Here is a 144179-nt window from a genome sequence, read left to right as displayed (position 1 = left end):
GTACTGGCTAGCGGCTACACCTCTGTGATGTAAGCAGTACTGGCTAGCGGCTACACCTCTGTGATGTAAGCAGTACTGGCTAGCGGCTACACCTCTGTGATGTAAGCAGTACTGGCTAGCGGCTAGACCTCTGTGATGTAAGCAGTACTGGCTAGCGGCTAGACCTCTGTGATGTAAGCAGTACTGGCTAGCGGCTAGACCTCTGTGATGTAAGCAGTACTGGCTAGCGGCTACACCTCTGTGATGTAAGCAGTACTGGCTAGTGGCTAGACCTCTGTGATGTAAGCGGTACTGGCTAGCGGCTACACCTCTGTGATGTAAGCAGTACTGGCTAGCGGCTACACCTCTGTGATGTAAGCGGTACTGGCTAGCGGCTAGACCTCTGTGATGTAAGCGGTACTGGCTAGCGGCTACACCTCTGTGATGTAAGCGGTACTGGCTAGCGGCTAGACCTCTGTGATGTAAGCAGTACTGGCTAGCGGCTACACCTCTGTGATGTAAGCGGTACTGGCTAGCGGCTACACCTCTGTGATGTAAGCAGTACTGGCTAGCGGCTACACCTCTGTGATGTAAGCGGTACTGGCTAGCGGCTACACCTCTGTGATGTAAGCAGTACTGGCTAGCGGCTACACCTCTGTGATGTAAGCGGTACTGGCTAGTGGCTACACCTCTGTGATGTAAGCAGTACTGGCTAGCGGCTACACCTCTGTGATGTAAGCGGTACTGGCTAGCGGCTACACCTCTGTGATGTAAGCGGTACTGGCTAGCGGCTACACCTCTGTGATGTAAGCAGTACTGGCTAGCGGCTAGACCTCTGTGATGTAAGCGGTACTGGCTAGCGGCTACACCTCTGTGATGTAAGCAGTACTGGCTAGCGGCTACACCTCTGTGATGTAAGCAGTACTGGCTAGCGGCTACACCTCTGTGATGTAAGCAGTACTGGCTAGCGGCTACACTTCTGTGATGTAAGCAGTACTGGCTAGCGGCTAGACCTCTGTGATGTAAGCAGTACTGGCTAGCGGCTACACCTCTGTGATGTAAGCAGTACTGGCTAGCGGCTACACCTCTGTGATGTAAGCAGTACTGGCTAGCGGCTACACCTCTGTGATGTAAGCAGTACTGGCTAGCGGCTAGACCTCTGTGATGTAAGCGGTACTGGCTAGCGGCTACACCTCTGTGATGTAAGCAGTACTGGCTAGCGGCTAGACCTCTGTGATGTAAGCGGTACTGGCTAGCGGCTACACCTCTGTGATGTAAGCAGTACTGGCTAGCGGCTACACCTCTGTGATGTAAGCGGCTTTTCTGAGTTATAGGGATCTAGGTTGGGAACGGGAAGATAATGTTTTGTGTGGACAGGACAGGGGGGGAAACTAGAAGAAAAAACGAGTCAAAGTCACCGGGTATGAGTTTCCTGGTGTAATATACACAGAAGAATAACAAAACAGTGGGAAATCTCACAAAAGACTTCCTGCTTAACAGTAGCTAAAGCACAACATGATCACACGGTCGATCGCTGCCTGACGGAAAAGTCTGAAAGTCAGGGTTACACACATCCAAGTTGTGGGTTCATTTTTCCTCATCCATAAGTGGTGGGAAAAACAGTGGGTTAACATTTTTAAAAATGTGTATACGAATGGTTATAACAATGACATAGTAAGTCAGAGGTTCTTCATTCTATCCAAGAGGTAAAATACCCTGCATAACGGCAGCTTCTAAAGAAAGTTCTACCCACTACACTTCTACAGTAGGTCTGTGTTTTTATTGTATACATATGTGTAAGTAACTGTTTCCACATGGTTCATTTCCTCAGTCCTCTATGTATGGTACAGTATACTGTGGTAAAGATATGATGGATGGGACAGTAGAATAAAGCTCATGGAAGGTCACTGGGAGCCAAACACCTCCTAACAGCAGTGTCTGGGACCCAGTCACACACACGCACATATGCACGCGAACACAAGCGCAAGAGCACAGACACACATGCACACACACGCACAAATACAATTTGATTTGATACACATCAGTGAGTGTGAGGACAGGAAACACGCACACACTCACACACACACGCGCACAAATACAATTTGATTTGATTTGAGACACACACACCAGCGAGTGTGAGGACAGGAAGACACTGTGTTCATAAACTTAACTCTGAGAGGCCACAGTGCTCCTGGGGACCCTGGTTTGACCTCCTATTGTTCCTCTCTGTCAAGTAGACGATTATCTCCCGTGTCCATGTCTCCTTAGTCACTTTCACACCCGGCGGAACAATATAGCTGCCTTTGAGAACACAAGGGCCAAACAGGACACTCTCTCTGTTCCTCTCTCTCTGTTTTTCTCTCTCTCTCTCTCTGTCTCTCTCTCGCTCTCTCTCTCTGGTTCTCTTTCTCTGTTCCTCTCCCTTGCTGTTTTCTCTCTCTCTCTCTCTCTCTCTCTCTCTGTTTCTCGCTCTTGCTGTTTCTCTCTCTCCCTCCCTCTCTCTGTTTCTCTCTTGATGTTTCTCTCTCTTTCTTTGTTTCTCTATCTCAGTCTTTCTTTCTGTTTTTCTGTCTGTCTATCTGTTTTCTGTCTCTCTCACTCTTTCTCTCTCTGTCCCCCCTCTACCTCTCTCTGCTGGACTGGACTGTGCAGTTAATTCGGGTCTATAAATACAAATGATAGAAAAGCACCTTACATAAGACATGTATGTTAAGCTAATGTTGAACAAAGTGACACCAGAGCAGTGGTGTAAAGTACTACTTAAGTAGCTTTTGGGGGGGTATCTGTACTTTACTATTTATATATTTTTTTCACTACATTCCTAAAGAAAATAATGTACTTGTTACTCCATACATTTTCCCCGACACCCAAAAGTACTCGTTACATTTGAATGCTTTGCAGGACAGGAAAATGGTCTAATTCACACACTTATCAAGAGAACATCCCTGGTCATCCCTACTGCCTCTGATCTGGTACACTCACTAAACAGAGAACATCCCTGGTCATCTCTACTGCCTCTGATCTGACAGACTCACTAAACAGAGAACATCCCTGGTCATCTCTACTGCCTCTGATCTGGAGGACTCACTAAACAGAGAACATCCCTGGTCATCTCTACTGCCTCTGATCTGGAGGACTCACTAAACAGAGAACATCCCTGGTCATCTCTACTGCCTCTGATCTGGAGGACTCACTAAACAGAGAACATCCCTGGTCATCTCTACTGCCTCTGATCTGGTACACTCACTAAACAGAGAACAACCCTGGTCATCTCTACTGCCTCTGATCTGGTACACTCACTAAACAGAGAACATCCCTGGTCATCTCTACTGCCTCTGATCTGGTACACTCACTAAACACAAATGTTTTGTTTGTATACTTATGTCTGAGTTTTGGAGTCCCCCTGGCTATCTGTAAATTATTATCATTATTTTATATATAATTTAATGATTTATACTTTTACTTTGATACTTAAGTACATTAAAAGAGGTAATCGGTCAGGGACATGAATGGGTTCAATTCGGCTGTTAATTTGTAGGCCTAAGAGGCAGATGTCAGTATCAGAATAAACTTCCGCCACAGGTAAAAGACTAGTTTGTTTCAATAGCATACAGTACATTCACTATAATCAGCTGATAGCCGATCACCTCTTTGTCCTCTTTGTGAGCAGTAGGTTAGCTGGCTCTTGTTAACAGTTGAATGAGTGTGTTTTTGTAGAAAATAAATGCAACAAAATATATTTATGTACAGTAGAGAATTATGAATGGGAAGGAATTTAAGACCACAAATGTGTTGCAGTTCTAAAAACAAATTGAGGGGGGTGTTCTTTTTTCACTTTGACCACCTGCCTGTCAGAAGGTCTGCATTGCCCTGCTCACACATGATGATTTTTTTTACCAACGGAGACACCGTTCGCAAATAAGTTAAACAAAAAAAATCCATGCAAGTTAGAAATAGTTAAAAAAATGTTCATGTACTGAGAGCTATGAGGAAACAAACGTTTGGTAATAAGAGAGAGTGGTAGAATCCGCAGCACAGCAGTGACTGTTTCTGAAGACCGCATTCCATCTGCTTGCAAAACCAGAGTTGAAGTTGGCAAGCCGTCGTGGTGTGTGGAGCTTTAAAGCCAAACTCCATTTAGCAACACCCTTTTTTAAAAATAGGCCACCATCAAAAATTGTAACAATTGAACAAATGCATTCCATCACATTTTCACAAGCAAATAGCAATTCATTTACTTGATACATCTGTAGTTCTTAAGTAATGACTCTGTGGCACAATTAATGTTCATACGAGCGGCCAGCATGCAGGCGCTTTCAACACGATGGCAAATTCAAAACTCTTATTGGCGTGTGCCCACACCCACAGTGTCTCAGTTTTCCCAGTTTCTAAAATACCTAATAAAGTCTATGGAGTTCAAATCAAATAAATGTTTATTTGTCACATGAGCCGAAAATACAACAGGTGTAGTAGACCTTACCGTGAAATGCTTACTTACAAGCCCTTAACCAACAATGCAGTTTTAAGAAAATATAGTTAAGAAAATATTTAGTCAAGAAAAAACAGTAAAACATTTTTTTAAACAAAGAACACAATAAAATAGCAATAACGAGGCTATAAACAGGGGGTACCGGTACTGAGTCAGTGTGCGGAGGTACAGGTTAGTCAAGGTAATTTGTAAATGTAGGTAGGGGTGAAGTGACTATGCATAGATAATAAACAGCGAGTAGCAGCAGTGTACAAAACAAAGGGGGGGGGTCAATGCAAATAGTCTGGGTGGCCATTTAATTAATTGTTCAGCAGTCTTATGGCTTGAGGGTAGAAGCTGTTAAGGAGCCTTTTGGTCCTAGACTTGGCGCTCCGGTACCGCTTGCCGTGCGGTAGCAGAGAGAACAGTCCATGACTTGGGTGACTGGAGTCTTTGACAATTTTTTGGGCCTTCCTCTGACACCTTCTAGTATATAGGTCCTGGGTGGAAGCTTGGCCCCGGTGATGTACTGGGCCGTAGACACAACCCTCTGCAGTGCCTTACAGTGCCGAGCAGTTGCCATACCATGTGTGCCCTCTTTACAACTTTCTTGGTGTGTTTGGACCATGATAGTTTGTTGGTGATGTGGACAACAAGGAACTTCAAACTCTTGACCCGCTCCACTACAACCCTGTCGATGTGAATGGGGACCTGTTCCGCCCGCCTTTTCCTGTAGTCCACGATCAGCTCCTTTGTCTTGCTCACGTTGAGGGAGAGGTTGTTTTCCTGGCACCACACTGCCAGGTCTCTGAGTTCTTTTCTATAGGCTGTCTCATCGTTGTTGGTGATCAGGCCTACCACTCTCATCAGCACTGTCGTCAGCAACCTTAATGATGTGTTGGCCACGCAGTCGTGGGTAAACAGGGAGTACAGGAGGGGCCAAAGCATGCACCCCTGAGGGGCCCCCGTGTTGAGGATCAGCATGGCAGATGTGTTGTTGCATACCCTTACCACCTGGGGGCGGCCCGTCACGAAGTCCAGGATCCAGTTGCAGAGGGAGGTGTTTAGTCCTAAGATGCTTAGCTTAGTGATGAGCTTTGTGGGCACTATGGTGTCTTGAATGCTGAGCTGTAGTGAATGAACAGCATTCTCACTTAGGTGTTCCTTTTGTCCAGATGGAAAAGGACAGTGTGGAGTGTGATTGAGATTGTGTCATCTGTGGATCTGTCAGTACGGTACACGAATTGGAGTGGGTCTAGGGTTTCCGGGATAATGGTGTTGATGTGAGCCATGATCAGCCTTTCAAAACACTTCATGGCTACCGGCGTGAGTGCTATGGGGCGGTAGTCATTTAGGCAGGTTACCTTTGCTTTCTTGGGCACAGGGACTATGGTGGTCTGCTTGAAACATGAAGTTATTACAGTCTTGGGCGGTTGAAAATGTCAGTAAAGACACTTGCCAGTTGGTCAGCTCTGAGTACATGTCCTGGTAATCTGTCTGGCCCCGCGGCCTTGTGAATGTTGACCTGTTTAAAGGTCTTGCTCACATCAGCTGCGGAGAGCGTGTTCACACAGTTGTCCTGAACAGCTGGTGCTTTCATGCATGCTTCAGTGTTGCTTGCCTCGAACTAAGCATAAAATTCATTTAGCTCATCTGGTAGGCTTGCGTTACTGGGAAGCTCACGGCTGGGTTTCCCTTTGTAGTTCGTAATAGTTTTTAATCCCTGCCACATCCAACGAGCATCAGAGCCGGTGTAGTAGGATTCAATCTTTGTCCTGTGTTGACGCTTTGCTTGTTTGATGGTTCATCTGTGGGCATAGCGGGATTTCTTATAAGAGTCCGGATTAGTGTCCCGTTCCTTGAAAGCAGCAGCTCTAGCATTTAGCTCGGTGCGGATGTTGCCTGTAATCCATGGCTTCTGGTTGGGGTATGTACTTACGGTCACTGTGGGGACGACGTCGTTGATGCACTTATTGATGAAGCCGGTGACTGATGTGGTATACTCCTCAATGCCATTGGATGAATCCCGGAACATATTCGTTGTCATTCTGGAAGAGCCAGCCACAACCCATCTTCAATGCTCTTACTGAGGGAAGGAGGTTGTTGGCCAAGATCTCGCGATACATGGCCCCATCCATCCTCCCCTCAATACGGTGCAGTCATCCTGTCCCCTTTGCAGAAAAGCATCCCCAAATAATGATGTTTCCACCTCCATGCTTCACGGTTGGGATGGTGTTCTTGGGGTTGTACTCATCCTTCTTCTTCCTCCAAACACGGCGAGTGGAGTTTAGACCAAAAAGCTCTATTTTTGTCTCATCAGACCACATGACCTTCTCCCATTCCTCCTCTGGATCATCCTGATGGTCATTGGCAAACTTCCGACGGGCCTGGACATGTGCTGGCTTGAGCAGGGGGACCTTGCGTGCGCTGCAGGATTTTAATCCATGACGGCGTAGTGTGTTACTAATGGTTTTCTTTGAGACTGTGGTCCCAGCTCTCTTCAGGTCATTAACCAGGTCCTGCCGTGTAGTTCTGGGCTGATCCCTCACCTTCCTCATGATCATTGATGCCCCACGAGGTGAGATCTTGCATGGAGCCCCAGACCGAGGCTGATTGACCGTCATCTTGAACTTCTTCAATTTTCTAATAATTGCGCCAACAGTTGTTGCCTTCTCACCAAGCTACTTGCCTATTGTCCTGTAGGCCATCCCAGCCTTGTGCAGGTCTACAATTTAGCCCTGATGTCCTTACACAGCTCTCTGGTCTTGGCCATTGTGGAGAGGTTGGAGGCTGTTTGATTGAGTGTGTTGACAGGTGTCTTTTATACAGGTAACGAGTTCAAACAGGTGCAGTTAATACAAGTAATGAGTGGAGAACAGGAGGGCTTCTTAAAGAAAAACTAACAGGTCTGTGAGAGCCGGAATTCTTACTGGTTTGTAGGTGGTCAAATACTTATGTCATGCAATAAAATGCTAATTAATTACTTAAAAATCCTACAATGTGATTTTCTGGATTTTTGTTTTAGATTCCGTCTCTCACAGTTGAAGTGTACCTATGATAAAAATTACAGACCTCTACATGCTTTGTAAGTAGGAAAATCTGCAAAATCGGAAGTGTATCAAATACTTGTTGTCCCCACTGTACATGCTTTGTTTGTAAATTATATCTGAGTGTTGGAGCATACCCCAGGCTATCTATAAATACAAAATGTTAAAAATGGTGTTGTCTGTTTGGTTTGCTTAATATAAGGAATTTGAAATTATTTATACTTTTACTTCTGATACTTAAGTATATTTTCGCAGTACACTTACTTTTGATACTTAAGTATATTTAAAACCAAATGCTTTCAGACTTTTACTTAAGTAGTACTCTACTGGGTGATTTTCACTTTTACTTGAGTCATTTTCTATTAGGGTATCTTATTCCTGATGTTCAAACCCTGGCCAGGTCTCATCAATAATTATTCAGCTTAATTTCATTTCATAACCTTTCAGACCGGCACTGGACAAAAACATTCACACAACATGCAACAACTAAAACGTTTTTACTGAGTTACAGTTCATATTGAAATAATTCAATTAGGCCCTAATCTAAGGATTTCACATATCGGAATACCGATATTCATCTGAATGTCACAGATACCTTAAAAAAAAGATAGGGGCGTGGATCAGAAAACCAGTCAGTATCTGGTGTGACCACCATTTGCCTCATGCAGCGCGACACATCTCCTTCACACATAGTTGATCAGGTTATTGATTGTGGCTTGTGGAATGTTGTCTCACACTGGCTGTGCGAAGTTGCTGGATGTTGGCGGGAACTGGAACACTGACGTACATGCTGTCGGGCATCTGCCCAGTACTGTTGAAACCTGGATTAATCTGTGAAGAGCATCCTTCTCCAGCATGTCGGTGGCCATCTAACGTCAGCATTTTCCCACTGAAGTCGGACTACAACGCCGAACTGCAGTCAGGTCAAGACCCTGGTGAGGACGATGAGCACACAGATGAGCTTCCCTGAGGCGGTTTCTGACAGTTTGTGCAGAAATTCTTCTGTGGTGCAAACCCACAGTTTCATCAGCTGTCAGGGTGGCTGGTCTCAGACGATCCCGCAGGTGTCACGACTTCCGCCCGAAGTCAGTCCCTCTCCATGTTCGGGCGGCGTTCGGCGATCGGCGTCGCCGGCCTTCTAGCCATCACCAATCCACCTTTCATTTTCCATTTGTTTTGTCTTGTTTTCCCATACACCTGTTTCCAATTCCATAATTACATGTTGTGTATTTAACCCTCTGTTTCCCCCATGTCCTTGTCCGGAATTGTTTATTGTAAGTCTGTGCACGTTATGTCTGGCGTGCGAAGGGGTTTTGTCCCATTGTATATATTGTTTTTGTTCACAATGATTTTTATGATTAAACTGCACTGTTGTAACAGAGTCTTTGCTCTCATGTGCCTGACTTTTCTGCCGCCAGTACGCACTGCTCACAGAATTCCGGACCAAACTCATGGAGTCAGCAGGAGCAGGTACCCCGGGTTTAGGGGTGGAGGAGCGCGTCCGGGAGCACACAGCAATGCTCCACCATCTTGGCAGAGGTTCCTATTACAGCTGGACTTACACCTGGCAACCGTCCACCCGGCTCCTTTGGGCCGTGAGAGGGTGTCCGCCCTTGTCTCATGCCTCACCGGGAAAGCCCTGGAGTGGGCCAACTCCGTGTGGAGAGAGGGAGATGCGGCGTTAGACCAGTTTGAGGAGTTCACCCGCCGCTTCCGGGCAGTCTTCGACCACCCACCCGAGGGTAGAGTGGCGGGTGAGCGCCTCTTCCATCTGAGGCAGGAAAGTTTCGGACCCTGGCTGCCGGCGCAGGATGGAACGACAGGGCCCTGTTCGACCATTATCGCTGCAGTCTGCGTGAGGACGTCCGTCGGGAGTTGGCCTGCAGAGACACCACCCTCACGTTCGACCAGCTGGTGGACCTGTCCATCCAGCTGGATAACCTGCTGGCTACCCGCGGACGTTCAGATCGGGGTCTATTGGTTCCATCCCCCCCCGCACCCCCTCTCCAATACCCATGGAGCTGGGAGGGGCGGTGCGCAGGGAGACCGGAGGGGGTTCCAGCTCGTGCACCATCTGTGGCCACAGAGGACACACTGCCGGTTGGTGCCGGTTGGTTCCTCTAGAATTCGAGGCAGCAGGTAGGGCGCTCTGGCGCCACCCCAGGTAAGCCAGTACCATTCTCACCCAGAGCCCTCTGTCGCACATATGTTTGTGTATGTCACTTTCCCTGAGTTTTCCCCACATTCCCAGCACAAGGCGCTTGTCGATTCAGGCGCGGCTGGGAGTTTTATAGATAAATCGTTCGCCCAGCCCATAGTTTAGGGATCCCTATTGTTCCCGTGGCTGTGCCCTTCCCCGTTCACGCCTTAGATAGTCGACCATTAGAGCATCTGGGAGCATCTTCAACAAACTAGATCTCAGGAGCGCTTACAACCTGGTGTGTAATCGGGAGGGAGATGAGTGGCACTATGAGTACCTCGTCATGCTGTACGGGTTGATGAATGCGCCATCAATCTTCCAAGCCTTTTTAGATGAGATTTTCAGGGACCTGCACGGGCAGGGTGTAGTGGTGTATATTGATGACATTCTGATATACTCCACTACACGCGCCTAGCATGTGTCCCTAGTGCGCAGGGTGCTTGGTTGCCTGGTCAAGGCTGAGAAATGCCTGTTCTTGCAGCAGTCAGTCTCCTTCCTAGGGTATCGCATTTCCACCTCGGGTGGAGATGGAGAGTGACCGCATTTCAGCCGTGCGTAATTGGCCGACTCCCACCACGGTAAAGAAGGTGCAGCGGTTCTTAGGGTTTGACAACTACTACCTGAGGTTTATCCAGGGTTTTGGTGAGGTAGCGGCTCCCATTACCTCACTGCTGAAGGGGTGCCCGGTGCGTTTGCAGTGGTCAGCTGAGGCGGACAGGGCTTTTAGTCACCTGAGGGCTCTGTTTACCTCAGCTCCTGTGCTGGCCCATCCGGATCCCTCTTTGGCGTTCATAGTGGAGGTGGATGTGTCCGAGGCTGGGATAGGAGCCGTGCTTTCTCAGCGCTAGGGTATGCCTCTGAAGCTCCGCCTGTGCCTTCTTCTCGAAGAAGCTCAGCCCAGCGGAGCGAAACTATGACGTGGGGGACCAGGAGCTGTTGGCTGTAGTCAAGGCCTTGAAGGTGTGGAAACATTGGCTTGAGGGGGCTAAACACCCTTTTCTCATCTGGACTGACCATCGCAATCTGGAGTACATCCGGGCAGCGAGGAGACTGAACCCTCGTGGGCCATGTTTTTCACCCGTTTTGTGATCACCCTTTCCTACAGACCAGGCTCCCAGAACGTCAAGGCAGACACATTGTCCCGGCTGTGTAACACAGAGGAGCGGCCCATGGATCCCACTCCCATACTCCCCGCCTCCTGCCTGGTGGCGCCGGTAGTGTGGGAGCTGGACACAGACATTGAGCAGGTGTTACATGCAGAGCCCGCTGGGCGTCTGTACATCCCGTCTGCTGTTCATGACCGGTTGATCTATTGGGCCCACACGTCACCCTGGTCATCCTGGGATCGGTCGGACAGTGCGCTGCTTGAGCGGGAGGTACTGGTGGCCAACCTTGGCTAAGGATGTGAGGGTTTATGTTTCCTCCTGCTCGGTGTGCGCCCAGTGTAAGGCTCCTATGCACGTGCCCAGAGGGAAGCTACACCCCTTACCCGTTCCACAACGGCCTTGGTCGAACCTGTCGGTGGATTTTCTTACCGATCTTCCCCCCTCACAGGGTAACACCTGGTCGTTGTGGATCGGTTCTCTAAGTCCTGTCATCTCCTCCCTCTGCCCGGTCTCCCTACGGCCCTACAGACTGTGGAGGCCTTGTTTACGCACGTCTTGTGGCACTACAGGTTTCTGCGGTCCTATTGCCAGGACCGGCCGGGGGAGTGGGCGGCGTTCGTGCCCTGGGTAGAGATGGAGCAGAACTCGCTTCGCCACTCCACCCTTCCAATGCGTACTGGGGTACCAGCCAGTTCTGGCGCCTTGGCATCAGAGTCAGACTGAGGTTCCTGTGGTGGACGTTTGGTTCAGGTGCGCAGAGGAGACATGGGAAGCTGTCCGTGTTCACCTTCAGCGGGCCGTGCTGCGCCAAAAGGAGAATGCAGATCGCCATCGCAATGAGGCCCCAGTGTTCACACCTGCCCCTCCGCCTGCCCTGCCGGAAGCTGGGTCCGTGGTTTGTGGGCCATTTAAAGTCCTGAGGAGAGTGAACGAGGTTTGTTATAGGTTACAGCTTCCACCGATTACCATATTACCCCCTCATTCCATGTGTCTCTCCTCAGGCCGGTGGTGGCTGGCCCGCTCCAGGAGTCTGAGGGGTTAATATCGACATCGAGGGGGCCCCGGCATACTCCGTTCACTCCATACTGGATTCGAGGCATCGGCGAGGGGCCTTCAGTATCTTGTGGAGTAGGAGGGGTATGATCCGGAGGAAAGGTGCTGGGTTCCGGTCAAGGACGTGTTGGACCCTTCAATGCTGCAGGAGTTCCACCGTCTTCGTCCGGATCGCCCTGTGCCTCGCCCTCCGGGTCGTCCCCGAGGCCGGTGTCGGCGCGCTGCCGGAGCCACGCGTCAAGGAGGGTACTGTCACGACTTCCACCGAAGTCGGTCCCTCTCCTTGTTCGGGCAGCGTTTGGCGATCGTCGTCGCCAGCCTTCTAGCCATTGCCAATCCACCTTTCATTTTCCATTTGTTTTGTCTTGTCTTCCCACACACCTGGTTCCAATTCCATAATTACATGTTGTGTAATTAACCCTCTGTTTCCCCCTTGTCCGGAATTGTTTATTGTAAGTGTGTGCACGTTATGTCTGGCGTGCGAAGGGGTTTGTCCCATTGTATATATTATTTTTGTTCACAGTGATTTTTATGATTAAACTGCGCCATTGCAACACAGTCTTTGCTCACCTGCGCCTGACTTCTCTGCCGCCAGTACGCACTCCTCACAGCAGGTGAAAAAGCCGGATGTGGAGGTCCTGAGCTGGCATGGTTACACGTGGTCTGCAGTTGTCAGGCTGGTTGGACGTACTGCCAAATTCTCTACAACGACGTTGGATTAGGCTTATGGTAGAGAAATTAACATTAAATTCTCTGGCAACACTGGTGGACATTCCTGCAGTCCGCATGCCAATTACATGCTCCCTCTAAACTTGAGACGTGTGGCATTGTGTTGGAGGTCGTCTTGGAAATGACCGGATCAAGGTGCAGCGTGGTGAGCGTACATTTAATTTTAATGTCGCCAACAAAGCAAGAAACAACAAAAACAAACGTGAAGCTGACTAGGGCTATACAGGCCACTAACACTGGAAAAAACAGGCTGCCTAAGTGGAAAAACAGGCTGCCTAAGTATGATTCCCAGTCAGAGACAACGATAGACAGCTGTCCCTGATTGAGAACCATACCAGGCCAAAACATAGAACAAGAAAACATAGAAATAAAGAAACTAGAATGCCCACCCTAGTCACAGGGCGTGACATCATGCTGTTTAATCAGCTCCTTGATATGCCAAACCTTTCAGGTGGGTGGAGAAATGCTCACTAACAGGGATGTTAACAAATTTGTGCAAAAAGTAGGAGAGAAACAATTTTTTTGTGTTTATGGAAAATTTCGGGGATCTTTTATTTCAGCTCATGAAACATTTGCAGGCAACTTTGCATGTTGCGTTTATATAATAACACAGTGTTTAGGTCATACGTCATAGAAAACATTCAGGGATGAATATCCCTGACCTGAATCGTTGTCACAGTGGCCATAGTTCCAATGAATAGAATATGGCAGACTTATTTACAATGATGGATTGTGAGGAGTCAGGCATGGGCTATACCCATAAATAAGATATGTTGCAAAGAGTAATCTGGAGGGTCAGTTCATATCAAAGATGAATTGATATGTCCAACTGAGATTACTACTACAGTGTCATAATGCAAGTAGCACTTCAATATACTGTAGAGCACCTGCACAGCATAGCCTGCAGTTAATACTGTTAGCTATTTTTTAGAGAGACCTGTCAGAGACCTGTCCTATGTGATTTAGAGATACACTATCCTTCATCCTGTCCTTCCAAGCTTGAGGTAACATCGTCCACAACAGAAGGCCTGTCCTAACCTCTTCTGTTATGAATGTGTCAATATGTCTAGTAAGCTTCAAAGAAATGTATAACAGGTAAATAACAGTTGAATATCAGACGAAACGTCTTTCACCTTTCACCTCTAAAACCACAGCGAGAATCACAGCTGTTGATAAGACTGGATCTTGTTGTAGCCTGTGGGGAAAAACAGTTTCATCACTTTCCATAAAAGACGCCGAATCAACTGACAGCAGACGATTTGTTCTCTTAACATGCTCAACCTCAGAGAGTGCGGTGGAAAATTCTGCGCCTGGCAGTTTCAGGTTCCCCTCCTCTTTGTTTGTTCCTCTGTCTAGCAGGTTTGGGGTCAATTTGAATTGAAGTCAGTCTATTTAGGAAGTAGACTGAAATCCCAATAATTCTAAAAGGAAATCTATGTATTAACTGACTACTCAATAAACTGAAAAGGAGAAGCTATTTTATTCAAAGGTTTTTATTTTTTATTTTACTCAAATTACTGCCTGAATTGAGTGACCTTGAATTGACCCCAAATCTGCTGTCTAGGCCTTTGTGTCAGGCCCCCAGTCACCCTAGCCAAACCACCTGGCCCACAGTCACCCCAGCCAAATCACTGGCCACGGGCCACAGACAGGTGAGGGAGGGCAAAACTCATGCTGTAGGACCGAGGTGTGAACAATGCCAAAGCCCAGACTGAGCCTTGTTCACATCCTGTGGAAGAATGTCACAAATACAAGCCTGACCAGCTGACACAGACTGAATGAAGCAGCAGGAGGTTATGAGTATGTTTGCTCCCAATAGTAGAGCATGATGGGAATGTAACAGGCATAACTTTACAGGAAGGCATTGTAGGAGTTTGGAAAATGACATATAGAGTATGTGGAAGTATGTTTTCCAGGAATAAAACAGCAATGCTTACTAAAAAGGTTCAAATGCAGAAATGTCACCGGAGGTTATTCTCAGTCGCATTCAAATGAAAACATCCAAGTCTCATGCTACCTCCTTGTGGCCAAATAATAATGAACACAGTGAGTGAATCTGGTGGCCTACAGCAGTGGTTCTCAAGCCTGGTCCTGGGGACCCAAAGGAGAGCACATTTTTGTTTTAATTAACCTGACTCAAATCATCAAAGTTTGATGATAAGTTGATGATCTGAATCAGCTGTGTAGTGCTAAGGCAAAACCAAAAATGTGCACCCCTTTGTCCCCAGGACCAGGAATTTAAAAGCACTGGTCTACAGCATCTCCCCCTAAATGGAGAAATGTCCCAAACAAATCGTGAAAGTGTTTACCTTTAGAATACCACATTACATTTTCTGACTCAGTGACAGTTAAAGGGGCAATCTGGGAATGGTACATCCCTTTTTAGATATTTAAATGAATGACATAACCATTGATTCTTGAAGAATGTAAACTATACATCACAAGCTTCAATTCAACACTCTACCAAAACCACAAAATTTAATTTTGCTTGTTAACTAACTGTTTAGTCCCAAAACATGGTTGATGCTGTTTTACAAATCCCATACTGTAGCTTTAAGAGAGATGTTATTCAAGGAGAAAATTGAAAGCCACTGGAGTCAGTGCAGTGAGATAAACAAGTGAGCCAATTTGTCCATTAAATCAAGTGGAGGAGCAATAAACAAAGCTAGTTTGTGATGGACATGCACTTGTAAGGACCATTCACCCTCTGTGCAACTGGTGACATCATGATCCGATAATAGTTGTACTTTTTTTTCCTTCAAATGATGTACATATGGTGCTGTTTCCAGATGTTACAGAAGTGATATGAAAAATCTCAATGTAAAAACATAACATTGACAGTCAATTGAAATAAACAGCTTACGCTTTTCTGGAAAAAGTTCTGCTACTGTTCCATTACAGTGAGACTGCATTTTACTGATTAAAATCAATCACATATCTTGTCCAGGTTCATTATCACTGCATATTATTGTATGAGTCTTCAGAATGCAAACACCAGGATGCAAATTCTGTACAGAATGTATATTCTGTTGGCTTTCAAAAGCTCAAGAGATATAACGTCCCAATGCAGTCTTATCAACGGCCTGTGCCTTAGTCACAAAACCCACTATATTAGCAACACCCTCTCTCATTCCAATTCCCTTCATTTTCCTCTTTCCCTCTGTCACTCTTCTCCTCTCGCTATGCAGACATCTCCCTCTGTCACTCTTCTCCTCTCTCCATGCAGACATCTCCCTCGGTCACTCTTCTCCTCTCTCCATGCAGACATCTCCCTCGGTCACTCTTCTCCTCTCTCCATGCAGACATCTCTCTCTGTCACTCGTCTCCTCTCTCCATGCAGACATCTCTCTCTGTCACTTGTCTCCTCTCTCCATGCAGACATCTATCTCTGTCACTCATCTCCTCTCTCCATGCAGACATCTCTCTCTGTCACTCTTCTCCTCTCTCCATGCAGACATCTCTCTCTGTCACTTGTCTCCTCTCTCTATGCAGACATCTCCCTCTGTCACTCTTCTCCTCTCTCCATGCAGACATCCCCCTCTCTCACTCTTCTCCTCTCGCTATGCAGACATCTCCCTCTGTCACTCTTTTCCTCTCGCTATGCAGACATCTCCCTCTGTCACTCTTCTCCTCTCTCTATGCAGACATCTCCCTCTGTCACTCTTCTCCTCTCTCCATGCAGACATCCCCCTCTCTCACTCGTCCCCTCTCTCCATGCAGACATCTCTCTCGGTCACTCTTCTCCTCTCTCCATGCAAACATCTCTCTCTGTCACTCTTCTCCTCTCTCCATGCAGACATCTCTCTCTGTCACTCTTCTCCTCTCTCCATGCAGACATCCCCCTCTCTCACTCTTCTCCTCTCGCTATGCAGACATCTCCCTCTGTTGCTGGGTGCAGGGGGTGAGAGTCAATGTGGCCACACTGTGAGCGATAGCCATGGCTGTCCCTGATCCTTTTGAACTCCTTAGTCCACTGGCAACATCCCCTCCACTGGTCCTCTCTGCCTCCGCCTCCGCCTCCACCTCCGCCTCCACCTCCGCCCCTGTCCCTGTCCCTGCCCCTGCCCCTGGCCTCTTCCTGCAGGCCCGGCGCATGGCCGAGCGGAAGCTGTCCGTCACCAAGCAATAGACCACTGGGTCCAGGCAGCTGTTGAGGCTGCTGAGGGTCACAGTGGCATGGTACGCCAACACCTGCTGTGCTCTGTCACCCCCCATCCGGAAATACACCAACGCCTGGCGCACGTGGAAGGGCATGAAGCAGATGGAGAAGACAACCAAGACAGCCACCAGGAGCCTGACTGCTCTGGCCCTCCGGCCTTGGCTCTGAGGCATCAGCCTGGGGTCGGTTAGGGCGCATGCCACCCTGAGTGTGAATGTCACGATGACCACCAGGGGGAGCAGGAACTCCAGGAAGGACAGGGCAAAGAGGGCGGTGAGTCGGCAGCATGACGTGGCCTTGATCTCCAGCTCCGTGGTCTGGAAGGAGTAGGTGACCACCACGGCGAGGAGCCAGATCCCCACACTGACTCCCTTAGCGACCCCAGGGCTCCTCCAGCGGCGCCCGGCCCCGGCCCACACCACGGCTATATAGCGGTCCACGCAGATACTGGTGAGGAAGAGGATGCTGCAGTACATGTTGACAAAGTAGCTGAACGTGTGAACGTAGGAGCAGGCCAGACACCCTCCACCGCTGTGGTAGAGGGCAATACGGGCAGGGAGCGAGAGCGCCACCAACAGGTCAGCCACCGCCAGGTTGATGGTATAGACCACAGGGGCGGAGGAAATCTGGGAGGGCAGGCAGAAGATGTAGAGGGCCAGGCTGTTAAGGACCACACCCACCACGAACATCAGGGTGTTGACCACCATCAGTGTCACCCACAGGCCGTAGAACTCCTCGTACATGCCCTCGTCCAGGTGGGCTAGTTTCTTCAGGTAGGGCACCCCCCTCTGAGGGTTGGAAGTACTGTTTATATCTTCAGGTGTTGCATTGACCACCAAGGACATGAGAATCTCCATTGCTGCGAGGCAGTGATGGACTGCTTCTGAAAAACAGTAATACTGTATTGTCATCATTTGACAGTATAATACGAACAACATTGAGTTTCTCAGTGAGTACAAGTAATATGCTCTTTAGAACTGTAATCACTAGAACAGAAAAATGCCCTTAGACCACAACAATTTGACTGTACCCTCCATGGTATGCTCAACAGGGATATTTCTGCACCATTAAATATCTGCTTTCATAGTGAAAATAAGGTCCTGGGAGGAAATGACCAGAGCTATTTCCTCCCTTAGATACACACTGGAAGAATGTGAGAGCATCACACGTTTCTTTATCTTGGCCATACATGAACGGGCTGTGTAGACTTTGTAAATCTGGGCAGGAACAGGGGATTAGGCCTAGCGAGTCAGCATACATGGTGGTGATGCAGAATGAGGGTACTGTGTGTCCCTCATCACACACTGTAGATAAACACACTAAATGAACTAATCTGAATGAAAAGCGGTCCTAGTCCCATGTTATACAGTATGTAATAATACTGGAGTTTTTGTTAGTCATTTTTTTATGAGAGATTGTGTGCAGTTAATAGATTATTTTACGATAGAGAATCTCTTCAATACCCTGATCAGACATGCTGGGCCATAGCTAGTTCTGACCTCTTCAGTACCCTGATCAGACGTCCTGGGCCATAGCTAGTTCTGACCTCTTCAGTACCCTGATCAGACGTTCTGGGACATAGCTAGTTCTGACCTCTTCAGTACCCTGATCAGATGTTCTGGGACATAGCTAGTTCTGACCTCTTCAGTACCCTGATCAGACGTTCTGGGACATAGCTAGTTCTGACCTCTTCAGTACCCTGATCAGACGTTCTGGGACATAGCTAGTTCTGACCTCTTCAGTACCCTGATCAGACGTTCTGGGACATAGCTAGTTCTGACCTCTTCAGTACCCTGATCAGACGTTCTGTAGCATTGCTAGTTCTGACCTCTTCAATACCCTGATCAGACGTCCCGTGGTGTTCATGTTAGCTGATACTGTATTTGAGACACTGCTGTGCTCTGTGAAAATGGTGAGGTGTGATGTGGCGAGGTGTGACGTATAACTGCATTAACAAACATATCACTATGTTCTACAACATGATACTTATTTTAGTTACATGAATATACCAATATATCAGACACTTGATGTGGTGAGGTGTGACGTATAACTGCATTAACAAACATATCACTATGTTCTACAACATGATACTTATTTTAGTTACATGAATATACCAATATATCAGACCCTTGAGTCAGTGCAAGTGCTCCATAGTTTCCATTGGCTTTAACACAAATCCTAATCCTAATAGTCTGCTCTCACACTCCCACGTGTATTATTAGTAACACTTCATTGAAATATTCTATCCTAATGCCTACATTTGTTTTCCATAAACCTGGAAGCACGATACACTTAAACCTTTCATAAGTACACTCTTATATAAGAGAGTTACGACGGAACTTCCAGATAAAGTGGACGGAACTTCCAGATAAAGTGGACGGAACTTCCAGATGAAGTGGACGGAACTTCCAGATAGAACTTCCAGATAGAACTTCCAGATAGAACTTCCAGATAGAACTTCCAGATAGAACTTCCAGATAGCTGTCAGTGACGAATACGGAGCTCAGAGAGAGCGTCGTACTTCATTGGCAGTTCACAAAATGTACTCAATCCTTACCAAAAACCTTGTGTCGCACAAACCATCGCCCAAAAGAACAACTTGTTCTTAACAACTTAACAACTTGTTAAGATGCAGTGCACCTCTGTATGGCCTGGGGAGTAAGAGTTCAGTACGACAATGAATGAACTAGTATTCAGTGGACTAAGCCTTTCTAAAAATGTAAAGTACAGGTAGCCAATCTGTTGTGAGAGAGTTATCTCATTATGCTAGTCTGTCTCACTCTCTCTCTATCTCTCTCTCTCTTGCTAAGACATCATTTTTTCAGAGCATTCTCCATTCTGGGAATATTTTTTTTACATTCAGATGCACCTATATCACTACATCTCCACAATGTATTCATGAGTCACATTCAAAGTGTATCAATATAACATCATCAACTTCAGCCAACAGAAAACTCCTCCAAACTTACCTGTTTCAAGGATAGAATCACGTGATAACCTGTCAAGAGTGGGTGGATGTTGATCTTCACTATAGCCAGTTAATTTAGCCAATCAGAGTCCGGAGACCCGTGTAGCCTCTGTCACCTTGGACTCTTTCTAAAGTATGTCCTGGGTGCTCAGAGATCTTATTATAGGAGATATCTATCTAATGTATCTTCTCACTCCATTGTTGAGCTGAGAGGGAGTCTTTCACACCACAGCACACCATGTCAAAATGATTTTAGGATTGAAAATCATTTTATGTCCATTCCCTGTAACAAACCATGTCCTTTAGATGCTTGGATTATCCTTGAGTTTGAGATTGTCCTGTCTCAATGTCTCTCTCTCTCTCTCTCTCTCTCTCTCAGAATCAATCAATCTCTGAAAGTCTCTCTACATCCTTTAAATCGTTCAAGGTGCATCTTCATATCTCCCAGTATGTTTCTCACAAGATTTCACTATGCAGTCTCTCAGTGTCCAGTCTCTCAGACTCTCAGTCAGTGCCTTGGGCCTCTCTCCCTTTCCACTCTACTCCATCACTGCAGTGAAGTCCCCTGGCGGTACTAATACCATTTCCCCCTGGGTTAGGACACTAAAGGAGGAAGAACCTTCCCAAGTTTCCTCCAGCTGTGACGTCACGGCCCCAAGGATTAGGGGCTCTGCTGCTCCTGGACAAAAGTGTTTGTGTAAATAAAACGATTGAATACAGTAAATGAAGCAGACATTAGTATAGGCCATGAAATAAATACATGGATAAGTGGATATTAGTGCCTGGAACTAAAGGTAACAACAAAGATATTTTGAGCATTTCAAATGGGCCTCAAGAGATGCCATCATGGTGTGTGAAGAGGAAGGTACTTCATGACAAATTGCAAGTGGAAAAGCATTGTTTAGCTCACAGTGGCTAGCTGTCTTTGCTGGGGTTTCTGACTCAACGAGGGCCTGTCTATGTCATGACAGGAGTCTAAGCACATAATCTTGCTCAACAGTTCACATACCAAGCCTAGACACAAGGATAGCAAGTGTTAGCAAACGAGAACATATAGAGAGAGGGTGGTGGATTGCATGGCTGTATAGGGGAAGATACTATGAGAGTAGTCGTTTGTTCGCTATAAAAATGCTAAATAATATTAAATGGGATTGAGCTGATATTGTGAAACTGTCTGGAGTGATGACGGTTTCACAAAAGTGCTGATGTAGACAGGATGGAGTGATGATGTAGACAGGATGGAGTGATGATGTAGACAGGATGGAGTGATGATGTAGACAGGATGGAGTGATGATGTAGACTGGATGGAGTGCTGATGTAGACAGGATGGAGTGATGATGTAGACAGGATGGAGTGATGATGTAGACTGGATGGAGTACTGATGTAGACAGGATGGAGTGCTGATGTAGACAGGATGGCGTGATGATGTAGACAGGATGGAGTGATGATGTAGACAGGATGGAGTGATGATGTAGACAGGATGGAGTGATGATGTAGACAGGATGGAGTGATGATGTAGACAGGATGGAGTGCTGATGTAGACAGGATGGAGTGATGATGTAGACAGGATGGAGTGATGATGTAGACAGGATGGAGTGAGGATGTAGACAGGATGGAATGATGATGTAGACAGGATGGAGTGATGATGTAGACAGGATGGAGTGAGGATGTAGACGGGATGGAGTGATGATGTAGACAGGATGGAGTGATGATGTAGACAGGATGCAGTGATGATGTAGACTGGATGGAGTGATGATGTAGACTGGATGGAGTGCTGATGTAGACAGGATGGAGTGATGATGTAGACAGGATGGAGTGATGATGTAGACTGGATGGAGTGCTGATGTAGACAGGATGGAGTGCTGATGTAGACAGGATGGCGTGATGATGTAGACAGGATGGAGTGATGATGTAGACAGGATGGAGTGATGATGTAGACAGGATGGAGTGATGATGTATACAGGATGGAGTGATGATGTAGACAGGATGGAGTGCTGATGTAGACAGGATGGAGTGATGATGTAGACAGGATGGAGTGATGATGTAGACAGGATGGAGTGATGATGTAGACAGGATAAAGTGATGATGTAGACAGGATGGAGTGATGATGTAGACAGGATGGAGTGATGATGTAGACAGGATGGAGTGATGATGTAGACAGGATGGAATGATGATGTAGACAGGACGGAGTGATGATGTAGACAGGACGGAGTGAGGATGTAGACTGGATGGAGTGATGATGTAGACGGGATGGAGTGATGATGTAGACAGGATGGAGTGATGATGTAGACAGGATGGAGTGATGATGTAGACAGGATGGAGTGATGATGTAGACAGGATGAAGTGATGATGTAGACAGGATGGAGTGATGATGTAGACAGGATGGAGTGATGATGTAGACAGGATGGAGTGATGATGTAGACAGGATGGAGTGATGATGTAGACAGGATGGAGTGATGATGTAGACAGGATGGAATGATGATGTAGACAGGATGGGGTGATGATGTAGACAGGATGGAGTGAGGATGTAGACTGGATGGAGTGATGATGTAGACAGGATGGAGTGATGATGTAGACAGGATGGAGTGATGATGTAGACAGGATGGAGTGATGATGCAGACTGATGTGTAAATGTAGACAGGATGGAGTGATGATGTAGACTGAGGAGAGTGCAGATATAGACTGGATGGAGTGCTGCTGTAGACAGGATGGAGTGATGATGTAGACTATGTGTAAATGTAGACTGGATGGAGTGATGATGTAGACTGAGGAGAGTGTAGATATAGACTGAATGGAGTGCTGCTGTAGACAGGATGGAGTGATGATGTAGACAGGAGGGAGTGCTGCTGTAGACAGGATGGAGTGATGATGTAGACTGGATGGAGTGATGATGTAGACAGGATGGAGTGCTGATGTAGACTGGATGGAGTGCTGATGTAGACTGGATGGAGTGCTGATGTAGACAGGATGGAGTGATGATGTAGACAGGGTGGAGTGATGATGTAGACAGGGTGGAGTGATGATGTAGACAGGATGGAGTGATGATGTAGACGGGATGGAGTGATGATGTAGACAGGATGGAGTGATGATGTAGACAGGATGGAGTGCTGCTGTAGACAGGATGGAGTGATGATGTAGACTGAGGAGAGTGTAGATATAGACTGGATGGAGTGCTGCTGTAGACAGGATGGAGTGAGGATGTAGACAGGATGGAGTGATGATGCAGACTGATGTGTAAATGTAGACAGGATGGAGTGATGATGTAGACAGGATGGAGTGATGATGTAGACCGATGTGTAAATGTAGACAGGATGGAGTTCTGCTGTAGACTGAGGAGAGTGTAGATGTAGACTGGATGGAGTGTAGATGTTTCCAGTCTATAGCCTACTTTCCTCTTATAACACATAAATAGATAGAAGGTTTCCGTTAGGATACTGAAGTTGTTACTATTAAGACGAGCACTAGTCTTGGTCTGGTTCCAAAAAATATATTGCTCTTAATTTGCTCCGCTTGTTCTGTAAACGGTTCTGTTTTCTAATTTATCAAGTGGACTGAGGGAATGGTTTTATTTTAGTAACTTGGCAGAATGCCTTGATGCTCAAGAGTGACGAATACAGATTTCAACCTCACTGTACATTAACCAACCAGGCAGATGGATATACAGCACACTGATGGCATCCAGGTTAAGTACAGCGGACATGGTGTATAGTGCAGTACATGGCTGGTTTAAACCTGGGACTTGACCAATCATCACACCTCTACACTGACAGATTCAGTTCAATCACATCAAAATGGTCCTGGTCATTCAGTTTAACAGACACCTCTCTGAAGAGTTGAGGTGAAATCCCAGTTGTTGACGAATCATTATACTGTCAGTACTCATTGATTTCTGAATAGAATAAGATGTAAGCTTTCTTTTATCTCGTTCTGGCAAATACACCAACATACAGGTAGGTCTCTCTGAGGACCAATATAAAGTGTCTAGATATTTTCCTTCACTGAACTACTCCACTGGGAGTAGGTCACAAATGTTGCTGCTGTGATGGCACACTGTGGTATTTCACCCAGTAGATATGGGAGTTTATCAAAATGGGATTTGTTTTCAAATTCTTTGTGGGTCTGTGTAATCTGGGGGAAATATGTGTCTCTAATTTGGTTATATAATTGATAGGAGGTTAGGAAGTGCAGCTCAGTTTCCAACTCATTTTGTGGGCAGTGTGCACATAGCCAGTCTGCCTACGGCGGCCTCTCTCAATAGCAGGGCTATGCTCACTGAGTGTACATAGTCAAAGCTTTCCTTAATTTTGGGTCAGTCACAGTGGTCAGGTATTCTGCAACTGTGTACTCTATGTTTAGGGCCAAATAGCATTCCAGTTTTCTCAGTTTGTTAGTAAATTCTTTCTAATGTGTCAAGTAATGATCTTTTTGTTCTCTCATGATTTGGTTGGGTCTAATTGTGTTGCTGTCCTGGGGCTCTGTGGGGTGTGTTTGAGCCCCAGGACCAGCTTGCTTAGGGGACTCTTCTCCAGGTTAATCTCTCTGTAGGTGATGGCTTTGTTATGGAAGGTTTGGGAATCACTTCCTGTGCATTATTTAGTGTTTTACATTGTACACTGAGGATATTTTTTTCAGAATTCTGTATGCATAGTCTCAATTTGGTGTTTGTCCCATTTGATGAATTATTGATTTGGGAGTGGACCCCAGACCTCACAACCATAAAAGGCAATGGGTTATATAATTGATTAAAATATTTTTGGGGATGTCGAATGATATTCTTTTTTATGGTGTGTAAGGCCCTTCTTGCCTTGTCTCTCAGATTGTTCACAGCTTTGTGGAAGTTACCTGTGGTGTTCATGTTTAGGCCGAGGTATGTATAGTTGTTTGTGTGGTCTAGGGCAACGGTGTCTAGATGGAATTTGTATTTGTAGTCCTGGCAACTGGACCTTTCTTGGAAAACCATTATTTTTGTATTACTGAGATTTACTGTCAGGGCCTAGGTTTGACAGAATCTGTGCAGAAGATCTAGATGCTGCTGTAGGCCCTCCTTGGTTGGGGACAGAGGTACCAGATCATCAGCAACCCCTTCAATTTCTCTCTCTGTCCCCCCCACTCTCATCAGCTTATATGTTATTGCCACACCGGTCCATCTTGGGGCCAGTGTTTTTAAAACAGGAGATTAGCATGTTCCACCACACTGACTTGACACGGGGGCACATGAAGTTTGTTTGAGGCTGGCTCCAGGGTGGTCTATTGTCCTGCTCTGTTTATGTCTTCATAAACCTCCCTCTCACACTGCACTGGCACCTGGCCTCCGAGTGCAGCCGACCCTGCATTCATGGACTCACTCTCTCCCCGTGCCTTCATTTCTACCTAATAGTGGATTTTTATGAGGTGATTGTTAGTTTTGCGAGACAATTAGTTGAATTAATAACGGTAGAATCAAGAAAGTACCCTTTTAAGGGCAAAAGTCTGACAGAATGTTTTATTTTAATTTTGTGTGAAAATACAACTCGTAAAAAAGAAATGACCAGCATGGTATAAACACCACCTGGTGCTGAGCACTCAGGAAGTAGACCACCATCTAAGCCAGTCTATACGTCAAGATGAATAAAGATAAAAAATAAATACCATCTATTTCAAATAAACAGAGGTCTATATAGTGTAGACAATGTTTGCACCATTGTCTCATTAAAAGCTATTGTAACAACACCTCTAGCAGTATTACTGTACTTTGAGAGCTTTGCGATGGACCGGCACTATCCTGTCAGGGTCCACGGGCTAAAAACAAGCCTAAACACTTGTCACAGTGACAAAGCACAGAACGGCAGGCGTATTTCAACTCTCTTTACCCAAAGTGTCTTGGAAACGGGGTATATTAGGATGTACATAGCAGATCCTGAAGTAAGCCTTAACGTGCCCTTTCAGGCGGCTGTAGTCTGGACTACAGCACCTTTGTACCTTCCAGTGGCGTACCAAAAGTATCAAAAGAAAACAGCACCAAAATAAAATATTGACAGAGTCACATTCCTTTATTAAGTGTTTCTGCTTTTCAGATGTATATTCAATGGACATTGTGAGCATATAGACAGAATGCCCCAGCTGGAATCGTAGCCATGACCATGTCATTGCAAACCCCGTGCTCTAGCAGATTGGTCACACAGGAGCCTACATGTCTCCACGGTCTTTCTCTTCACGTAGAGGACTGACCTCAGAGAGGCTGTACAGAGACTTAACATGGTCCTGGTGTTGGTCTTCATTGACAGGCACATTACAGACCTCCTCCAGGGTGATCCTGGGAGTCACCGACGCCTTCAGCCTCTACACCAGGAGAGAGTAATACATTCATATATCTGCCCATCAACACATCCATCCATCCATCCATCCATTCATCCATCCATATAATGGATTAATGTGCATTTACATACAAACCTTACCGCTAAGCAAGTGCCTTTCCTTCCAAGAAGCTCATGCATGGCTCCAAGAGGGATCCAGCCAACGGACAGAAAGATGATGATCCATGCGACACCTTCAGCCCATGCTGGATAGAGATATGTCTTCTCGTAAAGAAGTGGTTTGTGCTGGACCATGGCAGTGACCAATATGGCCTGCAGGTAGAAATTGGTTGGGAAAAGAGTTTACCTTACAGCTGTAGTAGGGTTGGACAGGCTTCCTGTGTAGATTAAGACACCACGCATTTGGTTTTTTATCCCTGGATTGAGATACGTTTTCCTAGTCATATTTGGTGCCGGATCCACGGTGTCTTAATCTAGACAGCCTGTCCGACCCCGGTGCAGCTGTTAGCAAGGATCTTCTGGCTAGGTGAAAAATAGCTAAGGTTGAATACATACGTTTTTGTTAAACAAATATCTTAATCCCAAAGAAAAGTCCACTATAAAAGGGAAGAGACGTACCTGTGCAAAATACATAACCGGGAAACACATTTAAACCCGCAATACAATGCAGCGTGATTTGTATGTATTTATTTAGAGGGTAGATCAGCTTTAATATTGCAGATATATTATGCAATCTATCAATGTAATTGTCTGCATCATTTCTAATCGGCAGGTAGCCTAGTGGTTAGAGTGTTGGACTAGTAACCGAAAGGTTACAAGATCAAATCCCTAAGCTGACAAGGTAAAAATCTGTTGTTCTGGCCCTGAACAAGGCAGTTAACCCACTGTTCCTAGGCCATCATTGAAAATAAGAATTTGTTCTTAACTGACTTGTCTAGTAAAATAAATATATACCCCAATATAAACATGTTTTGTAAATATACACTAGCGGTCAATAGTTTTGGAGCTTTTTCTTTTCTCTATTCTAGAATAATAGTGAAGACATCAACACTATGAAATAACATATGCAATCATGTAGTAACCAAAAAAGTGTTAAATCAAAATGTATTTTATATTTGAGATTCTTCAAGGTAGCTACACTTTGCCTTGATGACAGCTTTGCACACTCTTGGCATTCTCTCAACCAGCTGCCCTGGATAATCAGCAAGCTCTCACAGTCTCAGAAAAGAGAGCGTTTTATCCATGTTTTCCAAATGTCAAACTTCAAAGTTAAGGGTTAAGTTTAGGCACTCATTCTGAATGGTTAAGGTAAGTGTTAAGGTTTGAGATAGAGTTAAAACAAAACAACATTAAGCCAGTGTCCACAAATGAGATCGAACACATAACCTTCTGATCCAGAGTCATGGGAATACTACCACCTGCCACCCCCTTCCACAACCCAAGCCTACTTGATGGTATTAGCGCTCACTGTTGTCCCTAATGTTCGGTTTTCATGGCATTTCCCGACTTCTTCAGGACATGGACAGATGTCAGATTTCGACATCAAACTTGAACGACCTCCCTGGGATAAGGGCCAGGTCACCCACTGCACTGGGTTAGTGCATGAATGAGGATCTTCAAGTAGACTCACCACGATCAACAGCGGAGAGACCACCAACCAGCAGGCCTTAAAGAAGATGTTCGGAGGCTTTCCCAGAATCCTTTTCACCATGATGGAGAGCCGCCATACTCCTACAAATCAGCAGGAAGTGTAAAGCATTTAAGCAATGATCAGAATGATATCTGCTGTTGTATATGAAATCAATCTTTGAAAAGAAAGGTCACATGGCATTTCCATTGGGGACATGTTCAGAAAATACTTCACAAATCTTCTTTGGAAGCAAGAGGCCTTGTTTTGGAGAGAAAAATCGATGAATAATGTCATACATACTTCAGGTCATTATTATTCAGGGTCAGATGAAGCAAACATATACATTCATTGTAGAAAAGAGCACCATATAAGCTCTCATTGGAGCACTTACCAAATATCCAGCTTAGAGCAACGACTTCAAATAAAGAAGTGAACATCAGTGTTATGCCAACAGAATAGTCTAACAGCTGGAAGATGTAGACCCCGCCCTGTAAAGACCAAGACCCAAGGGCACATAGGTTATTTGTTTGAAAAGGATAATGGCACCAAGGTTACACCTCTTGAAACCAGATACACACACGCATGCACACACATACACACATACACACACACTTAAACAGAAATACAAACACACTCACACACCTGAGTAATGCAGGGAAGGCCAAGCAGGAAGGTCAAGAAGCAGAGTAATAGGGTCACCAGCTCTTTATAGTTCAGCATGAGGAGAATCTTTGGGCCAAAGCTGTCCATAACGAAAGTCCCCATGACCTCCACAAGGGCAAACTATACAGACAAAACACACGTTCAACGATACAGACAAAACACATTAAACTATACAGACAAAACACACAAACTATACAGACAAAATACACAAACTATACAGACAAAACACATTCAACTATACAGACAAAACACACATTAAACTACACAGACAAAACACACATTAAACTATACAGACAAAAACACACGTTCAACGATACAGACAAAACACATTAAACTATACAGACAAAACACACAAACTATACAGACAAAATACACAAACTATACAGACAAAACACATTAAACTATACAGACAAAACACACATTAAACTACACAGACAAAACACACATTAAACTATACAGACAAAACACACATAAAAAAATATAACGACAAAACACACAAACTATACAGACAAAATACACAAACTATACAGACAAAACACATTAAACTATACAGACAAAACACACATTAAACTACACAGACAAAACACACATTAAACTATACAGACAAAACACACATTAAAAAATATAAAGACAAAACACACAAACTATACAGACAAAACACACAAACTATACAGACAAAACACACAAACTATACAGACAAAACACACATTAAACTGTACAGACAAAACACACAAACTATACAGACAAAACACACATTAAAAAATATAAAGACAAAACACACAAACTATACAGACAAAACACACATTAAACTATAAAGACAAGACAAACAGTAAACTATACTGGCTATATATATATATATATATACTATTACTGAAAACACATATATATATATATATATGTGTGTGTGTATGTGTGTGTGTAAGTGTAAGTGTAAGTGTCAGTGTACTTGTGTGCATGTGTGTGGGTGTGTGTGCTCAGTGTGTTTCTGTGCTACCAAACCTGACTATCCAGGCCGAGACACATCAGCATGAGGAAGAAGAGGAAGGCCCAGAGCTGAGAGACAGGCATGGTGCTGAAGATCTCTGGGTAAACCACAAATGCCAAACCAGGTCCTGGATAAACACACACACACACACACACACACACACACACACACACACACACACACACACACACACACACACACACACACACACACACACACACACACACACACACACACACACACACAATACACAACATAGTGTCACTGTGTCTATGACCATGACATGTTCTTTACATGTGTTTTCAGTAATAGTGTGACAGTTCAGGCAAGAACACATTCTAGGCCAGGTATGGCAGTTGCATCATTAAATTACTTCACACTACATCTTGACTGGCTGCATCACCGCTTGGTATGGCAACTGCTCAGCATCCGACCGTAAAGGCACAACAGAGGGTAGTGCATACGGCCCAAAACTGGGGCCAAGCTTCCTACCATCCAGGACCTCTATGCCCAGCGGTGTCAGAGGAAGGCTCTAAAAATTGTCAATTTGCCACTCAAGTCACAGTCTGTTCTCTCTGCTACTGCATGGCAAGCAGTACCGGAGCGCCAGGTCTGGGTCCAAAAGGCTCCTGAACAGCTTCCAACCTAAAGTCATAAGACTGCTAAACAGTTAATTAAATGGCTACCCAGACTTTCTGATTTTCACACCTCACATACATGTACATAGTATTTCAATCAATCACCTAACCAAACCCAATTATTACCTTGAAGACGGTGCCGGAGAAGATGGCTGATATTCTACGTGCTCCTAACTGATCGTGTTCTTATATTAATATTTTTACCTTGTTTGTAACTTATTTTTTAAACTTATTTTGAAGATAATGTTTCTGCTATCGTCTCTTATGACCTAAAATAACTTCTGGACATCAGAACAGCGATTACTCACCACCAACTGGCAGAAGCCTTTTTTTCCTATAACGAGTCTGACGAGCCCGACTTGAACGACATTCTGCTTTCCCGGGAACAGGCCGAAAATCACGTCATTTGTGTGAAGAGACGACGGAGAAAAAGAGGACGGAGTAAACCCCCCCTGCCTTCTGTTCTACTAGCTAACGTGCAATAATTGGAAAATAAAATCGACGACCTACGAGGAAGATTAAACTACCAACGGGACATTAAAAACTGTAATATCTTATGCTTCACGGAGTTGTGGCTGAACGACGACATTATCAACATACAGCTGGCTGGTTATGCGCTGTGTCGACAGGATAGAACAGCGGCATCTGGTAAGACGAGGGGCGGCGGACAATGTATTTTTGTAAATAATAGCTGGTGCATGATATCTAAGGTCTAAAGTCTCAAGGTTTTGTTCGCCTGAGGTAGAGTATCTCATGATAAGCTGTAGACCACACAATTTACCTAGAGAGTTTGCAAATGTATTTTTCGTAGCTGTCTACATACCACACAGACCGATGCTGGCACTAAGACCGCACTCAATGAGCTGTATTCTGCCATAAGCAAACAGGAAATGCTCATCCAGAGGCGGCGCTCCCAGTGGCCAGGGACTTTAATGCTGGGAAACTTAAATCTGTTTTACCAAATGTCTATCAGCATGTTAAATGTGCAAAACCATAGACCAGCTTTACTCCACACACAGAGACATGTACAAAGCTCTCCCTCACCCTCCATTTGACTATTCTGACCATAATTATATCCCCCTGATTCCTGCTTACAAGCACAAATAAAGCAGGAAGCACCAGTGACTCGGTCAATAAAAAAGTGGTCAGATGAAGCAGATGCTAAGCTACAGGACTGTTTTGCTAGCACAGACTGGAATATATCTGGGATTCTTCCTATGGCATTGATGAGTACACCACATCAGTCATTGGCTTCATCAATAAGTGCATCAATGACGTTGTCCCCACAGTGACCGTACGTACATACCCCAACCAGAAGCCATGGATTACAGGCAACATCCGCATCAAGCTAAACGCTAGAGCTGCCACTTTCAAGGAGCGGGACTCTAACCTGGAAGCTTATAAGAAATCCTGCTATGCCCTCCGATGAACCATCAAACATGCAAAGTGTAAATACAGGACTAAGAGCGAATCATACTACACCTGCTCTGACGCTCGTCGGATGTGGCAGGGCTTGCAAACCATCACAGACTACAAACGGAAGCACAGCCGAGAGCTGCCCAGTGACACAAGCCTACCAGATGAGCTAAACTACTTCTATGCTCACTTCGAGGCAAATAACACTAAAACATGCATTAAGAGCACCAGCTGTTCTGGACGACTGTGTGATCACGCTCTCCGCAGCCGATGTGAGTAAGACCTTTTAACAGGTCAACATTCACAAGGCCGGAGGGCAAGATGGATTACCAGGACGTGTACTCCGAGCATGCGCTGACCAACTGGCAAGTGCCTTAAATGACATTTTCAACCTCTCCCTTTCCAATAATACCAACATGTTTTAAGCAGACCCTGTGCTGTGCCCAAGAACACTAAGGTAACCTACCTAAATGACTACCGACCCGTAGCACTCACATCTGTAGCCATGAAGTGCTTTGAAAGGGTGGTCATGGCTCACATCAACACCATTACCCCAGAAATCCTACACCCACTCTAATTTGATTACCGTTCAGCAGATCCACAGATCCACACTGCCCTTTCCCACCAGGACAAAAGGAACACCTACGTGAGAATGACTACAGCTTAGCTTTCAACATCATAGTGCCCTCAAAGCTCATCAATAAGCTAAGGACCTTGGGACTATACACCTCCCTCTGCAACTGGATCCTGGACTTCCTGACGGGCCGCCCCCAGGTGGTAAGGGTAAGAAACAACACATCCGCCATGCTGATCCTCAACACAGGGGCGCCTCAGGGGTGTGTGTTCAGCCCCCTCCTGTACTCCCTGTTCAATCATGACTGCACGGCCAGGCAGGACTCCAACACGATCATTAAAGCAACATGATGAAGACAAAGGAGATGATTGTGGACTACAGGAAAAGGAGGCCTGAGCACGCCCCCATTTTCATCGACGGGGCTTCAGTGGAACAGGTTGAGAGCTTCAAGTTCCTTGCTGTCCACATCACCAACAAACTAACATGGTCCAAGCACACCATGACAGTCATGAAGAGGGAACGACAAAACATATTCCCCCGCAGGAGACTGAAAAGATTTGGCATGGGTCCTCAGATCCTCAAAAGGTTCTACAGCTGCACCTTTGAGAGCATCCCGACCGGTTGCATCACTGTCTGTTATGACAACTGCTCGGCCTACGACCGCAAGGCACTGTAGAGGGTAGTGCGTACGGCCCAATACATCACTGGGGCCAAGCCTCCTGCCATCCAGGACCTCTATACCAGGTGGTGTTAGAGGAAGGCCCTAAAAAGATTCCAGCCACCCTAGTCATAGACTGTTCTCTCTGATACCTCACAGCCAGCGGTACCGGAGCGCCAACTCTAGGTCCAAGAGGCTTCTAAAGAGCTTCTACCCCCAAGCCAGTAGACTCCTGAACATCTAATCAAATGGCTACCCAGACAATTTGCACTGCCTCCCCCCCACACTATTTTACATCTCTGCTACTCTCTGTTATTATCTATGCATAGTCACTTCAATAACTCTACCTACATGTACACTACCGTTCAAAAGTTTAGGGTCACTTAGAAATGACCTTGTTTTTGAAAGAAAAGCACAGTGAAGAGGTAACTCCAGGATGCTGGTCTTCTAGACAGAGTTGCAAAGAAAAAGCCATATCTCAGATTAGCCAATAAAAATAAAATATTAAGATGGTCAAAAGAACACAGACACTGGACAGAGGAACTCTGCCTAGAAGGCCAGCATCCCGGATTTGCCTCTTCGTTGTTGACATTGAGACTGGTGTTTTGCGGGTACTATTTAATGAAGCTGCCAGTTGAGGACTTGTGAGGTGTCTGTTTCTCCAACTAGACACTCTGATGTACTTGTTCTATTCCGTTTTTTGGGCAATTTCTTGCATGTAATAGCCTTCATTTCTCAGATCAAGAATAGACTGGTGAGTTTCAGAAGAAAGGTCTTTGTTTCTGGCCATTTTGAGCCTGTAATCGAACCTACAAATGCTAGTGCTCCAGATACTCAACTAGTCTAAAGAAGTCCGATTTTATTGCTTCTTTAATCAGCACAAAAGTTTTCAGCTGTGCTAACATAATTGCAAAAGGGTTTTCTAATGATCAATTAGCCTTTTAAAATGATAAACTTGGATTAGCTAACACAACGTGCCATTGGAACACAGGAGTGATGATTGCTGATAATGGGCCTCTGTACGCCTATGTAGATATTCCATTAAAAATCAGCCATTTCCAGTACTCCTTGTATATAGTCTCGTTTATGTTATTTTATTGTGTAATTATTTAATTTTTATCTATTTGTTAATTTTCTTACTTTTTAACTGCATTGTTGGGAAAGGACTTGTAAGTAAGCATTTCACGGTAAAGTCTACACTTGTTGTATTTGGCGCATGTGACAATTAAAATGTGATTTGATTTGACTGTTTATTAGATGTACTTTAGAACCTGTTCATTCTTATTATTATTATTATTTGCCTTCTGCTGCCACCTGTAGGGCCAAACCTATAAAAGCTACCAACACCAAAACAACTTTGAAACGTCCAGGCTGAACGTCTGCAGTTTGATTAAAAAAAATGAAATTATTTTCCAATCGTTTCATTATGAATAGAACTGTTATTTGTTTGTTCCGTTCAACTGTTCCGACCAGCAAAATAAAATTCGGTCAAAGATTTTCAGCTGGCACGAAGACACTGGAAGAAGTTTCTGATTGACAGAGGGACGGCTCTGATGTACAACAGCAAAAAAATTCTCAGAGCGTAAATTAAAGTTTGAACCGGTTCTCACGCTTTTAAGATAACAGTTCTGTTTCCAGAACAGTATAGATCAGTTGTGTTCCCGCTTCTGATTCTGTTCATTGTTGTTATTTTCTGGTTTTCTTTTCTGTTCCCTGAACTGGTTACAACCCCTGGATACTACTAAATACTTTTCACCCTACAACCATATTTTCATCAATTCCAATGCATTTCAATGGCCTTAGACTTGAATGGGAAAGATTCCAGTCGTAATTAGTCTTCCTACCGTTGAAGCTCGAAACGCCATTCAAACTTTAAAATGTGCAGACCGGCCTGGAATAGGTTGCTTGTATACAGCTTTTTTTTAATAGAATTTATACTTTTTGTCCAATGCTCTTGAACCGTTAAAGCTACCAACACCAAAACAACTTTAAAACGTGCGGGCTGACACTGGCGCTTGAAAAATACATGTAATACCACATACTTGTTTACACTCCAAACATATTTGTATAAATCCTAATGCATTTCAATGGCCATAAACTGGAATGGGGAAAACCCTATTACTCCCATTACTACTGCTGTCTCTACCTCTACTGTTACTATTTCAAAACCAGAAATACTTCAAGACTACCAACCACCCCATATTTACTTCAAGGCTAGCAGGCACACCACATTTACTTCAGACTAGCAAGCACACCACATTTACTTCAGACTAGCAAGCACACCACATTTACTTCAGACTAGCAAGCACACCACATTTACTTCAGACTAGCAACACATAACATTTACTTCAGACTAGCAACACATCACATTTACTTCAGACTAGCAACACATCACATTTACTTCAGACTAGCAAACACATCACATTTACTTCAGACTAACAAGCAGACTAGCAACACACAACATTTACTTCATACTAACAAGCAGACTAGCAACACACCACATTTACTTCAGACTAACAAGCAGACTAGCAACATACCACATTTACTTCAGACTAGCAAGCAGACTAGCAACACACCACATTTACTTCATACTAACAAGCAGACTAGCAACACATCACATTTACTTCAGACTAACAAGCAGACTAGCAACACACCACATTTACTTCATACTAACAAGCAGACTAGCAACACACCACATTTACTTCAGACTAACAAGCAGACTAGCAACATACCACATTTACTTCAGACTAGCAACACACCACATTTACTTCAGACTAACAAGCAGACTAGCAACACACCACATTTACTTCAGACTAACAAGCAGACTAGCAACACATCACATTTACTTCAGACTAGCAAGCACATCACATTTACTTCAGACAAGCAACACATCACATTTACTTCAGACTAACAAGCACACCACATTTACTTCAGACTAGCAACACATCACATTTACTTCAGACTAGCAAGCACTAGTGAGAAATGGTGAGGCCCCCCACCAATCCAGAGGACTGGGTGATCTCTGTCTCCGAGGCCGACGTGAGTAAGGTCTTTAATCAGGTAAACACTTGCAAAGCCGTGGGGGCAGATGGTATTCCAGTATACCAGGCATATTCACTGTAATTTTAAACCTCTCCTTGTCCCAGTCTGTAATCCTCACGTCTTTAACTGACCACCATCATTCCTGTTCCTAAGAACTCTAACATCGTACCCAAACCGGACGCGATCGTGCGCCATCGTGGCCAAATAGATTTTGTCCCCGCGCACACAAACGTGATCACGACAGAGCGTTGGACTAGTAACCAAAAGGTTGCAAGTTCATATCCCCGAGCTGACAAGGTACAAATCTGTCGTTCTGCCCCTGAACAGGCAGTAAACCCACTGTCCCTAGGCCGTCATTGAAAATAAGAATTTGTTCTTAACTGACTTGCCTAGTTAAATAAAGATTAAATAAATAAAAATAAATAAAAATTAGCTCCGGTCAAGGATGTTACGTGAAGATTGCTGATGCTGAGCATTCTTCAACAAAACAAGCAAAAGGACAATATAGGAATAAGGGGGAATCATGCTACACAGGCTCCGACTCCCACCACATGTGGCAAGGGCTACAGTCCATTACGGATTACAAAGGAAGACCCAGCCATGTTCTGCCCAATGATGCCTCTCTACCAGATGAACTCAATACATTTTATGCACGCTTCGACAATAACAACACCGTGCCGGGTGTGAGGGCCCCCACCAACCCAGAGGACTGGGTGATCTCTGTCTCCGAGGCCGACGTGAGTAAGGTCTTTAATCAGGTAAACACTCGCAAGGCCGTGGGGGCAGATGGTATTCCAGTATTCCAGGCATGTTCACTGTCATTTTCAACCTCTCCTTGTCCCAGTCTGTAATCCTCACGTTTTTAACTGACCACCATCATTCCTGTTCCTAAGAACTCTAACACCGTACCCAAACCGGACGCGCTTGTGCGCCATCGTGGCCAAATTGATTTTGTCCCCCCACACCAAACATGATCACGACATGCAGGTTGAAATATCAAAACAAACTCTGAACCATATTAATTTGTGGACAGGTCGAAAAGCATTAAACATTTATGGCAATTTAGCTAGCTTGCTTGCTGTTGCTAGATCATTTGTCCTGTGATATAAACGTTGACTTGTTATTTTACCTGAAATGCACAAGGTCCTCTAATCCGACAATTAATCCCACACATAAAACGGTCAACCGAATCGTTTCTAGTCATCTCTCCTCCTTCCAGGCTTTTTCTTCTTTGGACTTTATATGGTGATTAGCATCTAACTTTCATAGTATTACCACGACGACCGACGAACTCAGTTCGTCTTTCAATCATCAATGTGGGTATAACCAATTAGAGATGGCATGTGGGTATCTGCTTCTATAAACCAATGAGGAGATGGGAGAGACAGGACTTGCACAGCGTTCAGCGTCACAAATAGAACTGACTTCTATTTTTGCGCTTGGCAACGCAGTTGGTCGTTGACGTGCGCAAGTAGTGTGGGTGCAACATTTGAATAACAAGTATGTGTACATTTATTTTGCAACTCTTGGGCACGTAACACAAGCGGTGTGGTCAGCATGTAAGGCTTCATTCCACAACGACTACCGCCCTGTAGCAGTCACATCTGTAATCATGAAGTGCTTTGAAAGGCTGGTTATGGCACACACCCTAGACCCACATCCTAGACCCACTCCAATTTGCATACCACCCCAACAGATACATAGACGATGCAAACTCAATTGCACTCCACACTGCCCTCACCCACCTAGATAAGAGGAATACCTATGTGAGAATACTGTTCATTGATTACAGCTCAGCGTTCAACACCATTGTCCCCTCCAAGCTCGTCACCAAGTTTAGGGCCCTGGGACTAAACACCCCCCTCTGCAACTGGATCCTAGACTTCCTGACAGGCCGACCCCAGGTGTGTGAGGGTAGGCAACATCACCTCAGCCCCCACCTGTAATCCCTGTTCACCCACGACTGCGTGGCCATGCACGACTCCAACACTATCATCAGTTTTGCTGACGACACGCCGGTGGTAGGCCTGATCACCAACAATGAGACAGCCTACAAGGTGGAGGTCAGTGACCTGGCAGTGTGGTGCCAGGATAACAACCTCTCCTTCAACCTCAGTAAGACCAAGGAGCTGGTCATGGACTACCGGACATGGGGGGGCACGCCCCCATCCACATAGACGAGGCTGCATTGGAGCAGGTCGAGAGCCCTAGGGATTTACTAATGATTTAACATGGTCCACACACAGGTGGACAGTCGTAAAAAGGGTGCAACCGCGCCTCTTACCCCTCAGGAGGTTGAAAAGGTTTGGCATGGGCCCTCAAATCCTCAAACATTTCTACAGCTGCACCATTGAGAGCACCTTGACTGGCTGAATCACTGCTTGGTATGGCATCCGCACCACTCTCGATCGCATGGCGCTACAGAGGGTGGTGCAGACCGCCCAGCTCCCTGCCATCCAGGTCTTGTATATCAGGCGGTGTGAAAGGAAGGTCCGTAAAATGATTAAAGACTCCAGCCACCCAAGCCATAGGCCATTCTCTGTACTTCTGCACAACAAGTGGTACCGGTGCATCAAGTCTGACATCAACAGGCCTCTGAACAGCTTCTATCCCCAAGCCATAACACTGCTAAATGAATAGCTAACAAAATGGCTACACAGACTGTCTGAGTTGACCCTCTGGTTTAATTTTAATTATTGCCCTGTCTCTATGCACACTCACAGGACACTCACGCACACTGACTCTCCAATACACACACACACACACACACACACACACACATTCACAGGACACTCACGCACACTGACTCTCCAACACACACACACACACACACACACACGCACACTAAATTTGCTCACACATAACATGCACACACATTTAAACGGACTCTACACAAATGCACACACACACTCACATACATTCATCATAGATGTTGCTGCTACTCTGTTAATCATATATCCTATATCCCTCTATCACTCCAGTATCCCTACACATTGTAAACATGGTTTTAGAACTGACCCTGTATATTGCTTCTTACTTTCTCGTGTTCTTCTTATTCCTCGTGTGTTTTTGTTTGACCCTGTTCTTTTTAGTAATACATTGACATTGATTACTGCATTGTTGGGATTAGAGCTAGCAAGCAAGGCATTTCACTGTACTTGTGTACGTGACATTAAAACTTGAAAAATAGCTAAGTCCTCCTGAACAGTACCTCCAACAGCCAGTAACGCCCTGGACCAGAGCTAAGTCCTCCTGAACAGTACCTCCAACATCCAGTAACGCCCTGGACCAGAGCTAAGTCCTCCTGAACAGTACCTCCAACAGCCAGTAACGCCCTGGACTAGAGCTAAGTCCTCCTGAACAGTACCTCCAACAGCCAGTAACGCCCTGGACTAGAGCTAAGTCCTCCTGAACAGTACCTCCAACAGCCAGTAACGCCCTGGATCAGAGCTAAGTCCTCCTGAACAGTACCTTCAACAGCCAGTTGCTCCACTTGGAGGTGGCGCACATGTGCCATGTAGCCGATGCCAGAGAACATGACGAAGCCAGCAAAAATACTGGTGGCAGAGTTCGCCAAAGTGACAATCATTGCATCCCTGCCGCACACAAAAGATAATGATGAGTTCATTGTTTATGATTATGAAGTATATATTGTTTTTGCATCATTCAGATGAAATCCATAGTTCTGTGGAAGTGCAACACTAGCACCACACCAGAAAGTCAGTTTGTATGGGGCCAAATACTGTAAATCTGTGTGTTTGTTAGCAATGGCAGTACAATGTGCAAAATGTCACACGTAAACAAACACAAAAGCTTTCTATAGACTACCTGAGGATGTTATTGTTGACCTTGTTGTGGCTGGCCATAGACAGTCAGCAGCCAAATCCAATGCCTATTGAGTAGAAGATCTGAGCAGTAGCATCAATCCATACCTGTGAAAAAGATCACCTTATTGTCCATTAACTTGCAGAGAATGGACATTTGTCTTTATGCTTATGCCCCCTGAGACACACACACATGGGAAGCAATGGGCCAGCCCCAGTGCAGTGCCCCAGGAGCTAGTTGTAACAACAGTATAGAAGCAAACGCTTGACAGTTACTTTTTTACAACAGGAGCTGGTTAAACATTGTTTTCTCTAGACAAATAAAAACACCACTGCCTGGAAGCATGAAACAATGAGCGGGCATTCCTGAGGTCAAACTGTCCTTTAACACTTCCCACATAATGACTCAAACATGGGTAGGTACAGTGTTATAGACTGACAAAGTAATTATTTTATGGGAGCAAGACCTGCAAACTGACTAAGAAAATCAGTGTAGGGGAACCTAACCAAGACCATCACAATGAGTATCACAACGTGTCTATGTCATTAATTCATGAATAAGATCACTTCTTCAAGTCGAAGTCACTTCTTCAAGTCGAAGTCAAGTCAAAGTTTATAAGTGCTTTGACCCACTCACGTGTATCTCTCCCAGTTTGTTCCATTTGGGTGTCAGGAAGAACAAGATGCCATCCAGGGCTCCTGGTAGTCGGATATTGTTGAACAGAAGAGCCAGAAGGACCACATATGGAAACAGTGCTGTGAAGTACACCACCTGTGGATGGTACACACACACACACGCACGCACGCACACACGCACACACACGCATGCACGCATGCGCACGCGCACGCACGCGCACACACACATACACACACACACACACACACACACACCCACACACGCACGCACGCACACACACACGCACGCACGCACACACGCACGCACGCACACACACACACACACACACACACATGTTGAGTGTGTGGAGTGATTCGAGTGTCACACCACAACAGTTCTCCCGACACTCATCATTAGTAGAGCAGAATCACTTTGATGAAGTGCTCTGTTGGGTATCCAATGTAACAATGGTCAGGAGGGATGGACAACTTTGCCAGTGGATCTGATCCCCTTGAAGACACAGAAGAATAGGATGGCCCAGATCAGCAGGAGAATTCCAACCAGTTCCCATCGCAGGTGGCCCACAGTCTCAATCCCCTCAGTGATTTCCAGGAGCCTATGGCTAAACACACGTCAGTATTTAAATGTAATGATGCTACATTCTTGGTGAATAAAAACAACTAGTGTGTTGTGAATTTGGTTAAACCAACATCACAGCTTGAAGTAACATTGAATGAGAACGGTTAAAATGTTACTGTAATGTAAAACCTACTCAAAGAATTGTTTAGTGGCAGACTGCAGGTGTGTGGTGGTGTTTTCCATGAAGCTGGAACAGTTCTCTGGAATGTTCCAGGTGGCATTACAGAGCTGCCATGGCAACGGGGCTGTGAAGGAGTGGAAGAGGTAGTACAGAACCCAGGTCAGGACTGTGTTGTTGTAGGAGGCCACGATGAAGGACAGCATCACCATAGCCACACCCACACCTGGAGATCAACAACAACAAACATGGAATAAACATAGCATAGGTTAAAGGTCAAATAAAATAAAGAATGATACAGGCTCTAGTATTCTGTTGCTTGTGGTCTCTCTTGATATAAAACTGACTTCATATTACTGGTCAATTATATCTTGTAATGTACAATCTTCCCTTTTTTGTGGCAAAAGTTATCCCACCTTTCATTAGAGGACAGATGTCGATGAATGCCTCAACAGGTCCTCTTTTTGTGTACTGCCCCACTGTAAACTCCATGAACACCAGCGGGATGGCACACAGACACATCATGGTGAGATAGGGAATGAGGAATGCACCTGAGGAGAGGAGATGGTAATTATATGTATAAATCAATGGTAAAACATTTAATCGAATAATAGTGTATTAAAACTATTATAAGAGCTCCCATGTTGTACTCCAAAACATCATTTTCTATGAACTTACCTCCGCCATCGCTGAAGCAGACGTATGGAAAGCGCCACACATTTCCAATTCCGACTGCATAGCCTACTGAAGAAAGGATGAACTCTGCACGATTGGCCCATGTCTCTCTTTCTTTTGGTAGTCTGTCCATCGTCTGAGAAAGGTTTGACCCCAACAACCAACAGAGACTCCTGTCCACAGATTTATAATATTTTCATCTTTCGCCAAAAATGTATGATTTACAGGAAAATGTGTTGGAAAGCGGAGAGGGATGTCTTCCATTTTCTGCGAAAAAAAAAATGATAACAAAAAAATGAATGATTTACAGAAGATTAACTGGCGACTAGAAAATACAAATGTGGCCATGCCTAGAATGGTCATTCATAGATTGATTCTGATTTTGATGTTGTCACAAAGTTTTGAAGTTGCCTCATGACTACATGCTCTAAGTCATGCCTTGTGTTTGCGTTGGGACAGACTGTAAATTCAAGTTTAACAGACTGTTTACACTCCAACTGGACTGACCCAAGGACTTTGCCTACCTTCTATGCAAATGTGTAAACCGGCTAAAACAAACCGGAATAAAAACACATACTACATGGATATATGAATTAGAATCTCTATAAACATTACAAGCTCAAGGGCTTAGTCTTCTCAACAACGTACGTCATTAGAATATACCGTACATTACAGACTTTAAACCTGATTAAGGTTTAGGTAATACAAAAATATCACCAGTACAATATGACGAGATTCAGACACTCAGTACTGCAAGGCACTTAGAGAGATGAAAGATGAGAATCCTGATCTCCGTTCCAAATGGCACACTATTCCCTACGTAGTGCACTATTTTCGACTATGACCCTATGGGCCCTGGTCAAAAGTAGTGCATTATAAAGGAAATAGGGAACCATTTGGATTGCAAACTGGGTTATTTCTCCCCTCTTTTGGCTTTCTGTCTGGCGTTACATTAAGCAGAGTCCTATTGACAGTGACTTATTAAATGCTATGTGCTTCAAAAGCATCCGTCTCACTCCCCGGACACCCTGTACTCGTCCTGGTCTGACCAGGTAAAAACAACATCCTGGTGGTTAATCATAGAGAATGAGAGAAGCGAAGGGTTTCCCCCCGTTTCTCTGCCGTTATTAATAAAAGAAGCACCGGTGGCTGCAAAGTTTAGTTTAGTAGAAAAGAGAGAGGAAGGTTCCTCTCCTGTTTCATAGCCATACTGTTTACAGTCCTGTTTCATAGCCATAATGTTTACTGTCCTGTTTCATAGCCATACTGTTTACAGTCCTGTTTCATAGCCATAATGTTTACTGTCCTGTTTCATAGCCATAATGTTTACTGTCCTGTTTCATAGCCATAATGTTTACAGTCCTGTTTTATAGCCATAATGTTTACTGTCCTGTTTTATAGCCATAATGTTTACAGTCCTGTTTTATAGCCATAATGTTTACTGTACTGTTTCATAGCCATAATGTTTACAGTTCTGTTTCATAGCCATAATGTTTACTGTCCTGTTTCATAGCCATAATGTTTACAGTCCTGTTTTATAGCCATAATGTTTACTGTCCTGTTTCATAGGCATAATGTTTACTGTCCTACGACAGTGCCTTGGTTTATACACTAGACCAGTGGTTCTCAACTGGTTTATACACTAGACCAGTGGTTCTCAACTGGTTTATACACTAGACCAGTGGTTCTCAACTGGTTTATACACTAGACCAGAGGTTCTCAACTGGTTTATACACTAGACCAGGGGTTCTCAACTGGTTTATACACTAGACCAGTGGTTCTCAACTGGTTTATAAACTAGACCAGTGGTTCTCAACTGGTGCGGTATGCAAATTGGAGTGGATCTAGGTTTTCTGGGATAACGGTGTTAATGTGAGCCATGACCAGCTTTTCAAAACACTTCATGGCTACCGACGTGAGTGCTACAGGTCGGTAGTCATTTAGGCAGGTTACCTTAGTATTCTTGGGCACAGGGACAATGGTAGACTGCTTGAAACATGTTGGTATTACAGACTCAGACAGGGAGAGGTTGAAAATGTCAGCGAAGACACTTGCCAGTTGGTCAGCGCATGCTCGGAGTACACGTCCTGGTAATCCATCTGGCCCTGCGGCCTTGTGAATGATGACCTGTTGAAAGGTCTTACTCACATCGGCTGCGGAGAGCGTGATCACACAGTCATCCAGAACAGCTGATTCTCTCATGCATGTTTCAGTGTTTCTTGCCTCAAAGCGGGCATATAAGTTATTTAGCTCGTTTGGTGGGCTCATGTCACTGGGCAGCTCTCGGCTGCGCTTCCCTTTGTAGTCTGTAATAGTTTGCAGGCCCTGCCACATCCTACGAGCGTCAGAGCTGGTGTCGTACGATTCAATTTTATTCCTGTATTGACGCATTGCTTGTTTGATGGTTCGTCAGAGGGCATTGCGGGATTTCTTATAAGCTTCCGGGTTAGAGTCCCGCTCCTTGAATGCGGAAGCTCTACCCTTTAGCTCAGTGAGGATGTTGCCTGTGGCATCCATGGCTTCTGGTTGGGGTATATATGTACGGTCACTGTGGGGACGACGTCCTCGATGCACTTATTGAGGAAGCCAGTGACTGATGTGGTGTACTCATCAAAGCCATCGGAAGAATCCCGGAACATGTTCCAGTCTGTGATAGTAAAACAGTCCTGTAGTTTAGCATGTGCTTCATCTGACCACTTTTTTATAGACTGAGTCACTGGTGCTTCCTGCTTTAATTTGTGCTTGTAAGCAAGAATCAGGAGGATAGAATTATGGTCAGATTTGCCAAATGGAGGGTGAGGGAGAGCTTTGTAACCGTCTCTGTGTGTGGAGTAAAGATTTAAGTTTCCTTGCATTAACGTCCCGGCCACTAGGAGCGCCGACCTCTGGATGAGCGTTTTCCTGTTTGCTTATGGCGGTATACATCTCATTGAGTGCAGTCTTAGTGCCAGCATCGGCCTGTGGGATATGTAGACAGCTACGAAAAATACAGGTGAAAACTCTCTAGGTATCATGCTTATCATAAGATGCTCCACCAGAGGCAAGCAAAACCTTGACACTTCCTTAGATATCATGCACCAGCTGTTGTTTACATATATGCATGGGCCCCCCTCCTCGTGTGTTACCAGATGCTGCTGGTAATACACTTTATCATGCCAATAAGGTGTATAACCTGCCAGCTGTGTGTTCTTAATGTTGTCGTTCAGCCACGACTCAGTGAAACACAGGATATTACAGTTTTTAATGTCCTGTTGGTAGGATATACGTGCTTTCAGTTCGTCCCATTTATTTTCCAAAGATTGAACGTTAGCTAGCAGGACAGAAGGCAACGGCAGATTAGCCACTCATCTCCTAATCCTCACAAGGCACCCTGATTTCTTTTCGCGAAATCTCCTTTTCCTTCTCCAGTGAATGCCGGGGATCTGGGCCTGGTCGGGTGTCTGTAGTATATTCCTCCCGTCCGACTCATTGAAGAAAAACTCTTTGTCTAATCTGAGGTGAGTAATCGCAGTTCTGAAGTTATTTTCGGTCATAAGAGACGGTAGCAGCAACATTATGCACAAAACAAGTTACGAACAAGGCAAAAAAACAAACAAAATAGCTTGGTTGGTTAAGAGCCGATAAGATGGCAGCCATCACCTCTGGCGCCATCATGAAATCTCAACTGGTTTAAACACGAGTAGAGTGGTTCTCAACTGGTTTATACACTAGTTCTCAACTGATTTTGCCTCGGGACCCAAATTGAACCAGGTTGTTTCATTCGCGACCCATTGGATAATGGCGCCGGAGGGGATGGCTGTTGTTTTACCGGTTCCTAACCAACTGTTCTATTTTGTCATTTTTATCCCACATTTATTTTGTACATAATGTTGCTGCTACCGTCTCTTATGACTGAAAAGAGCTTCTGGATATCAGAACAGCGATTACTCAGATTTTCTCTTGAATGAGTCCGACGAGAAGGATATACTGCATCCCCGAGAACAGGCCCAAACCCCGTCACTCGTCACACACTGAAGATGGAAATACAGGGTGCGGAGATCGGGGTACCTTGTGAGAATTTGTCGACAAGAGGGTAACCTGCCTCTACCATCCGTTCTATTGGCCAACGTGCAATCACTAGAAACTGAATCATCTCCGTTCCATCCTATCAACGGGACATAAAAAACTGTAATATCTTATGTTTCACCAAGTCATGGCTGAACGACGACATAGATAATATAGAGTTGGCTGGGGTTTCCGTGCATCAGCAGGACAGAACAGCTATGCCTGGTAAGACGAGGGGTGGGTGTGTTTGTCTATTTGTCAATAACAGCTGGTGCACAATGTCTAATATTAAAGAAGTCGCAAGGTATTGCTCGCCTGAGGTAGAGTACCTCATGATAAGCTGTAGACCACATTATCTCCCAAGAGGGTTTTCATCTATATTATTCGTAGCTGTCTATTTACCACCACAAACCGACGCTGGCACTAAGACCACACTCAACCAGCTGTATAAGGCCATAAACAAACAACAAAATGTTCATCCAGAAGCGGCGCTCCTAGTGGCCAGGGACATTAATGCAGGCACATTTAAATCTGTTTTAACTAATTTCTACCAGCATGTCACGTGCAACCATTGGGGGAAAAAACTCTACACCACCTTTACTCCACACACAGAGAAGCATACTAAGCTCTCCCTCACCCTACATTTCACAAATCTGAGAGGCGCCCCCCCCCCCCCCCCCCCCCCCCCATAGTTTGTCGTGTGTCAATGTAATTAGTGTGTGATCTGGCATAGCTTTTATTGTTGTCAGAGAGAATACAGTATTCGGCACGGGTCAAAAAGTGATTGAAGAGGTATTTTATGGGTCGCGTGGTTATGCCCATATATGTACATCCTGTCCGGAAGTTCTCACGCTCTCGAGTGAGTGTTTATGTAACCCGATAGTGCATCTGTTTATGTTAAAGCCTGTGTTTACATTAAAGCTGTCAAGGTGATTGATGTGTAGTGACATCGTTGAACTGTGGAATGGGTTTGAACATTTGATGCATCTGTTTAGGGTAAAGCATGTGTTTACATTTAAGCTGTCAAGCTGATTGATGTGTTGTGACCTTGTTGAACTGTGGAATGGGTTTGAACATATGATGCATCTGTTTAGGGTAAACAATGTGTATTTGTATAGTTTACACATACTTATGCTATTGTCACATATCATAATACAATGTCAGTATCAGTGAATGCATCCTTTGATGCTGTGGTAATGTGTTATATCATGTACATGTTCCCCCCTATAGATATTCCTTAACATCCTAGATACTAGTACATTAGTAGTACATAACAGTGTAATAGTGTAGTACTACAGTACGGATCTGTCTTGACATCCTCGTTTGAAACGTTAAAGCTTCTTGTTTATTGTCAGAAGGAGCCTTCTGTATATGTGTGGTACTATATATAAAACATCAGTGACTCTGATTCACCAAAGGTTCTTGTTCTTTACAGTTTAACATAAACAATATTTCCCTCCTCTCTAAAAATATACTTTCGGATTATAAACATGTAAATAAAAAATAAAAAAAGAATACTAAAATAGCCAATGTTATATTATATATATCATGTTATATACATCATATATACATCATAACCAGAGGGGGGTCGAAATTGTTGTTCAAATGTTGCATATACATTTTTTAGTATCTAGATATTGTGTTATATGTTAGAATGTCTAATGAACAACTACATTTTATACATTAATAAATTGTTTTGTCAGAAATATGTAAATATAATAATAACAAAGTATTACCTGCACCTGTACACAGACGATACAGTTGTGTACTCTATCTCCCGCCCTGCTGATCATGATCTATCTGAACTACAGTATGCTTTCATTATTTTGCAGAAAATCTTTATTGACCTTAAATTATTATTGAATACATGGAAAACTAAATATATGTTGTTTTCTAGAGTACAAAAAAATGATGCTAATTATTGAAGTGTATGTAGTACATAGTACGGTGTATCAGTATATACGTTAAGTTGTCTTTTAAAAAAACATATTGATGAGTTAGTTAATTAAGATGTTGAATATAAAAAGGGGCTTCTTCTATAGAAATAGGTCTGGCCTCTCGCTTAGTAGTACAAAGCAGATAATTCAATCTATGCTCTTACTGGTCCTAGACTATTGTGAAATCATCTATATGAATGCAGCTACCACTTCATTAAAGCCTTAAGATGCATTTGACCATAGATCACTTTGTTTTATTATGGGTACAGGTTCAGTACACATCCCTGTATTCTCTATTATAAAGTAGGCAGGCCCTCTTTGAGGTCACGTAGGTAAATTTGTTGCTCTCTTTGCCTTTATAAAGCTCCTTTACATACTGTAAACTCCCTCTGTAGCTAACATCTACAATAACCGTTAGAGGTAAGAGTTGCCGTTATCATACACAGTCTCAGGGATCGCTAACTCTGTAAATTCCTTTGGTCTGTACATACAGTAGTTAGGTAAATCAGCTCTTTGCCCCTTACTTGTGGAATAATCTCCAAGCTTCTCTAAACATGGATGTTTTGGTGTCTCTAGGTTAATTCAGACTGTTGAATGAGGCCTGTTACAACTTACTTACAAAACCTTTAAAGGAGTTTGTGAAACCATTCAGTCATGGATGTATGTAAACATATTTAATACGTATTGCTTGTTACAGAAGACAACTTTTGTACATTGAATAGCCATTCATCCCTGTTACACCTTGATGTGATGGTTCTCTATGTCTGTACATGTTTATAATCCACATAGTGTGAATAGTGGTTTCCATAAAGTTATGACCCCCCTAAACCTGAATCTGAAATTACCTTTATGATTGTTCTTACCACTGTTACTTTGGGGTTCTAATCCCCCTCTTTCAGAATACTGTTACTTTGGGGTTCTAATCCCCCTCTTTCAGAATCCTGTTACTTTGAGGTTCTAATTCCTCTCTTTCAGAATCCTGTTGGTTTGGGGTTCTAATCCCCCTCTTTCAGAATCCTGTTACTATGGGGTTCTAATCCCCCTCTTTCAGAATCCTGTTACTTTGGGGTTCTAATCCCCCTCTTTCAGAATCCTATTACTTTGGGGTTCTAATCCCCCTATTTCAGAATCCTGTTACTTTGGGGTTCTAATCCCCCTCTTTCAGAATCCTGTTACTTTGGGGTTCTAATCCCCCTCTTTCAGAATCCTGTTACTTTGGGCTTCTAATCCCCCTCTTTCAGAATCCTGTTACTTTGGGGTTCTAATCCCCCTCTTTCAGAATCCTGTTACTTTGAGGTTCTAATTCCTCTCTTTCAGAATCCTGTTGGTTTGGGGTTCTAATCCCCCTCTTTCAGAATCCTGTTACTATGGGGTTCTAATCCCCCTCTTTCAGAATCCTGTTACTTTGGGGTTCTAATCCCCCTCTTTCAGAATCCTGTTACTTTGGGGTTCTAATCCCCCTCTTTCAGAATCCTGTTACTTTGGGCTTCTAATCCCCCTCTTTCAGAATACTGTTACTTTGGGGTTCTAATCCCCCTCTTTCAGAATCCTGTTACTTTGAGGTTCTAATTCCTCTCTTTCAGAATCCTGTTGGTTTGGGGTTCTAATCCCCCTCTTTCAGAATCCTGTTACTATGGGGTTCTAATCCCCCTCTTTCAGAATCCTGTTACTTTGGGGTTCTAATCCCCCTCTTTCAGAATCCTATTACTTTGGGGTTCTAATCCCCCTATTTCAGAATCCTGTTACTTTGGGGTTCTAATCCCCCTCTTTCAGAATCCTGTTACTTTGGGGTTCTAATCCCCCTCTTTCAGAATCCTGTTACTTTGGGCTTCTAATCCCCCTCTTTCAGAATCCTGTTACTTTGGGGTTCTAATCCCCCTCTTTCAGAATCCCTACTGTGAACACATCTTTAACATTCATGATCCTTCACTATATTTATCTCTAAACCTCCCACAATAACTATTGTATATTGTTAGTCTCAATGACCTTACTGCCAATATCAAAGTTTTATACATAGCTAAATACATTGTTGGAGACAGGTTCCATGTCTTTCATTATGCAAACGTGTTTATTAGATTATATTTCTCTTTAAGAATAATGTTGTTTTAATTCTATATGGGTCATGCGTTTTGGTCATATGTTCTCTTATGGGTCAATTATTTTAATTACAATATAGACATTATGTTCTTGGCTTAATGTGGTCCCACCCCTCCCATGTGTTCCCAGGTGCATATTTGGGAGCCCATATACATTCAGCATGTAAGGCTTACTAGTTATGGCAAATGTTAGGAAGACCTGATTGTTGTAACAAAAACAAAAAACAAAACAGCAAAGTTTAATAGTTTGACCACATCTTTTCACATATGTTTTATTTGGGTCTTTTAAATTTACCAAGTTGATTGGCTAAAGCCATTGGAAGCTCAATGCATGTACAAAGAACAATAACACAATTCAACCATTGTAACGGCTTTCTTGTGGTGAAGTAGAGGCGGACCAAAACGCAGCGTGGTGATGATTCAAGTTTGTTTAATAAAGGAAAACTATACATGAATCAACTACAAAACAATAAAATGTGAAAACCCAAAACAGCCCCATCTGGTGCAAAACACAGAGACAGGAACAATCACCCACAAACACACAGTGAAACCCAGGCTACCTAAGTATGATTCTCAATCAGAGACAACTAATGACACCTGCCTCTGATTGAGAACCATACTAGGACGAAACATAGAAATACCCAAATCATAGAAAAAGAAACATAGACTGCCCACCCAACTCACGCCCTGACCATAATAAATAAATACAAAACAAAGGAAATAAAGGTCAGAACGTGACAACCATTGATGGATGGTGACAAAAAATAATGACATTGCAAGTAGTCATGTTAAGGTTTTCAATGTTTATGGATTTGCATGTGGCTGTGCATTATATGATGCCTACATAGGAAAGAGGATCTGATCAAGTCTATTGGTAATCTGGATCAATTCTTGATCCAAAAAGACAACTGTTATGGGGTTAATTCCACATCTGTTTACATTGCTTGGTAGTGGATTAGCATGGTATGAGACTACATTAATAATACAATTTAAGTAAAGTCAAAATAAACGGTATTATCCTAAATTCAGTATAGAATGACATGTATACAGATTATATTCCAACTCTTTGTGTTTTGTCTTAATGACTGTTCTTTAGTAAACAGGAAACTCAACAGTGTGTTAGTCCGAGAAACATTAACTAGATAGTTGTTTTATGTTTGTGAAAGCTTGAAATGAACACAATGAGAAGTGATTTTGTAACAACAATTTTGAATGGGTAATTGTATCAAATATGTCATTGTATGTTTGAATTAGCGCTCAAATAAACTGTTTTCATCACTGCCTTGTAAACCCATTCTTGTAAGTTGGAGCTGCTGTACGTGATTGTCGGTAGCTGCTGTACATGATTGTCTGGAGCTGCCGTACAGATTTGAGCACTTGACAAGACGTTGACATTTCTGGGGAAGTCTCACCTGTAACATAATAATAATAAAGATTATGATAATAATAATAATATTGTTATATTATTTTTTATAATAATACAAATCTGTAAATCAACCAAATGTATTTCTTAAAACCCCTTTTTGCATAAGCAGTTGTTACAACGTGTTTTACAGATACCCAGTCTAAGAATCTAAGACCCATCAATGCATATGCCGAAGCACAGCATCTAGGAAATACTCCCTAGAAGTCTTACACCTAGGATTAAAACTAGAGAGGAACCATGCTCCAAGGGTTGTGCTGAGTGGATATTTAAGAGTATATGTGCCTCTTATTGTTAATCAAGACTTTCCAATGATCGTAGATGACAATCAGGGTCATATAACAACCAGGGTGGCTATAGAAGGGGTAAAAGTTCAACACTCAGGAGTCAATGTCATGTCTTTTGTCTTTTTTCATAGCCAGAGAGAGAGAGAGAGAGAGAGAGAGAGAGAGAGAGAGAGAGAGAGAGAGAGAAAGAGAGAAAGAGAGAAAGAGAGAGAGAGGCTCTATTACATAAAGTTATCACAGATGCACACTATGTAACACATTATATTAATAATTCTCTAAAAATTGGATGTCATTGTCTTTCATACCTGTTGCAATACAAAACATTGAAACGTTGTTAAATATTTGTGTGAAATGTTATACATTGAGAGAGAGAGAGAGAGAGAGAGAGAGAGAGAGAGAGAGAGAGAGAGAGAGAGAGAGAGAGAGGAGAGAGAGAGAGAGTTCCAGTGCAGGAATATCTAACATGTAATATCTAACAATTCCCCACAAACTACATAAAACACACAAACTCTAATATAATATATATGATTTTATCCACAACATTTTGGGGTTATTATATAGGTCCCTAGTCCATTCTCGTTTAACATGTAAATACATTTTTTAAAAAGCATTTAACTCTTCTCATTCAATATATATACGGTGTATATGTTTTTATATAATACCTTATTAAAAAACACTCCAAATATATACACATTAACATGCATAGTTAGATATTAAAAAAACATTCTTTAGATTGTAATCGCAACGCACCTTCAGAATTCTCCATGTGTAAAGGATTGCTGGAGTCTCTTTACCTTCTATGTCTTTTCAGAGCAGCCTCTGTGTCCTGACTGAGATATTGTATGGAATGAACTTTTAGGTCTGGGGTGCTTTGGTATCTTTTTTGTTGGGATGTTGTGATTGAATGTGACAGTCAATCACAATATCCATTGACTGGATATTTATTTCAATGTAAATTACATTTTTAAAATCTTTAGTACCAAAATGCATACCTGTAACACGTTTTTATTGAACTATTCTTTTTTTAGAGAAAAAGGCCGGGGGGAGGCTCTATGGTCAAACAACACTCCCATCGGTCTCTAAATCACCATCTTCAAGATGTGACCGATTTCAGACATTGTCTCTTCCCCGCACAATATCCCGCTCCATCCAGGTTCCGTATGTTTTCTTTTCCAGGTTAGATCAACCTTCTTGCCTTTAGGCCCAGGTTCGGTCTTAAGGATAGAATGGCCCATTGACGTAAATGTTCACGATGTTGGAAAAGATTTTTCAGTTGTTTCATCATGTCAAGGACTTTATGATCATCTCCCCACCTGAAGCTAAAGAAGCTAAAGACAGGCACAAAATAGTTGACCTCCGTGCAGGCTTTTGAAAATACATACGAACTGACTGATTTGATTGCATTGGAACTATTGAATTCGGCACAACCTAAAATTGTGACTTTGGATTCTGGACTATGTGCCACTGAAGAGATTCTTATGGCTTTCAAATCATCTCGCCCGCAGACTTCCTCTTCCAATGCGTACCCCAGGAGGGTTGTCCCACTCAGGGCCTGTTCGATCTGACATAAAGCAAGGCGTATCTTAAGCCATTCTCTCATTGCAATGCAAGAGAAAAACTCCCTGTTTTTGGTTAATAAAGGGTGCTGAGGCAGCTGTTTGTGAAAATCTTCACAGTTGAATCGTCCGGTTGGAAAACGTAATCCATAGGGCCAGCACTCCATTAAAACAATCAGGGCCATCTCCCATGGCATTCCCAAACTCTCCCATGACATTCCCAAACTCTCCCATGGCATTCCCAAACTCTCCCATGACATTCCCAAACTCTCCCATGGCATTCCCAAACTCTCCCATGGCATTCCCAAACTCTCCCATGGCATTCCCAAACTCTCCCATGACATTCCCAAACTCTCCCCATAACATTCCCAAACTCTCCCATGGCATTCCCAAACTGTCCCATAACTCTCCCCATGGCATTCCCAAACTCTCACATGACATTCCCAAAATCTCCACATGACATTCCCAAACTCTCCCATGGCATTCCCAAACTTTCCCATAACTCTCCCCATGACATTCCCAAACTCTCCCATGACATTCCCAAACTCTCCCATGACATTCCCAAACTCTCCCCATGACACTCCCAAACTCTCCCCATGACATTCCCAAACTCTCCCATAACATTCCCAAACTCTCCCATGGCATTCCCAAACTCTCCCATAACATTCCCAAACTCTCCCATGGCATTCCCAAACTCTCACATAGCTCTCCCATGACATTCCCAAACTCTCCCATGACATTCCCAAACTCTCCCATGGCATTCCCAAGCTCTCCCATGGCATTCCCAAACTCTCCCATGACATTCCCAAACTCTCCCATGGCATTCCCAAACTCTCCCATGGCATTCCCAAACTCTCCCATGACATTCTTAAACTCTCCCATGACATTCCCAAACTCTCCCATGGCATTCCCAAACTCTCCCAAACTCTCCCCATGACACTCCCAAACTCTCCCCATGACATTCCCAAACTCTCCCATAACATTCCCAAACTCTCCCATGGCATTCCCAAACTCTCCCATAACATTCCCAAACTCTCCCATGGCATTCCCAAACTCTCACATAGCTCTCCCATGACATTCCCAAACTCTCCCATGACATTCCCAAACTCTCCCATGGCATTCCCAAGCTCTCCCATGGCATTCCCAAACTCTCCCATGACATTCCCAAACTCTCCCATGGCATTCCCAAACTCTCCCATGACATTCCCAAACTCTCCCATGGCATTCCCAAACTCTCCCATGGCATTCCCAAACTCTCCCATGACATTCCCAAACTCTCCCCATGACATTCCCAAACTCTCCCCATGACATTCCCAAACTCTCCCATAACATTCCCAAACTCTCCCATGGCATTCCCAAACTCTCCCATGATATTCCCAAACTCTCCCATAACATTCCCAAACTCTCCCATGGCATTCCCAAACTCTCACATAACTCTCCCCATGACATTCCCAAACTCTCCCCTGATATTCCCAAACTCTCCCATAACATTCCCAAACTCTCCCATGGCATTCCCAAACTATCACATAACTCTCCCCATGACATTCCCAAACTCTCCCCTGATATTCCCAAACTCTCCCATGGCATTCCCAAACTCTCACATAACTCTCCCCATGACATTCCCAAACTCTCCCGTGGCATTCCCAAAACTCTCCCCATTATGTCCCCAGGCTAGTCCTTTTGCTGTATGTCCCCAAAAGGGAAAGGGGGATATCTAGTCAGTTGTACAACTGAATGCATTCAACTGAAATGTGTTTTCCGCATTTAAACCAACCCCTCTGAATCAGAGAGGTGCCTTAATCGACATCCATGTCTTTGGCGCCCGGGGAACAGTGGGTTAACTGCCTTGCTCAGGGGCAGACAGACATATTTTTACATGGTCAGCTTGTTGACCTTTCGGTTACTGGCCCAAAGCTCCTACCCGTCAGGCTACCTTCCGCCTCATTAACATCCCCTCTTCTCATAACGTTCCCATCTCCAGGCTAGTCTCACCTTCTCTTTGTGAATGGATGGATGGATGGATGGATGGATGGATGGACGGAAGGAAGAACGGAAGGATGGATAGATGAATTGATGAATGGCAATGAATCAATTAATGGATGGAGGATGAATGAATGAATGAATACATTAATACATGAATGATCGTTTGATGCAATCTGGTGGAGGACCATCTGGCCATGCTGATAGGAAAGGCACAGGTAAAACAACAAAGAGCTTACAGAGGACTTGGTATGCAAATTAGATTGCTGAAGTTACAACTATAGAGGAAAGATCCGGAGTTCTCCATCACATTCCCTTCAGGAAAGACCCGGAGTTCTCCATCACATTCCCTTCAGGAAAGATCTCAATCTTCATTTGTTTATTTAGCACAGACACAGTTGAAATAGGCACAGCCAGAGAGTCAGCTAGAGAAACAGACTCACTATGATGTATGTTCTGAGGTGGAGCAGGCTGCTGCACACGTCCAGCTGTCCACTGATTTCAGTCATTTACAACATGAACAATGTTTCTGATCAATTTGATGTTATTTTAACGGACAAAAAAATAGCTTTTCTTTCAAAAACAAGGACATTTCTAAGTGACCCCAGCCCAATAACATACATGTACTTGGACAGCCCAATAACATACATGTACTTGGACAGGCCAATAACATACATGTACTTGGACAGCCCAATAACATACATGTACTTGGACAGGCCAATAACATACACCAGAACAGTTTTTGCTCCTGTACTTAAAGTGCTCTATCTTGAAAATTAGACTGCTTAGACTCTTATTAACATTGGACTAACAAACAAAGTTCATAGTATAATATCATTTTTTGAACGAGGTATCCCTTTAAGAATGAGGGAACTATCCCTTTAATTAAAACTTATTGTTGACGCACAAATACAAAGACACAAATCATGAGCATTGTCCCCCGCAAGATATCAGACTGTTCCTTGTACTGTACCACTCTGGTCACTGCAGTGATTTCTGTGTCATACTCGATCAGTCTTGATGATGTGATACTCCAAAACCAAGAAATAAAGTGACATGCATGTGAAAACAGAAAGGTAAAATGCAAACTGGAAATAGAATGTGAAATACACTAATATTTTTTATTTATGAGTTTATGCTGGCATTTCTATAATAGGGAACGGATAGGTAGAGTGTCACAAAAGGATCCTATGGGGGCATAAGATCTATGACAAAATAGTTGGTAGGGAATCCTTGTAGGTAAAACATTTCTATAATAGAACAACGATCAGAGTACTATTTCTACAATAGAAACGCTATCCCATCCTCTGGTCCTGTGTGGCTCAGTCAGCACGGCGCTTGCAACGCCAGAATTGTAGGTTTGATTCCCGCCGGGACCACCAATATGAAAATGTAGGCACGCATGACTGTGAGTCGCTTGGATAAAAGACTCTGCGAAATGGTGTAAATTATTATTATTATTATCATCATGTGTCTGTCATTGTCATCCATAGAGATAGATAGAGATCTCTAGATGGATATAATACATTTTAGCATGGACATTGCCATTGTGGGCTTCCACCATTTTAAAGTAGTCAACTAAGTGGGGATTCCTATGGGTTGGGAGTGATCAGCCAATACATCAGAGCATTGCGTTCTTCTTCAAATTGGGTTGCCTATGGTTGCAAATAGCTTTAGGGTATATAGCCGCCATCTAGTGGCCACAATACATGAATACCACAAGATTTGGTTCAGGACTCCAGCACTGCAGGTGGTGGTAAATCACCAATATTAGCTTCATGTTTTTTCACATACAAAATAAGAAAACACTTGACTACTACTTTAAAATGGAGATAGCCTCAATGGTGCTGCCTGTGCTGTCACAGACAGCTTAATGGCACAGACACAAAGATGAGATTTCTGTCCATCTTTATGTTCTCACCTTGTTGCACAGCGACACGGTGAGGGTTCTCTCCAGCCTATCACACACACACACACAAAACGTGGTGTATTATATGTCAATGTTACACTGGTATGACACAGAAAAGCAGTGTTCTACTTTACCTAATATCTCCTGGTGAGGTCACTTCCCTCCTCTATCAGGGCTCTTATCATCTGCAGTCCTCCATGGTGAGCCGCAACATGCATCGCTGTCTCCCCAATCTGACAGAAAGAGAGAGAGAAAGAGAGAGAGAAGAGAGAGAAAGAGAGGCAGAAACACAGACGGAGAAGCTGACAGTTAATGTGGAACACAATCAAACAGCCTTGCTTTCAGATTCTGATATGCCCACTCATCTTTGGCCACAGTGAAGGGAGAGCTCTAACCTTGTGCTCTGTGTTGACATCAGCCCCGCTCTTCAGCAGCATCTCAGCCACCTTTCCCCCTCCTTCCCCCTGGCAGCGATGTGCTGCGGGGTCTCCTGTGCCTACATTAACTGCTGTGTTACAAAAGGTATGTTCCTTACCATCATGTAAAATATACCACTATACCATCATGTCTCACCTTGCCTCCATATGACACAACACCTTGCCTCCATATACACAACAATTATAGGTGGGGATACATTCAATTAAAAGTAAGGATCATATGCACACATCTAAGTATACTCATTATTTTTTTCAGTACAATACAATGGATTTTAAAGTGGTGATATTTGCCATGTCTTCAATCTAAGCCTACTAGAAAGTGTGTGCCCTCAGGCCAGGAGGGAAGCTAAAGCCATTCCGCTACCAAGAATAGTAAAACACCCTTTACTGGCTCAAAAAGCCAACCAATCAGCCTGTTACCAATCCTTAGACTTTTGGTAAAAATGGTGATTGACCAGATACAATGCTATTTTGACAGTAAACAAACAGACTTTCAGCCCGCTTATAAGGAAGAAGATTCAACATGCATTTACACAAATAAGTGATGATTTGCTTAGAGAAATTGATGATAAAAAGATTGTGGGGGCTATTTTGTTAGACTTCAGTGCTGCTTTTGACATTATCTATCGTAGTCTGTTGCTGGAAAATCGTGTGTGTTATGGCTTTACATCCCCTGTTATAATGTGGATAAAGAGTTACCTGTCTAACAGAACACAGAGGGGGTTCTTTATGGGAGCCTCTCCAACATAAGCAGCTGTCTAGGCCCCTTACTTTTTAAAATCTTTACTAATGACATGCCACTGGCTTTGAGTAGTCTATGTATGCGGTTGACTCAACACTATACACGTCAGCTACTACAGCGAGTGAAATTAATGCAACACTTAAAGAGCTGCATATTTTTAGCAACATTTACTTCACTACATTCCTAAAGAAAATAATGTACTTTTTACTCCAAACATTTTCCCTGACACCCAAAAGTACACCCAAAAGTACATTTTGACAGGAAAAGGGTCCAATTCACACACTTATCAAGAGAACATCCCTGGTCATCCCTACTGCCTCTGATCTGGCAGACTCATTAAACACAAATGCTTTGTTTGTAAATTATGTCTGAGTGTTGGAGTGTGCCCCTAACTATCCATCAATAAAAAATAAAAGTAAAATTGTGCTGTCCGGCTTGCTTAATATAAGGAACTTTTAATTATTTATACTTTCACATTTACTTTTGATACGCAAGTCCATTTAAGCAATTCCATTTACTTTTGATACTTAAATATATGTAAAACCAAATACTTTTAGACTTTTACTCAAGCAGTATTTTACTGGGTGACTTTTACTTGGGTCATTTTCTATTAAGGTATCTTTACTTTTACTCAAGTATGACAATTGAGTACTTTTTCCACCACTGCTAATGACTCCTACAGCTTCTGTTGCCAGACACCATCACAGTAACTATATTCTGCGGTACCATACCAACCAGCCACAGATTTAAGGTACAGTATAACAACCATCGTGGGACTCTGTATTATCCTAATCATGACTCCTTGTGAGATCATTGTCCTATAAATGCACATATGGCTTGAAAAGGTGAAGTGGTGGTAGCCTACCTTAATTCTGGCTCAACCTGGTCTCAGGGCATTTCGTATTATTCTGTACGTAAACAACTTTTGGTATGATATGTTACGTATAGTATGTATTCATTTGTGGATGTGTATCACTCAATTTTCGAAACATATGATGTGTTCTGTCTAGGTGGCTAACGTTAGCTAGGCTAGGGTTTAGGGTTCAGGGAAGAGTTCGCTAACATTTTAAGTAGTTGCAAAGTAGCTAAAAAGTAGTAAGTAGTTAAAGTTGATAATTAGCTAAAATGCTAAAGTTGTTTGTGATGAGATTCAAATGTACAACCTGGCCTACCTTAGTTCTGGCTAGGTGTGGTGGTGGTGGTGGTAGCCTACCTTAGTTCTGGCTAGGTGTAGTGGTAGCCTACTTTAATTTGTGCTTGGTGTAGTGGGGTTGTCAACCTTAGTTCTGGCTAGGTGTAGTGGTGGTGGTAGCCTACCTTAGTTATGGCTAGGTGTAGTAGTGGTGGTGCTAGCCTAAGTTCTGGCTAGGTGTGGTGGTAGTGGTAGCCTACCTTAGTTCTGGCTAGGTGTAGTGGTAGTATACCTTAGTTTGTGCTTGGTGTAGTGGGGTTGTCTACCTTAGTTCTGGCTAGGTGTGGTGGTGGTGGTAGCCTACCTTAGTTCTGGCTAGGTGTAGTGGTAGTATACCTTAGTTTGTGCTTGGTGTAGTGGGGTTGTCTACCTTAGTTCTGGCTTGGTGTAGTGGTGGTGCTAGCCTAAGTTCTGGCTAGGTGTAGTAGTGGTGGTGGTTGTCTACCTTAGTTCTGGCTTGGTGTAGTGGTGGTGGTTGTCTACCTTAGTTCTGGCTAGGTGTGGTAGTAGTGGTGGTGCTAGCCTAAGTTCTGGCTAGGTGTGGTGGTGATGGTGGTAGTCTACCTTAGTTCTGGCTAGGTGTAGTGGTGGTTGTCTACCTTAGTTCTGGTTAGGTTTAGTAGTAGTGGTGGTGCTAGCCTAAGTTCTGGCTAGGTGTGGTGGTGGTAGCCTACCTTATTTCTGGCTAGGTTTAGTAGTAGCGGTGGTCCTAGCCTAAGTTCTGGCCGGGTGTAGTGGTGGTGGTTGTCTACCTTAGTTCTGGCTTGGTGTAGTGGTGGTTGTCTACCTTAGTTTTGGCTAGGTGTGGTGGTAGTATACCTTAGTTCTGGCTTGGTGTAGTGGTGGTTGTCTACCTTAGTTCTGGCTAGGTGTGGTAGTAGTGGTGGTAGCCTACCTTAGTTCTGGCCAGCACGTTGGACTTGAACTTCTCTGTGAGGACCTCCACCACGTTGGTGTGCCCTCGCTCTGCAGCGATGTGCAGAGGGGACTTAGAGGTCAGATATTGGGAAAGTGCCAGCTGGCACAAGCAATTAAAATGCACAGGTGGAATACAATACATTGGACCGGTTTCCCAGACAAAATGTATTACGCCTGATCTTGGACTACGAACCCCTTTCAATGAAGAATCTCCATTGAGCATGCATTTAGGACTAGGCTTACTCAGTGTCCAAGAACCCTTAAAACATGGCTGAAACAGGGATTCAGAAAAGTTTTTGTATAATACAGCTACAGTTGTACTTTGTTTTACTATGGGCTTCCTTACTTCGTCTCCGACCTTGTCAGTAACATTAGGGTTGGCCTTGCTCTGGCCTTGCTCTCGTTTCAGCAGCAGCACATCTCCCTCCAAGGCAGCTATGTGGAGAGGAGTCTGCCCTTCCTCGTGTCAGACACAAACCAACAGATAAACAACTCTACAATAACCAATTACAACCAATAGATTACATCATTCTAGATGTTTTTGTAGACTGTACTGGTGTCGTGTTTTGACAGTTTTACGAGAACAGAATGCAGTGCAGAACAGAATGCTATGGTCAAAGCAGAATCAGATCAAGTTTGATTACTCACGCCTGTGATAGTCTTGTCTTCCTGTTTGCAAGGGGAAAATAATACTCTGCCTACTCACATTCTGGAATTCTACGTTGGCCCCGTTCTTAATGAGGCCTTTGGCCATCTCCGGGTCCTTCCTTCGGCAGCAGACATGGAGAGCGACATCTCCACTCCCAGGAAGCACAGCCCCACTTTGGTGTATAGTGTCTATTTAGAAGCCTAGTCCCAGATTTCGTTGTGCTGTATTGCCAACTTCTATGGTCATTGTCATGCCAAAGAATATATGAGTTGCCAATAAAGCACAAAGACATGTTGGACCAGGCTATTTATACAGTATTTTTAGATCAGATTTTGCAGTGTGGACACCACAACAATATATACTCCTCCAAATCAAAGAGAAATGGACAGCCAGATCTACTCTTTCCCTCCCTTCTAGGCCAGCATGTTGCTGCCATATGTAATGCGTAAAAAAAATACATTTGAATAGTGAACATAATTATATTACAATCATTGTGCGTGGTGTCATAACCACGTTAATATAAAGGCCTGTAAACCCCTGGAGGTGGAGCCCACAACACAACCCTTAGACATATGGCCCAGGAAATCACCCCACCGAGATTTGATAAAAAACTGAAAAACACTAAAAAGATATTAAAAACCTTAAAAACAGATGTTCCTTTAAAACAGATGTTCCTTTAAAATGGGGCAGTTTTTCTGTAAGGGATCAGATAACCTATTATCCAATTCTCAACATGACTTATTATGTGGCTAGCAACAATTGGCAACGTGTTTGTACTTCGGGTTTTATTACAGAGTCATGGTTCAATCTGTCACAGAGAGTAGTTTCATAGTGCCACTACAGCATGAAGGGAGGGAAGGAATAACATGTTGACATGTTACACATACTAGACTGGTGTTATGTGACATAATGTTATACATACTAGACTGGTGTTATGTGACATAATGTTATACATACTAGACTGGTGTTATGTGACATAATGTTATACACTACATACTAGACTGGTGTTACATGACATAATGTTATACACTACATACCAGACTGGTGTTATGTGACATAATGTTATACATACTAGACTGGTGTTATGTGACATAATGTTATACATACTAGACTGGTGTTACATGACATAATGTTATACACTACATACTAGACTGGTGTTATGTGACATAATGTTATACATACTAGACTGGTGTTATGTGACATAATGTTATACAGTACATACTAGACTGGTGTTATGTGACATAATGGTATACATACTAGACTGGTGTTACATGACATAATGTTATACACTACATACTAGACTGGTGTTATGTGACATAATGTTATACATACTAGACTGGTGTTATGTGACATAATGTTATACATACTAGACTGGTGTTATGTGACATAATGTTATACACTACATACTAGACTGGTGTTATGTGACATAATGTTATACACTACATACTAGACTGGTGTTATGTGACATAATGTTATACACTACATACTAGACTGGTGTTATGTGACATAATGTTATACACTACATACTAGACTGGTGTTATGTGACATGTTATACACACTAGACTGGTGTTATGTGACATAATGTTATACAGAACATACTAGACTGGTGTTATGTGACATAATGATATACAGAACATATTAGACTGGTGTTACGTGACATGTTATACATACTAGACTGGTGTTATGTGACATAATGTTATACACTACATACTAGACTGTTGTTATGTGACATGTTATACATACTAGACTGGTGTTATGTGACATAATGTTATACACTACATACTAGACTGGTGTTATGTGACATGTTATACATACTAGACTGGTGTTATGTGACATAATGTTATACACTACATACTAGACTGGTGTTATGCGACATGTTATACATACTAGACTGGTGTTATGTGACATGTTATACATACTAGACTGGTGTTATATGACATAATGTTATACAGTACATACTAGACTGGTGTTATGCGACATAATGTTATACATACTAGACTGGTGTAAATGACAATGTTATACAGTGTAATGGTGTAATGTGACATAATGTTATACAGTACATACTAGACTGGTGTTATGCGACATAATGTTATACATACTAGACTGGTGTAAATGACCATGTTATACAGTGTAATGGTGTAATGTGACATAATGTTATACAGTACATACTAGACTGGTGTTATGCGACATAATGTTATACATACTAGACTGGTGTAAATGACAATGTTATACAGTGTAATGGTGTAATGCGACATAATGTTATACAGTACATACTAGAATGGTGTTATGTGACATAATGTTATACAGAACATACTAGACTGGTGTTATGCGACATAATGTTATACAGTACATACTTGACTGGTGTTATGTGACTGTATAATTTCAGTCAGTAGTTTTGAAAGTGGAGCTGAAGAGCCGTAAGTGGTCTCTGTTTTTTTGTGTAGTATGTCATGAAATTGTCTACTACATTATCCATTTCGTATGATATGTTACGTCCTACTATGTTTTTTTTATTTTTTTAAATGTGCAATTTGCATGATATGTTATGAATCCAATTTATACTATATGTTACTAATGTTGTGCTTAAGTTCCTGGAGTGCATCTTTAATATCAAATTAATTGTCAACCATTTTTGATTTACGTAACTGTCCATTAATTGACTAGTAACTACACATATTTCCTATCCAGAGCTACTAAGTTATTTTCAAACCCTAACTCATACTTTATTATGTATCAATAACATATTATTATTATTAATAATGCTACAGTATAGCTGTTATTCATAAATCAAACACTTTGCTGGGCCCGTGCAACCCCAGACACCTTTGTTGGCTCTTCCTGTTTTCTGAGCCCTAAGCTGAGGCTCGGCTAGAGTTCTAAGGAGCCCCTTAACGATTCCAACATGCCTGGCCTCGACAGCTAGGAGCAGTGGAATGCAGCCATCCTGGACACAGACACAAAGAGATGGAAACAATGACTGTGATCTGCAACCTAGCGCAGCCAAGAGCCAGAGAATCTCTTCAGGGTAAAGATAATATACTGTGAAAGTCAGTGTGTCTGTCCCAAATGGCACCATAGGGCTCTGGTCAAAAGTAGTGCACTTTATAGGGAATAGGGTGCCACTTGTTATTGCTGGTCATCTATGAACATTTGAACATCTTGGCCATGTTCTGTTATAATCTCCACCCGGTACAACCAGAAGAGGACTGGCCACCCCACATAGCCTGGTTCCTCTCTAGGTTTCTTCCTAGGTTTTGGCCTTTCTAGGGAGTCGTTCCTAGCCACCGTGCTTCAACACCTGCATTGCTTGCTGTTTGGGGTTTTAGGCTGGGTTTCTGTACAGCACTTTGAGATATCAGCTGATGTAAGAAGGGCTATATAAATACATTAAATACCCCCCCCCCCCTCCCCAGCAGGAGGAGGAGATTGGTTTATTCTGTGCATCAACCAGTAGAGGCTGCTGAGGGGAGGACAGCTCATAATAATGGCTGGAACAGAACATATGTGATGGCATCAAACACATGGAAAGTATTCGATACCATTCCAGTAATTCCGCTCCAGCCATTACCACGAACCCATCATCCCCAACCTCCTGTGACATCAGCTAGTGAGACTTCAACTTGTAACGGTCGTCGTATGAAGGAGAAGAGGACCAAGGTGCAGCGTTGTATGTGTCCATATTTATTAGAATGAACACGGAAATAACAAAACTAACAAAGAGAAACGACCGACAACAGTTCTGGCTGGTGCAGACACACAACAGAAACAGTTCTGGCTGGTGCAGACACACAACAGAAAACAGTTCTGGCTGGTGCAGACACACAACAGAAAACAGTTCTGGCTGGTGCAGACACACAACAGAAAACAGTTCTGGCTGGTGCAGACACACAACAGAAACAGTTCTGGCTGGTGCAGACACACAACATAAACAGTTCTGGCTGGTGCAGACACACAACAGAAAACAGTTCTGGCTGGTGCCGACACACAACAGAAAACAGTTCTGGCTGGTGCAGACACACAACAGAAAACAGTTCTGGCTGGTGCAGACACACAACAGAAACAGTTCTGGCTGGTGCAGACACACAACAGAAAACAGTTCTGGCTGGTGCAGACACACAACAGAAAACAGTTCTGGCTGGTGCAGACACACAACAGAAACAGTTCTGGCTGGTGCAGACACACAACAGAAAACAGTTCTGGCTGGTGCAGACACACAACAGAAAACAGTTATGGCTGGTGCAGACACACAACTGAAAATAATCACCCACCAAACACAATAGAAAACAGGCTCCCTAAATATGGTTCTCAATCAGGGACAACGATTGACAGCTGCCTCTGATTGAGAACCATACCAGGCCGAACACAGAAATAGCAAATCATAGAAAAACTAACATAGACAACCCACCCAACTCACGCCCTGACCATACTATAACAAAGACATAACAAAAATAACTAAGGTCAGAACATGAAGGGAGGGAAAACTGGTGTGTTTTAATTAGCCAGTGTACAAATTAGCTGTTGATGTTGCTGTTGCTTTTCATAATGAGACGCTGAGCGATGTTGTTGCTGTTTATTCCCTCTTGTAAAGTGTATTGAGACTCTGTGACGATGTACTTTTGAATTCGCTTGACTTGTTCACATGGCCTAGGCTGGTCTGACGTTCCAAGATGCTGCCTCCGGAAAATATCCCTGCAGCATGGGTTGGAATCCGGCCCACTGCTATTTCAGCACACTCTCTCCTCCATCTTTCCTCTACCTTTGACTACACTACATGACCACACTACATGACCAAAAAAAGGATGTGGACACCTGCTCGTCAAACATCTAATTCCAAAGTCATGGGCATTAATATGGAGTTGGACCCTCCTTTTGCTTCTATAACAGCCTCCACTCTTCTGGTAAGGCTTTCCACTAGATGTTGGAACATTGCTGCAGGGATGGAGTTGAGGTCAGGGCTCTGCAGGCCAGTGAAGTTCTTCCACACTGATCTCGACAAGCCATTTCTGTATGATCCTCGCTTTGTGCACAGGGGCAATGTCATGCTGAAACAGGAAAGGGCCTTCCCCAAACTGTTGCCACAATGTTGGAAGCACAGAATCGTCTAGAATGTCATTGTATGCTGTAGTGTTAAGATTTCCCTTCACTAGACCTAAGGGCCCTAGCCCGAACCATGAAAAACAGCCCCAGACCATTAATCCTCCTCCACCAAACTAAATAAATTTGATTGATTGATTGATGGTTACATAGCCTGTGCATTGCATATACAGCACAGTCTGTTATTCCAGTCATTCAAGACCACACAGCAATACATTTGATTGACAGATGAGATGAAGTGAGAAGTGATGGATGAGAGGGAGAAGAAGAGTGCGTCCCGCTGCGGTATCATGTGGCAGATATCCTACCTTGCTTGGTATGAGCCGGGCCTCTTTGCTGGATAATTTAAGCAGTGTATGGATGGTACCGAAGGATGCGGTGGCTCGGGAGGCAGCAATGTGTAGATTCATCTGGTACTTGGGCTATTATACCGAAGAGAAAAGGGCCGAACGGGGGATACGGTTAGGTCAGGAATGGGTTTTGTGATGTAGCCAATAAAGTCCATGTCCGAGATATGTCTGACTATAACATTTGTCCACTTGATTCGTTATTTATTTATCTAAAACTCAACATCTTGACATTTACTTTTTAGTCATTTAGCAGATGCTCTTATCCATAGCGACTTAGTTAGTACATTCATCTTAAGATAGCAAGGTGGGACAACCACATATCACAGGCATAGAAACTACATTTTTTTTCTCAATAATGTATAGTAACTTATTTCCTAATTAGTGCACTATATAGGGAATAGGGTTCCATTTTGTACGTAACCAAAATGTCTAGATGGGTAAATAAATGATGTGTCAAATTTCCAAATATTGGACAATCAACTTTTTGGGGCCACATTGCCAAAGATATTATGCCAAGATACGTATTTCTAAAAGGGAAAAATGAATGAAAGTAAGTTGCATAAAAGTCATCCTGCAGTCCTAAAGGAAATATGATATATGTTTTGGCCCAGCGTTGCTGCGCTGAGCACACGGCCTACATGCAAAATGAGAATGATAGTATTTACTGCATTCCAATAGCAGAATATATCTACCAAAGATAAATAATTTATGTGGATACACTGAAAACAAATAAATAACTACAGGCTTAAATCCAAACTCCTGGGGGATTTTATGCATGGAGAGGAGCAATTATACACCATTAGGTTCTTCCATATGTCATAAGTCAGTAAGGGTTTGCATGGATTGTAGGTTTGAGCTGAAGTGGAAACATTAGGATAGAACAGCAACAATAGCCCACAATTATAAACTATAACACATCCAATGAAAATATCTAATTAACTGATCCTGGGAGAAAATGTACAATAAAATACAACACTTGGGCTCATACTAAATAGAAACATGACCAGGATCTTACAATGGAGACTATGACACATACACTATTTTGTACAGGAGGTGAAGTGAGAATGGAGGAGAGGACCCGAAGAGTTGAGCTAAACCAATTCATAATCTCCCAAGGAGATGTGCTTTAAAGGTAGGATACTTTTTTCTGGGGTTCCTGTAGCCTACAGCGCTACCAATGAAAAAGTTCATTGAGAACCCAAGGGTAAATGGCTGTAAAACGCACAAAACCCCATTCTGCCTTGTTTGAAAAAGTTAATATAATGCTTTTTTTTAGAGTTACATGGCAGGACAAAATAAACATTACACTAATTCAAAATAGCAAAGGGAGTCATATAAAGCAGTATTGTATGTGGAAGCCGTGACCAGGGCAGACCCAAATTTTACCCAATGTAGGAACAATTCCCACTGTCAATAGGCCTAGAGCATTTTCAGATATTCAACTGAGTTTGTGCTCAATCTACTTCAATGCTCAAGATTTCATAGATTTGAACTGGCCTGGAACACAACAGCTGTACACATGACAATGCCTTTTATAGTGAATGTGGGGAGAAAAAGACCCAGTGAAATGATTCGTCTGTCTAGTTATCACCACTTTATGGCAGTGTGTTATCCATTTAATAAGGGAGGTTTCAGTGATTATATCACACATTTTGGAGGTTCCTAGTACTGTCCCTGTTCCACGACAAGAATAAAATGTGTAAAAAATGTATCCAAAGGTTTAGCATCGGATATATGTCATATGTTCGTTCCCTCAATCTCATCATTTTGTTTTTCTTCCATCATTCTCATCATTGTGTTGTGTTTCTTCCTCATTCTCATCATTTTGTTTTTCTTCCGTCATTCTCATCATTGTGTTGTGTTTCTTTCTCATTCTCGTCATTTTGTTTTTCTTCCGTCATTCTCATCATTGTTTTGTGTTTCTTCCGCCATTCTCATCATTGTGTTGTGTTTCTTCGGTCATTCTCATCATGGTGTTGTTTTGATTCTGGATTGAAGGTAAAGTCGCTGTGCCCAGCTGTGTGATAAAAAACAATTGAATAGAACCCAGGAGAGATGCCGAGACGCGTCACCAGAGTGTGCAAAACTGTCATCAAGGCAAAGGGTGACTACTTTGAAGAATCTAAAAATCTAAAATATATTTTGATTTGTTTAACACTTTTTTTGGTTACTAAATTATTCTATATGTGTTATTTCATAGTTGTGATGTCTTCACTATTATTCTACAATGTAGAAAATAGTAAAATAAAGAAAAACCCTTGAATGAGTAGGTGTGTCCAAACTTTTGACTGGTACTGTAAATAATTTATTTATTATTCGCGCGTGACTATAAACTCTGTAATTCCGAAAGTAGCATTCTGATTGTATAATTTGTGCTTAAAGTTTACCAGTCTTTGTAGAAGGTAGAAAAAGATGCATATCCACCGCCACAATCCGCACCACTAGTTCAATTTTTCTAACCCTGCCCTTGTGCTCTTGTTACCTTGGATTCTGTCGGTTTGCCAAAAAGCCCACCCTTCCCGCCAAATCACGAGCTCTGTTGGCTAAACATGATGATTGTGGAGCCCTGATAGGGCTCAATCATCTCATCTTGTTTTGTGTTATTAGAACAATTTTAACCTTTATCTGGGATTGGAATAAATAATTCGTTTTATTTTATGTCTAATCAAAAACACAATAAGCTCTTTGATGAAACGGAAGAGGTAATTCAGATGTTGCAAAAAATATTGTGGGAGTTAAACGGTGCTACACTGTTGCAGTTATGTTTTTAGACAGTCTCATTACACCCTACAATGTTGCAGACCCCTCATGACAGACAGACATGCCAGAGATATTACAGAAAGGAAAGGATAAAAAGTATATTGTGCAATTGATGGAGGAATTTATAGACCCCTTTCCAGGACACAACACATTGAGGTAAGGTACAGATGCGCACGACTCTTGGCTGCAGAAATAAAGCCATCGCCATCTGCGCCCATTCAACATAGCCAAGATTTACGTTTTTATGAATTCTAAACAAAATATATATTTTGGGGTTCTCATACCCTTTACAATGATGTTTTGATTATTGCTTGAACAGTCACTAAGATTATATTTAGTTGTTATCTTTGCAAAATAACTATTTTGGATGCAGGAATTGTTGGCATAGAATGCTAAAGCCCATTGACATAGGCTGTAACAAAAGCTAGCCAAATAACTATTGTACTGATTGAAAGGTTTTTGAAGTATAATGCAGTTGATTTGCCATGACACAAACATTATATTAAGCAGGACATTCATACAAGCCTGAAAGTACAAGTATAATCCAAAAGTAGTGTGAAATGCACGCATAAACAACATGTAAATAGAGGCTTTTTTGCTGACTTTCTAAGAAATCCCCCATAATTCTGCCACCAATTGGCGAGCATCGCCCTCATGTGGCAATCTTTGCAAACACAGAAAGGGGTGTAATAAGGCCCCACCTAACTACGAGCTGGCTCTATAGAGTTTCCCATCTCCTCAAAAGGTTCTCTGGCCCCGCTAAAGCGTTGTGTTTCCATGGTAGCTGATACGAGTCAACAATGAAGTCCTCTGTGATAAGGGGGCCGCCTGACATTTTATAGCAACTCAACAACACAAAAGGGGAAAAGTGCATGGTTTATATTACCGGTACAGACGGTGGTGCCGGACGGCAAAAACTTTAGTAACATTTCTGAAGGTACTTTTCATAGAAGACGCGTATCTTTTTGGGCGTTTTGCGAGGCAGAAGGAAGCACCATTATTGTGTGCCACACGGAACTTGGAGTTGAAGCGTAAGCTGAATCAATTAGCTGAACTAAAGTAACGTTAGCAACAAGTAACAACACATGCACATGAGACGGCGTTATAAACGCACAGAAAATGTTTAAAAACACATTTCAAAGTGGATTCCTATCTATATTGTATAGCATTGGGAGCAAACCTCTTCAGATATGGGATAAAAAGGTAAGCAACGATTTACACAAGCTTACGCATGAATTTGCTTGCTAATTTGACAAGGCTAGCTTTATTGCAGGGCTTGGTATGGTGGTGAGCTCCAGAGAGCAAGTAGCTAACTAGCCATATAACTAGCTAGATAACCAGTTTGCGCATGACAATGCAGTATAAATCTAGAAGTTAACTAACGTTACTAAAGTTAGTAGCTAGCTGATTTGTTGTCCTCATAAACTGTCCAGTGTCTAACTAGCATTAGGGCATGTCATGCTGTAAGCTTTGTTTTAACTCAGATTTGAAGGCTACTGTGTTGTCATTGTACTCCTCATGCCACTGTCATAATCAGGCCTTTAGTTAGCTAGCTAACGTCAGTTTATTAGCTAGGTTAGATACCCATTAGTTAATCAGAGTTTGCCTAATCTTCCTGAGTTCACATTCAATAAAACACATTTCTTAAAAGTAATAGTACACGCTAGCTTACCCATTTCAAAATGTTGCTTGTGCAATAGGTCAGGAACGGCCACATAAAACGGATTACAGACAATGACATCCAGTCGCTGGTGCTTGAAGTGGAGGGAACAAATGTCAGGTAAGCTTGTTCTATGTTCACTAGCCTGTTTTCTCTTACTCGGACAATCACATCTAACCATTTCTCTTCAAATTCAACAGCACAACTTACATCACATGTCCGGCAGACCCAAAGAAGACACTTGGCATCAAACTACCTTTCTTGGTTATGATCATCAAGAACTTGAAGAAGTATTTCACCTTTGAAGTCCAGGTAGGTTATCATCCAAGTCAACAATCAGATCCATTGCATATGTATACAAAGAAAGCTGTACAATATTGTAAAACATGTAAAGCAATTCCTTATACAACAATGCCAGATTGACACCATAAGGGCTGACCCGTACTGCACTGGCTCGTTTAAATTCTATTCATATTCTTCTTTACAGTGTGGTTCCAGCTACAATGGTGGATGCGTAACCAGGCCAGTCCAGTACAGCTCGCTTCGGTTTGGCTCAGTGGTGTGAAAAGGGTACAAGTGATCAGTTTGACTGAGCTTAGCTCTCCCTTTCCAATCGCAGGTGTTGGATGACAAGAATGTGAGGAGGCGGTTTCGGGCCAGTAACTACCAGAGCACCACGCGGGTAAAACCCTTCATCTGTACCATGCCCATGAGGCTGGACGATGGCTGGAACCAGATCCAGTTCAACCTGTCTGACTTCACACGGCGGGCCTACGGCACCAACTACATCGAGACACTCCGTGTGCAGGTCAGTCAGAAAGGCTCATGGACCAGGGTCATGGTCCAAGATACACTATACAGATCTCTTACCTAGCCTGGTGACAGGTCTGTTTGTGCTGCCTTGCCAACTCCTGTGGTCATTGGCATGCCAAGTTTGGTGACCATAGGGGTTGGCAAGACAGTACAGGCAGACCTGGGACCAGGCTATCTCTTATGTCAAACTTTGAATTATCAGTTAGGCTATGTTTGGAATAAGATTAAATGGCACATTGCATTACCTTGCCTGCATTTTACACACAGTCAGTCAGCAAAGTAAAGGCTAGCTTTTTCAAACAGAAATTTGCATCCTGAAGCTCTAACTCCAGTTTTGGGACACTGTAAAGTCCATGGAGAATAAGAGCACCTCCTCCCAGCTGCCCACTGCACTGAGGCTAGGTAACACTGTCACCACCGATAAATCCACGATAATCGAGAATTTCAAGAAGCATTCCTCTTCGGTTGGCCATGCTTTCCTCCTGGCTACCCCAACCCCTGCCAACAGCTCTGCACCCCCTGCAGCTACTTGCCCAAGCCTCCCCAGCTTCTCTATCACCCAAATCCAGATAGCGGATGTTCTGAAAGAGCTGCAAAACCTGGACCCGTACAAATCAGCTGGACCCTCTTTCTAAAATTATATGCCACCATTGTTGCAACCCCTATTACCAAGATTGGAAAGCTGCCGCGGTCATCCCCCTCTTCAAAGGGGGTGACACTCTAGACCCAAACTGTTATAGACCTATATCCATCCTGCCCTGCCTTTCTAAAGTCTTCGAAAGCCAAGTTAATAAACAGATCACTGACCATTTCGAATCCCACCGTACCTTCTCCGCTGTGCAATCCGGTTTCCGAATTGGTCACGGGTGCACCTCAGCCACGTTCAAGGTACTAAACGATATCATAACCGCCATCGATAAAATACAGTACTGTGCAGCTGTCTTCATCGACCTGGCCAAGGCTTTCGACTCCGTCAATCACCGTATCTTTATCGGCAGACTCAACAGCCTTGGTTTCTCAAATGACTGCCTCGCCTGGTTCACCAACTACTTCTCAGACAGAGTTCAGTGTGTCAAATCGGAGGGCCTGTTGTCCAGACCTCTGGCAGTCTCTTTGGGGGTACCACAGGGTTCCATTTTTGGGCCGACTCTTTTCTTTGTATATATCAACGATGTCGCTTTTGCAGCGAGTGATTCCCTGATCCACGTCTACGCAGACGACACCATTCTGTATACATCTGGCCCTTCTTTGGTCACTGTGTTAACTAACCTCCAAACAAGCTTCAATGCCATACAACACTCCTTCCATGGCCTCCAACTGCTCTTAAATGCTAGTAAAACCAAGTGCATGCTTTTCAACCGTTCGCTGCCCGCCCGACTAGCATCACTCCTCGGGACGGTTCTGACTTAGAATATGCGGACAACTACAAATACCTAGGTGTCTGGCTAGACTGTAAACTCTCCTTCCAGACTCATATTAAACATCTCCAATCCAAAATTAAATCTACAATTGGCTTCCTATTTCGCAACAAAGCCTCCTTCACTCACTCCGTCAAACATACCCTCGTAAAACTGATTGTCCTACCGATCCTCGACTTCGGCGATGTCATTTACAAAATAGCTTCCAATACTCTACTCAGCAAATTGGATGCAGTGCTTCCAATACTCTACTCAGCAAATTGGATCACAGTGCCATCTGTTTTGTCACCAAAGCCCCTTATACCACCCACCACTGCGACCTGTATGCTCTCGTCGGCTGGCCCTCGCTACATATTCGTCGCCAGACCCACTGGCTCCAGGTCATCTATAGGTCTATGCTAGGTAAAGCTCCACCTTATCTCAGCTCACTAGTCACGATAACAACACCCACCCAAGGCAGGCGCTCCAGCAGGTATATCTCACTGGTCGTCCCCAAAGCCAACACCTCGATTGGCCACCTTTCCTTCCAGTTCTCTGCTGCCAATGATTTGAACAGATTGCAAAAATCGCTGAAGCTGGAGATTTATATTTCCCTCACTAAATCAGTGACTACATCACCTAACTACATCAGCTATTTACAGCAAATCTACCTACATCATCCCCATATTGTTTTTATTTACTTTTCTGCTCTTTTGCACACCAGTATTTCTACTTGCACATCGTCATCATATGCTCATCTATCATTCCAGTGTTAATTTGCTAAACTGTAATTTGCTACTATGGCCTATTTATTGCCTTACCACCTCACGCCATTTGCACACACTATATATACTTTTTTCTCTATTGTGTTATTGACTGTACTCTTGTTTATTCCATGTGTAACTCTGTTTGTGTCGCACTGCTTTGCTTTATCTTGGCCAGGTCGCAGTTGTAAATGAGAACTTGTTCTCAACTAGCCTACCAGGTTAGTTGTTCTCAACTAGCCTACCAGGTTAGTTGTTCTCAACTAGCCTACCAGGTTAGTTGTTCTCAACTAGCCTACCAGGTTAAATAAAGGTGAAATCCATGTTTTGTTCCAGATCCATGCAAACTGCCGCATCCGGAGAGTGTACTTCTCTGACCGACTGTACTCGGAGGATGAGCTCCCTGCAGAGTTCAAACTGTATTTACCCGTACAGAACAAAGCAAAGGTGAGCACAAATAATGTCAATTTCAAGATACATTTTGTCATAATGTAGGCCTACAGCCAATGTTTCCTAAAAGAAATTCCGGCACTGAGCTAATTTTAGGTCTGCTGAGCACCAACTTGAGGGAAAATTCTGTGTCACCTCTGGCGCGCGTTTACTGTGAACACTGAGGCCTGCTTAAGTTAGTTTGCTACGGTGGCTATTTGATTATAATGTTGGCCTACCAGAGTCGCCTATCATCAAAAGCAATGGAGAAAATGCATCCCATAACATTTTAACATAGAACTAACTATTGAAATAGTGAATAATAGTTCTATGATACAGCCTACAGTAGCAGTGTGATGCTTATTGGCAACCGATCTTATTTATACAGCACTGCCCCTTCAAGACATAAAACAGCTTTTACCTGACTCGCTTTTCAAAGATGGCTAGAAATGTACACATTTTGTGCTTTTGTTGGAAGCCATCACTCCTCCATTGCTGACTAGCTATAACTGGGCTAATAACTAGGAAAAAATATCTTGCTTTGATCTCAAAACAAGCACATTTATTCATGACTGCTCGTGCCTGTCAATGCAATAGAATCCTCCAATGGTGCGCTCTGCCTAAAACTAAATCTGACTGAGTAGTGCATAGTTCATTTTGTTTCCGTATGTTGCATTGAAAGGGGGCTAATATTATGTTGACTCGAACACAGAGTGAAACGTTGACAGTGATGTTCAGTTCAATCTCGTATTTCTTCTGGACTACAGCTCATACAGTCTGCACCCCAAATAGCACCAAATTCACTTTATAGTGCACTACTTTTTGACCAGGGTCCATATGCATCTCAAAGAATGATCTGTTGAAGAAACGTACAATATGGATTGCAGTTCTTGTAGCTAATTGACATGTTTGTCTTCTGTATTTTTATAGCAGTAGGGCAGCTGAATCGATTCTCCTCCTCCATATCTGCAGATTGTCTGATGAATTTGTTGTAATGTTTATTTTTCTTTCATATTTTGGAACCATGTGATTGTTTCCTAAATTCTTGTTTCTCTGCACAATAAACATTCTTTAGCATAAAAATGAGCAAATTCCAAAGTGGAACCCTCAATTATTGTGCAGCAATGTACATAGTAAACTCATGGGTATTACATTATGTACAAGAAAGCAAATAGTCAGGTTACAGTTCCACAGGCAGGATTTTATTTCATATAAAACAATCTACTCTCACCTACATATGCAATCCTATCTGACTTCACACTGGTATTCAAGGTTCTAGAAACATCACCCACTAGATTGGGGGCTTAAAATAGATCTTTAGTTGAGTTACTACAGTATAAACAAACATCACATTCTGAAAATACCTCTTACCTGCCCATCAAATACACACTAATCTTGAAATTGTAAATGAGCAACCTTCCTGAATGAAAACAGTGTAAAGAATTAAAACCGAACTCTTTCTACAATACATGACAATAGAAACTAAGCACTTTAGTTTCTCTGAAGTGAGAATACAGGCTGGATTTGGTTTATGTAGAGATGTCAGGCACATGGGCATGAATGAGTAGGCCCTTTGCTGAAGAAAAAAGGCATGTATAGACGGTCCTACTGAACATGAAGGGTTGAGGGCTAACTAGACCACAGTTCCAGTATACTAGTGACAAAACAAAGGATCACTTAAGTGCAGGTCTGGAATGGGGTAAAGGGATAAATGCATACTGTATGTTTGGTACAACACAATCAATATGCTTGTTACTGTTTGGATCACCAGCATCTTTTTAATAGGATGGCAATATTGGCATATAAAACATCAACTTATTTTACAATACATTGTACTTAAGCTCTGATGCTCTTTGAATATATCATCTTAAGAGCACTCGTCTATTCAGTACATTTTTGGGGGGAGGGGTAGATCAGTTTTCTTGCAGATTGTGACTTTAGGAGGAAAATATTTACCTAACTACCACCCCTTCCCTAATTGGAGGAAACTAATGGACAACCATGTTTAGGCTTCTACTTCCAGCTTATACACCGTTTTGTTTTTAGTCCCCCCCCCCCTCCCCCTCCCAGCTACACTCAACCCCTCCCAGCTACACTCAACCCCTCCCAGCTACACTCAACCCCTCCCAGCTGATATATACTTGCCATATTTTAACTGTGCCGTTTCAAAGTTCTGAACCTTTTCTATTCTCAGTTAACAGATTTTAATTTTTTTTTTGCCAAGAGTGTTATTATTGATCGATTTGACTGACTTTAAATCACCCAGCAGTGCTATTTGCTGAGTTAACTCCTCCAGGTAAATGTTGCAATTTTTCAGCCATTCCTGAACCTGTGACCAAAAACAAGCTACATATGGACAGTACCAAAACAAATGATAATGATTGTCTCTTCGCAGCACAATATGCAGAGCTGGGATGGTTGTATCCCCTATAACATTCTATTGGGTTATCATTTTTAATTGAAAAACAGTTTTGAATCCGGCGTTGTTTTGTGTATCAGTTCATAAACATGTGCCATGGAATCGGTACATTAAATCTCTTCCTAGCTATTTTGCAATATGGAACAGCTGTACATTTCTCTTGGTCCTTAAAATGAAACTGGTATACTTTCTATTTACCACAATTTGTCTTTAACGCAGCGCCGACAGACAAGTTCCTTACTTTCTCCCCATTCTACTTGCCTCTTCCATTTGTGGTAATGCTGCAATTAGTTGGTTGTAATGGAGTAGAACAGACATTTCCATATTTTTCTTAGCTGCATGTGCAACAACTCCACCAGTTCCATTTATATAATTTACAAAGATTATAGCAAAAAAAAATAAAGTTTATTAGCAAACAGCATGCATTGTAGTGCAAACACATTACAGTTTCACAAGTGTAATAACATATTTGGCTTGACTTATGCACAATACATGTGACTGGTTATTACTGCAGCCACATGAGTTCACACAACTTCAAATAAAATACTCAGGTCATTTAATCAAAGGCAAAAAAGACATGTCAAACGCATGAGAAAAAGCAGCACACCGATAGTAAGGTTTATCTATAGGAATGTCTGCATTGAGCTTCATAATTGTAGACTAAGTAAGAAACAGAGAAAAGGCCTACAAATGTTCTCTAGTTTTGTCAGGGCAGTGTTTCACAGCAATGATAGGACGGGAGCCAAGTCTCTCTGATGTATAAGTGCATTAGAGAAATTGTTTCTGGAGGCCAAACTATTTACTTAGTGTAAAATTCTTACTATTCAGTCAAGCTTCATATAATATTTCCCTTTCAAAGTAAACATTTGACATTCAATTTGTCCTTTAGTATAATGTATTGCTCCTCTGCTTGCGACCAACTGTTCATGATTGTGACATGTAATGTATTACATAGTAGTCGTGGACGTACATCAGCACGGCGACGGGCTGGCCAATGATGAGCGAGATCCAGACCGCAGCGTTGCCATGGTTACCTCTCAGGAAGCGGCCGACAAACCAGGCGAGTGGGATCTGAAAAGGTCAGTTTTAGGGGGAAACTGTCCTTGAACTCTAAAGCCAGGTCCTTTAAAAACCTGTGTGTGTGTGTAACCATTAACAAAGGACCATGTCACCCAAATCCACTGTTTGATAATGAAAAGGTTGTCTGACCTGAGACATCATGCCCATAAACGCCCACAGTCTGAACATTTTCAGAGGAACGCTCACCAAGTACTGAAAGAGAGGGAGGAGGACTATTACACAGTGCAGCCTTTAACACTGAAATGTAAAATCAGGTAAGTCAAGTGTGAAACCATGAGTCAGTGTTCGATGACAGCCACCCACACGAACCTCGTGAAAGAAGGCGGAGACCAGGAAGACGGCCGTCTGGGCGACCCACTTATTCACTCCCCTCCTCATGATGGGCTTGTAAAAGTGGCTGTGGAGAACGGATGAAAATACATTATTTATTAGTTTGGAACTGTAGACAGTAACCAAGAGTGTACTTTACAGTAGATCTTAAAACCATCCGTTATAATGTCACAGAAGGTTACGACACTTAGTGAACACACACACACTGCCATAAAGTCAGTGCTGTAGGTGGTGGTATTGTTCCAATCAATGTTATTTCTTCAACTCCTACTCACCGGAGGCACCACTTGTGCACAGGAATGTTCCAGTTAGACCAGAAGTAAGTGACCGTCTCAGAGTTCCTACAAAACAACATGTGACTGGCTCAGAGAGACAAAGTTGCAACACTATATGACATGGAGGGAAAGGATGTGCAGGGCAGCCTCGCTCGAAGTAAAACATTTTTTTTTTTGACTAAGCTATTTTAGTTTTACATCTATCACTACATGTAACCCAAACACATGGTACAATTCACACGGTATCACTGCACGAATAACAAACTAAAAACAAATACAAAGCTAACTGGAAATCAACGTCTACTTACCACCAGTCCCGGTAAAACTCCCTGTCTCCAAACTGCATCAGCTCAGCTACGAAGTTCATGGAAGAGTGGAAAAACCAATAGAAAAAGATGAGCCAGATTAAATGATTGGGAACCTGTTGGGGTAGAGGGGAGAGGAGAGGAAGCCTTGTGCCATTAGACAGTCTGGACATGAAGGGTTATGTACATACAGTACCAGTCAGAAGTTTGGGCACCTACTCATTCAAGGGGTTTTCTTTATTTTTACTATATTGCAGAATAATAGTAAAGACATCAAAGCTATGAAATAACACATGGAATCATGTAGTAACCAAATATTTTGAGATTCTTCAGAGTAGCCACCCTTTTCCTTTGACAGCTTTGCACACTTGGCATTTAACTTTTTTTTTAACTACATGATTCCATACGTGTTATTTCATAGTTTTGATGTCTTCACTTTTATTCTACAATGTAGAAAATAGTGAAAATAAAAACCCTTGAATGAGTAGGTGTCCAAACTTTTGAATGGTACTGTATGTATGTGTTATATGTATATATTTGATGAAATAAGACAAACTATGAAATAACACATTTGTGCATCTTATTTCATCAAACAGTGTCCTTAAAGCATCAGTCAAACTCAGTACATATATACTGAACAAAAATATAACGCACAACATGCAACATTTTCAAAGACTTTACTGAGTAACAGTTTATATAAGGAATTGAGTCAATTGAAATAAATGAATTAGGCCCTAATCTATGTATTTCACATGACTGGGCAGGGGTGCATAGGACCACCCACTTGGCAGCCAGACCCAGCCAATCAGAATGAGTTTTCCCCCACAAAAGGGCTTTATTACATACAGAAATACTCCTCAGAATTTATCTGGTGGACATTCCTCCAGTCAGCATGCCAATTGCACACTCCCTCAAAACTTGAGACATCTGTGACAAAACGGCGCATGTTAAAGTGGCCTTATTGTTCCCAGCACAAGGTGCACCTGTGATCATGCTGTTTAATCAGCTTCTTGATATGCCACACCTGTCAGATGGATGGAATATCTTGGCAAAGGAGAAATGCTCACTAACAAGGGTGTTAACACATTTGTACACACAATTGGACAGAAATAAGCTTTTATAGAACATTTCTGGGATTTTTTATTTCAGCGCATGAAACATGGAACCAACACTTTACATTTTGCGTTTATATTTTTGTTCAGTGTAGTTGATTTTATTAAAACACAGTCTATTTATGAGGGGAATCTACTCGGTCAATTTAAGATTTTTTTTTTTGGGGGGGGGCAGCCCTAATGGAGACATGGGTTTAGGCTATGTGGTCTGTATTTGTACTCACAGCCAGTTTCAACATGCGCTCCATCATTCTGGAAAAGTCCATATCCTGCCATAGAGGGTACATGAAACTAAGTCACCCCCCAAGTACAAAGGAATGGGGCAGTTGAATAGACAGAAGTCCAACAGACAACACATGTCAATATTTACCTGGAATGGTTTCATGGAATTCTGAATCGTCGGCACTATCCACTGAAAAAGAATAACATCTAGATTGGTGCATCTGTGAGACATGGTTAACATAGAAGTGATTATAAAGTCACCCATTAATGAAAATCATTTTCATCTGGTTTGATGAGTGAAAATACACCAAATAGTAACAAATGGTAATGTCAGTATGGATAACACATCATGAACGTACCTGTTGTACCAATCCAATCAGTAACTGTATGAAGAAAAGCTGGAAAAGATTTTAGATCCGTTTTTAGATGACACAGCATCTTTAAAATGTATTAAAAGGGTCAATCAGCAGTTGCAACATCAATTTTTTAGATGTATGATATGTACCCATTGATTCTTGAAGAATGTAACTTAATAAATGCCTCATGAGATTAGTTTGTTTTAGTCCAATGTTTGTAAACAAAGTGAATGCAAACAAACACTGCATAGCCTCAAAACATGGTCAAAAAAATAACATGGATGGGACGTTCTTGCATCCATAGCGCCATCTATGAATATGAGAGTGATTACATATCTCCAGTCCCATCTCTCAGCTTTTTACTGAAACAGTTGTGGGGAAAAACACTAACTGCGAATTGGCCCTTTAAAATATGTTTTAATGATCGCAGTGTGTATTATTTAGGGTGTATGTAAATAGCACAGCTCTGTTTTCCTGATATGATCTTTGACCTCACCATCTCAAAGAGTCTCCTCAACAGGAAGCTCTTGCGTATCCGTGGTGACCGGGGGAAGTTCAGCTCATAGCAGAGTGTTGGGGCAAACACAAAGTAATATATATCTGTGGAGGGAGGACAGTGAAACACACACAATAAATTCATTCATCTTACACATTGTCTTTTCAAGAATTTTGTATGTAAAAATAGTTGATTTGGATTTTATGGGTTGATTTTTTTTTTTTTCAACTGTACATTGCAACTAGCTACTAGTCATTATGTTCTGCATCTCTTTCTGTTCTGACCTCTGTGTGTGAGATTCCCAGGGTAGGACACATGAGCATGTACAGCTGATCCATTTGACTGGGCCACAGATGGACCTATGGGGGCATAGAAAGTGTGGATGGAAAAAAAAGTATTATTTCTGACAGCAGTACTTTTAACAACCAATAGATGGCGATGGCAGAACAGTAACTTTTCAGAAAGTGTGACATTGCTGCATACATGAGGGTGCATCTAATCATCTGTGTGTGTGTTCGTATTTATTCAGGGGGCAAAATATACATATTTAAACAAACGCTGAAAGCTTTTCGCAGTAAACAACAGCCCAGCCAAAGAAACAGGTCACAGAAGTTACTCACACAGCTAATTAAATACCCGTCTATTTCTCCTCACATCACATGCATTTTGGAGAGGTCAGCGTAATTATCCTGGGATAGCCAATCAGATCTCAGCCAGCATCCGTGTTATCGAGGGTGCAAATTGAGAGAAGACCCAGAGCTGTGTGTAAGTGTGAGAGTGAGTATGTCAACATTCTAATATGGCGATGCTATCCATAATGCTATACATAATTACACTAGCGGCACTGGAGTAAAGATCACAAATACCAATAATGTCAACCAGGTAGAGTATTATCCTCTCAGGGTGTCCTGTAGAAAGATGGCCATAGAATTTGAAGCACCTCTATAACTTTTTGGGCTATTTGTGCATTTACTTAAATGAATTTATGTCCTAATTACGCACACACACAGCAAGTAAGGTAGGTAGTATGAAGGTAAACCTGTATGCTGAGTTCATCTCAGCCTATATTGCCTTCACGTTTTGGCCCTGACGGAGACATGGATTTCCCCAGAGAACACTGCTACTCCAGCTGCTCTCTCGTCATCTGACTATGTGTTCTCTCATAGTCCGAGAGCATCTGGTCGTCGCGGTGGTGGCACAGGGCTATTAATTTCTCTTAAATAGCGATTTTCTCTTTCCCCCCCTCTCTCAACTGTCTCTCTCATTTGAATTCCATGCAGTTACGGTCACTTCTCCTCTCAAGCTTAACATTATTGTCATCTATCGCCCACAATGACATTGACACCTTGATCAGCTAATTTCCCAACGATGGCTCACCACTAATCGTACTGGGCAACTTTAACATACCGACACCTTTCCACTTTTGACCTCACCCTTTCCCCAATCACAATGTAGGCAATATGCTTGACCTCACCCTTTAACCAATCACAATGTAGGCAATATGCTTGACCTCACCTTAATGTCTCTGGAAACGACTATGTTTCCTTTTCTCTCCATCAACCCTACCTACTCAGCCCCTACCCAGATGGTCCATGTGTCGCTGCAATCTTCACTCTCTCTCTTCCACTACTTTCTCCTCTTCTATCCTATCCTCTCTCCCTTCTGCTAAATCCTCGTCCTTCCTGTTTCCTGACTCTTCGACCCTACTCTCCTCCCTTACCGCATCTTATGACTCTCACTGTCCCCTTTCCTCCCGGCCGGCTCGACCTTCCACTCCCACTTCATTGCCGAGTCCTTCACTGCGTGCTAACAGAACAGGACTGCGGGCAGCTGAGCGGAAATGGAGGAAAACTCCCGGAGGACCTATCATCCTTCCACTCCACCTTCTCTTCCTCAGTATCCGCTGCTAAAGCCACTATCATTCTAAATTTAAATATTCTGTCGCCAACCCTGGGAAACTCTTCTCCATCCTCCCTCTGTGGACGAAGTCCGCTACTCATTCACTAAGCCTACTGAGCCCACTGATCCCACTCACACAGAACTACCCCACTTGACCCCATTCCCCTCCTCCCATTGCGCACTTCCCTTATCAAGTCATCCTTGACCACTGGCTGCGTCCCCTCTAACTTAAATATGGCCAGAGTCCCCTCCCTTCTCAAGAAACCAACACTTGACCCCCTTTCATGTCAAAAACTACAGAGCGGTATCCCTAATTTATTTTCTTTCAAAAACACGTGAGCGTCTCTGACCAACTCTCTCAGAATGATCTTCTTGACCCTAACCAGGTTCAAGACGGTTCACTCAACCGAGACCGTTCTCTTCTGTATCACAGAGCCTCTCCACTGCTAATGCTGGCTGACTCTCTCTCCTCATACTCCTAGATCTATCCGCTGCCTTTGACAACTTGAACCACCAGATCCTCCTTTCCACCCTCTCAGGTTTGGGCGTCTCAGGCTCTGCACACTCCTGGATTACATCCTACCTGGCAGGTCGCTCTACCAGTTGGCGTGGAGAGGATCTGTGTCTGCACCACGTGCTCTCACTACTGGTGTCCCCCAAGTGTTCTCCTCTTTTCTCTTTACACCAAGTCACTCGGTAACACCATATCCTCACATGGTCTCTCCTATCATTGCTATACAGATGACACTTAACTACTCTTCTCCTTATCTGAAGCCTGGGTGGTGACACATCTCAGCTTGGATGTCAGCCCGCCACAAGCTCAACAAAACGGAACTGCTCTTCCTCCCGGGAAGACCTGCCCGCTCCAAGATCTCTCCATCATGGTTGACAACTCCACGGCGTCCCCCTCCCAGAGTGCAAAGAACCTTGGCGTGACCCTGGACAACACCCGGTCGTTCTCTGCAAACATCAGTGACTCGCTCCTGCAGGTTCATGCTCTACAATATCCGTAGAGTACAACCTTTCCTCACACAGGAAGTGGCGCAGGTCCTAATCCAGGCCCTTGTCATCTCCCGCCTAAACTACTACAACTCGCTGTTGGTTGGGCTCCCCGCTTGTGCAATCAAACCCCTGCAACGTATCCAGAATGTGTGTTCAACCTTCCTACTCCCCCACCCCGAAATGTCCGAAACCCTACCTCTTTGAAGAGTATCTTAAATAACTGCCACGGTTATTTAACACACCCCACCCCAAAAAAGGTCACTTGTCTTTTCCTACTAACACTGACTTTGCTGATAGATACTTTGTTGAGGGAAAATGTACATGATATGATGAGTTGTCTCACCAAGCTATGTTAAGATGAATGCACTAATTGTAAGTCGCTTTGGATAAGAGCGTCTGCTAAATGACTAAAATGTAAAGTTAGACACAGTGGTACTACTGGTCATTAGTGGTCAGTAGTACTCACATGAATGGGAGCGGGTCAGGGTGCGGGCTTTGGTATGTCTAATCTCTCTGCACCACATGTTAACATCTTTATAGGAGTACAGCTTCATGAAGAGGATGGTGTACACACCCAGGGCAAAGACTCCACCAGCTGGACAAGAAAAATATTATTATTATCAAGCTTTACACAACTATTTGTGTCTCTTTTAAATACATCCACTCTGAGAAAAGCCTTTAGTCTTTTTAATCAAGAAATATTTGAAGCCTAGACACATTAGATCTATGTATATGACCATGCAGTGTAAGCATCACGATCAGGCCATCTCACCTGGGGTCATGGAGGTCAGCGTGAGCACAGTGGCTGATGGGAAACAGAGGAGGGTAGTCAGATTGACCAAGTAAAGGAATGTTCCAGTCGTCTCTGAAATGGTGCCCTGCAGAGCAACAGGAATTAAAACCATTGTTAACACAGTGGCCTGAGCACAGGATTACAATTAAAACTATTTGGGATCTCTGTGGGACTGGGATGGTCTAAATCGACTGCCTCCAGAATACATGTACCAGTAAGAGTGTGGGTACCAGTGAGGCTGTGGGTTCGAATCCAGCCCACGCTTTCTAGTACATCCTTTCCCCTCTCCTCCCACCTTTCCTGTCAGTCTTTCACTGACCTATCTAATAAATATTAGGAGGGTGAAATACAATATAATCCTTATCTAACAAAAAACAAAAAAACAAGTGACCTTCCAAAGACCCAAAAACAGCCCTTGTTGTCAACTAGCTAGAGGAGCCACATTGGTTTTGATTAGAGGAAAATGCTGCCCCCCTCCATTTCCAGCCAACAGATGTCTGAAATGCTTGTGTTCACGAGCAACAGAGATTAGTAAGATTTCACAGTGCATCGTTCACATTAGTCCCAGACATTATGGCACGACACTCACCACAGATAGCCTCCGCTCCGTGTACAAAGCTGCCATTATGAACACGTTGGAGACTGCAGGAGAGGAAAAATAAACACAGACTGGTACTCAACAAAAGACAGCCGTATAATATGGCTACAATGTTGTTCCAAAATGAGTACATTTGCCCACACTTGGTGGAAAAACACTTGGTGGTATATTTTAAACAGGTATAGACTCAGGTTGCTAAGCAACAAAAGCCAGACAATAAGCTATTCAAATAAATAGATTTTGGAAGATGTACAACCACCACAATAATACAGTTAGCATGCCAAAGAGGAAACAGATTTAAGCTATATACCAATGACCAGGCATGGTGCAGGCCAGCTATATGGGTCTTTTAAGAACAGTGAAACAACTTGGATGGGGTCCACCAATATCCCATATCTAGAGAGAGGAGGGAAAGAGAAGAAAAAAAAAGTCACATGGATGGATATTTTTGTTCACAAGGAGATGGTTATAAGAGGCTTCCTACAGAAGCTGCGGTCAAAATGAATAGATCTGCAGTCGTGATGGGAGATACAGTTAGGATCTCAGTGATAAACAAATGATGATATAGAAGTTTAACATAGCCTAGACTAATAGTTATTTGGGGTGCCTATAGCTGCACATACTTACTTTAGGAGATTCTCCAGGAAAAGGCGTGCATTGCTCAAGACCTGCAATAGAAGAGATTTTGTAATCAGTGTGTGGCAGGTAGCCTAGCGCTTAAGAGCATTGGGCCAGTAATCAAAATGTGCCCTTGAGCAAGGCACTTAACCCTAATTGTTCCTGTAAGTCTGTCTGGATAAGAGCGTTTGTTAAAGATTAAAATATACATGTTAAATGTGCTTTAGGGCTGACCCCATTTAGTCGACTGGTCAATTGTTTAGTTAATAGGCTGTTGGTAGACCAAAAAATGTTTTGTCCATCAATGGCAAATATATATATTTGGCACCTGTCGGAGTGGACTAATCCATTTCAGTCTGCGGGGATGACACACCAGTAGTATATTTACCATCATTTCTAATCTACAATGTTTGTTTGGTTATGGAAAATTGTTTTAATGCATTCAATATATTATTATTACACTCTTACCGTTGTCATTGAGGTGTGGACATGTTTGCAGAATGCATAACCTAGGTTACATTTGTGAGAAAAGGTTTATTTAATTCCATTTGTGAGTTGTCATTTTATTAATTGTCTTTTGTTTGGATCGCTCCTGTCAATCTTGAGAAAGGACACAAACACACTTGATTACGTATAGACTAGGCCTACCTCAAATCAAATCACATACACTTATTTATCAGATGTTATTGGTCACAGACCTATTTATCAGATGTTATTGGTCACATAGACCTATTTATCAGATGTTATTGGTCACATACACATATTTATCAGATGTTATTGGTCACATAAACCTATTTATCAGATGTTATTGGTCACATAAACCTATTTATCAGATGTTATTGGTCACATAAACCTATTTATCAGATGTTATTGGTCACATAGACCTATTTATCAGATGTTATTGGTCACATAGACCTATTTATCAGATGTTATTGGTCACATAGACCTATTTATCAGATGTTATTGGTCACATAGACCTATTTATCAGATGTTATTGGTCACATACACCTATTTATCAGATGTTATTGGTCACATACATATATTTAGCTGATGTTATTGGTCACATACACATATTTATCAGATGTTATTGGTCACATAAACCTATTTATCAGATGTTATTGGTCACATAAACCTATTTATCAGATGTTATTGGTCACATAGACCTATTTATCAGATGTTATTGGTCACATAGACCTATTTATCAGATGTTATTGGTCACATAGACCTATTTATCAGATGTTATTGGTCACATACACCTATTTATCAGATGTTATTGGTCACATACATATATTTAGCTGATGTTATTGGTCACATACACATATTTATCAGATGTTATTGGTCACATAAACCTATTTATCAGATGTTATTGGTCACATACACATATTTAGCAGATGTTATTGGTCACATACACATATTTAGCAGATGTTATTGCAGGTGTATTCGATATGCTTGTGTTCCTGGCTCCAACAGCGCAGTAGTATCTAACAATTCACAACATTACACAAATCTAAAAGTAAAAGAATGGAATTAAGAAATATATAAATATTAGGATGAGCAATGTCTGAGTGGCATTGAATAAATACAGTAGAATGGACAACAGTATATACATATGAGATGAGTAAAGAGGTATGTAAACATTATTAAAGTGACTAGTGTTCCATTATTAAAGTGGCCAGTGATTCCATGTCTATGTACGTAGGGCAGCAGCCTCTAAGGTGCAGGGTTACGTAACCGGATGGAAGCCGGCTAGTGACGGCTATTTAACAGTCCGATGGCCTTCAGAGAAGCTGTTTTTCAGTCTCTTGGTCCTAGCTTTGATGCACCTGTACTGACCTCGCCTTCTGGATGACAGTGGGGTGAACAGGCCATGGCTTGGGTGGTTGCTGTCCTTGATGATATTTTTGGCCTTCCTGTGACATCGGGTGCTGTAGGTGTCCTGGAGGGCAGACAGTGTGCCCCTGGTGATGCAGGCGGTGCAGTTGCCGTACCAGGCGGTGATACAGCCCGACAGGATGCTCTCAATTGTGCATCTGTAAAATTTTGAGGGTCTTAGGTGACAAGCCACATTTCTTCAGCCTCCTTCACCGCACGGTCTGTGTTGGTGGACCATTTCAGATTGTCAGTGATGTGTACGCAGGAGAACTTGAACATTTCCACCTTCTCCACTGTGGTCACGTCGATGTGGATAGGGGCGTGCTCCCTCTGCTGTTTTCTGAAGTCCACGATCAGCTCCTTCGTTTTGTTGACGTTGAGGGAGAGGTTATTTTCCTGGCACCACACCTCCTCCCTGTAGGCTGTCTCATTGTTGGTAATCATGCCTCGTACTGTTGTGTCATCTGCAAACTTGATGATTGAGTTGGAGGTGTGCATGACCATGCAGTCTTGGGTGAACAGGAGGGGGTTGAGAACGCACCCTTGAGGATCAGCGAAGTGGAGAGGTTGTTTCCTACCTTCGCCACCTGGGGGGCGGCCCGTCAGGAAGTCCAGTACCCAGTTGCACAGGACGGGGTTCAGACTCAGGGCCTCAAGCTTAATGATAAGCTTGGAGGGTACTATGGTGTTGAATGCTGAGCTATAGTCAATGAACAACAGTATTCTGATGTAGGTATTCCTCGTCCAGATGGGATAGGGCAGTGTGCAGGCGAATACACCATCTGTGGATCTATTGGAGTGGTAAGGAAATTGAAGTGGGTCTAGGATGTCAGGTAAGGAGGTGACATGATCCTTAACTAGCCTCTCAAAGCACTTCATGATGACGGAAGTGAGTGCTACTGGGCGATAGTCATTTAGTTCAGTTACCTTTGCTTTCTTGGGGACAGGAACAATGGTGGACATCTTGAAGCAAGTGGGGACAGCAGACTGGGATAGGGAGAGATTGAATATGTCCGTAAACACTCCAGCCAGCTGGTCTGCGCATGCTCTGAGGACCCGGCTAGGGATGCCGTCTGAGCCGACAGCCTTGCGATGGTTAACACGGTTAAATGTCTTACTCATGTCGGCCATGGAGAACGTATTTAACTTGTCTGGGAGCGTGACGGTGTTCGCGACGTGGCTGGTTTTCCCTTTGTAATCAGTGATTCTCTGCAGACCCTGCCACATACCTGGCCTGCGCACAAATATGGGCCTATAAATGTTCCCATTTGGGGATCTGATACTATTTCCAATTGTCTTAACTCACCATCACCGTGGAGCTTCTCAAAGTCATTTTTTTCTTTGCCTCAAACAGCAAGTAAACTAAGTGTGTTTACATCCATTGAGAATGACAATAGTTCTCAACGTAAACAATATTTAACATCTTTCCAGCTCTCTCCAATGTTGATAGCACAAGCTTTGTGCAGACCAAGTTAATAGTTGATTTAATGTGTCATGTTCCTTGCAGATAGGTCATGTGTAGCCAATGTGATTTATAGGATTAAATCAGGATACTTTCTACCTGTGGGCTGCAATGTTTGTATTTGGTGGCTTAATGGTAGCTATTTTTACATATTGGCAATATAAAAAGTTAGTTTTAGATTTGTATAATTTTCATTTACATAGAGTTTTGATTAAACCCATGACATTGATTTTGAGATGGTAGCATTCTGTCATTGCACCACACCATCTACCACAAACGGTTACAGCATAAGCTCGTAACTTTAAAAGGAAGAACCACCTTATTATAAATGAAATGAAACTGTTCCGCAAAAATGTGCAAATTAAAATCATAACTGGCACGCAGATCCCTATAAATGATACGATAACTTGGCACGCCAAATGGAAAAGGTTACCGACCGCTGGTGTAGCCTATGACCCTGTACATTACATTGGTGTAGCCTATGACCCTGTACATTACATTGGTGTAGCCTATGACCCTGTACATTACATTGGTGTAGCCTATGACCCTGTACATTACATTGGTGTAGCCTATGACCCTGTACATTACATTGGTGTAGCCTATGACCCTGTACATTACATTGGTGTAGCCTATGACCCTGTACATTACATTGGTGTAGCCTATGACCCTGTACATTACATTGGTGTAGCATATTCCCGGCAACGTCAGGAGCTTAAAACGGTTGAATCTGCAAAAGGCCAGCAGCAGGTGGAGGAGGGTCATGATTTGTTCTTCTGGTTAGGCTCCTCTTTAGTAATTTGTCTGTCTTAAATGTTTATTTGATCGCTGTGCTTAAAGCGTCAAACAAGCACAGTAGCCTACATATAGTTGATTTTATTCAAACATAGAATGTGTCTATATGAAAATAAATGTTTAAACATTTTGACCAATTGATTGAAAGAAGAGACGACTCTTGGTCGACCAATATTTTTTGTTGTTGTTGGAGACGGCGCTAATGTGCTTTATCAATTGGAAATCATATGGGAGTGTTCACATCAAAGGTACACTGTGATAGTAAACTTAGGCTATGCCATTCTTATTAAAGGGATTTTCCAGTACTTTTGTGTACTTTTTAGCCAGTAGTTATGAAAATAGCACTCATGAGCCAAAAGTCGTCCCTAAAAATGGCATACTACATCACATTATGTGCAGATTTGTGCGCCACGTCATTGCTCTCCCTCTGTGACTCATATGGCGTGGGGCTGAAGCTCATTGGTTGAACTCGAATTTCTAGGGTGCTGGCCCACATGGGGTGCAGCACAGCTTCCAGAAAAACAGTTGCTTTCTACTAGAGATTTCATGGTTAATTGAGGTAAGACAGTAATTCTGCTCATTGATTATACATGTATGAACTATACGTTGACACATCCAACCCCCAAAAAATACTTAATAGTCGCCAAAGTTCCGGAGCATGTCTAACTTCTCTATTGTATTGACAAAATTCATACAAACAAAATCGTATGAAGGAAAAGACATAGATCAGTAGTAATTTCTGTTCCAGGGTGTTAGTTCTCTGCTGCCTGTGACTGGAACGAATTGCAAAAAAATCGCTGAAGTTGGAGACTTTTATCTCCCTCACCAACTTCAAACATCTGCTATCTGAGCAGCTAACCGATCGCTGCAGCTGTACATAGTCTATTGGTAAATAGCCCACCCATTTTCACCTACCTCATCCCCATACTGTTTTTATTTATTTATTTTTCTGCTCTTTTGCACACCAATATCTCTACCTGTACATAACCATCTGATCATTTATCACTCCAGTGTTAATCTGCATAATTGTAATTATTTGCCTACCTTCTCATGCCTTTTGCACACAATGTATATATAGACTCCCCTTTTTTCTACTGTGTTATTGACTCCATGTGTAACTCTGTGTTGTCTGTTCACACTGCTATGCCTTATCTTGGCCAGGTCGCAGTTGTAAATGAGAACTTGTTCTCAACTAGCCTACCTGGTTAAATAAAGGTGAAATAAAAAAAAATAAAAAGTTTAGTAGTTAGAGGAATGCATACCAGTCTGGACCAGAGATGGGATCCCATCTTGATTTTGACAGGTCAAAGTCTACTGCCCCATATTGATATGAGCCATACTTAATCATCTCCCTTCTATGAAGGCTGATAACAATCTATTCTGGCAAAAGATTACCCTGGGGACCAACCCACACCAGGCAGAGAAACTTGATACAGTATGGCTTGTTTTTCCTCCTGTATTTCTCCAAAAACAAACAGGAGATGAGATGTGGGATCAACAAGGGTGAAATAAATATATATAAAGACTAACTTTCCTCATTTCTCACAATGTACCTGTTTTCTGTCATCTGATATAATTGAACTGCTAATTTGCTAAAAAAAATAATAATAATACTCAATACTACCTGTATGTTTGAGCTATAGGTCTTCACAGGTCTAATACATTTGACCCCTTCCCAAATGGACCCCGCTTTCCCACACGACCCGATATGCATAACTTATTATTTAAAGGAGACCCGTTCCGAATGGACTCGAGGATAGTAAGACCCGTTCCGAAAAGGCCAGTGAAAAAAAAGACCCGTTCAAGGCAATAAAATGATTTAATACAAAAGAAATGTTGTTTAAATGCTGAGGACCTAATGTCCCCGACTCCTTACCAGCCTGTCACACTCACAATGTGTTTATTTGTAGGCTCCTGACCTATTTAGAGTGTTTATATGTTTTTAATATGACATGTAGCCTTTTTAAAATGGTGAGCTTCTTACATTCACCTTTTTTCATGTTTTATTCAAATACTTTTCATTCAAATCATATGGTTTGGTTTCAATACGAAATGGTAGGTCCAGGTAGCCACAACAATAGATGGATTGTTGGTTAAATTGTGATTTTAATGAATGGAGCCAATTTGGAGTGGCAGTTTTTTTCTTCCTGTGAGTGCGGACCGCTCCATGAGCGATGAGCGGCAGGGTAGCCTAGTTGTTAGAGCGTTGGACTAGTAACCGGAAGGTTGCAAGTTCAAACCCCCGAGCTGACAAGGTACAAATCTGTCGTTCTGCCCCTGAACAGGCAGTTAACCCACTGTTCCTAGGCCGTCATTGAAAATAAGAATTTGTTCTTAACTGACTTGCCTAGTTAAATAAAAGGTTAAAAATAAAAAAAGCATGAATTATGCATGTGGCCTTTGGCTACCTAACATACACTACATTCCCAAATGTATGTGGACAACTGCTTGTCGAACATCTCATGGGTGGGTCCCCGCTTTGCTACTTTGCTACTAGAGGTCGACCGATTATGATTTTTCAACTCCAATACAGATTATTGGAGGACCAAAACAAGCCAATACCGATTAAAATCGGCCGATTTTTGTAATAATGACAATTACAACAATACTGAATTAACACTTATTTTAAGTTAATATAATATATAAATAAAAATCAATTTAGCCTCAAATAAATAATGAAACATGTTCAATTGGGTTTAAATAATGCAAAAACAAAGTGTTGGAGAAGTAAAAGTGCAATATGTGCCATGTAAAAAAGCTAACGTTTAAGTTCCTTGCTCAGAACATGAGAACATATGAAAGTTGGTGGTTCATTTTAACATGAGACTTCAATATTCCAAGGTAAGAGGTTTTAGGTTGTAGTTAATATGGTATTTATAGGACTATTTCTCTCTATACCATTTGTATTTCATATACCTTTGACTATTGGATGTTCTTATAGGCACTATAGTATTGCCAGTGTAACAGTATATCTTCCGTCCCTCTCCTCGCCCCTACCTGGGCTCGAACCAGGAACACATCGACAACAGCCACACTCGAAGCAGCGTTACCTATCGCTCCACAAAAGCCACAGCCCTTGCAGAGCAAGGGGAATAACTACTCCAAGTCTCAGAGCGAGTGACGTTTGAAACGCTATTAGCGCGTACCCCGCTAACTAGCTAGCCATTTCACATCGGTTACACCCGCCATTAGGCTGATAGGCTTGAAGTCATAAACAGCGCTGTGCTTGCGAAGAGCTACTGGCAAAATGCACGAAAGTGCTGTTTGAATGAATGCTTACGAGCCTGCTGCTGCCTACCATCCCTCAGTCAGGCTGCTCTATCAAATCATAGACTTAATTATAACATAACACACAGAAATACGAGCATTTGGTCATTAATATGGTCGAATCCAGAAACAATCATTTCGAAAACAAAACGTTTATTATTTCAGTGAAATACGGAACCGTTCTGTATTTTATCTAACGGGTGGCATCCCTAAGTCTAAATATTCTTGTTACATTGCACACCTTCAATGTTATGTCATAATTACGTAAAATTCTGGCAAATTAGTTCGCAATGAGCCAGGCTGCCCAAACTGTTGCATATACCCTGACTCTGAGTGCAATGAACGCAAGAGAAGTGACACAATTTCACCTGGTTAATATTGCCTGCTAACCTGGGCTTATTTTAGTTAAATACATATGTAGGTTTAAAAATATATACTTCTGTGTATTGATTTTAAGAAAGACATTGGTGTTTATGGTTCGGTACAGTCATCCAACAATTGTGCTTTTGTTAAATCATCCCCCAGCGTTGCATCGATTATATGCAACGCAGGACACGCTAGATAAACTAGTAATATCATCAACCATAACCACTAGTGATTATGATTGATTGATTGTTTTTTATAAAGATATGTTTAATGCTAGCTAGCAACTTACCTTGGCTTCTACTGCATTTGTGTAACAGGCAGTCTCCTTGTGGAGTGCAACGAGAGGCAGGTGGTTATAGCGTTGGACGAGTTAACTGTAAGGTTGCAAGATTGGATTAGTGAGGTCGGGCACTGTTGAATTTGGCCTGGCTCGCAGTCAGCATTCCAATTAATCCCACAGTTATCCGATGGGGTTAAGATCAGGGCTCTGTGCAGACCGGTCAAGTTCTTCCACATCGATCAACAAACCATTTCTATATGGACCTCACTTTGTGCATGGGGACATTGTCATGCTGAAACAGAAAAAAGGGCCTTCCCCAAAATGTTGCCACAAAGTCGGAAGAACAGAATCACGTAGTGTGTCATTGTATGCTGTAGCGTTAAGATTTCTCCTCACTGGAACTAAGGGGCCTCCACCAAACTTTACAGTTGGCAATATGCATTGGGGCAGGTAGTGTTCTCCTGGCATCCGAAAAACACAGATTCGTCCATCAGATTCCCAGATGGTGAAGCATCACTTCAGAGAACGCGTTTCCACTGCGCCAAAGTCCAATGGTGGTGAGCGTTACGCCACTGCAGCCAACTCTTGGCATTGCGCATGCTGATCTTAGCCTTGTGTGCGGCTGCTCGGCCATGGAAACCCATTTCATGAAGCTCCCGACACACAGTTTGTGCCGATGTTGCTTCCAGAGGAATGTTGGAACTCGGTAGTGAGTGACAGACAACTTTTATGCACTACACACTTCAGCATTCTGCGGTCCCGTTCCGTGTGCTTTGTGTGGCCTACCACTTCGTGGCGGAGCCATTGATGCTCCTAGACGTTTCCACTTCACCATAACAGCACTTCCTAATTGACCAGGGCAGCTTTAGCAGGACAGAAATGTGATGAACTGTTGGAACTTGTTGGAAAGGTGGCATCCTATGACGGTGCCACGTTGAAAGTTAGAGCACTTCAGTAAGGCCAATCTCCTGCCAATGTTTGTCTACGAAGATTGCATAGCAATTTAGGTTTCTATACATCTGTCAGCAGTGGGTGTGGCTGAAATAGCCAAATCCACTAATTTGAAGGGGTGTCCACATATTTTTGTATATATAGTGTACATGACCCATTAGATATGGAAACTGCAATATTGATGGTTTATTGACACAGCCTACATACAGTGGATAGATGGAGCCTAGACCAGGAGCCCTGGTTAGGCCTACATTAAGCAGCACATGCAAAGGAACAAGCCCTTTCTAACTAGCTGGGCATCATTGTGACAGAATAATATTTTCTTACGTCAGATGACATCACTCCTACACAACGTTTGTCAGGCGGAATCTGACGTAAGACGATGTGGTAAGCCATCTGTAAAGGATTGTTGCAAAAAAAGGACAGTGGACGTCATGCCCATAGAAATACATTAAAATTAATTATATTTCTATGGACATTCCTCGCTGTTAGATCTGTTTTCTAGCCCACATATCCCCTCCTGCCAGCAATTTTCCACTTGAATTTCATAATTATTCATTACCGGGTACAAAGAATATAGGGATGATTTCTGGGGAATGGCATAGCGATCATGTTTCAAAGACAGATTAATACCGGCTTTGGAAATTAGACTTCTCGCTCAGATGCTTTGAAGACGGGAAGCTTTTCCAGCAGTCTCTCTTCAAACAGCAATAAATGGGTGTTTATTTTTAGCTAGAAGACATGGGATTCTGTCCGCATTCATTTCAGTAATTATCATTTAAGAATTCCTCCCCTCTGTCCGTGCAAGTTAGAAATGTTCTGCCAGAAGAAAACGATAAAATACCCTTGAACTTCCAGTCACACTTTTGAAGGAGAACAGGAAAATGGTTATCCTCAAAGGAAGAAATACATTCTCACCTCAGACTGTGTCCTCACTTGACCTTAGCCTTGGGGACAGAATGAACTGTAACACATCATCTGACAAATCAAACGCTTGATGGGAGTCATGAGTGCTTTGGCCTCCCCAGCAAAGTCAACTGACAGCTAATGCCCATTGCCCACTCCATTACTGTAACAATGCCAGCAGCCTAGCATACCAGGCAGACCGTGTTTGTACTGTGTAAATAGGTTGCACCTTGCTTATCTAAACAGTGCAAACTTGACTGATCAAAACATCAGAGACCGCATTAAACCTAGCTAAAATGGACCTCCGGTTTGTCTAATGGACCTATGCCAGAAAACTTGCTTGGCTGTGTGGTTCGACCTGTCTGCCAGTAGGCTACATGAGGCAGGTGGAGTAGTACAATGAGTCAAAATATGTGAAGTGACACATTGTAGAGAGATTAGAGTAAGAACTCCTGTCAGACTCCTCTCACTGAGAGAAACAGGAGGACAACGTGTTAGTGTTAAATACCCACCACAGAGTCTATCTGCCAAAGTGTCAAGAGAGGGGTGGTGACTGTCTTTTCTGTTACTGCTACAATGTAAAGTAACGTTTTAGTTTGTTTATATAAAGGGCACGAAAGTGATCAAGAAGTGAGTGAGTGGGTGGGTGGGTGGGTGAGAGCGAGAGAGTTGAATGAGGCAAGCTGTATAACACATGGACAAGAAGCATCGGCTCTCGTCCTAGGTCCCCAAGTCTCTTCATAGCTCATATAACACTTCTCTCTCATAATAAAATATGAGGCGGGAAGGGACGAGTTCCTTATTCTCTTATCAAACAGATCATTTAATGTTTGCCGTGCACAGGCGTAGCATGGATAAAATCATGTTTACTATTGCGATTGAGAGACAGCACTGAAAAGAAATGACCACACTGTTGAGTTACAACGGTTAACTACTGTATGCATGATTCTCACTGTGTAGACAACAGCACAAGAGAAGCTGAGATGGTCTGCCTATCTCAGCTAGGTATCAAAACAACTGCAGCTATTGGCAGGAAAGAAGAAATGTAGGCCTACTGAGAAAGATAATCAACCATCCATCCTCAAAGCTGATCAGAGTTCAGTCTGCACAGATCCAATGAATGCCCTGATTGACAGAAGAGTATTCAACACGGTCTGAGTTTCAGAGTCTAAAAAAGACAATATGGATCCATGCAGATTGATTTGAATAGCCCCAATATAGCTGCTCTGTTACCAGCAGCATCACTATATTCTCTCTGTGGCTCTAACCTCAGGGCACCTCTCCTACCGCAACTGGCTTCCAGCTGAAATAGATCAAAGACCAGACTAACGGAGTGATGGTGGTTCACAGAGCAACCAGAGGCTTCTGCACAGCCTGCTTTATGAAAATGTAGCAGTGGCCTACTTCTGAATGTCTGTCTTCAAAACACCTTTTAGATCAGGTGATTATTCTGTGAAAGCGGTTTAATTATAAATAGGTCTAGATGATTTCAGTGGCAAAACAGGGGCACAATCCCAGGCCTAGATTTGGTAGTTTATTTGGATCCCATTGGCTGCTGGGAAAGCAGGCGCTACTCTTCCTGGGGTCCACACAGAACATGTCATAATAATGAACATTAATAGACAAAAGCAGGTCAAGGACAGAACCCCATACATTTAAAAACACAATGCCACACAGCCTACATATCAGTACATACACACAAAATATCTCTGTCAAATGGGGGAGAGGCGTTGAGCCGCGAGGTGTTGTTTTTATCAGGTTTTTTTAAACCAGGTTTGTTGTTTATCTGCAAAATCTAAGCTGGAAGCGAGTTCCATGCAATCATGACTATAAAATACTGCACGTTTTCTTGAATTTGCGCTGGATTTTTGGGGTCCTGGATTTGGGAACTGTGAAAAGACCACTGGTGTGTGTCAGTTGACTATGTAAACAATTTTGAATTTAACACATTATCATGCTTATAAAAAACAGTGATGCAGTCAGTCTTTCCTTTCCTTTTAGCCAGGAGAGTCTGGCATACGTAGTATTGATATTATCACTCCAATTACAGTGAAGAGGATCGAAGTGCATCTCTTTATCACAGACAGATCCCTCCCCATCTTTACAACCATTGAATCAATAGGGTTTGACCATGAACGTTTACAATCCTAGTTAACACCAAGTAATTTAGTCTCCACAATTTGCACAACAGACACACCATTCATTACCAGATTCAGCTGAGGTCTAGAACTTAGGGAATGATTTGTACCATATGCAATGCTTAGTTTTCGAGATGTTCAGGACCAGTTTATTACTGGCCACCCATTCTAAAACTGACTGCAACTCTTTGTTTAGGGCTGCAGTGGTTGCTGACACGTACAGGGTTGAATCATAAGCATACATAGTCACCAGGATTTCCGTTACGGAAAATGTGGCACCGGACATTTGACCGGCAATGTTTTAATTTACCGGACCCATATGCACTGGGTGCGTAACCGGATTAGGACGTCCACCCACGGTGCTCAGAATGACAGACATCACATTTAGAATATGGTAACTCATATGACCAGAACATGCAAGTCGAGGATGAAATGATGTGCGGTCCTTCTTACCGAATTCTGGTGTACTTTGAACAGAATAACTGTCCACATGTACTTTTCCTCAGCCAACAAGCTGAGTAACGAACAGTAAAATCACTAGCCTATGTCAATCTACTATCGTAGAAAAGTTTATGATACCTATTCTATTGGTCAGCTTGTTGAGAAAGAAATAGCCTATTCCAAACAGACTATGGGACAGTTGTGGGACTATAGATTCCAAATTCATACAGCCAGTAGGCCTAGGAAACATTATTTTTTTTTAAACATTAAAAAGCAATAAGTCCGATGCAACAGATCAGAACGTTTAACTATTATTTCTTCTCATTATAAGTGCAGCAATACGCACAAAGCAGGAGGATACATGTGAATGTTAGTTCCATAATGCAATTAGCAGGAAAACACTGTTCAAAAGGGCACTGAACATGTGAGCAGTTTCATGTGTCAGAGTTGAAAATATTGTTTAGAAATGTAGAAAGATGGGAGATCTAATAGGCTACTTTGAAGCAAGGTAAGACATGCCTCATCATGTGTATTAAAACATTCAGGTTTCAAACAATTAAATATGTTTTCAAAACACATACTGCCTCCAGCTCATTGCAAAGTGGTGTGTGATGCGCTGATGAAGCCTGCCTTCCGTTGCCACGTTCAAAACAACTGGGAACTCAGAACTCTGACTTCAGGACGTTCAAAACGACTGGGGGGGAAAAGAACGAGCTCCGACTGGGGGAAAAAAACATTTAACGATCATCCAACTCGCAATTCCAACTTGGGAACTCTAGCCTCTTTCTAGGGCCCCGACTTTCCGACCTGAAGATCACTGAAGTCATGATTTAACCTCGTATTTTTCAGAGTTCCCAGTTGTCTTGAAAGCACCACAAGATGCTGCAGCAGCAGCTCTCATGCTGTCTGACAGATTTTGCACTCAAAGGTTCTGTATCTGTACACGTGATAAATGAGATACATAACAAATATACTGTACACACATGCCAATTTAATTCCACTAAATTATGCAAATGAACCTACAGACCAGTAAGCATGACCAGTCAAATGCATTTCCATCAATGAAAAGGTTTAAAAGCAATGGGATTTGTTATTCTCCCGGACAACGTGGCTTTTTATATATATATATATATATATATATATATATATATATTTTTTTTTTAAATAGACAAAAGCCAGCTATTACCTGCTAACGGAAACCCTAGTAGACACACTGGCTTTGCTTAATGCCAGTTGGAGGTCATTAGTAAATATAGAAAAGAGTAGAGGGCCAAGAGAGCTGCCCTGCGGTACACCACACAATTAAATGTTTTAAAAGAAAACCCTGTGTTCTATTAGAAATATTGCCATATCGTGGCTTCAGAGCTGAGGTTGAAAAGCCATAACAAGTTGTGGTCAATTATATCAAAGGCTATAATGAAATCTAACAGTACAGCTTCCACAATCTTCTTACTATCAAATTATTTCAACCAATCAGTCATTTTTGTCAGTGCAGTACATGTTGAGTGCCCTGCTCTATAAGCAGGCTGAAAGTCTGTTAGTTTGTTTACAGAGAAATAGCATTGTATTTGTTAAAAACAAATTTTCCCAGAAGTTTGCTGTAAGCTGATTGGTCAGCTGTTAGAGCCAGTAAAGTGGACTTTACCATTCTTGGGTAGTGGAATGACTTTGGCTTCCCTCCAGGTCTGAGGACAAACATGGTTAATAATAAATAAAATAATTATATATGAGAGGCAATATATTTCACTACTATTCTCAGTAGCTTTTCATCTAAGTTGTCTATACCAAGTGGTTTCTCATTATTGATGGACAACTTTTCCACTAACTTCATAGAATTCAAAATTACAATGCTTTTCTTTCATTATTAGTTTTTTTTAATGCATGAATATGTTGTTGGCATTTCATGCCTAAGTTTGCCAAAGAAAGTCATTAAAGTAATTGGCAACATCAGAAGGTTTTGTTATAAATAAGCCATCTGATTCAATGAATGATGGAGCTGAATGGCTTTCTGCCCATCATTTAATTTAAAGTATTCCAACACTTTTTTTCCCATCATACTTTGTCAATTATTTTGGTTTCATAAGACAATTTCTTATTTTTGTTCAGTTTAGTCACATAATTTCTCAATTTTACAGTAAGTTTGCCAATTAGATATGAACTCCTTTTGCATCGTCCCACCTAACCATACAGCTTTTCAATTCCTCATCAATCTACAGGGCCTTAACAGTTCTAGCAGTCAGTTTCTTAATAGGCGCATGCTTATCAATAATTGGAAGAAAACAAGTGCATCAAGTGCAGCATGCTCCTTATTAATCACATCAGAACCCCCCCCCCCCCCCCCATTTAATTTTATATATATATATATTTTTAGTGTGTACCATAGAAATTGAATGATTAATAATTATATTTATATGGTGTGTACATGTCCATATTTCCTTAATCATAGGCAGGCTAGCACTTACCAGCATGACCACACACCAGTTGAGGATGCCTCTATAGTTACTGTATCCACTGGCTGAGCTGAGCAGGGACTCCTGGAGGACATGGCAGCTGGGGAGCCAGTAATAAGGAGTTGATGATTAGTTGAATCAACACACTTTGTTGTGCATCATCCAGCCAGGACCAAGATTGAGGATCACTGAATTGTGTACAGCCACTGGTGTAGCACATTTAAATTCACTGCAGAATAGCTACATGATCTGCAAATGTAGCCTATAGACATGTGGCCTAGCACGTAGCTAAGCAAAGAGAACCTGGCTGATTAGTCTTTGGGGAACCTATAGTTAATACCAAAGGCCTTCAATGCATAACATTTTGAGTGACAAAATATCAGTGACAGGCAGCTAGAACTGAAGACATCAGGGATTGAAGACGTGTCTGTGAGCTCAAAAAGCCCTGTGTTGTGCTCTACCGTGTGTTATGCTTCTGTGTCATGCTTTACCTGAGTCTTTCGCAGATTTTACTCCTCTCCTGTGGTGTCCTGACCGGCTCGTGCACCTGTTTTTCCTTCTTCACCTTCCCGTTGCTGTGGCTCGGATGGCTTGGCGTTTTTTCCCCTGCGCTGCTCTGCTTGCTGCCATTGGCTTGTTTCGAATTGCCCCCCGCTGGCGTGGGGCCGATGGTTGATCTCCTTGTCCTGCCTGTCATCATGGGGACTCTGTCGTTTCTGTCGACCATTTCCGAAATTTGATACATTCAACCTTATCTTGCTGGAATTGCACTAGACGTTTCTCCCTCAAGTCTCGGCTGGAAAGTCCATCCCGTGTTGTCAGCAAGCTGTAGAGGAGCGGGCTGCATTCCCTGTTGTAAACGTCAACATTCGGTTGATTGAGGAGGAGCGATAGTTTGTATGAGATTCTACGGCGGCTCGCTCTGTCGTCCTGAAGTGAACCGACGAGGACTTCGGGAGTTGAAGTTATTTTTGTACTGCTAAGTGGCGCACCGTTTTAATACTTTTGGATTAAGTCATTATAAAAAAAGTCCTATAAAATATGTGAAATATTATTAATAAACATGTGTTTTTGCTCAAAGTCCATTCATAGATACGAATTTGCTTAACAGACGATGAAATCGGTGAGAACATAAAACTACAAATGCTAATGCATGGAGCCCGCCGTAATATATTTACAATTGACAGTGAATGAGCCAATAAGATGCGTAGATTTTTAGAACTAGATCCCTTTTCGCCAATCAGATAACATAAAAATATAAATCCCGCCTCAAAATAATACTTCGGTTGATTTCCTGGGACAAGTGCCGATGGACAGGAACAGCTGTTAGACAAATGACAGCTCATGCTCTGAATTCGTTTTAATTGCTATTTTTCTGTCGTTAGATAAACTATTTTAAAGCTGGATTTATTTCTGCAAGTGCCGATAGCACAACATATGTACTGTTGATGCTCTATTCATTTTAACAGGATATGAAAAAGGGAAGGAAACACCAGCAAGGTACAGGAGCCAGGGTGAATGGGAATGGAAATGCACAGCAACATGGAGGTAAACTTAATCAATCAGTACTAAATCATTACCAAATTGCAGATAATCTACCCATATAGTACATGGTGAGAATAGTTGTACAGTTGTTAATTGAATAGATGCATAGCTTCTCATGTAGCTAGCGCTGTATGAGTCCTCCCTCGGGCTGGCCAGCTGCCAGACATGCTACGTGGAACAACAAAGAAACGTGACCGTCGATTGACCCAGAGCAGAGTCTGGATGGGATTGATCCATATGAACCATAATTCTTAATGGCAATACAAATGCACATTCTAGAATTCATAATCACTCATTCTTTATCAAAACATGTCAACCTGCAAAAAGTAAGTAGTTACTATCAAAGTAGTTTCTATCAAAGTAGTTACTGTCAGTAAAGTTGCCCATGCAGCTGAAGCAAGGCAAGATTGCAATAGATTGGTGCGATACTATTGCTAACTATATGCACTACATTTTACATTAGTAACAGTATTAAGTGTGAAAAGCAAGCACTTTTAACTTCCATATTGAAATTAAATAGCGTTATGTTGAAGGAGTTGACTAACAAAAAGTGATTTCAACATACCAGCATAGACAAAGAGCCGTTGCTTGCAGTGGTACTCAAGAAATACTGGGGATATCATCCAAGCAAACCGTGACCACAGTCAAGACCGTATTGCATGACATGTATGATCTCAATTCATATGTTCTGTTGTCAAACAGAGCACGAGTCATGGAAAAAGCTGAAGCTGGTGGAGATCCACCGGGCCCTGAACTGTGACCCTGTGGACATTGACACCCTGCGGAGGGCGGCCGTCAGCGAGGGAGGCCTTCTAACAGACGAGATCAGGAGGAAAGTCTGGCCCAAGCTGCTCAGCGTCAATGTGTACAACTTGCCTGCTAAACCAAGTGAGTGAGATGTTTACATGTGAGGAATATGGATGCCCATTATTGCAGTTGGCCATTGCCCTGAGACATGGCTGTAGAAACTATCCCTATGACGCCTTAGTAATCTACCGCCATGTGAGCCAAGTTGTACATTGCATTGTGTCAGCATGCATCTAGCTGTCTATAGTCCGTTGATGTATGTTAAATGAATATAGCCTACTATTAACTTCATTAACTTGACTCCTCCTTAGTCCTCAAAACTGTGCAACAAAGGAACGTAAATACCCCACAGGCAACATGCAAGGCCTTTGGCAGTAGCACTGATGAATATTGTATGTTCAACTGAAACCAATGGTTGGGAGGGGGGTGGACACCAAGCAGATGTGTTTTGATTCCAGCCAAGGATATCCGAGAGAACCACAAGGACTTCAACCAGGTGCTCCTTGATGTCAGGAGGTCCATGAAACGTTTCCCAAGAGGTAACTCACTCACTGTGCCTGACATAGAATACAATAGAATATAATACATTAGATTAGAGGCAACTTACTCGCTGCCATTGAATAAAATAGAATGGAAGTTACTCACTCACTGTATGTGCATTTGATCTGATCAGGGGTCAGCTGATACTTTATGGTCTCCTCCCTTTGTCAGTTAACTCTTACTGGGGGGCATCTCAATACTGTTGTTCAGTGGCTTCCTTAAGCATTTCCTTATTTCCTTTTCTTCATCATGACCACTGATTGAAGGAGACTTGATTAATAAAACTAAAACCAATATGATGGAAACCGATTTCAATCCAGTCCTTGTGTCTACCAGAGATGGGCTGCTTGTATCAGTGTCTAGTGTTCTTGAAGTTAATTAAATGATGAAAGCAAACTGTTGACAGGTATGGAGACACTGAGGTTGAGACAAGTATCTGAAGCTCTAGTGATTGCAGTTTGCTTCCTAGACGTTGGTTGTTAACATATGGATTGAATCAGAGCGATAGAGTTTGCGGCTACCTCTTTTTTTTCCTGAAGTATTGAGATACAGCCATGTTTTCTTCCCCTCTCCCCATGCAGTATTGAGATACAGCCATGTTTTCTTTTCCTCTCCCCATGCAGTATTGAGATACAGCCATGTTTTCTTCCCCTCTCCCCAGACAGTATTGAGATACAGCCATGTTTTCTTCCCCTCTCCCCAGGCAGTATTGAGATACAGCCATGTTTTATTTTCCTCTCCCCAGGCATGCGTGTGGACGAGAGGCAGGTACTACAGGAACAGCTGATCGACATCATCCTGGTTGTCCTACAGAATAACCCTGCGTTACACTACTACCAGGGTTACCATGACATCGTGGTCACTTTCCTACTGGTGGTTGGAGAGCGCATGGCCATTGCCATGGTGGAGACCCTTTCCAATCACCACCTCAGGTAGATCTGAGGATTGTTGTTACTGATCTAGGATCAGATCTGGTCCTCCCCTGCCCATACTGTATATAATCTTATACATTATGAGGGTTATTGCTGTTACTGATCTAGGATCGGATCTGGCCCCCCCTGCCAATAATGCAGTATACTGTTATTCATTATGAGGGTTATTGCTGTTGTTACTGATCTAGGATCAGGCCCCCCCCCCCCTGCCCATATACAGTATAATGTTATTCATTATTAAAGGTAAATCTGATCCTATATTAGGATGCTTACTATGAGACTCTTTATAAATAAATAACAGCCCAGGCCTGAGTTGAAATAGTATTTGAAATCTTTCAACTATTGTGAGATTTTGCTTGAGCCTGACTGCAGTGCCAGATGGGTGGGCGTGGCAATTTTCTGACTATTCCATTGGTTTCATTGCGCCAGGCAAGCTCAATCAAACACAGATTTTTACTGTTAGTCTGTTGTTTTACGACGCATGCAACATTATTTTATTTTTATTTGACAAGTATTTGAAAGATTTCAAAATAATATTGCGACCCTGTTCTCGTATTACACCCCTTGTTTTAACATTTTAACACAACAAAGATGGCTTCCCTTCTCTGTGTCCATCATGGCCACATGCTCCTGCAGGGATTTCATGGATCCTACCATGGACAGCACCAAGCACATATTGAACTACCTAATGCCAATACTGGAGCAAGTTGATCCACAGCTACATGAATTCATGCTGAGGTAATTCTTAGTTTTTTTTGTGTGGATTTGTTACAGAGTTAAAGACCCAATCCAGCCTCCCTAGCACCTCATAGTATCATTTGATTTACTAAACAAAAGGCACATCTCAGTAGGTGGTTCAGGTCATGAGTTACTGCCTTGCTTTGTTGTTGTCTTAGGTATCTCTTTATGTAGTGTTGTCTCTCTCGTCGTGATGTGTGTTTTGTCCTGTATTTACATTTCATTTATTTTTTAATTGTATTTTTAATCCCACCTCCCGTCCCCGCACCTCCCGTTGCCTTTTGGTAGGCCGTCATTGTTAATAAGAATTTGTTCATAACTGACTTGCCTAGTTAAATAAAGGTTAAATAAATAAATATAAATACATAAATATCCACACATCAGAGGTTGGGTGAAACCTATCTGGTGTATGTGACAGTAAAATATATATATATACAGTGCCTTGCGAAAGTATTCGGCCCCCTTGAACTTTGCGACCTTTTGCCACATTTCAGGCTTCAAACATAAAGATATAAAACTGTATTTTTTTGTGAAGAATCAACAACAAGTGGAACGACATTTATTGGATATTTCAAACTTTTTTAACAAATCAAAAACTGAAAAATTGGGCGTGCAAAATTATTCAGCCCCCTTAAGTTAATACTTTGTAGCGCCACCTTTTGCTGTGATTACAGCTGTAAGTCGCTTGGGGTATGTCTATCAGTTTTTCACATCGAGAGACTGAAATATTTTCCCATTCCTCCTTGCAAAACAGCTCGAGCTCAGTGAGGTTGGATGGAGAGCATTTGTGAACAGCAGTTTTCAGTTCTTTCCACAGATTCTCGATTGGATTCAGGTCTGGACTTTGACTTGGCCATTCTAACACCTGGATATGTTTATTTTTGAACCATTCCATTGTAGATTTTGCTTTATGTTTTGGATCATTGTCTTGTTGGAAGACAAATCTCCGTCCCAGTCTCAGGTCTTTTGCAGACTCCATCAGGTTTTTTTCCAGAATGGTCCTGTATTTGGCTCCATCCATCTTCCCATCAATTTTAACCATCTTCCCTGTGCCTGCTGAAGAAAAGCAGGCCCAAACCATGATGCTGCCACCACCATGTTTGACAGTGGGGATGGTGTGTTCAGCTGTGTTGCTTTTACGCCAAACATAACGTTTTGCATTGTTGCCAAAAAGTTCAATTTTGGTTTCATCTGACCAGAGCACCTTCTTCCACATGTTTGGTGTGTCTCCCAGGTGGCTTGTGGCAAATTTTAAACAACACTTTTTATGGATATCTTTAAGAAATGGCTTTCTTCTTGCCACTCTTCCATAAAGGCCAGATTTGTGCAATATACGACTGATTGTTGTCCTATGGACAGAGTCTCCCACCTCAGCTGTAGATCTCTGCAGTTCATCCAGAGTGATCATGGGCCTCTTGGCTGCATCTCTGATCAGTCTTCTCCTTGTATGAGCTGAAAGTTTAGAGGGACGGCCAGGTCTTGTTGTTAGATTTGCAGTGGTCTGATACTCCTTCCATTTCAATATTATCGCTTGCACAGTGCTCCTTGGGATGTTTAAAGCTTGGGAAATCTTTTTGTATCCAAATCCGGCTTTAAACTTCTTCACAACAGTATCTTGGACCTGCCTGGTGTGTTCCTTGTTCTTCATGATGCTCTCTGCGCTTTTAACGGACCTCTGAGACTATCACAGTGCAGGTGCATTTATACGGAGACTTGATTACACACAGGTGGATTGTATTTATCATCATTAGTCATTTAGGTCAACATTGGATCATTCAGAGATCCTCACTGAACTTCTGGAGAGAGTTTGCTGCACTGAAAGTAAAGGGGCTGAATAATTTTGCACGCCCAATTTTTCAGTTTTTGATTTGTTAAAAAAGTTTGAAATATCCAATAAATGTCGTTCCACTTCATGATTGTGTCCCACTTGTTGTTGATTCTTCACAAAAAAATACAGTTTTATATCTTTATGTTTGAAGCCTGAAATGTGGCAAAAGGTCGCAAAGTTCAAGGGGGCCGAATACTTTCGCAAGGCACTGTATATATATATATACACACTACCGGTCATAAGTTTTAGAACACCTACTCATTCAAGGGTTTTTCTTTATTTTTACTATTTTCTACATTGTAGAATATTAGTGAAGACGTCAAAACTATGAAATAACACACATGGAATCAGGTAGTAACCAAAAAAGTGTTAAACATATCAAAATCTATTTTATATTTGAGATTCTTCAAATAGTCACCCTTTGCCTGGATGACATCTTTGGACACTCTTGGCGTTGGCAAAGCTTTGCACTGTCACTGATCTTGGCGTGAGTCAGGCCTTCATGGTTGAATTGCTGCAAAGAAACCACTACTAAAGGACACCAATTAGAAGAAAAGACTTGTTTGGGCCAAGAAACACAAGCATTGGACATTAGACCGGTGGAAATTTGTCCTTTGCTCTGATGAGTCCAAATTGGAGATTTTTTTCCATGTCTTTTCTGAGAAGCTGTGTGGGTGAATGGATGATCTCCACGTGTGTATTTCCCACTGTAAAGCATGGAGGAGAAGGTGTTATAGTGTGGGGGTGCTTTGCTGGTGACACTGTCTGTGATTTATTTAGAATTCAAGGCACACTTAACCAGCATGGCTATCACAGCATTCTGCAGCGATACGTTATCCCATCTGGTTTGGGCTTAGTGGGACTATCATTTATTTTTCAACAGGACAATGACCCAACACACCTCCAGGCTGTGTAAGGACTATTTTACCAAGAAGGAGAGTGATGGAGTGCTGCAACAAATGACCTGGCCTCCACGACCCCCCTTACCTATACTAAATTGAGATGGTTTGGATTGAGTCGGACCGCAGAGTGAAGGAAAAGCAGCCAACAAGTGCTCAGCATATATGGGAATTCCTTCAAGACTGTTGGAAAAGCATTCCAGGTGAAGCTGGTTGAGAGAATGCCAAGAGTGTGAAATGCTGTCATCAAGGCAAAGGGTGGCTATTTAAGAATCTCAAATATAAAGTATATTTTGATTTGTTTAACACTTTTTTTTGTTTACTACAGGATTCCAAATGTGATATTTCATAGTTTTGATGTCTACACTATTATTCTACATTGTAGAAAATAGTAAAAATGAAGAAATACCCTTGAATGAGTAGGTGTTCTAAAACTTTTGACTGGATATATATTTTTATTTATTTATTAAAAAAATGTGTGTATGTGTTTACTTGTGTCCTTTAGGGAAATTGGAAATCCAGTTTCTCAGATTTTTTGAGAAAAGATCAGATAGCAGGTTTGAATGGTAAATGACAAGCGAGGTAAGGCTGCAAGGAATACACCTTCACTTTGAAGTAATTCTACCAGTTTTCTCCAACTTCAAACTTGGATTCATGAGTTAAAGTTTTGACGTTTTTTTCAGTTGCTACCAGTGGAATGTGTTTTGTTTTATTATGTGTTAAAGAAAAATCTCTCAGATGTTTTACCTTATTGCCTTGTGAAAATATATTTTCAATCAGCAAAATTTGTTTTTATATTTGCAGTTGCGACCTAATGATCGCCGCCCATATATATTCATGAAGGCTCTCAAAATAGAATACTGATCTAGGATCAGTTCTCCCATGTTCAAGTAATTGTATTCATTATTATCCAAAAAGCCGATCCTAGATCAGCACTCATACTCTGAGATGCTTTATGAATACCGGCCATGCTTCCCACTCTTCTATCCTGAAGGGGGCAGTAGAGTGCACATTTTTGTCTTAGAAAGGCAGGTTGTCGCAGCCAGGATATTAATTACAATCGAGTCAAACTGCGAGAGATAGAAGTAATCAATAGGATAGAGTAAAATCAATCTGTCTCTACTGCCTTGCCACCAGTGTGTGTAGTTATTATGAGACAACAGAACAGAGGGCTAGAGAATGAGAAAAGACTGGATTTCTTATTTATTTGATGCGTTTGTATAATTGATGGTCTGACAAGCACGTGTAGCACGGTGGGATTTAATTGGGAAGACTGAGTTAAGAACGGGCCCTAGTTTCCTGTCTCCACAGCTAGCTGTCAGCCAGTCAAAGGATTCCACAGCCTTCCACTGTGCTGTCACCGTGTTCTGTCAATGTCAAGTCTTTGATTGTCAACCATCTTAAGGTTTTTTCAGCGTCAATATGATTGTTGTGCTGGCAAGTCGCAAAGAGCTATGGTTGAGGACTTCTGTTTTCGCACGCTAGACATGCTTTTCATCCAGCTCAGAGGAAATGTAAAGGTGGCAGACAAGGATCAATGTTTTGACTCAAAACCTGAAGCTGTGTTTTATTTGAATGCTAGTCAAAGTGTGCCTGTAACCCTCTTAAAACCCCAGTGTGTGGTGTACTAACACACACTACCACAGTACTTGATATTGTCCTCGTCTTATTTGTGTCCTGGGTGTTGCGTTGGATTTTTATGGGGTAACCTGTATCACATAAACCTATAGTGTTGAGTTTTTCACTCACTCACTCCCCCCCTCCCTCTTTCTCTGTTGCGTGCAGAGCGTCCCCAGGCCCTGATAGAAAATAAAGTTATTTTTGATAGTGGCCCCTTGTAAAATGTAGAGAATATGAGGATCTAGTGATAAATATTGAATATGGGTGCATCTTGGGACACGGGCTGGCGGGAGGGAGGTTTCTAGCCTACTGTCTCTGTTCTGGTCACTGTAGCCTAGCGTAGGGCCACGAGCAGAAGGCTACATCCCAGATTGCACCCTATCTCCCTAAATAGTGTACTACTTTTGACCAGAGCTCTATGGGTCCTGGTCAAAAGTACGGTAGGCTAGTGCTCTAACTAGAAAATAAGTTACTATTTGAGACAGAAGCCCACAGGTTTGGTGTGCTCTGTCTGGCCCTGCTGCCACTGCTTTTAGGCTACCTTTTAGGCTACCCAAAGAAGTATTTGATGCTAGAACAGTTCTTTAGCCTAGTTTTTATAAGTAGGCGTTACTTAATTTTAACTAAATGAAATGTTTTTATAGAGGAAAGACATTTGACAACGTAATGATTGTTGCTGTTGTGGTTTCCGTCCTAAATGTTAAGTTGGCTATAGGGCTGCTTATGGATGTTAGACACAGGGGATTTAAATGAGCCGCACTCAACAATGAGTTGTTCTCCTGCCAAGCCCAGAAATAACAACTTAGAAAAGGATCGTTCCACTCCAGCAGAATGTTTTTGGGGAGGGTATCTCCGATTTCTTCTGGCAATGTTCACACAATAAACTTCATTGAGAGGAAGGATGTTTTTGAAATGCTTTTTACATTTTGTATCACCAACCATTTCTGAGAGAAATCTGATGAAAGCAGACATTTTAAGCCTTTTTTTTAGATGTGTTATGTAAGACACTGATCTGTGAACCGTACATGATGAACCGTACATCTTGCGGTCATTATCCTCCTTATAGTGTGCCATACAATATGGAGTATGTCTAGATTCTGAAATAAAACATATCACACATTTATTCAACATTACAAATATATCTACCCTTTGTTTGTGTGAATTCGTTCATTTTAAGACATTAAAAAGTAAAAAGCATGAAGTTCCTATGTGCGAATTGCCAGAACAATCTGAGATACCAAAATATTTTTCAGCTCCCGCTGGCGTGCAATCACCCAAGAGCCATTTTTGGCTCCCAAAATAGAGCTGCATTAAGAACTGCAGTCCAAAGGGCTTCTGTAGTGAACCATGCCTAATGCCTTGCCTTTAGGACTGGGCTCTCTGTAGTCTATAATTACATCATCAGTGTGTGACCGTCCTTACTCACAGAAGCTGGCATCTGTGCGTCTCAAATGGCACCCTATTTCCATGGAAACCATTTCCTATATAGTGCTACTTTTGACCAGAGCCTTTGTTTTATTTACACATTTCACTAAGACATCCATCCCCACTTTGGAGGCAAATACAGGATAAGTGCTGGGCTTCCCCCCACCCAGCAGGAGAAGGAGATTGGATTTTTCTGTGCACCAGCCAGTGGAGGCTGCTGAGGGGAGGACAACTCATAATAATGGCTGGAACAGAACATATGTGATGGCATCAAACACATGGAAAGTATTCGATACCATTCCAGTAATTCCGCTCCAGCCATTACCACAAACCCATCATCCCCAGCCTCCTGTGACATCAGCTAGTGAGACTTCAACTTGTGTTTTTTAATTAGCCAGTGTACAAATTAGCTGTTGATGTTGCTGTTGCTTTTCATAATGAGACGCTGAGCGATGTTGTTGCTGTTTATTCCCTCTTGTAAAGTGTATTGAGACTCTGTGACGATGTACTTTTGAATTCGCTTGACTTGTTCACATGGCCTAGGCTGGTCTGACGTTCCAAGCTGCTGCCTCCGGAAAATATCCCTGCAGCATGGGTTGGAATCCGGCCCACTGCTATTTCAGCACACTCTCTCCTCCATCTTTCCTCTACCTTTGACTACACTACATGACCAAAAAATTATGTGGACACCTGCTCGTCAAACATCTAATTCCAAGTCATGGGCATTAATATGGAGTTGGACCCTCCTTTTGCTGCTATAACAGCCTCCAGGGGGCAATGTCATGCTGAAACAGGAAAGGGTCTTCCCCAAACTGTTGGCACAATGCTGGAAGCACAGAATCGTCTAGAATGTCATTGTATGCTGTAGTGTTAAGATTTCCCTTCACTAGAACTATGGGCCCTAGCCCGAACCATGAAAAACAGCCCCAGACCATTAATCCTCCTCCACCAAACTTTACAGTTGGCACTATGCATTGGGGCAGATAGTGTTCTCCTGGCATCCACCAAACCCAGATTTGTCCGTCGGACTGCCAGATGGTGAAGTGTGATTCATCACTCCAGAGAACGCGTTTCCACTGCTCCAGAGTCCAATGGCGGCGAGCTTTACACCACTCCAGCCGACGCTTGGCATTGCACATGGTGATCTTAGGCTTGTGTGCGGCTGCTCGGCCATGGAAACCCATTTCATGAAGCTCCCGACGAACAGTTCTTGTGCTGACGTTGCTTCCAGAGGCAGTTTTGAACTTGGTGGTTAGTGTTGCAACCGAGGACAGACGGTTTTTACGTGCTACGCGCTTCAGCACTCGGTTAGACGGTTCCACTTTACAATAACAGCACTTGCAGTTGACCTGGGCAGCTCTAGCAGGGCAGAAATTTGACCAACTGACTTGTTGGAAAGGTGACACCCTATGACGGTGCCACGTTGAAAGTTCTACAGTAAGGCCATTCTGCTGCCAATGTTTGTCTATGGAGATTGCATGACTGGGTGCTCGATTTTATACACCGGTCAGCAACGGGTGCGGCTGAAAAATCCAAATCCACTAATTTGAAGGGGTGTCCACGTATGTTTGTGTGTATGTATAGCGTACCTCTGGCCTATCACATTATCAAAAAATGTCTAACTGTATAACTGCCTCATGTGTTTTGCTGCAGGGCCGAGGTGGGCACCATCTTTGCTCTGAGCTGGCTCATCACATGGTACGGCCACGTCCTGTCTGAGTTCCGTCACGTTCTCAGGCTCTATGACTTCTTCCTGGCTTCACACCCCCTGATGGCCATCTACTTCGCTGCCGTGGTAAGAACCACCATTTTAACTGTGACCTCTGTTTTATAGTAATAGAATAGAACAGAATGGATATGTTGTTGTGCATTTTTGTGAGGAATGGACATGTTTCTTCTACCTTACTCTGTACCTGCACCTGTGTGCTTCCAAGTTGTCTGCTGAACATATTTTTGGGGCCGTGTGTATTTTCTGTAAGTGACTGTACCATGCCCAAAATACTATCTGAGGTGAATTCGGAGATGCACTGTTATTTACACTGAGTGTACAAAACATTGAGTTGCACCCCCTTTTGTCCTCTGAACAGCCTCAATTCGTCAGGGCATGGGCTCTACAAAGTGTTCCACAGGGATGCTGGCCCGTGTTGACTCCAATGCTTCCCACAGTTGTCAAGTTGGCTGGATGTCGTATGGATGGTGGACCATTTTTGATACACATGGGAAACTGTTGTGTGTGAAAAACCCAACAGCTTTGCAGTTCTTGACACACTCCAACCGGTGTGCCTGGAATCTACTACCAAACCCTGTTCAAAGGCACGTAATTTGTCTTGCCCATTCACCCTCCGAATGGCACACATACACAATCCATGTCTAAATGATCTCAATGCTTAAAAATCCTTATTTAACCTGTCTGCTCCCCTTCATCTACACTGATTTGAAGTGGATTTAACAAGTGACATCAGTAAGGGATGATCTCTTTCACATGGATTCACCTGGTGAGTCTGTCATGGAAAGAGCCGGTGTTCTTAATGTTTTGTCCTGTCAGTGTATAGGACAGTGGTCATTAATGGACAAAAAATAAATAAAAAATAGTCCACGCATTCCACTAAGCTCTCATTAGATGGTGTTGGGGAAGTGATATCTCGCCAAACTTCTTCTTCTTTCTCGCTCTGCGCTTTGTAAATGGAGTTGTTTTTTGACTACATGTCAGCAGCAAAAGCAAACAAGTTTTTCAAAAAAAAAGGCAAGGATTTATCTTTTTACACACACACACTCACACACACACACACACACACTCACACACACTCACACACACTCACTCACACAAGCAAGCACAGGAATCCAGGGCACTTTGTTGTAGCTAGACCAGTTAATTAAACAACTGTAATGAACTCACCAGAGGTTTGGTGTGGAGGACTAGCTGTGTTTGTGCTAGATTGCTTTAAATGGCCCCTTTCTTCTCCTTCCATAAGCCTATCCCCCTGCTAGATATTGGAGCTGCATGCAAACCAAAGGGGGCCTGAGGCCTTTTGAAGTCGGGATACAAAGCAGTCAGGAAATGTTGTTCGTCCTGCCTCCTCAGGTTACTAGGCACTGTAGTTCGTCCTGCCTCCTCAGGTTACTAGGCACAGTAGTTCGTCCTGCCTCCTCAGGTTACTAGGCACAGTAGTTCGTCCTGCCTCCTCAGGTTACTAGGCACAGTAGTTCGTCCTGCCTCCTCAGGTTACTAGGCACAGTAGTTCGTCCTGCCTCCTCAGGTTACTAGGCACAGTAGTTGGTCCTGCCTCCTCAGGTTACTAGGCACAGTAGTTGGTCCTGCCTCCTCAGGTTACTAGGCACAGTAGTTGGTCCTGCCTCCTCAGGTTACTAGGCACAGTAGTTCGTCCTGCCTCCTCAGGTTACTAGGCACAGTAGTTCGTCCTGCCTCCTCAGGTTACTAGGCACAGTAGTTCGTCCTGCCTCCTCAGGTTACTAGGCACAGTAGTTTGTCCTGCCTCCTCAGGTTACTAGGCACAGTAGTTCGTCCTGCCTCCTCAGGTTACTAGGCACAGTAGTTTGTCCTGCCTCCTCAGGTTACTAGGCACAGTAGTTCGTCCTGCCTCCTCAGGTTACTAGGCACAGTAGTTCGTCCTGCCTCCTCATGTTACTAGGCACAGTAGTTCTTCCTGCCTCCTCAGGTTACTAGGCACAGTAGTTCTTCCTGCCTCCTCAGGTTACTAGGCACAGTAGTTTGTCCTGCCTCCTCAGGTTACTAGGCACTGTAGTTCGTCCTGCCTCCTCAGGTTACTAGGCACAGTAGTTCGTCCTGCCTCCTCAGGTTACTAGGCACAGTAGTTCGTCCTGCCTCCTCAGGTTACTAGGCACAGTAGTTCGTCCTGCCTCCTCAGGTTACTAGGCACAGTAGTTCGTCCTGCCTCCTCAGGTTACTAGGCACAGTAGTTGGTCCTGCCTCCTCAGGTTACTAGGCACAGTAGTTGGTCCTGCCTCCTCAGGTTACTAGGCACAGTAGTTGGTCCTGCCTCCTCAGGTTACTAGGCACAGTAGTTCGTCCTGCCTCCTCAGGTTACTAGGCACAGTAGTTCGTCCTGCCTCCTCAGGTTACTAGGCACAGTAGTTCGTCCTGCCTCCTCAGGTTACTAGGCACAGTAGTTTGTCCTGCCTCCTCAGGTTACTAGGCACAGTAGTTCGTCCTGCCTCCTCAGGTTACTAGGCACAGTAGTTTGTCCTGCCTCCTCAGGTTACTAGGCACAGTAGTTCGTCCTGCCTCCTCAGGTTACTAGGCACAGTAGTTCGTCCTGCCTCCTCATGTTACTAGGCACAGTAGTTCTTCCTGCCTCCTCAGGTTACTAGGCACAGTAGTTCTTCCTGCCTCCTCAGGTTACTAGGCACAGTAGTTTGTCCTGCCTCCTCAGGTTACTAGGCACAGTAGTTCTTCCTGCCTCCTCAGGTTACTAGGCACGGAGGGGGGGCTTAACCCTTTGACCCTGTGCCCGGCCAAAACCCAAAATCGTTACTCACCGCACATCTCCCGGATCAGAACACAGTCTGGTGTATAAGTCTGATGTACATGGTAGACGTTGATCTACTATGAATGTCGATTTGAAACGTATTAATTGGGTTTTAACAGAATTGTAGCTAGACAAATTGTCACCACTCTCTACTGATTGGTTGAATGGGACAGAGCCTGCTAATATTCTGTCTCCTTTGTAGATCGTCCTGCACAGGGAGAAGGAGGTGAAGCAAACCGAGTGTGACATGGCCATGGTGCACCAACTCCTGTCTAAGATCCCCCAGGACCTGCCCTACGAGGAGCTCATCACCCAGGCCCACTGCCTCTTTACCCGCTACCCGCCCTCCCTGCTGGCCAAGCGTGCTGCTCTGCAGTCCCGCAATAGGTGGGTGTGTCAGGGTCTCTCTCTATAACTTACAGTACAGGGGAGGAGACTGCTTCAACCAACTAGTAGTCCAGTGTTATGACTACTGTTGTCAGGACCTATGATCTAAAGAACAGAGCAGAGGCTCCTGCTACATCTGGCTTAGGAATTAATGGAGATGTGGATCCTGCCAGTCACTTGGTAACGGAGGAGTTGAGCTTGTAGACGGTGGAAAATGAACTGCAGTGTAGACCCAGCAGGGGATTCCATCCAACCTGCAGACTCGTGGATGTCTGTCTGCTGCAACCAATGGGGTTTTACTGTTCAGGCCTGGCGTGGATCTTCTAGACCCCTCAAATTCAGATCTGGACCTCAAAGCTGACTAGTGGTGGCTGTTCCATTGTCTGGGGGTAGAAGCTATTGGCCAGTCTGTCAGTTTTAGCCATGATGCTCCTATACTGCCGCGTCTGAGGGACAGGCCGTGGCTGAGGTCCTTGATGATCTTCTTGGCCTTCCTTTGACACTTGGTGTTGTAGGTGTCCTGGAGGGCAGGCAGTGTGCTCCCAATAGTGTGTTGGGCTGAACGTACCACACTCTAGACTTACAATATTCACATATCCAACAATCAGGTTTTAGTCTGAACTGGCCTGAAACATAGGGAACGTGAGGGGAGATAGTCCCCTGTGTAGTATTCGCAGTAGATCTAACTTTGACTGCGAGTAGAGTAGAGCTCTCTGTGATTTTTCCCCATGTCCAGCAGGTGGTGTTGTTGAGCACAAAGTCCCCCAGCCCACACCACAGACTATTCTCCTCATGATGCTGGAGCTGATCCTCTTCCTCCTTAGTGTCTTTTGTGATGTGGCTGATGTTCAGTCCTGCCTGTCTGCATCCCAGTCCTTTGTATGCTAATGCTATGTGTCAGTCTGTGAGATTGAGCCTGTAGAGCCCTGCGCGTTTCTCCTTTTTCCCCCACAGGTAGGTTGCTAGTCTCACTTTTATGATGCTATCAACACCAGCAGGAGATAATGAATACCTTTACCATGCCCGCAAGAGCAATGTTGTTCTCCCTCTATTCATGTGTCCCTGGTGGACAGAAATGTCTTCTAAACAGTGTTTTGGATCCAGTGACAGAAATGTGGTTGACTTTATATCTGACAGGCAGCGAGAGAGAACCTGCCTCTTGTCAGAAAAGGTTGTGTAGAAGGATGGGAGGGTTAGTTGTCTGGGTTTGGGATGTATTCTCTTCTCTTTTCAACGTCACACTCGTCACACCACAGAGAGAGAAGGGGGGGGGGGGGGCTTGTGCAGATGCCAGCTATCCAATAAATAAGCCTAGTCCCTAGGTAATTATGGGGCTGTCTTATTTAGCATGCAAAACCCCCATCTCCATCAGAGGGGGAGAGGGGGAGTGGGTAATTTGGGAAGGCTGCGTTGTGTGGTACATGCCCCAATATTGTTCTTGGGGCGGAGATGAAATTAGTAGCTTTCACCGCACTCCAACCCCTGGTTTCTGGCTCTATTTGTCTGACTGACTTTAGAATGGGCTGCAATGGGGAGGCTGTGGCTGCAATGGGGAGGCTGTGGCTGCAATGGGGAGGCTGTGGCTGCAATGGGGAGGCTGTGGTTGCAATGGGGAGGCTGTGGTTGCAATGGGGAGGCTGTGGTTGCAATGGGGAGGCTGTGGTTGCAATGGGGAGGCTGTGGTTGCAATGGAGAGGCTGTGGTTGCAATGGAGAGGCTGTGGTTGCAATGGAGAGGCTGTGGTTGCAATGGAGAGGCTGTGGTTGCAATGGAGAGGCTGTGGTTGCAATGGAGAGGCTGTGGTTGCAATGGAGAGGCTGTGGTTGCAATGGGGAGGCTGTGGTTGCAAGGAGAGGCTGTGGTTGCAATGGAGAGGCTGTGGTTGCAATGGAGAGGCTGTGGTTGCAATGGAGAGGCTGTGGTTGCAATGGGGAGGCTGTGGTTGCAATGGGGAGGCTGTGGTTGCAATGGGGAGGCTGTGGTTGCAATGGGGAGGCTGTGGTTGCAATGGGGAGGCTGTGGTTGCAATGGGGAGGCTGTGGTTGCAATTGGGAGGCTGTGGTTGCAATGGGGAGGCTGTGGCTGCAATGGGGAGGCTGTGGCTGCAATGGGGAGGCTGTGGCTGCAATGGGGAGGCTGTGGTTGCAATGGGGGAGGCTGTGGTTAGAATGGGCTGCAATGGGGAGGCTGTGGTTGCAATGGTTGAGGCTGTGGTTGCAATGGTTGAGGCTGTGGTTGCAATGGTTGAGGCTGTGGTTGCAATGGTTGAGGCTGTGGTTGCAATGGGGAGGCTGTGGTTGCAATGGGGAGGCTGTGGTTGCAATGGGGAGGCTGTGGTTGCAATGGGGAGGCTGTGGTTGCAATGGGGAGGCTGTGGTTGCAATGGGGAGGCTGTGGTTGCAATGGGGAGGCTGTGGTTGCAATGGGGGAGGCTGTGGTTAGAATGGGCTGCAATGGGGAGGCTGTGGTTGCAATGGTTGAGGCTGTGGTTGCAATGGGGAGGCTGTGGTTAGAATGGGCTGCAGGAGGAAGATGTGGTTGCAATGGGGAGGCTGTGGTTAGAATGGGCTGCAATGGGGAGGCTGTGGTTGCAATGGTTGAGGCTGTGGTTGCAATGGTTGAGGCTGTGGTTGCAATGGGGAGGCTGTGGTTGCAATGGGGAGGCTGTGGTTAGAATGGGCTGCAGGAGGAAGATGTGGTTGCAATGGGGAGGCTGTGGTTGCAATAGGGAGGATGTGGTTGCAATGGGGAGGCTGTGGTTGCAATGGGGAGGCTGTGGTTGCAATGGGGAGGCTGTGGTTAGAATGGGCTGCAGTGGGGAGGATGTGGTTAGAATGGGGAGGATGTGGTTAGAATGGGCTGCGATGGGGAGGATGTGGTTTCAATGGGGAGGATGTGGTTTCAATGGGGAGGATGTGGTTAGAATGGGCTGCAATGGGGTGGATGTGGTTAGAATGGGCTGCAATGGGGTGGATGTGGTTGCAATAGGGAGGATGTGGTTAGAATGGGCTGCAATGGGGAGGATGTGGTTAGAATGGGCTGCAGTGGGGAGGATGTGGTTAGAATGGGCTGCAATGGGGAGGATGTGGTTAGAATGGCCTACAATGGGATGTGGTTAGAATGGGCTACAATGGGGAGGATGTGGTTAGAATGGGCTGCAATGGGGAGGATGTGGTTAGAATGGGCTGCAATGGAGGATGTGGTTAGAATGGGCTGCAACGGGGAGGATGCGGTTAGAATGGGCTGCAATAGGGAGGATGTGGCTGCTATGGGAAGGATGTGGTTAGAATAGGCTGCAATGGGGAGGATGTAATTAGAATGGGCTGCAATGGGGAGGATGTGGTTGCAATGGGGATGATGTGGTTAGAATGGGGAGGATGTGATTTAGAATGGGCTGCAAGGGGGATGATGTGGTTAGAATGGGCTGCAATGGGGATGTGGTTAGAATGGGCTGCAATGGGGAGGATGTGGTTAGAATGGGCTGCGATGAGGAGGATGTAATTAGAATGGGCTACAATGGGGAGGATGTGGTTAGAATGGTCTGCAAGGGGGGAGGATGTGGTTAGAATGGGGAGGCTGTGGTTAAAATGTGCTGCAATGGTGAGGCTGTGGTTGCAATGGGGAGACTGTGGTTAGAATGGGGAGGATGTGGTTAGAATGGGCTGCAGTGGGGAGGATGTGGTTAGAATGGGCTGCGATGAGGAGGATGTGGTTAGAATGGGCTGCAATGGGGTGGATGTGGTTAGAATGGGCTGCGATGGGGAGGATGTGGTTTCAATGGGGAGGATGTGGTTAGAATAGGCTGCAATGGGGTGGATGTGGTTAGAATGGGCTGCAATGGGGTGGATGTGGTTAGAATGGGCTACAATGGGGATGATGTGGTTAGAATGGGCTACAATGGGGAGGATGAGGTTAGAATGGGCTGCAATGGGGAGGATGTGGTTAGAATGGGCTGCGATGGGGAGGATGTGGTTAGAAAGGCTGCAATGGGGTGGATGTGGTTAGAATGGGCTACAGTGGGAGGATGTGGTTAGAATGGGCTGCAACGGGGAGGATGTGGTTAGAATGGGCTGCAATAGGGAGGATGTGGCTGCTATGGGAAGGATGTGGTTAGAATAGGCTGCAATGGGGAGGATGTCATTAGAATGGGCTGCGATGGGGAGGATGTGGTTTCAATGGGGAGGATGTGGTTAGAATGGGCTGCAATGGGGTGGATGTGGTTAGAATGGGCTGCAATTGGGAGGATGTGGTTAGAATGGGCTACAATGGGGATGATGTGGTTAGAATGGGCTACAATGGGAAGGATGAGGTTAGAATGGGCTGCAATGGGGAGGATGTGGTTAGGATGGGCTGCGATGGGGAGGATGTGGTTAGAAAGGCTGCAATGGGGTGGGTGTGGTTAGAATGGGCTACAATGGGATGTGGTTACAATGGGGAGGATGTGGTTAGAATAGGCTGCAATGGGGAGAATGTGGTTAGAATGGGTTGCAATGGGGAGGATGTGGTTAGAATGGGCTGCAATGGGGTGGATGTGGTTAGAATGGGCTGCAATGGGGAGGATGTGGTTAGAATGGGCTGCAATGGGGAGGATGTGGTTCGAATGGGCTGCAATGGGGAGGATGTGGTTAGAATGGGCTGCAATGGGGAGGATGTGGTTAGAATGGGTTGCAATGGGGAGGATGTGGTTAGAATGGGCTGCAATGGGAGGATGTGGTTAGAATGGGCTGCAATGGGGTGGATGTGGTTAGAATGGGCTGCAATGGGGAGGATATGGTTCGAATGGGCTGCAATGGGGAGGATGTGGTTAGAATGGGCTGCAATGGGGTGGATGTAGTTAGAATGGGCTGCAATGGGGAGGATGTGGTTAGAATGGCCTACAATGGGATGTGGTTAGAATGGGCTGCAATGGGGAGGATGTGGTTAGAATGGGTTGCAATGGGGATGATGTGGTTAGAATGGGCTGCAATGGGAGGATGTGGTTAGAATGGGCTGCAACGGGGAGGATGTGGTTAGAATGGGCTGCAATGGGGAGGATGTAATTAGAATGGGCTGCAATGGGGAGGATGTGGTTGCAATGGGGATGATGTGGTTAGAATGTGGAGGATGTGATTTAGAATGGGCTGCAAGGGGGATGATGTGGTTAGAATGGGCTGCAATGGGGATGTGGTTAGAATGGGCTGCAATGGGGAGGGTGTGGTTAGAATGGGCTGCGATGAGGAGGATGTAATTAGAATGGGCTACAATGGGGAGGATGTGGTTAGAATGGTCTGCAAGGGGGGAAGGATGTAATTAGAATGGGCTACAATGGGGAGAATGTGGTTAGAATGGTCTGCAAGGGGGATGATGTAATTAGAATGGGCTGCGATGGGGAGGATGTGGTTAGAATGGTCTGCAAGGGGGGAGGATGTGGTTAAAATGGGCTGCAATTGGGAGGATGTGGCTGCATTGGGGAGGATGTGGTTAAAATGGGCTGCAATGGGGAGGATGTGGTGATGTAGAGTTCTCCCTCAATAGCTTTTTTCAGGCCTCTTCAGTGACACTTTTCTGATGATTAAGAAACATTGTGATTTATCACAATCAAATCAACAGAATTTAGCCTACCACTTCTTTCCTGCAGAAGCTGCCAGCTGTACCCCACCCAGTGCATCAGCTCCTCCAGCAGCAGTTGGTTGGTTGGCTGTTTGGTTGAGGGGCCTCCCCTCCCGGCCTTCTGGATTTACTGTGAGAAGCGGCTGGCCCAGCAGGACTGTGATGTAGCCGGCTTGGCCTCCACTGAGGCTGCACTGGGGGACAGTGATATCACCTCCGGCACTTCTCTGAGCCAGGCGGTGGGGGGTTGAGGGGGGGATGGAGTGGGGGCTGGCACGGCAGTGGTTCCTGCGCAGCGACAGCGAGCATGTTGGGAAGCACAGAGGCGTTGGAAACGGATTAGCCAGTTAGACCTTGTGCACAATCACCTCTGACAGAGCTCCCTCCAACGAAAAGCGAACAGTTGCCGCTGCATTCATTTTTCCTTCCTCTCTCTCATACTCAGTCTAAAAATGTGGGTTTCATTCGCAAAGGCAACGTATGATTGTAAACAAGTCTGTGTGTTAACATCTTGAAGGTCATGACGTTGTGTGATATATGATGCTTGGCGCTGATTTTTTTTTGTGTGTTTGGTTGTGAGTGTTTACCATACCAATTCACAGGTGACCGTGACATCTACATACCACCTACCTCCCTCCCTCACTTTCCCTCTCCGTAGCCCGTATCCTTCCACCAGCGCTGCAGTCATCCCTCGGTCCGTATCCTTCCACCAGCGCTACAGTCATCCCTCGGTCCGTATCCTTCCACCAGCGCTACAGTCATCCCTCGGTCCGTATCCTTCCACCAGCGCTGCAGTCATCCCTCGGTCCGTATCCTTCCACCAGCGCTGCAGTCATCCCTCGGTCCGTATCCTTCCACCAGCGCTGCAGTCATCCCTCGGTTCGTATCCATCCACCAGCGCTGCAGTCATCCCTCGGTCCGTATCCTTCCACCAGCGCTGCAGTCATCCCTCGGTCCGTATCCTTCCACCAGCGCTGCAGTCATCCCTCGGTCCGTATCCTTCCACCAGCGCTGCAGTCATCCCTCGGTCTGTATCCTTCCACCAGCGCTGCAGTCATCCCTCGGTCCGTATCCTTCCACCAGCGCTTCAGTCATCCCTCGGTCCGTATCCTTCCACCAGCGCTACAGTCATCCCTCGGTCCGTATCCTTCCACCAGCGCTGCAGTCATCCCTCGGTCCGTATCCTTCCACCAGCGCTGCAGTCATCCCTCGGTCCGTATCCTTCCACCAGCGCTGCAGTCATCCCTCGGTCCGTATCCTTCCACCAGCGCTGCAGTCATCCCTCGGTCCGTATCCTTCCACCAGCGCTGCAGTCATCCCTCGGTCCGTATCCTTCCACCAGCGCTGCAGTCATCCCTCGGTCCGTATCCTTCCACCAGCGCTGCAGTCATCCCTCGGTCCGTATCCTTCCACCAGCGCTGCAGTCATCCCTCAGTCCGTATCCTTCCACCAGCGCTGCAGTCATCCCTCAGTCCGTATCCTTCCACCAGCGCTGCAGTCATTCCTCTCCGGGTGTAAATGACATTGCTGACAAGAGGCCTTGAGTGACAGCCGGATACAAATGTCTGCCTGACAGGCAATGTAGTGACACTGCCAGTGCCACGCTCTCTGGATGGCTGGTTTCTGGTTGCTTCCTTCCTGTAGTAAGGTCAGGCAGTCAGTCAGTCAGGCAGGCAACAGGTAACATCGGGTAGAGAGAGGAGGCGACATCTAGAAGACAGGGTCACAATCATTAATTCAAACAATGTTTTGCAATGGAAAAGGAAAATGAGCATTACTTATTGGACATTTCAGGTAGAATTCTCCCTGTTTCAGTCCGTTTCCTTCCGTTTTAGTGTCTAATGAATTGACCTAGCAGAGCTCGGCAGACTGAGACTGGGCTGTGGGGGTCTCCTATTCGAGACTTGGCATTAGCTCCGTTAAGGAAGGTCACGTCTGTGTTTGTTTAACTTTGACCCAATGTAGAGTAACATATGACCTCGTGTCCCCTCCCCTTGTTCAGTAGTAGAGTGGTGAATGACATGACGTGTGAGGTCAAGTGTTAGAACTAGTGACCCACTTATTCTGTGTATAGGGGGGAGGGCAAAGGATAGCGGTAGATAGGGACTCAAAAGTAAAGAGGGAGAGCGCGAGCAGGGGGGTTGTGTTGCGTCACACTGCACGGCTGAGAGAGCAGCTCCCGGTGGCACCACAACAAACAGAACAGGGCCTGTCGGTGACGACTCAACCACACTGAACATCCTCTGCTTCTTCTGGGTCACGAGGACAGCTGCATGCCGACTCACCCGTCTGACCTCTCTTGTGTCCCTACTTTACTTCGGCCTAGGGAATAGGGTGCCATTTGGGACGCATCGCTGGTGTAGTAATGCTAAACATGAATTAAAACATGAATACACAACTATTGAGGCACAGTAACACTGGCTACAGTGTGTCACGGTCACAGAGAATGACAGATGGGCACAGGATGGAAAGCTCACAAGGCCAATAGCCAAATTCATTTTGAAATGGCCCTATATCCCTGAAATGACAACATACTTCATTTCTAAGTTAAGACACCAGCAAAGCCACCTCTACCTGACAAAATATTTCCCCCAACTCCCTCAAGGTTTAGAATGAGCTGCTTTGATCACAGTCATCAGCTCACTATCCTGTCAGCTGTATTCAAAGACTCAGTGTCACGGTCATTGACGAGGTCCTAGTCCCTTTCAACAGGAGGAGAAATGAGAGGAGAGAACATGGGCTAAGCCAGCCACCGACTGCACAGTACACTGTCACTGTCACACAGAGTGTGTATTCCAAATGACACCCTATTCCCTATTTAGTGTACTACTTTTGACCAGGGCACGTAGAGCTCTGGTCAATAGTGGTGCACTATATAGGGAATAGGGTGTCATTTGGAACGCCGTAGGAGAGGAGTAAGTGATAGGAGTCACCGGTGTACCACTACAGTATGTACACTAGAGGAGGTTCATCAGAACAACCTGGCCCTCTGGGGTGTTAAGCTTTTTAAAGTGAAAGTTTAAAAGTTAATTGCTCTGCTGTTACCTGTCAGCTATTTTCAGCCTGGGAGCAGTAGCAAATTATACTAATGAGAGAGAGAGATTGGAGAAAGGGACACTCTAAAAGCCCTCTTTAAAAGAGGAGAGTGAAAGACTTAGACATTGAGCCCCTCAGCCCAGGCGTGAACGCTCAGGGTACCATTTTCCCAGAGGCGCTTTTCTGCCATTAACCGCCCAGTTTTTTGTGTGTTTTTTTGCCAGGTTCATAATCAGGAAAAAAGGCATTTGCATTTGGTATTGCAGCGCCATGTTTACTATTACTTCCAGAGGGATGATAATGAAATGGAAGTGAATATTTTATGATTTTTTAATGATGTTTTTCTCCGAACTGTTGAGGAAAATGTGTGTTGCTGTGGACTTACCCATCAGCACTAGCTGGTGCTTCTGGTGTTGTGTTGCTAATGTAATTGAGAAAAAGCTGTAGCCATATGAAGCGTCTTTGTTAAGGCCATAGGGCACTGTTCCCTTCCCCCCTTCCCCCCCCCCCCCCTCTTCCCTCCCTCTTCCCTCCCTCCCTCCCTCCCTCCCTCCCTCCCTCCCTCCCTCCCTCCCTCCCTCCCTCCCTCTCTTCCTCCCTCCCTCCCTCCCTTCCTCCCTCCCTCCCTCCCTCTCTTCCTCCCTCCCTCTCTCCCTCCCTCCCCTTCTTTTCTCCCTCCCTCCCTCTCTCTCTCTCTCCCTCCCTCCCTCTCTCTCTCTCTCCCTCCCTCCCTCCCTCCCTCCCTCCCTCCCTCCATCCCTCCCTCCCTCCCTCTCTTCCTCCCTCCCTCCCCTTCTTTTCTCCCTCCCTCTCTCTCTCTCTCTCTCCCTCCCTCCCTCCCTCTCTTCCTCCCTCCCTCCCTCCCTCCCTCCCTCTCTCTCTCTCTCTCTCTCTCCCTCCCTCCCTCCCTCCCTCTCTCCTCCCTCCCTCCCTCCCTCCCTCCCTCCCTCCCTCCCTCCCTCTCTCTCTCCCTCCCTCCCCTTCTTTTCTCCCTCTCTCTCTCTCTCTCTCTCTCTCTCCCTCCCTCCCTCCCTCCCTCTCTTCCTCCCTCCCTCCCTCCCTCCCTCCCTCTCTTCCTCCCTCCCTCCCTCCCTCCCTCCCTCCCTCCCTCTCTCTCTCTCTCTCCCTCCCTCCCCTTCTTTTCTCCCTCCCTCCCTCTCTCTCCCTCTCTCTCTCTCTCCCTCCCTCCCTCCCTCCCTCCCTCCCTCCCTCCCCTTCTTTTCTCCCTCCCTCTCTCCCTCCCTCCCTCCCATATGGTGTTTACTTTTTTTCACCTGTCTCTTTCCCTTTGGTCTTTCTTATTGACGTATATTTGTCTACCGTTTCAGTATTCTTGTAAGCCATAACTAACTCGTAAGCCATAACTAACTCGGCAGAGATTAATAACTGTTATGAGAAAGTGTTTCTCTCAGACAGTATCTACTTCTGTCTGTCTCCAGCATCACCATCAACTGTTTCAAGGCTTTCCAGGCGGCCACTCAGCAGCAGCGGCCAGACTCGGTCCTACGTCGGCAGCTCCTCCAGGGCCGGGCCCGAGGCCTCGGAGGCCCAGATTCCCAGCTGGTCCTGTCCAGGGACACGCAGCCCAACCAGGCTGCCAACCAGCTCGTCAAGATGGCCGTGTGGGGCATCTCAGCCACCTTGGGGGCGGCAGCTCTGGCTGTGGCCCAGACCGCCCTGGACTGGGCTCCTGACTTCTTCATGCAGCTCTTCTGATGGATGTACTGCAGCCTGCTGTTAAGGAGCAGAGGGGAAGGAGGTAGGCAGGAGGGAGAGGGGAAACTCGAAACTCCTCCGCTTAATGAGTAGGGGGAATGTTATGCTAGGGAAAGGAGGGAGGGAGGAGCTAGTGCCGAACAGGTTGTGTCACTCACACATATGTAGACCACCAGCTGAGGAGAGGGGGGGAAAGGGGGGCGGAGGGGGGGGTTGGCACCTCAAAAAACCTTGTGTGCCAAAATTAGTTCCATTTAAAACAAAGGGGAGAAAAAAAGCATTTATTTATTCAGTAGTGTTTTTATTTATGTATTTTACTTGTGCTAATATTGGGGAATGGAAGGTAGCCAGTAGATGAGTTTTTGTAATGATAAGCATTTTTGAGTGCCAGCCTGTGTGCCGTCAGCAAGTATGTCTGGAGAGAAAAACGCACCGGTAGCTAATTCACAGCAGCAGGCACACAAATTATTAAAAATACTTTTTTCCCCTGCTGAATGCCTTGGGTTGTGAGCGACGGGAGCAGTTCATTAGGGGGTTATTTAGAGAGGTCGACTCTACAGAGAGAGACAGAGAACTACATTTCAGCTTTAAAATGCCACTTTAAAGTAACTGGGTTCACTTAGTCGATGGTGAATGAGGATGTATGCAGTACATATAACACTCAAACCCTACCCGGAGTTGGATACTGCACTTTAAAAGGGAGGCTGCATCCCAAATGGCTCCCTATTCCCTTTTCTAGTGCACTACTTTTGACCAGGGCTGGGCTCTGGTAAAACGTAGTTGTTTGTGTGAATGTATGTATGTATGTATGTACACACACATATATTTATGTGTGTGTAAGTATAGGTGTGTGTGTGTGTGTGTGTGTGTGTGTGTGTGTGTGTGTGTGTGTGTGTGTACAGTGGGGAAAAAAAGTATTTAGTCAGCCACCAATTGTGCAAGTTCTCCCACTTAAAAAGATGAGAGAGGCCTGTAATTTTCATCATAGGTACACTTCAACTATGACAGACAAAATGAGAAAAAAAATCCAGTAAATCACATTGTAGGATTTTTAATGAATTTATTTGCAAATTATGGTGGAAAATAAGTACATACATAAGTATAGATGTATGTGTATATATATGTATGTGTGTGTGTGTGTATATATATGTATGTATGTATATGTGTTGGGAATAGGGTACCATTTGGAATGCAATAAAAAAATTCCAAACTCATGCCTCCGACAACTCTCCAGAGTACTGCTGTCAGAGTACTGCTGTCAGAGTACTGCTGTCAGAGTACTGCTGTCAGTATCCAAAGACCTATTCGGTCAACTGTGCTAGCTGGGTCGCCTTGCTGGGTCACCCTGCTGGGTCGCCTTGCTGGGTCACCCTGCTGGGTCGCCTTGCTGGGTCACCCTGCTGGGTCGCCCTGCTGGGTCGCCCTGCTGGGTCGCCCTGCTGGGTCGCCCTGCTGTGTCTTTTTTATAAAGTATATTAAATTTGTCTCGAAGGCAATGTGTATCCGTCCAAGTTTGCAGGTATTGCATTCTATTAGTTCCACGTTCTCACTCTTTATGGAAGGAGACCCTCTGAAACACTAAACATACTTAAAGCTGATAATGTTACAATGAATGTTTTGTGTGCACCCCCTGAATTGGATGCTGTCTGGGTTCACCCCCTGAATTGAATGCTGTCTGTGTTCACCCCCTGAATTGGATGCTGTCTGTGTGCACCCCCTGAATTGAATAATGTCTGTGTTCACCCCCTGAATTGAATGCTGTCTGTGTGCACCCCCTGAATTGGATGCTGTCTGTGTTCACCCCCTGAATTGAATGCTGTCTGTGTGCACCCCCTGAATTGAATGCTGTCTGTGTTCACCCCCTGAATTGGATGCTGTCTGTGTGCACCCCCTGAATGTAATGCTGTCTGTGTGCACCCCCTGAATTGTTTTAATTTGTCTTTGGTGATCTGTGTACCATGGATGTGGCAACCAAAGGACAGCTGTTGCTTTTCAATCATTACGACATTAATGACTGCCAGGAAGTTAACTTGTTTGGTTCTGTAAAAATGTATGTTTGTGTGCCATGGAGCCCAGTAAGACACTACTAACCAAGCCAGAAAGACACAGGCCGTATTTTGTATTTAATGTGAGTTTAATTTCAGCCCCTGGCTTTTGGCATGGCTTTGGCCCAATCATTCACACTGGTGTATCACTGGAATCCATTTAACTAATGAAACTAACAAAGCAAGGTCTGGCCTCATTTTTAATTGCCCAAATTTGACAACATGTTTGACATGTATGACACTTGTATATTTTAAATTGTCATAGGTTGTTTTTAAAGGGATGCTTCTGGACTTTGGCAATGAGGCCCTTTTTATCTATTTAACCAGAGTCATACTGGACACAGAGACATAGAACATGGGGTCCACCAGTTCATCTGATGCTGGGGAAGTAGATCTTGAAGTATCCTTTTAAAAAGCTGCTTATGAATAGTTTTGAATAGTTTTGAAATGATTATCAGTCATTTCTTATGATGTATTAATTGATTTGTTAATTATTCTTTTGCTAGATTTTAAGATGTGTTTTTTGCATCCTTTACAAGGAAAGTAACATTATAAATATTTACTTAAAATGAACTTGGCACAGATAGAAGTTCAACAAAACCTCTGATTCCGGTTACTGGCCTTTCTGGAAGATTATCTAGTTTGATGGGAGACACTAGACAGTTAGTTTATTGGCTCAGTTTCTCTCCCGCTCTCTCTCTGTCTCTCTCTGTGTGTGTGTGTGTGCGTGTGTGTCTAACTGCAGTCTAGTTGGCACCCGCTCTTCTAAATCCTGTCCAGTTGAAACAGGTTAGCTTGAATACTGGTCTTTTGGTTTACCCTGTCTTGTCTTGATCCTGGAGTTTTCCACTGAACTCATGTTTACCCCCAGAGACTATGGGCAATTGTCTGAATAACTTTTCCAAACTTGGTACACTAGACTATACTTCACAGAGAAAGCCCATTCTGAATGGGTATCCGGCAGTAGCCATGGTACAGGTATGCTTCTCAAACGGTGCCCTATTCCTACTCAAAAGTAGTGTGCTATCTAGGGAATAAGGGTGCCAGTTGGGAAACGCCCACAGAGGCGAGTGTTCGAGTCTTGCCACCAATCGACAGGTGTAAGGCTTTTTATTGCTTATAAGCAAGAACAGTCTCGGTCCGTTCATGTGCCGGTACACTGTGTGCTCACACAAAAGTGTTATGTTGAAATAGATTACCCCAATGTTTTATCTTTTCTTTTGTTTGAATTTGATGCACAGTGCACACACGTGAAATGGTTTACATTAATTAGCGGTATAGTAGGATGCAGTTTAAAGGTGACATTTCTACATATTACAGAATCTTTGCACATGCTGTTATGACTATGGCAATATTGATTGTGTTCTTTCATTCAGGTCTGGTGTTATTATATTCTGTTATTATATTCTTGGTTAGAGAACAATGTTTGTCTTTCGGTAGGGAAAACCACATCAATAAAGACATGGGGGAAAAAACATTCTAGTTTTCATTGCTTTGTGTGATGTATTGTTGTCTCTACCTTCTTGCCCTTTGTGCTGTTGTCTGTGCCCAATAATGTTTGTACCCTGTTTTGTGCTGCAACCATGTTGTTTTGCTACCATGCTGTGTTGTCAGCTCGTCCGGTAGGCTTGTGTCACTGGGCAGCTCTTGTCTGTGCTTCCATTTGTACTCTCTAATGGTTTGCAGGCCCTGCCACATCCGACGAGCGTCAGAGCTGGTGTAGTATGACTTGATCTTAGTCCTGTATTGACGCTTTGCCTGTTTGGTGGTTCGTCGGAGGGCATAGCGGAATTTCTTATAAGCTTCCGGGTTAGAGTCCCGCTCCTTGAAAGCGGCAGCTGCAGCCTTTAGCTCAGTGCGGATGCTACCTGTAATCCATGGCTTCTGGTTGGGGTATGTACTTACGGTCACTGTGGGGACGACGTCATCGGTACACTTATTGATGAAGCCAGTGACTGATGTGATGTACTCCTCAATGCCATTGGAGGAATCCCGGAACATATTCCAGTCTGTGCTAGCAAAACATTAACATCTGCTTCATCTGACCACTTTTTTATTGATCCAGTCACTGGTGCTTCCTGCTTAAATTGTTGCTTGTAAACAGGAATCAGGAGGATGGAATTATGGCCAGGTTTGCCAAATGGAGGGTAAGGAGAGCTTTGTATGCGTCTCTGTGTGTGGAGTATAGGTGGTCCAGAGTTATTTTCCCTGTGGTTGCACATTTACCATGCTGATAGAAATTTGGTTAAACTGTTTTAAGTTACCCTGCATTAAAGTCCCCGGCTACTAGGAGCACCGCCTCTGGGTGAGCGTTTTCTTGTTTGCTTATGGCAGAATACAGCTCATTCAATGCTATCTTAGTGCCAGTCTCTGACTGGTGGTATGTAAACAGCTATAACGAATATAGATGAAAACTCTCTCAGTAGGTAATGTGGTCTGCAGCTTATCATGAGAAACTCTACCTCAGGCGAGCAATAGCTCGAGACTTCCTTAGATATTGTGCACCAGCTGTTGTTTACAAAAATACATAGACCTCCGCCCCTTGTCTTACCAGACACCACTGTTCTATCCTGCCGCTACATCGTATAACCAGCCAGCTGTATGTTGGTATTGTCGTCGTTCAGCCACGACTCCGTGATGCATAAGATGTTCCAGTTTTTAATGTCCTGTTGGAAGTTTAGTCTTCCCAATAACTCGTCCATTTATTGTCCAAAGATTGCATGTTTGCTAGCAGAATTCAGAGAAGTGGGGGTTTATTCGATTGCCTCCGACTTCTCAGCAGGCAGCCCGCTCTCCGGCCCCTCTTTCTCCGCCTCCTCTTCACGCAGATCACGGGGCTTGGGGCCTGTTCCCAAGGGAGCCATATATCCTCCGCCTCGGGCTCGTTAGAGTCGTGAAAGAAGAAAAAGGATTCTGCTAGTCCGTGGTGAGTAATCGCAGTTCTGATGTCTAGAAGTTATTTTTGGTCATAAGATGTGGTAGCGGCAACATTATCTTCAAAAATAGTTAGAAAATAAGTTCCAAACAACGCAGATAAACACACAAACAAAAAAACAATCGGTTGGTGGCACGTAAAACGTCTGCCCTCTTCTCCGGCGCTATGGTACATTGGTCACTGTTGGACCGCAGGTGCCTCAGAGGGTGCAGATCACAACATGGTTGCCCATGTTTTATTTCATATACATTACAGAGATACTGGACCCATTGGGCACTAGGGGAATCATTCAGTGGAAGCGGTAGGGGGGGTGAGTCAGTGGAAGCGGTAGGGGGGGTGAGTCAGTGGAAGCGGTAGGGGGGGTGAGTCAGTGAGTGCGAGTCAGTGAGAGCGGTAGCCCGACCACTGTTTTTGCATCCCAAATGGCACCCTATTCCCTTTACAGTTCATTCTTGACCAGGGCTCTGGTCAAAAGTAGTGCACTATAGAGGGAATAGGGAGCCATTTGGGATTCTGTTGCTGCATCCTGACTCCCAGGGACAGGAGGAAATGGAAACTACAGGAGGAGGAGCAGTCATGGAGGAAAAATATTCCATACTTTCTGTTGATGTCATGTTTTATGCATAGTGCCATGACTTAGTGTGCTTTTTGTGTTCCCTCAAATCGGTTTGTAGATGAGAAACTCTTAAACTTTTGCTGAAATAGTATTTGCTGTATTAATCAATAACTCATTAATCAATAATAATAATAATAATCAAAAACTCATCCTATCTCCATGTCCAGAATGCAATGTTACACTACGTGACAAAAAGTATGTGGACACCCGTCGAACGTCTAATTCCAAAATCATGGGCATTAATATGGAGTTGGTCCCCCCTTTGCTGCTATAACAGCCTCCATCCACACTTCTGGGAAGGTTTTCCACTAGATGTTAGAACACTGCTGCGGGGACTTGCTTCCATTCAGCCACGATCATTAGTGAGGTCGGACACTGATGTTGGGCAATTAGGCCTGGCTTGCAGTCGGCATTCCAATTCATCCCAAAGGTGTTCGCTGGGGTTGGTCAGGGCTCTGTGCAGGCATGTGAAGTTCTTCCACACCGATCTCGACAAGCCATTTCTGTATGGACCTCGCTTTTGTGCAAGGGGGCATTGTCATGCTCCAACAAAATGTACAGTTGGCATTATTCATTCAGGCAGGTAGCATTCTCCTGGCATCCACCAAACCCAGATTCATCCGTCGCACTACGAGATGGTGAAGCCTGATTCATCACGCCAGAGAACACGTATCCACTGTTCCAGAGTCCAATGGCGGCGAGCTTTGCACCACTCCAGGCAACGCTTGGCATTGTACATGGTGAACTTAGGCTATACGATATATATCTATATATCTATATCTATATCTTAGAATGTTAAGAGCTGCAGCTTATGTATAAAGTGTCTCAGAGTAGAAGTACTGATCTAGGATCAGTCCCTCCTGTTCATGTAATCTTATTCATTGTGATTTAAAAGGAAAAACTCATCCTAAATCAGCACTTCTACTCTAAAAGGCTTGATACGGGCATGGCCCCAGTACAGTTTGAGAATTGGATGATATTAAAGCAGATGAATGATATAGCTCACAATTACACCTTTCCCCTTGCTCTCTACTCATCTGTTTGCCAGTTAAACCATTACACTGTAACCACTCCAAGACAGACTTGATGGATGATTCCACTACACACAGATCCTAAAGACCTAAACACAGTTTAAAATCCCAGAGATCCTCATATTCCTCCCAGGGTTCCAAAGGAGATGTGGAGAGAGAGGTTGAGTGAGTGTGAGACACACAGAGAGATGGTAAAGGTCACTCACGAAGAGAGGGCATCGCTTGTCCTTAGAGCCACCGGCCCTTCTGTCCCGTTTCCCCCTTCATTCCCTTCTCAGTCCCGCCCCCCCCCCTCAGTCCCAAAATGATAAAGGCGAAGAGATTAATATTCATATGTCCGAGCTACACCCCACCCCTCCCCCATAGCCTCCCCCCGGTGGACCATCTAGCCGCAGCAGCAACCCAGGACGGGGGTTAATTGATGGGCCTGAGATTCCCTCCGTCAAGGCTGGCTGTCGGTCAGCCAGTGTTTAAAGTATTAATAAGGAAAAATGACTGGGCCAGTGTTTCCTTGTGCAGGTAGGAAATGAGCTGCTCTTAATTAGGCCCCAGAGATCTTTAACCTGTGTAATGAGCTTCTTCTCTTCCCGGTCTTCTCTGTGTGTGCTGACTGGCTGACTGTCACAGGGCCAGAGCCAGTCCCTCACTACACCACCAGAGTGGACCATGGATGGATGACACAGTTTCTCAGTTATGGTAATGATGATAACTGGGAAAATGAACCGGTAAAAAGCCAGAGTGAAAACAAGTATTCCGTTTGATTTTTATTTTGAGGTTAAAAACACTGCACTGAAATGCTTATGTACTGTTTATGAATGTGTTATGTATGGTTTAGGAAGGCAGTATGAATGGTTTAGGAAGGCAGTATGAATGTGTTATGTATGGTTTAGGAAGGCAGTATGTATGTGTTATGTATGCTTTAGGAAGGCAGTTTGTATCGTTAGGAATGTGTTATGTATGGTTTAGGAAGGCAGTATGTATGTGTTATGTATGGTTTAGGAAGGCAGTATGTATGTGTTATGTATGGTTTAGGAAGGCAGTATGAATGTGTTATGTATGGTTTAGAAAGGCAGTATGTATGTGTTATGTATGGTTTAGGAAGGCAGTATGTATGTGTTATGTATGCTTTAGGAAGGCAGTTTGTATCGTTAGGAATGTGTTATGTATGGTTTAGGAAGGCAGTATGTATGGTTTAGGAAGGCAGAATGTATGTGTTATGAATGTGTTATGTATGGTTTAGGAAGGCAGTATGTATGTGTTATGCATGTGTTATGTATGGTTTAGGAAGGCAGTATGTATGTGTTATGTATGCTTTAGGAAGGCAGTTTGTATCGTTAGGAATGTGTTATGTATGGTTTAGGAAGGCAGTATGAATGGTTTAGGAAGGCAGTATGACTGGTTTAGGAAGGCAGTATGTATGTGTTATGTATGGTTTAGGAAGGCAGTATGTATGTGTTATGCATGTGTTATGTATGGTTTAGGAAGGCAGTATGTATGTGTTATGCATGTGTTATGTATGGTTTAGGAAGGCAGTATGTATGTGTTATGTATGCTTTAGGAAGGCAGTTTGTATCGTTAGGAATGTGTTATGTATGGTTTAGGAAGGCAGTATGAATGGTTTAGGAAGGCAGTATGACTGGTTTAGGAAGGCAGTATGTATGTGTTATGTATGGTTTAGGAAGGCAGTATGTATGTGTTATGTATGGTTTAGGAAGGCAGTATGAATGTGTTATGTATGGTTTAGGAAGGCAGTATGACTGGTTTAGGAAGGCAGTATGTATGTGTTATGTATGGTTTAGAAAGGCAGTATGTATGTGTTATGTATGGTTTAGAAAGGCAGTATGAATGTGTTATGTATGGTTTAGGAAGGCAGTATGTATGTGTTATGCATGTGTTATGTATGGTTTAGAAAGGCAGTATGTATGTGTTATGTATGGTTTAGGAAGGCAGTTTGTATCGTTAGGAATGTGTTATGTATGGTTTAGGAAGGCAGTATGAATGGTTTAGGAAGGCAGTATGAATGGTTTAGGAAGGCAGTATGTATGTGTTATGTATGGTTTAGGAAGGCAGTATGTATGTGTTATGTATGGTTTAGGAAGGCAGTATGTATGTGTTATGTATGGTTTAGGAAGGCAGTATGTATGTGTTATGTATGCTTTAGGAAGGCAGTTTGTATCGTTAGGAATGTGTTATGGAGTCTTTAGGAAGGTACGGAACCCTTCAAGTTAAGTGTTAACGCTTGTTTCTTATATTGTGAGAACAGGTCTTTCCCTTTTTTCTGTGAGCAACATGATCAATGATCAAAATGTGTTATGTATGGTTTAGGAAGGCAGTATGTATGGTTTAGGAAGGCAGAATGTATGTGTTATGAATGTGTTATGTATGGTTTAGGAAGGCAGTATGTATGTGTTATGCATGTGTTATGTATGGTTTAGGAAGGCAGTATGTATGTGTTATGTATGCTTTAGGAAGGCAGTTTGTATCGTTAGGAATGTGTTATGGAGTCTTTAGGAAGGTACGGAACCCTTCAAGTTAAGTGTTAACGCTTGTTTCTTATATTGTGAGAACAGGTCTTTCCCTTTTTTCTGTGAGCAACATGATCAATGCGACATGCCATGCATTGTGTTGTCAGTGTTGGGTAGATGTGGCACAGCACAGGGAATGATGCATTGTGATGTCGAGAGAGACGCATGCATGCGTTATGCACATGTTTAACATCGTTATAAATGTCTTTAAAAGTGCAACCAACCACACACTCATTGTCTGGGTCCCAAATGGCGCCCTGTCCCCTATATATAGTGCATAACTATGAGGCCCTGGGCAAAAGTAACACACTGCATAGGTAATAGGGTGCCATGTGGGACGTTATGAAGATGAGTTGTCGTCATGGGGATCCTAATGAATCTAATCAAAAATCTTAGACACCTCGTGCCATTTTACACGTGTCCCATATCTCGCCGCATGCATTTTATGTATGAGTGGAAATGAAACAGAAGGTCATAAACCACTACACACAGTCCCTGACATGGAACACAGAACATGCTCTCTCCCTGACATGGAACACAGAACATGCTCTCTCCCTGACATGGAACACAGAACATGCTCTCTCCCTGACATGGAACACAGAACATGCTCTCTCCCTGACATGGGACACAGAACATGCTCTCTCCCTGACATGGGACCAGAACATGCTCTCTCCCTGACATGGGACACAGAACATGCTCTCTCCCTGACATGGAACACAGAACATGCTCTCTCCCTGACATGGAACACAGAACATGCTCTCTCCCTGACATGGAACACAGAACATGCTCTCTCCCTGACATGGAACACAGAACATGCTCTCTCCCTGACATGGAACACAGTACATGCTCTCTCCCTGACATGGAACACAGCACATGCTCTCTCCCTGACATGGAACACAGAACATGCTCTCTCCCTGACATGGAACACAGAACATGCTCTCTCCCTGACATGGAACACAGAACATGCTCTCTCCCTGACATGGAACACAGTACATGCTCTCTCCCTGACATGGAACACAGCACATGCTCTCTCCCTGACATGGAACACAGAACATGCTCTCTCCCTGACATGGAACACAGAACATGCTCTCTCCCTGACATGGAACACAGAACATGCTCTCTCCCTGACATGGAACACAGTACATGCTCTCTCCCTGACATGGAACACAGCACATGCTCTCTCCCTGACATGGAACACAGCACATGCTCTCTCCCTGACATGGAACACAGAACATGCTCTCTCCCTGACATGGAACACAGAACATGCTCTCTCCCTGACATGAGACACAGAACATGCTCTCTCCCTGACATGGAACACAGAACATGCTCTCTCCCTGACATGAGACACAGAACATGCTCTCTCCCTGACATGGAACACAGAACATGTTCTCTCCCTGACATGGAACACAGAACATGCTTTCTCCCTGACATGGGACACAGAACATGCTCTCTCCCTGACATGGAACACAGCACATGCTCTCTCCCTGACATGGAACACAGCACATGCTCTCTCCCTAACATGGAACACAGCACATGCTCTCTCCCTGACATGGAACACAGAACATGCTCTCTCCCTGACATGGAACACAGCACATGCTCTCTCCCTGACATGGAACACAGCACATGCTCTCTCCCTGACATGGAACACAGAACATGCTCTCTCCCTGACATGGAACACAGAACATGCTCTCTCCCTGACATGAGACACAGAACATGCTCTCTCCCTGACATGGAACACAGAACATGCTCTCTCCCTGACATGGAACACAGAAGATGCTCTCTCCCTGACATGGGACACAGAACATGCTCTCTCCCTGACATGGGACACAGAACATGCTCTCTCCCTGACATGAGACACAGAACATGCTCTCTCCCTGACATGGAACACAGCACATGCTCTTTCCCTGACATGGAACACAGAACATGCTATCTCCCTGACATGGGACACAGAACATGCTCTCTCCCTGACATGGAACACAGAACATGCTCTCTCCCTGACATGGAACACAGAACATGCTCTCTCCCTGACATGGGACACAGAACATGCTCTCTCCCTGACATGGGACACAGAACAAGCTCTCTCCCTGACATGGAACACAGAACATGCTCTCTCCCTGACATGGGACACAGAACATGCTCTCTCCCTGACATGAGACACAGAACATGCTCTCTCCCTGACATGGAACACAGCACATGCTCTCTCCCTGACATGGGACACAGAACATGCTCTCTCCCTGACATGGAACACAGAACATGCTCTCTCCCTGACATGAGACACAGAACATGCTCTCTCCCTGACATGGGACACAGAACATGCTCTCTCCCTGACATGGGACACAGAACATGCGCAGTCATTTTGCATGTTCTGCCTAAAGTGTGAGAGAGAGCGAGACTGACCACTGCAGAATTTAGGCTGATCCCATGTTCCCTCCCTCCTCCCCCTCTCCATCCCTCCTCCTTCCCCTCTCCATCCCTCTACCCCCTCTCATCCATCCCTCCCCCCTCCATGCATTCTTCTCCCCCTCTCCATCCCTCCTCCTCCCCCTCTCATCCATCCCTCCCCCCTCCATGCATTCTTCTCCCCCTCTCCATCCCTCTTTCGCCACCTTGTCCAAATGACACTACAGGGCTGATGAAGATGATATTCCCGGCTTACTATAACCAGAGAGAGAGAGAGAGAGGGGGGGGGAAGAAAACTGATAATATGCACACACACACACATCAAATCCATTATCGAGACATCACTGATAATATAATTACTCTTCCCCACTTCTCCAACGCCAAGCCCCGGGCAAAGTGGCCGTAATTGATTAATAATCAGTCCTCATCGTTATTGCTCCCAGCAAAATATTTCCCCTTCACTACTCCTCCAGAGGAGAGAAAGACCACACACTCCTCCAGCTACTCCGTACAGAGGAGAGAAAGACCACACACTCCTCCAGCTACTCCGTAGAGAGGAGAGAAAGACCACACACTCCTCCAGCTACTCCGTACAGAGGAGAGAAAGACCACACACTCCTCCAGCTACTCCGTACAGAGGAGAGAAAACCACACACTCCTCCAGCTACTCCGTACAGAGGAGAGAAAACCACACACTCCTCCAGCTACTCCATACAGAGGAGAGACCACACACTCCTCCAGCTACTCCGTACAGAGGAGAGACCACACACTCCTCCAGCTACTCCGTACAGAGGAGAGAAAGACCACACACTCCTCCAGCTACTCCGTACAGAGGAGAGAAAGACCACACACTCCTCCAGCTACTCCGTACAGAGGAGAGAAAGACCACACACTCCTCCAGCTACTCCGTACAGAGGAGAGAAAGACCACACACTCCTCCAGCTACTCCGTACAGAGGAGAGAAAGACCACACACTCCTCCAGCTACTCCGTACAGAGGAGAGAAAGACCACACACTCCTCCAGCTCCTCCGTACAGAGGAGAGAAAGACCACACACTCCTCCAGCTCCTCCGTACAGAGGAGAGAAAGACCACACACTCCTCCAGCTCCTCCGTACAGAGGAGAGAAAGACCACACACTCCTCCAGCTCCTCCGTACAGAGGAGAGAAAGACCACACACTCCTCCAGCTACTCCGTACAGAGGAGAGAAAGACCACACACTCCTCCAGCTACTCCGTACAGAGGAGAGAAAGACCACACACTCCTCCAGCTACTCCGTACAGAGGAGAGAAAGACCACACACTCCTCCAGCTACTCTATACAGAGGAGAGAGACCACACACACACTCCTCCAACTACTCCATACAGAGGAGAGAGAGAGAGACCACACACACTCCTCCAGCTACTCCATACAGAGGAGAGAGACCACACGAACACTCAGCCCAACAGCGACACTACTTCCAGTTCATTGGCATTCAGGCCAGGCCTGGGTGGGCCTTAGGCCGACCGTAGGCAGGCCAGACAGGCAGGCCACAGAAGCCAGCCAGCAGGCTCAGTAGCAGAGTGTTTTTGCCAGGACAGTGCTGCTCTAACCAGGGTTGATCCAGCAACATGACCGTGGGGGTGATAGGGGTGAGGCCCAACATGTGTGGCCATCTGGCCCATGTCTGATTGGAGGATCAGGGGTTCTCTGGGTGGAGGGGGTGGGGGTTCTTGGGTACTTCAGGCTAGGTGAGCTGTGTGTTTGATGGCGTGTGCGTTTGATGGTGTGTGAGTGTAAGCATGCGTGCATAATTAAGTATGATAGAGTCAATCTAGCAAGGATTCCACTTCACTTTACTGTTATAGCCAAAGTGGATAGGACTGTTTTCATGTTTCAGAAACATTCAACATGTATGTACATTCCCTTACAATATGTTTCTACATGATTTTACATGTAGAAAACATGTGTTTTTGGAACACTTCATGTGGTCACATATTCACACGTGTGGTTTTGTTATTTCATGTTTTTATTTAACCTTTTATTGAACTTGGCAAGTCAGTTATTTTTATTTTATTTACATCGATGGCTGACACCGGCCAAACCCATGTTGCTTTACATGTTGTCACATGTTATCACTTTAACTTCACATAAAAACATGTGTTTTTGGGAACACTTCACATGTGATCAGGTGAAATGCATGTTTTTCCAGAAGGGTTCAACTGTAAGACTTTACGTGCACCTTTAGTACAATTTAAGTCGGAAGTTTACATGCACTTAGGTTGGAGTCATTAAAACTTGTTTTTCAACCACTCCACAAATTTCTTGTTAACAAACTATAGTTTTGGCAAGTCGGTTCGGACATCTACTTTGTGCATGACACAAGTAATTTTTTCAACAATTGTTTACAGACAGATTGTTTCACTTTGAGGTGTACCTGTGGATGTATTTTAAGGCCTACCTTCAAACTTTCTCTTTGCTTGACATCATGGGAAAATCAAAAGAAATCAGCCAAGACCTCAGAAAACAAATTGTAGACCTCCATGAGTCTGTTTCAATTTCTTAACACCAGAAAGTACCACGTTCATCTGTACAAACAATAGTATGCAAGTATAAACACCATGGGACCATGCAGCCGTCATACCTCTCAGGAAGGAGATGCGTTCTGTCTCCTAGAGATGAACGTACTTTGGTGCAAAAAGTGCAATTCAATCCCAGAACAACAGAAAAGGACCTTGTGAAGATGCTGGAGGAAACGGATACAAAAGTAACTATATCCACAGTAAAACGAGTCCTATATCGACAACCTGAATGGCCGCTCAGCAAGGAAGAAGCACCTGCTCCAAAACCGACATAAAAAAGCCACACTACAGTTTGCAACTGCACATGGGGACAAAGATCGTACTTTTTGGAGAAATATTCTCTAGTCTGATGAAACTAAAATAGAACTGTTTGGCCACAATGACCATCATTATGTTTGGAGGAAAAAGGGGGAGGCTTGCAAGCCGAAGAACACCATCCCAACCGTGAAACACGGGGGTGGCAGCATCATGTTGTGGGGGTGCTTTGCTGCAGGAGGAGCTGGTGCACTCACAAAGTAGATGACATCATGAAGTGGGAAAATGATGTGGATATATTGAAGCAACTTTTCAAGACATCAGTCAGGAAGTTAAAGCTTGGTTGCAAATGGGTCTTCCAAATGGACAATGACCCCAAGCATAGTTCCAAAGTTGTGGCAAAATGGCTTAAGGACAAAAAGTCAAGGTATTGGAGTGACCATCACAAAGCCCAGACCTCAATCTTATAGAATATGTGTGGGCAGAACTGAAAAAGCTTGTGTGAGCAAGGAGGCCTACAAACCTGACTCTGTTAGACCAGCTCTGTCAGGAGGAATGGGCCAAAATTCACCCAATTTATTGTGGGAAGCTGGTGGAAGGCTACCCGAAACGTTTCACCCAAGTTAAACAATTTAAAGGCAATGCTACCAAATACTAATTGTGTGTAGGTAAACTTTTGACCCACTGGGAATGTTATGAAAGAAATAAAAGCTGAAATAAATCATTCTCCACTATTGTTCTGACATTTCACATTCTTAAAATGAAGTGGTGATCCTTACTGACCTAAGACAGGGAATTTTTACTACGATTAAATGTCAGGAATTGTGAAAAACTGAGTTTAAATGTATTTGGCTAAGGTGTATGGACACTTCTGACTTCAACTGTATGTATGATGGTAGTGTGCGACTATCGTTGCCTAAGTGAGTCGTCTGTCCATTTGAAGTAGTGATTCTACTTGTTCCCGGTCTGTGGGCGCGATGCCAGGATGCCCTAGCCTCTCTTCCTGGTGTGTTCTCTCTGTGGCGGGTATGAGAGGAGGTTGGCATATGGTGGAGCTGGACCCTGAGATTGTTAATCAGCACGGTTCCATTAGATTCACCTCTAATAGGTCCTATCTGGTGAGTTTACAATGTGTTATGCATCACTCACATACACATACACACATAGAGGACCTCACATGCAAACACATATATGCACACACAGACACACAATCTACTAAATGAGCCAATTCCGTGAATGTGGACCTCTGCTTTTTCATGTAGGCCAGCCTGGCCAGGTCCAGCTGTAGTCCATTCATCACACCTTTCCTCTGGGCGGACCTCCTGAGTGGGGCCTTGGCCTCGGCTGCTGGGAAGGCAGCTAGTGCTAGGATGAGCCAAGTATTCTTGGCATGGGGAAGCAGGCTCCAGGGAAGCAGGCTTGGAAACAGTACAGAGAGAAACATGTTGTGAGCCAAGCAGGTTTTGTATCAAGTTATGGTTTTATGACTTTTTCCATTGATTACATTACATTATATACTGTACAGGACCAGTCAAAAGTTTGGACACTTACTCATTCAAGGATTTTCTTTATTTTTACTATTTTCTACATTGTAGAGTAATAGTGAAGACATCAAACCTACGAAATAACACGGAATCATGTAGTAACCACAAAAGTGTTATAAATTTCAAAATATATTTTATATTCTTCAAAGTAGCCATCCTTTGCCTTGATGACAGCTTTGCACACTCTTCTCTCAACCAGCTTCACCTGAAATGCTTTTCCAACAGTCTTTTATTTTGTATTATATATATATTTTTGTTATATCCCAATCATACAATATACTTGCAGTGATGCTGCTCAACAACTACACCACACCAGTCATCCAACAGACTCCCATTCAGAGCGACACACAGAAGCATTGAAGGGTCAACGCCCTGCCCAAGGGCACGTCGACGGATCTCCCCAAAAAACAGCGACGCAAACCCTTCAAGATCCTCCCCACAGTTCCCCATAGCTGTCCCTCAACCATCCGAGACCCAACAGTCACACACCCCCCCCCCCCCCCCGCCAAGAAATACAAAATTAATAAATGACGGACAGTGTCACCATCAAAGCTCCCCCACACCATCACACCTCTTCCTCCATGCTTCACGGTGGGAACCACTCATGCGGCGATCATACTGCTCTGTGTCTCACAAAGATACGGCGGGTGGAACCAAAAATCTCAAATTTGGACTCATCAGACCTAAGGACAGATTTCCACCGGTCTAAAGTCCTCGTGTTTCTTGGCCCACACAACTTTCTTCTTCTTATTGGTGTCCTTTCGTTGTGGTTTCTTTGCAGCAATTCGACCATGAAGGCCTGATTCATGTAATCTCCTCTGAACAGTTGTCTTTTACTTGAACTCTGTGAAGCATTTATTTGGGCTACAATTTCTGAGGCTGGTAACTCTAATGAACTTATCCTCTGCAGCAGAGGTAACTCTGGGTCTTCCTTTCCTGTGGCGGTCCTCATTACAGCCAGTTTCATCGTAGCGCTTGATGGTTTTTGTGGCGGTCCTCATTACAGCCAGTTTCATCGTAGCGCTTGATGGTTTCTGTGGCGGCCCTCATTACAGCCAGTTTCATCGTAGCTCTTGATGGTTTCTGTGGCGGTCCTCATTACAGCCAGTTTCATCGTAGCGCTTGATGGTTTTTGTGGCGATCCTCATTACAGCCAGTTTCATCGTAGTGCTTGATGGTTTCTGTGGCGATCCTCATTACAGCCAGTTTCATCGTAGCGCTTGATGGTTTTTGTGGCGATCCTCATTACAGCCAGTTTCATCGTAGTGCTTGATGGTTTCTGTGGCGATCCTCATTACAGCCAGTTTCATCGTAGCGCTTGATGGTTTTTGTGGCGATCCTCATTACAGCCAGTTTCATCGTAGCGCTTGATGGTTTCTGTGGCGGTCCTCATTACAGCCAGTTTCATCGTAGTGCTTGATGGTTTTTGCAACCTGCACTTAAAGAAACTTTCAAAATTCTTGACCTTTTCCAGATTGACTGACCTTCATGTCTTAAAGTAATGATGGACTGTCGTTTCTCTTTGCTTATTTGAGCGGGTGTTGCCATAATATGGACTTGGTCTTTTACCAAATAGGGCTATCTTCTGTAAACCACCCCTACCTTGTCACAACACAACTGATTGGCTCACATGCATTAAGAAGGAAATAGATTACACAAAATAACTTCTAACAAGGCACATCTGTTAATTGAAATGCATTCCGGGTGACTGTCTCATGAAGCTGGTTGAAAGAATGCCAAGAATGTGCAAGGCTGTTATCAAGGCGAAGGGTGGCTACTTTGAAGAATATAAAATATATTTTGATATTTATAACACTTTTTTGGTTACTACATGATTCCATATGTGTTATTTTATAGTAAAAATAAAGAAAAACCCTTGACTGAGTAGGTGTGTCCAAACTTTTGACTGGTACTGTACATCAAGGGCTAAAATATGATCTTCAAAAGTCGCAGAGCTCTTCAGTAAGGCCATTCTACTGTGAATGTTTGTCTATGGAGGTTGCATGGCTGTGTGCTCGGATTTTATACACTTGCCAGCAACGTTGTGGCTGAAATAGCCAAATCCACTCATTTGAAGGGGTGTCCACATACTTGTGTGTGTGTATATATAGAGTCTATGATCTTCAAAAGTACTTGTAGGGTGTTCATTTTAAGGCATTTTTATTTTATTTTTTACTCTGTATGTTGTCGCCCCCCCACCCTCAGATTTCAGGCTCCCTTCACAGAGTAACTTAAACAGATATCATTAAGAAGGCTCATTGGGCTCTGGTCAAAGCAGTGTATTATGTTCTTATTATATGTTTACTATATATATATATATATATATATATATATTTATAGGGAATAGGGT

General features: G+C 43.8%; 4 protein-coding genes and 1 pseudogene across 6 annotated transcripts; 2 read left to right on the top strand and 3 right to left on the bottom strand.

Moving 5' to 3' along the window:
• Positions 1-16446: 16446 nt before the first annotated feature.
• LOC139372754 (G-protein coupled receptor 20) lies at positions 16447-17598 on the bottom strand. The gene is made up of 2 exons (XM_071112554.1): positions 16648-17598; positions 16447-16593 (listed from the first exon to the last, which is right to left on the bottom strand). Exons 1-2 carry the CDS (start codon positions 17596-17598, stop codon positions 16447-16449), a joined length of 1098 nt encoding a protein of 365 aa, XP_070968655.1.
• An 8216-nt stretch (positions 17599-25814) lies between these two features.
• LOC139372753 (sodium- and chloride-dependent betaine transporter-like) lies at positions 25815-41615 on the bottom strand (annotated as a pseudogene).
• A 27915-nt stretch (positions 41616-69530) lies between these two features.
• LOC139373811 (cilia and flagella associated protein 20) lies at positions 69531-75008 on the top strand. Of its 2 annotated transcripts, none has more exons than XM_071114829.1 (6): positions 69531-70057; positions 70555-70634; positions 70715-70826; positions 71134-71322; positions 73825-73935; positions 74851-75008. In XM_071114829.1, exons 1-6 carry the CDS (start codon positions 69974-69976, stop codon positions 74851-74853), a joined length of 579 nt encoding a protein of 192 aa, XP_070970930.1. In that variant the 5' UTR covers positions 69531-69973; the 3' UTR covers positions 74854-75008. The 2 variants fall into 2 exon arrangements, with proteins under 2 accessions (XP_070970930.1, XP_070970929.1); XM_071114828.1 differs by having other exon boundaries at positions 74848-75008.
• An 89-nt stretch (positions 75009-75097) lies between these two features.
• Positions 75098-101279, bottom strand: LOC139373810 (diacylglycerol O-acyltransferase 1-like). Of its 2 annotated transcripts, XR_011627609.1 has the most exons (18): positions 100839-101279; positions 100360-100447; positions 85432-85472; positions 85115-85200; positions 84796-84848; positions 84186-84291; positions 83880-84008; positions 80797-80871; positions 80513-80616; positions 80020-80058; positions 79809-79850; positions 79663-79707; positions 78330-78442; positions 78022-78087; positions 77726-77813; positions 77546-77608; positions 76019-77407; positions 75098-75980 (listed from the first exon to the last, which is right to left on the bottom strand). XR_011627609.1 is itself a non-coding variant. In XM_071114827.1 (17 exons), the coding sequence occupies exons 1-17, from the start codon at positions 101090-101092 to the stop codon at positions 77261-77263; spliced, it is 1539 nt and encodes a 512-aa protein (XP_070970928.1). In that variant the 5' UTR covers positions 101093-101279; the 3' UTR covers positions 75098-77260. The 2 variants fall into 2 exon arrangements, 1 of the variants encoding a protein (XP_070970928.1); XM_071114827.1 differs by having other exon boundaries at positions 75098-77407.
• A 347-nt stretch (positions 101280-101626) lies between these two features.
• On the top strand, positions 101627-126943 carry LOC139373809 (TBC1 domain family member 20). The gene is made up of 8 exons (XM_071114826.1): positions 101627-101895; positions 102595-102780; positions 103158-103238; positions 103985-104171; positions 104808-104909; positions 112335-112476; positions 115392-115576; positions 125641-126943. The coding sequence occupies exons 1-8, from the start codon at positions 101820-101822 to the stop codon at positions 125915-125917; spliced, it is 1236 nt and encodes a 411-aa protein (XP_070970927.1). The 5' UTR covers positions 101627-101819; the 3' UTR covers positions 125918-126943.
• The last annotated feature ends 17236 nt before the right edge of the window (positions 126944-144179 follow it).

Source organism: Oncorhynchus clarkii, chromosome 18 (genome assembly GCF_045791955.1).
Source record: "Oncorhynchus clarkii lewisi isolate Uvic-CL-2024 chromosome 18, UVic_Ocla_1.0, whole genome shotgun sequence".
Classification (NCBI taxonomy): Eukaryota; Metazoa; Chordata; class Actinopteri; order Salmoniformes; family Salmonidae; genus Oncorhynchus; species Oncorhynchus clarkii.
The sequence above is the reverse complement of the archived record's forward strand: the minus strand, read 5'-3'. Positions and strand labels throughout refer to the sequence as shown.

Bases quoted from the DNA above. Each gene is read 5' to 3' on its own strand.
- LOC139372754 (XM_071112554.1), bottom strand. From the start codon at position 17,598: ATGGAGATTCTCATGTCCTTGGTGGTCAATGCAACACCTGAAGATATA. The intron at 16,594-16,647 runs GCAGGGGCAGGG...GTGGAGGCGGAG, and splicing joins CCTGCAGGAAGAGGCCAGGG to GCGGAGGCAGAGAGGACCAG.
- LOC139373811 (XM_071114828.1), top strand. From the start codon at position 69,974: ATGTTTAAAAACACATTTCAAAGTGGATTCCTATCTATATTGTATAGC. The intron at 70,635-70,714 runs GTAAGCTTGTTC...CAAATTCAACAG, and splicing joins GTGGAGGGAACAAATGTCAG to CACAACTTACATCACATGTC. The intron at 71,323-73,824 runs GTCAGTCAGAAA...GTTTTGTTCCAG, and splicing joins TCGAGACACTCCGTGTGCAG to ATCCATGCAAACTGCCGCAT.
- LOC139373810 (XM_071114827.1), bottom strand. From the start codon at position 101,092: ATGTATCAAATTTCGGAAATGGTCGACAGAAACGACAGAGTCCCCATG. The intron at 85,473-100,359 runs GTAAGTGCTAGC...CTTCTATTGCAG, and splicing joins ACTGGTGTGTGGTCATGCTG to GTCTTGAGCAATGCACGCCT. The intron at 77,609-77,725 runs GTTCGTGTGGGT...CCTCTCTTTCAG, and splicing joins TCTCCGCCTTCTTTCACGAG to TACTTGGTGAGCGTTCCTCT.
- LOC139373809 (XM_071114826.1), top strand. From the start codon at position 101,820: ATGAAAAAGGGAAGGAAACACCAGCAAGGTACAGGAGCCAGGGTGAAT. The intron at 101,896-102,594 runs GTAAACTTAATC...GTTGTCAAACAG, and splicing joins AAATGCACAGCAACATGGAG to AGCACGAGTCATGGAAAAAG. The intron at 112,477-115,391 runs GTAAGAACCACC...TCTCCTTTGTAG, and splicing joins CCATCTACTTCGCTGCCGTG to ATCGTCCTGCACAGGGAGAA.